Genomic DNA, 134,222 nt, shown 5'->3' with positions numbered 1-134,222 from the left:
TATTGTATGAGGATATTGAAATATAAATATGAGGGTTGATTTAATTTGATCTCAAGGACAGGCAGGAACCAGCTGGAATCAATGGGGTGATGCTTTGGTGCCTTTCCTCATTTTTCTTGAGTTATTTTTGCTGTTTAACTTTGCTCTCTTTGTGCACAACAACAGCCTTTGAAAGGAGGAGAGCCTGGAAGTGCTTCTGTGAAAATGCTCAGCCAAGTTTCACAAAGTTCATTGAAAGAGAAATAACAAAGCAGCACATGGCAGAGAGGAGCAGCATTTGAAAAGGAAATATTTCGAATGTAATCATCGAACAGGCTTAGGGACATAGGAGGCAGATTTTTAGTGTTTGTGATAAGATTTTTATCTGGAAAACATCACTTCAGCAATGATTAGGGAAGAGGATTACTTCCCATGTACGTGTGTGTCCATTATAAACACATTTCTGTAGCTGGAGAGGAACTTAAAGCTGCAATTTCAATATGAATGAGCATCATCCAACATCCTGCTCCTGCTGGAAGTGTCTGCAATTTATTTCATATTTAAATCTTCATTAGATGAGTGGCTAAAAGAGAGAGGCTGCTCTGTGTAAATCAAATTCCCCCGTCTGTGGCTCCATGTGTAACTCTTTGCAATCATTTGCTCAAATGTTACATTCATCCTTTGGAGCATAAATTTCCATAGAACTTTGATTTCAGCTGCTTCTCTCTTTATGCGAGTGCTGCAGAGAATTAAATATTCTCAGTCCAAACTCTGATCTGGATTGATAATATTTATGATAATAAATGATAATATTATATTTTATATATGTTATATATGTTATATATGTTATATATGTTATATATGTTATATATAACATATATGTTATATAGGTTATATATGTTATATATGTTATATATGTTATACATTATATAATATTTATTATAATATTTAGCATAAACCTTGCTCTTGTCATCTGGAAAAAAAGAAAAAAAAAAGAAAGAATAAATCAGATTTCCTGATTAAGGCAGTCCCGAAAGTGCACACATATGTTTAATTTTACTACTCAGAGTATCCTTGTTGTATTCCCAGCAAGGAAATGAGTCCCTGGACCTGCTGGGCTGGGGCCCAAGGTACGACTTGATGCCTTTCTCAAGACATCCCATCCTAAATAAATTTGTCAGAGCTCTGCAGCCCTGGCCTGGAGTCACTTGCAGTTGTTTCCCCTGCTCGTGTTTCGTGTTAGGATTCTCAGGGATAAACAAAACGAGGGAGGCAAACAAGGGAAGGGAAGAGTTCCTGTTTGCAGATCTCTGCCCATCTGTTTCTCATTCTGCCTGACTCTGGGGAGCGTTTCCACGCTCTGCTCATCTCATTGCAGAGAGCCCAGCCCAGGGAACCTGGGGCTCCCTCCTCTGAGCCCAGCCCAGAGCCCTGCAGGGCCCGGGCAGTGCCAGGGATGCCTTGGGGAGGCTGCCCTAGAACAGGGATGGACAGGGGGAGAAACCTTCCTATTTTAAATAGAAGGAAAATATTGTTTCCTCTGGGTCTGGATTGAAGGCACTTGAGACAGCAGTTCATGTTCACACTCAGGTGTTTATTATTTCTTATTTCTTATCAGTGAAACAGTCTCACTACTCTGAGTTCCGCAGCAAGGCACAAAATGGCCAACAATCTCTTGTTCCAAGGTCTTTCAAGACTAAACTCTCCAATTAAGAACTGATACCTGGATTATTTCCCCTTTTAACCCAATAACTGATCCCTCAATGAGGACTTTTCTGCCCAGTTACAAAATGCCACCAAACCCAGGAAGAAGCATGAAGGAGAAGCCCAGGACAACACCCTGTGCCCTCCATCCACAACACACTAAAAATCCCAGAACCTCAACTGGGAGAATGAGTCGGGCTGGGGAACTGTTGGTTTTCTCTGGGTCTGGATTGAAGGCACTTGGGGCAGCAGTTCATGTTCACACTCAGGTGTTTATTTATTATTTCTTAGCAGTGAAACAGTCTCACAGCCATGAGTTCTGCAGCAAGGCACAAAATGGCCAACAATCTCTTGTTCCAAGGTCTTTTAAAGCCAAACTCTCCAATTAAGAACTGACACCTGGATGATTTTAGGGGCACTGTGACAAAGAGCAGCTGACGGAATATTTGAACGGAGAGGAGAAAAAACATGGATGATTATAAATGCACCTTGATGCAGTCCAATTGAACTTAAACCTGGGTTTAAATGACTTTGAACTTAAACCTGGGTTTCAACGACAGCCTTTGCTTAAGTATTTGGAGTGAAATAAACGGGACCAGCATCACTCCAAGGGGAGGGGGAAGGCTCCACCAGGGAATGCCCCAAGCCTTCCACGGCCCCTGGGTGTGAGCACAGACCCCAAAGCCCAGCCTGGCTCCTGCTGCTCTTCCAGGGCTGCATTTTGGTGCTGCACTTCCCTCTGCTGTTGGCTGCTCACACTGGATTTCCTCGGCCTCCTTTCCTCCCCACACCCTGCTGAATGCAGCTTTAATTTGCCCTCCCCTGATCCTCCCCTTCCCTAAGATTTTTTTGGGATAATTGAATAATTCCCCACTTTAATTGAAATTTTTCTCCCCCTGTTTTTGTGCACTGAGAGAATTCTGCCCAGCCTGGCAAGCACAAGAAGAGCAGGTGCCCTGGGATGGTGACATTTTGACTTTTTGATGAACAAAAAAACCCCAGATTTCTCCCCAAAGGGAAAAGTCCTGACTGTCCTTTCCCCTCCAGTCCACGGAGTTTAAACCAGTTCTAAACTCAGGCTCTGTCTCAGAGCCATTAAACCCAAAGCAAGGTTGTATTCCCTGATTTTCTCTAGGAGCGCTGAGTTTTTCCATCAGCTGTTGTGTCCCAAGCCGTGGTTTCTAATTCTTTTCCTAAAGAATGTTCTGGCATGGTGAGGTTTGGAATTCCAGAGCGATTGGCAATGGGATTTCAGCCTGCAAAACCTCCCTGAGAGCTGAACTTCACCCTCCGGGTGTTTTCTCGGAAGGTTTTGAGAAAGGACCATCCCAGGGTGTCAGGAACCTCGAGTTTCTCTTTGGGAGCTCAGTGGAAGCTTCTCTGTAATCCTTACACATTTCTAAACCTTTTCCCCACTCAGGGCCAGGTGAAAGCAGTGACAGGAGCGCCTGGAGAGATTTTTTAATCAGAATATGGCATTTTTGCCCCATCTAGTGGGTACAAAATGTACTGAGACTGGAGCTGGTTGTATTTGAATCCCAGCATTGAGTTTTTTTTTCCCAAGGCAGCTGGCAGTCCCTGATTTCTGTTTTGTTTTCTGGCTCTTTGGGCAATAACTGTGGGTGGGAAATGCACAGAGAGAGCTGGACCTCAGAATAACTCAATCATTTCTTACTGAGAGAAGTGAACAGGGCACATTTACCCCAAAAAGAGCAGCTCAGAAAAGGCCAGCATTTTGCAGGTGAGGGATAAAGGTGCTCAGAACCAGCCTGGTCCTGGGGTGGAGAGCAGGGTCAGCTGAGATCTCAGCACAGGGAATTTTTGGGTTTCACAAGGCCCTGAGGAACAAACAGCCTTCAAAACCTTCCTCGTGGGTGCTGTAGATCCCTAATTTTCCATTTTATCCTTGCAAATTAATGTGAGGAGACGACAGAAGCAATTACAGTGGTAGGGTGGAAAAAAAGACTTTCCAGCTTCTCTTGGAATATCTGATTTTTTAAATTTATGTATTTATCTAATATCAATTTATTTATCATTAATTTTAATTATTATTAATTAATTATTATTACAGTATAATAATTATTATATTATATAATATATAATTGCATAGCATTATATAATATACAATTATATAATATATAATTATATTATATATATAATTATATACATAATATAATTAGATATTATATAATTATATAACATAATATAATCTAATATAATATAATTATAATATAATAACATAATAACATGTAACTATTTAACATAATTATATATGTTATATAATATCTATTATATAATATATAATTATATAATTATTCTATTATATAATACTTAATAATTAATTATTAAAAACCATTATTTAATTAAATAAATTATTCATTAATTAGATTAATATATATTAATTACTATAAATAATAATTAAGAAATATTAGTTAAGAAATTATAATTAATAATTAAATTAATTCATTTATTAAAGGAATAAATTAATATTTATTTATTTAATATTATTAAATTTATTTATTTAATATTCCCTGGATTTCTTTGCAGGTGACAATTTCTGTTTTCAGCTGGTTTTTTTCTGCCTGAGAAAATCCCTGGAGTCAAGGGCTGGAAAGACAAAACATGGGAGAATATCTCTGTACATATCCCATTCCCTCCATTTATTTCCCTAATAATTGGGTAATTATTAACCAAATAATTGGGTAATTTTCCCATAACCAGGAAATTACCCAATTATTTTCCTATGCTGGAAGTTTGAAATAGGAAGGAAAATTTTTGTGCTCTCCTGAGATTTTTGAGCAGTAGCTGCTGCTCTGTGTGTGTTGGGATGTGTTAATAAACTGTGGGGGGAATTGCAAACCGTCCTCTGCTGGAAAATGTGAGGAGCTCTTCCTGCTGCTGTGTGCTCCTGGCTGGAATTCAAGAATGACAGGTTGCTTAAAAAAAAAACAACAACGACAAAAAGGAAAAAAACCCTGTGGTTTTATCACTTTCTTCCATGCAGATGTTGAGTCCAAGCTGGGATTTTTCAGGAAACTTTCCCAGGGAAATGAGATTTCCTTGAGCAGAGCAGCTGCTGGCTCAGGGGGCCAAGTTCTCACCTGGGATGTGAAAGGCTCCAGTCTGAGCCTGGCTTAGAAAACAGCACTGAGCCTAAAGCTGAGCATTAAACTGGGCCTAAACCTGAGCATTAAACTGAGCCTAAACTTGGCATCTTCAGAGAATCCCAGAATGGTTTGGGTTGGAAGGAACCTGAAAGCTCCTCCTGTTCCCCTCCCCTGCCATGGGCAGGGACACCTTCCATCATCCCAGTCTGCTCCAACCCCTTCAAGGGAATTTCCAAGGGAATTTGGCTCCTGAGCTTTGTTCCAGCAGGAATATCCAACCCAACACCCTTCACAACTCCTTTTGCTCTTCTGGCAAAGTATTTCTCAATGAAAGTTGTAATAAAAAAATTCAGCCCAGCTGCTGTGGCTCCTCCAACCCCGACTGGCCTTGCTGTGACAGGGAAATGAATAAACCCACAGGGAGGAGAGGCTGGGCTGCTGATCTGCATTTGGGAACCTTCTGGACTGGGACCAGCTCTCTGATATTGGTGGGCAATGGGGTTCAGGTCATTCAAGAGATCATTCAGGTCATTCAAGAGATCTGCTGGGATTTTCCAAGGATTTGGAGTGTGTTTTGTCCTCAGTGGAGCTGACAGCAGATAGCACAGGAGGTTACAATAACAACAACAACACCCTCTCCATTTCATGCTCTGATCAAACAAACAACACCCGAGGGATGCCCTTGGTCAAAGTTCAGCTCCTCACACTTCCAGCCAGCCCTAGGACACAGGGGGAGTTTAGAATATCTGCCTCACTCCTCGTCAGGCACAAAATATCCTGTTACCACTGGGGAGCTGCAGCAAAGGTGGGACAAGGCACAGCTGTAAAGCACTGCTCCAAAAAATGAAAAGGAGAAGAGGAAATCAATGCTGTTGGCAGTGTCCAGAGGTGCTCCCATGGCTGGTGTGGGCATTAATTCCCAGATTTTCACAATGCTCTGAGAGGGAGAGATGTGATTAACACATTAACAGGGTGCTGGGAGAGAATCTCTCTTGTCTGTCCAAGCAGCTCAGTGGAAGCTTGCAGAAAACAACAGAAACAGCAGGAAAAAAAAGAGAGGAAAAAAAGAAGAAAATAGAATTCCCTGCCTCAGAGCACGACAGATGGGTCACCGCTGCTGCAGGTCACTCCTCAGAGCTGCTGCCAGTGTGAAGCAGACTCAGAAATGTCAGTGTGAGGCAGGTGGGAAGATGCAGTGTGGAAGCACAGAGCTTTTTGGTCGCAAATATTTCAGGTTTTCCTCCTGCCAGCCCAGCCCAGGGCCCCTCGTGGGGTACAGCAGCAGGAATTGTTCTGGGGTGTCACCAGCCAGGCACAGGGACACAGGGACACAGGGCTGGCTCAGATGGAGCTGCAGGTACCTTTGGTGCTCTGGGATTTATTCAAGGTCATACAAGGAGTTTGTAGCAGAGCCAGGACCTGCATCCAGCTCTTCCCTCAAGAATAAAGGCTATCTTTCATCTAAATTAAACCCCCACCATTTTCCAGAAGCTTCAGGGCCTCTGTCTAATCTATTCACACAGCATTCATCACCATGGCACCTAGGTGCCACTCTCCTCATCCCTTAACCTTGCCAGAGCCTGACATGAATATTCCCAGCATCTTTGATGGCTTTCCAAATGAGATGAGCACACTCTTCCACTCTCTGCCTCCACCTCCACCCTGAACAGCCTGCCTGATAAACAACCCATCCGTTAGACCCACAGAAAATATTTTAAAAAATTTAAAAAAGAGGGTTTCCAATTAGCAAACCTTGCACTTGGCCGTATTTTGGAGCGTCTCTGCTCCCCTCCCCACCAGAAGTTGGGCCTGGCTGGTGACACCCCAGAACAATTCGTGCTGTTTTACCCCATGAGGAGCCCTGGCACAGCAGGGCTGGGCTGGCAGGATGGAAAACCTGAAATATTCGTGACAAATATTTGTGCCACTCTCCTCATCCCTTAACCTTGCCAGAGCCTGTCATGAATATTCCCAGCATCTTTGATGGATTTCCAAATGAGATGAGCACTCTTTTCCACTCTCTGCCTCCACCGTCTGATAAACAACCCATCCGTTAGACCCACAGAAAAATATAAAAAAAAAAATTAAAAAGAGGGTCTCCAATTAGCAAATCTTGCACTTGGCCATATTTTGGAGCGTCTCTGCTCCCCTCCCCATCAGAAGTTGGGCACTCTCACAACACTGCCTGTCACTGCTCAGCCTGCCAGCTGCATAAAATCAAGGCATCAGGCTTTTTTTAATTGAATGCATAATGAGGTGACTGGCAGGTTTAATTAACGAAACTCATCCTGTGCATGCACCTGGAGGTGAAAATAAGTTTAATCAAGAGGAGTTGGCAAGTGCCAACAGCTCTGTCATGGTTGCCCCCCCTTTCCCCCCTCCCATTTTGGTTTGTTTCAACCGGGCTTTATATTTGCAAAAATGGCTCTGGGTGCTGATTAATTATCTTTTGCCCAAGATTGATGAGTTGTTGCAGCCTGCCTCGTAATGAGAGCCCTTGCTCCTGGAAAAGCTTTAATAATCAGGCTGCCTTGGATAAACTGCTGATGGCAAACACTCGAGGCACCTGAATTCCAGTAACCCTTGAGGACTTGATCCCTGGGAGGAAAAATTGTCCTGGAAATGTGCTGGCTGGCACCTTATGGCCAAGGGGAGGTGGAATAGGATGGTTTGGGGCTTCCTGAGAAGTTCAGGATTGAGGGAGAAGCCGCTGAGGCATCTGAATTACTTCTGGTTTGAAATGGCATCATTGGAGAGACATGGGGTTGGTAAAAACCATGGATGGAAGGTAAAAATGCCTGGAAAATGCCTGAAAATGCCTGAAAAATGCCAGGATGCCTTCCCTGCTCCTGAAGGCAAGGCAGAAGGTAATTTCCATGTGCTGGCTGGCACTTTATGGCCAAGGGAAGGTGGAACAGCGTGGTGTGGGGCCTCCTGAGAAGCTCAGGATTGAGAGAGAAGCCATGAAGGGTCTGAATTACTTCTGGTTTGAAATGGCATCATTGGAGGGACACTGGTTGGTAAAAATCATGGATAGAAGGTAGAAAATGCCTGGAAAATGTCTGAAAAATGCCAGCATGCCTTCCCTGCTCCTGAAGGCAAGGCAGGAGGTAATTCCCATGCGCAAGGACAACCTGTCCCCACAGGACACCAACAGCACATCCAGCATCCCCTTGGCTCTCCTGAGCCCAAAATGCACATCTGGAGCCCAGAGGTGACAGTGGGTGGGTGGATGTCCCCTGGCCAGCCAGGCTTGGCCAGCTGGTGGCCCTGGGGGTGCTGCTGGTCCCGCTGTGCCCACCCAGCTGGGGAAGGTGTCCCAAGGCAGGTTCTGGCACAGCTGCGGGCGTTGCGGGGGGAGGGGGATGCACTCAGGCTGTCAAAACATCCTCCCTGCTCCTCACCCACCCAACGTGCCCTCTCTTTTCTCCTGCCTGAAAAGGCGCTCGCTCTGGGGCTCCAGTCCCTGGTCTGTGTTGGAGATGCTGCTGACAGCTGTTGTGTGACTGCAGCAAGGAGATGATGACTTCCTAATGATAACGTGTCACGGCATGTCTCGCTGCTTTGCTTCTCCTCCAGCTGCACATTCCTCCGCCGGGGCCTCACTCTCTGCACTTCTGCTCTCAGCTGTGCAGCTCTGGTGTGGGTGCTGTGCGCTGAGAGGGGGGAAAAAGGTTCTGAATGCTAAGAACTAAGAGTATGGATGAATTTTCTCCCCCTCTGCTCCTGAGGCCCCTCCTGGTGTGCTGTGTGGTATTTGCAGGGTTCCCAGGGTGGAGGAAGGAACTGATGGATCTGACTCCATGTTCTTAGAAGGCTAATTTATTATTATATTTGCTTTAATATATTTATATAATATATATTATATAATTATATAATATATAATATAAGAATTTTGTAATATATAATTTATTTATTATAATCGATGAATTGAAGGAATTGATGACTCCACATTCTTAGAAGGCTAATTTATAATTATATTTGATTTAATATATTTATATAATATATATTATATGATTATATAATATAGAAAAATATAAGAATTATATGATATATAATTTATTTATTATAATTGATGAATTGAAGGAATTGATGGATCTGACTCCACGTTCTTAGAAGGCTAATTTATAATTATATTTGATTTAATATATTTATATAATATATATTATAATTATATAATATATAATTATATAGTATAAGAATTATATGATATATAATTTATTTATTATAATTGATGAATTGAAGTAATTGATGGATCTGACTCCATGTTCTTAAGGGATATATTATATTATATTATATTATATTATATTATATTATATTATATTATATTATATTATATTATATTATATTATATTATATTATATTATATTATATTATATTATATTATGCTATACTAAAACTATACTAAAGAATAGAGAAAGGATACAGACAGAAGGCTTAACAAGATACTAATGAAAAACTCCTGACTGACTCCTCAGAGTCCGACACAGCTGATGTTGATTGGTCATCAAATAAAAACAATTCACATGAAACCAACCAAAGGTGCACCTGTTGGTAAACAATGTCCAAACCACATTCCAAAGCAGCGAAACACAGGAGAAGCAAATAAGATAATGATTGTTTTCATTTTTCTCTGAGGCTTCTCAGCTTCCCAGGAGAAGAAATCCTGGCGAAGGGATTTTTCAGAGAATGTGACAGAGGCAGAGCTGTGCCCAGGTCTGGTGCCCCCAGTGAAAGGAGGACATGGAAGTGTTGGGGCAAGGCCATGAGGTTGAGAAGGGTGAGAGAGTTGGGGCTGCTCAGCCTGGAGAAGGTTTTGTGGAGACCCCAGAGCACCTTCCAGTGTCTGCAGAGCGCCCAAGGAAGCCGGAGAGGGATTCTGTCACAGGACAAAGGGGAGTGGGGTCAAACTGAAATTTGGGGCAGATATTGGAAAGAATTGCTCCCTGTTACGGTGGGCAGGCCCTGGCACAGGGGAGTGGATCTAAACTGAAATTTGGGGCAGATACTGGAAGGAATTGCTCCCTGTGAGGGTAGGCAGGCCCTGGTACAGGGGAGTGGATCTAAACTGAAATTTGGGGTAAATGTTGGGAATTAGGAATTGCTCCCTGTGAGGGTGGGCAGGCCCTGGCACAGGTGCCCACAGAAGCTGCCCCTGGATCCCTGGCAGTGCCCAGGCCAGGCTGGAGTGACCTTTTCTAGTGGGAGCTGTCCCTGCCCATGGCAGGGGTGGAATGAGATGAATTTTAAGCTCCTTTCCAACCCAAACCATTCTGGGGCTCCATGGAGCTGTGAGAGGAGATGCCCTGTGTGGTGACCTGGCCTTTTGTACTTTGGGATGCTTCACATCCCAGCATCCCACCCAGGCTTTTTGGAGGTGCTGGAGCTCCAACCTGCTCAGTTAAGGTTCAGACATTCAGGGTAATGAAATGTGCACTCAGCTCTCCTGCCAGTTTCACCTCTCATGTGGCTGCTACGGCTTCTCCCTGATAAACTCTAGAAAATAAATGTATGAACGGCTGAAAGCTGTGGGAGAAGGAGCCTGTGGAGCACACAGAGGTGTCTCTCCTCTCTGCTGTGATCTCACACCTCCAGCCTTTACAGGGGATCTCATCACAAAAATTGAATGAGAACGACCAAAAAAAAAAGAAAAGAAAAGAAAAGAAAAGAAAAGAAAAGAAAAGAAAAGAAAAGAAAAGAAAAGAAAAGAAAAGAAAAGAAAAGAAAAGAAAAGAAAAGAAAAGAAAAGGAAAGAAAAGAAAAGAAAAGAAAAGACTTCTACATCTGCTTTAAGGAACTGACTGGAGTGCCAAGTGTGTTTAACCTAGATTTGAATTCCCCTGCTGCGGGAGGGTTCCTGTGCCCAGGCAGAAGGCCCAGAAGGGTCATGCATCATTTACAACCCCGTGTTCCAAACAAGGGGCAGGACGGGGGCAGCTGGGGGTGGAAACGCAGCTTGAGAATCCTCAGCTCAGCAGGAGCCCCTGTTCTGTGCAGGGGCAGAACCCAGCTGATGAACAGCTTCTGGCAAGGCCAGCAGGGCTTGGTTCCCTCTTGCTGCCTGCTGGCACGACAGGGAGAGTGTCCAAGTGTCCTTTCCATGGCAAGGGACAGCTGCTGGCTGGCTGGCCCCTCTGAGCAGCTCCCAGGCCAGATCTGGGGGACCCTGACAGGTTTTGGGGTCCCCTAGAGCCACCCAACAGGTAAAATCTCCCTCTGTGCAATGAGCTGGTCCTTGCTGAGCTCCTGTTTGTTTGTTGCTGCTGCTCAGGGTAAAAAAATCTTCTAATTCTGGGTTATTTTAAAGAATATTTGAAATGTTTGAAGGAGCAGCAACACCAACAGGTGTCTGGAGATATCTGGAGAGCCAGACTGGGGCTGCTGGAGCTGGGAATGTGCTGAGCATCCCGGAGGATCCCTGTAATCAGGTTCATCATAGTTCTGAGTGGAGAAATTCCCATGGGGATCTGCTGTTTCCTCCTGTGAGGTGATCCTAGAGCCCTCCTCATCTTGGGATTTTGGATATCTGAGGCACTGTCTTGTGTATTTTTGGAGTAGGATTTTGGAAGTCTTTACCTTTTAGAACTTGAATGTGCTGCGGGATCCCATGTTCTTGTGGGATCTCTTGTTTTTGAGGGATCTCTTTTCTTGTGAGATCCCTTCTTTCTGTGGGACCCCTTGTTCTTGTGGGCTCCCTTGTCCTGTGGGATCCTTTGTTCTTGTGAGATCCCTTGTTTTTATGGGATCCCTTTTGCTGTGGGATCCCTTGTTCCTGTGGGCTCCCTGTTCTTATGGGATCCCATGTTCTTGTGGGATCCCTTGTTTTTATGGGATCCCTTGTTTCTGTGGGATCCCTTTTGCTGTGGGATCCCTTTTGCTGTGGGATCCCTTCTTTCTGTGGGATCCCTTTTTCTTGTGGGATCCCTTGTCCTGTGGGATCCCTTATCCTGTGGGATCCTTTGTTCTTGTGAGATCCCTTGTTTTTATGGGATCCCTTTTGCTATGGGATCCCTTTGCTGTGGGATCCCTTGTTCCTGTGGGATCCCTGTTCTTATGGGAACCCTTGTTCTTGTGGGATCTCTTATTTCTGTGGGATCTCTTATTTCTGTGGGTTCCCTTGTTCTCGTGGGTTCCCTTGTTTCTGTGGGTTCCCCAGTTTATCTGAGCTCTGAGCTGCAGAACAGCCCAGCAGGATTTCTCCTGGACCATCTACCTTTGTCCCCCAGAAGGGATTTTCACGTTGCCTCTGGTTTAAGAGCATCAGCTTGCAGGGAGGGAAAACACGCCGTGGAAATGATTTAAACGCCTGGTAGCTGTGACAAGCACAAAACCCTGATGAAGCTGCTTTGCCCCTGTGCTGCTCAGGGTGGTGTCTGTGGGAATGCCTGCACATCCTCACTTCTCCAAGATCCACTTCCAACACAGGCAAGATCCCATTTCTGCTTCAATTTAGACAATAATTAAAAAAAAAAAAAAAACCAAAAACAAAACCAAAAAACAAAAAACCAAAACAACAACAAAAGCCAAACAAACAAACAAAACCCAAAAACCCACAACCCAAACCATAAACAAACAAACAAACAAACAAAACCCCCAAACACACAACAAAAAAACCCCAAAACCAGATTACCAGAAATCTGGTAAGAGAAAAAAAAAAGAGAAAAAATAAATTATCAGGGGTGGAACCCACCTGCTTGTAGCAATTCCACAAGAGCCCTGCACACCACAAGCCTTGTTTTGTAGGAATACACAAAACAGGAAGTTTGATGTCCTAAAAGTTGTTTTTCTTTTGGGATTGATGCCAGTAAAGTCACATTTCCCTTCACCCCCTTTCTGCTGGTAGACAACACAAGTAGATGTGTACAAGGTGAATTTTTCAGGCTTTTTTTCCCCCCCCACCAAAAAATAATGTAAATATGGATCGGGTGCTCTGGGGCAGGGCTGAGGAGCCGCAGCCACAGGAGGTCAGTGTTGCACTGTGGAAATGGAAAAGTCAGAGTGGCCTTGGAGGAAAACTTGACCCAGAGGGGAGGTGAATTCCTGCCGGGCACTGCGGGGCAGTTTGAGCGCTGGGATCAGCAGGGCTGGGCGAGGATGCGATGCTGGGAGGAGCGGGGATGTCTCCCAGGTGGGGAAGGGAAAGGAGAAAAGGAGCACGGTGTGGGTTTTGGGAAGGAAAAGGGCAAAAGAGCACATTGTGGATTTTGGGAAGGAAAAGGAGTGCAGTGTGGATTTTGGGAGGGAAAAGGGTGAAAGGAGGGCGGTGTGGATTTTGGGAAGGAAAATGGCAAAAGGGACATGGTGTGGATTTTTGGAGAGGGCAAAAGGAGCACGGTGTGGATTTTGGGGAAGGAAAAGGAGAAAACGAGGACAGTGTGGATTTTGGGAAAGAAAAGGGTAAAAGGAGAGCAGTGTGGATTTTGGGGAAGGAAAAGGGCAAAAGGAGCAAGCACAGCGTGGATTTTGGGAAGGAAAAGGAGAAAAGCAGTACAGGGTGGATTTTGGAAAGGAAAAGGAGAAAAGGAGAGCAGTGTGGATTTTTGGGGAAGGGCAAAAGGAGGGCGGTGTGGATTTTGGGAAGGAAAAGGGCAAAAGAGCACATTGTGGATTTTGGGAAGGAAAAGGAGAAAAGGAGAGCAGTGTAGATTTTGGGAAAGAAAAAGGCAAAAGGAGGGCAGTGTGGATTTTGGGAAGGAAAAGAGCAAAGAGCACATTGTGGATTTTGGGAAGAAAAAGGGCAAAAGCAGTACAGTGTGGATTTTGGGAAGGAAAAGAGCCAGAGGAGCACAGTATGGATTTTGGGAAGGAAAATGGCCAAAGGAGCACAGTGTAGATTTCCCGCCTTGGAGAGCTGGGAGCAGACCCTCAGTGGCTCTGAGCTGGGGTGGACATGAGCTGCAGGCTTTCCCCTCCCTGTGCCAGCCCTGCTTTTGGCCCAGGTGCCCCCTGAAGCCGTCGGATGGAGCAGCTCAACCTCCCCACCCCACGGGCAGCATCCCCGCGGCCGTGGCGGGTGGGTGGCTCAGCAGCAGCTCCGCTCCACTTATCAAGGCTTGAAAAGCCCTTCCATGGCTGCTCCCAGTCCCTCCTCCCGCGATTCTCCTCCCAGGGTGGTCTGGGGGCAGGTTGGAGCAGGAGGAGCGAGGGATGCTCGCACGGCTGCTGCTGCCGGGGCTGGCTGCTGAAAGGGGATTTGCATTCCAGGAGATTCCAGGGGCTGTGTCCAGCCACTCTCTTGCCTCAGGGCTCTGAAATATGTTTTAAGGCCCATTCCCAGGCAGCTCTGGCAGCTGTTTGATGTGGTGGCAGTGCTTTTAGAGAATGGCTGGGCCGGTGACAGAAGTGAAACTCGAATATTCTCCAGTAGGCTCTGCGGTTCCTTCATTAAAAACAGACAGATAAACAAACAAATTACAGCCCATTATGAGCATGCCCTTCAGTTCCTCTTCAAACAGCTTTTTGCTGTTTTAAAAAGCCTTAAATAAGGACACAGCCTCCCCAGTCTTGGCCATAAATCGTCGGCTTTCAGCTTTCCCTGTGCCTCTGGATCCGTTGTCTTTGCTGTCTTCGAAGTGTCTGATGTGAGCTTTTAATTCGTTTGGCTTTTCCTGGTGAGAGGCTTCAGAACAAGATTCCTCGTGCGCAGCCTTTGATGTTACACCACAAAGAATCCCCCCCTTTTCCCAAATGCTCTGCTGAACCCCCATTAAAAACAAAACAAAAAAAAAAAAAAAGAGAAGAGTTTCACGTAGCCAGGCTGGGAGGAAGTGGGGTGACCCATGGAAATGGTTTTTGTGTCCCTCACAAAGGCCCCAGCGCTATGGTGATGGGCTCAGCCAAAAGATGTGCGCTCATTTGGGCAGGGCTGGGCTGAGTTGTCTCTGCAGGCTTGGAAACATCACGTGAAACACTCTGGGAAAACCCAGCCAGAATTTTTCCTCCTCCAAAAGTGGATAGAGACCTGTTTTGCTTCCTCTGACACTTGGTGGCTTCTCTTTATTGGTGCTGAGCTCCTTGGGACTCTGCTGCCCTCTCACATCTTTGCATTTGGGCACCTGGGGTTGTTTCTGCTCCTAAAGCGGAGGGAGAAGCATTGTCTGCATCACAGGCTGAACACAGCTCTGCCTTGGGCTGGCTGAGGCGGTTTGGGACTGTTTTGTTTGGGCCCCTGCTCGGGGATTAAACCCAGAGCAGGTGCCTTGGGTGCAGCCTGTGAACCCTCAGCTCGGTTAAAGGGCTTTGTTCCAAGTGCGTTCTGCAGAGGAGAAACCCAAGCACTGACCCTTTTCAGGAGCATCTGATGCGTGCACCGTGATTAGAAAGAGTAGGGGAAGTTAAAAATAACCTGTGGAGGAGGCATTCTAATGAGCAATTATCATTCCTCTCCATTGACTTTTTGCAGCAAGACTCTCCATGTGTTTAGTCTTCTCCAAAGAACACGCCAGATGTTAGAGTGAGTGACTTGTTAAGTCCCTGAATTCTATTCTCACTGGTGTTCTGAAGCATTGTCAGGTTCTTTTTATTTTTTTCCCTTTTTTTGTAACTATTAAAATAATTGGGCCCTGAACATTCTGACCTGATAATGCAAAAGAATCTTGGCTGGCTTTCCTAAGGGTCAGGATTTGTGAATAGAAAACTTGGGGAGGGTTTGCCAGAACAAAGAAATGTTTCTGCATGCAAAGATCTTCAATAAGTTAATCTGAGGTGGAATCATCTGGCTTCAGAAATCATGCCTCCTGGCAAAATCTGACTTTTGCATTTCAACATCCTGAACTTTAGTCTCCAAGGAAGCTTTTGTGCTTGTGGGGCTCTGCTTTTCTCCCTCTTTAGAAATGATTGGCAACGAGGACGATTCCACCTTTGCGAAATTTTCATATGGGGGGGAAAGCGAGGTGGAAAAGCAAAAGTCCCTTTACAAAGCCACCAGAGCCTTTTGCCATTCCCATTCCCTCGCTGGAATCTTAATTGGATTAAAATCCAAATCTGTATATTGTGATTTTGCATGCCATGGATCCCACCCTCTTGTTTTTAGGCGCATTGGCCAAACTCAATGAAGTGCACGGTCAATGTTTGAGCTCTGCCTTTGGTGTCCCTCGGTTGGAGCTCATTAAGCATTCGGGGAATAATAATTCTGGGACTTGAACTTTGATCTGAGGAATCTGGGAAAGAAAGGGCCGGAAATTGCAGCAGCCTGATTAGCTACCCCAAGTTGATCAACTTTTCTGCCAGATGCAGGCAGAGCTCCCAGAGGCTCCCAGACAATGGTGGGGGTGAGGCAGAGCCGCCGCGGCCGTGTTGTGTCTGCGCTCCCATCACATCCCATTACTGTCTGCCATGCAGATGGCACTTTGAACCACCCCACAGCCAGCCACAGCCTTTGTCCAAAACATCTACTTGGCAAAAAAATTAATAATAATTTTTTTTTTAACCTCAAGTGTTTGCGGATTTTCACCCATTTGGTTTCGTTAGGGCTGGAAACATCAAATTATCTTGAGAAAACATTTCCATCAGAGCTTTGCCTGAGCTTTTCTTGAGCCTGGCTCTGAACTTGTGGCAATTTCAGCGGGATGCTATGAATTAAAGGGTCCCACTGAAATTGCCACGATTAAATTTTGCAAAGGTGGAATCGGCCTCGTCGCCAATCATTTCTAAAGAGGGAGAAAAGCAGAGCCCCACAAGCACAAAAGCTTCCTTGGAGACTAAAGTTCAGGATGTTGAAATGCAAAAGGAGGCAAAACTGGGCTAGGCTGTGGAGTTTCACATGGGCAGTACTTTATTCCCCAGGAGGAAATTTAGATTGGGGTATAAAACCTAAAATGCTCAGATGTAGAACAAGGCAGCGGTTGTCACGTATTTTCATTTCCCCCAAAAGTATCAGGAGAATCTCAGCTGGAATTCAAGCACATGTTGTGACAACCTGAACTCGATGAGGAACCAGATTTAGAGCTCTGCTGTGTCTGACTGGGGATTTTGTGACCTTGGCGACTGAGAAGTCCCAGCTGTAGCTGAGACAGGAGTGGGATGGAGCTGCCTCTCCCAGAGCAGAGCTGGAGACTTGGAAATCTCCCTTCTTGGAAAGGAGACACCCCTGCCAGAACACCTCGATAAAACTGAAATATTGACCCCTCCCATGGCTGGAAAACCTTCGTGGTTGTTTGTTTGTTGTTGCTTTTTCCCAAAACTTTTCAGTTTCAGTTTCTGTCAAGAGACGCATCAAATGTCTACCTCAATATCCAAGGGAAATAAATATCCACAAGCTCAGTGCCATGTTTCTGGAGCCTTGGCCAGCTGGCAAAGCAGGAATGGGATGTGGAGCTTTTCCAGAAGGGCTTCTGATGAAGACAAATTTCTTTTTTTTTCTTATTCCTGCTAGAAATCAAATACTAAATATTGTAGTTGAAAACCCAAATGGTTTCGGTTCCAGCAATAAGACATCCTGGTGCCTTGTGCCTGCAGTGCTGTTTGATCCCTCCTTGGTCCCTCTCCTGTCCCAGGCTCGGGGGTGATGCAGTTCTCCTTCACATGGAAATGTGCTCAGGATGTTTTCCAGGAGGAAAATCACTGTCAGAGCGAATAATATTGTTTGAAAGAAAGTTTCCTTCTCAAATGAAAAAACGTAATACGGTTTTGGCAGGCTCCCATCTGCCTCCCATTGCAGACACTCCATGTTATGGTTGTGTGTAGCATCAGGAACTGCCTTTAATGTGATTTTGGAAATTCTGTGTTGAGTGGCTGGGTCTCAGTTTTCATGGTGGAGAGGTGTCTCCTTGTCAGAGCGCCAAACATTCTGTCAGATTCCGTCTTTTCTGTCCCTATATAAAGCTGAGCTTTGGTTCCAGGCTCGGTGACGGAGGAAGCTGACACTATTCCAACATGTTGTTCATATCCTGAAGTCTTTTAATTTCCCCTGGCTGCTGTTGCAACAGCACCATTTCACTGAATAAATTAATCACAACCTAAGATTTGTTGCATATGAAGCCTCAAAAGCCAGGTTCCACTTGTGACTTGGAGAAAGCTTTTCCACTGGGGTGCTCTGGCATTATTTTTTCCCCCTCCGTGGGTGAAATGGTTACAAGAACCTCTGCTATTGTTGCTAGAAAAAAAAGTGGCTTCCTGTGATAGAAAGTAATTTTTTCAAATAGGAAACATATGGCTGGTCCCTAACAACAAAGTAATATTCAGGTGCTGGTGGCATATGCCTCCAGTCCTGTTGCAGGAAGCTATCTTGGAAATCTGGTGGCAGAGGCTTATCCATGCTGATTTTCAGGAAGTGGGGTGTGGGGATGGAATCTGAACCCGGTATCAGAAATAAATGCATTTACATTTCTAATTTTTCCTCATTTGTCGTCCCTGCTTCAGGAGTCTCTGCAGTGCATCCCTTGTTAGCTGTGATAGACAAATCCTGGGTGAGGTCTCTGGGGCTCTTTAATACCCATCTGAGGAACAAAAATCCAATAATTCCATAGTGAGAGCCCTCTCAGGGTTTGGTGTCTCACATGAGGAGTGACAGGAAAAGGGGGAATGGCTCCAAACTGAAAGTCAGTGGGTTGAGGTTGGATATTGGGAAAAAAAATAAAATTATTGTGAGGGTGGTGAGGCCCAGGCATTGATTGCCCAGAGAAATTGGGCTGCCCCATGCCTGGAAGTGTTCCCTGCCTCTTCCACGGATTTTTGGGAGCTCCAAGAGCTGCTGGGGTCATTATTTATTCTGAGTTATATCGCTTTTGTTGTGGTACTCAACCTTAATACAGCCAGGGCTTGGACTCAGCCATAGCTGGGGATATTTTTACCTTCCATTACTGGAATTTTTGCCTCTAATAATTAATAATATTTCCCTTTTTTTCCTATGTGGGCCAAACTTCTTTTTCTCCTGGGTTCTGGCTGAAAATTTGAATTTTTACTTAAAAATTAAAGTGTTGTTCATCATAGCTCAGATATTCAAGTCGCTTCTCAGCTTGAGCTTGGGTTGGGCTTGCAGCCCAAAGTGAAGTTGGTCAGCAGGAGCTGATGGGGCTTTGCCATCCCCAGATGGGCCAGACCAAGCAGGGCTGTGTGGGAATCACACACCTTGGGTGCCCAATTCGCTGTGGTTTTATCTCCCTGCACAGAATCCTGCGTTTGGGGTTTTCCAGAGCGCTGCAAACCCCCCTTGCACCGAGCTTGCCTTCATTACTGCTCAGCCACCCAATTAGTGCTCTCACACCTGCAGCTTCTTCATGTACAAGGCTGTAACCCTTTGGAGAAATGTCAGGATGGGGAGTGAAAAAATCTCTGGATTTGGGGTGACTTCTGTGCCACCTTTGAGTTTGTTTTATCCCCGTATTTCAGGAGGTGACAGCAGGAGTGATTTTTGTTTGGCAGCGAGCTCTGAGGAGGTGAACTCAGCATTAACTTGCAGCACTAGGAAATAAATGGACGAGCAAGGATGCCAAGGTTTCCTGGTGGAGATCCTGAACCCTGGAGGAATCTTCTCCAGAGCTGCAGCAAGTTGCAAAGAGCCACAGGAGCTGGGCAGGATTGATGAAGTGCCTGCAACTCTGAGTCTCTGATAGTGCTGCAATAAAAGTGACAAATGGGGGAGAAGAGTGGGGCTGCTGCAACCTTAGCATGACCGAAGGAAAAGAAAAAAAAAATGCACAGGGTAATTTATTGGCAATGAAGAACCATCAGCAGGAGAGAGGGAACTTAATTCAGCCTGGTTAATTAGGTATGGGACTGAAACCTTGGTCTTGCACAGCTCCAGCCACGGAGTCACCGGGGCTCTCTGAGGACTCTGACTGCAAAACCTTGAAATGAATGTTAATTGTTGGTTCCAGCCTCTGCCAGAACAAAAACCAGGAAAACCCCTCTGGATAGGCCTGGGGTGGGAGTGCCACCACGGTCAGCAGCTGCCAGGGGCTTCACCTGGGGGTTCTGAGTGTCCAGAGCTATTTTAGCACCGGGGTTTTAAACATTTCTGTGCTGTTTAAAAGGGCAGCGTGGGGTGGCACAGCCTTTGGTCATCTCCAACCTCAGCTCTTCTGTGCCCGCCCAGGCCCTCAGCAGCCCCCCAAATTTTGGAGGTAGTTTAACAGCCACCCTCCCCTCCCAGCCCCATAAACACAGCGCCCTGGTGCTAACAAAGACATCCCCAGGTAATTTTCCCTTCTCCCAAACCTTAGGAAGCCCTAAATCCATATGGGTACGGTGGGATGGAGAGGGAGAAACAGCAGCAACCATCCAGGAAAAAAAAAAAAAATAAATAAAGGTTCTGGGGGATAAAGCACAAAGAAGATGTTTTTATGGGGCTGGGTGAGGCTGCTGTGCTGAGGAGGGAACCCAGCAGGCTGATAAAAGGAGAATTTCATGTGATGTCATTCCCAACACTCCGCTGAGGCTGCGGGCAAAGCCAGTGTGGTCAGCTTGAGCCTGGGGAGGAGGAGGAGGAGGAGGAGGAGGAGGAGGAGGAGGAGGAGGAGGAGGAGGAGGGCATCCCAGAACGGGAATGTTTTTACAAATCAAGGAACAACAACAACAAAACCCCGCTCAGGCTGCGGCGGTCCCGGGGAGAGCCGGGAGCTCGTCCTACAGAAATGATTTGTTGGACAAGTCCAGCCGGGGCCGGGAGCAGGGGGAGGAGGCTGCGAGGAGCCTTGGAACGGCTTCAGCAATGACTGATGGGCTCCGCTGAAAATTTCATCCGACTTCCACCTTCTGGGAAGGGGGGGCTGAGCCGAGCCGAGCCGAGCTGAGCGGGGGAAGGGGGAGAAGTGAGAAAAGGCAAATGGAGAAAGGCTGGGCTGTCTGCTCTCCAGCGTCGTGATATTTTATTTTTCACCGCTAAATGCAAAATTGATTTTTTTTTTTTTGGTGGTGCATTAAAAAAAAAAAAAAAAAGAAAAAAAGGCAAGCAAGCAAGCAGCCTCTACCTCTCTCTTCTAATTCCCAGACAAAGGAAGCTGAAGCAGACACCCCAGACAATGGATGCTCCTGTCTCTCTTAAGCATTTGCCTTTCTCAGCAGTTAAGGTAAAAAAAAAAAAAAAAAAGAAAAGAAAAACCAACCAGAACCCCCTAATTGAAGGAATGAATTAAAAAGATGACCCCGGAAAACGTGGCAGCCTTTTTATTTGATGAGGAACCAAGTTCACAGCGTGTCAGCAGAGGTGCTGCGGTCCGAGCTTTTATTTGTTTCCTGGCAATAAGAACATTCCTTTTCAGCCTGGTATCATCCTCTCATCTTCTCCCTCCCTCTTTCTATCCCTCTCTTCCTCGTCTCGCATCCTTTTTCCTTCCTCCCTTTTTTTTTTCTCCCTCACCCCCTGGCCCTTTTTTTCTCCTCGCTTGCCAGTTCAGGCATTCTCACATACATTACCCCTTCCTTTCATCTCGGGAATGACCTGAAATGACCTTTTGCCTGGCACTAGACGTGACTTAACTGATAATAGCAGAGACACGGGGGCCTCAAGCGGTGGCTTGTCTCGGCACGTAGAGGGAGGGGAGAGAAAGAAGAAGAAAAAAAGAAGGAAAAAAAATTAAAAAAAATTTATTCTTTTTAAAAGAAAAAAATTTTAAAAAATTTTTTCTTCTTTTTAAAAGAAGAAAAAAATATTCTTTTTAAAAGAAGAAAAAAAATTAAAATAATTAGAAAAAAGAAGGGGAAAAATCTAAAAAAAAATTTAAGATGTTCTTAATTTTATTATTATTTTTTTTTTTTTACAAAGGGAAAACACGGCTTTCTCTTCGCAGCAGCATTTCCTGCGAGGAGGTAGCAATTAACGACACTTTTGTGCTGCTGGTTGCCCGTGAGATAAAAAAAAAAAAATCCTTCAAAAAAATCTTCCCTGGGAGTGTCGAGCCCGAAGCTGTCGAGGAGCAAAAGGAGAGGGGAGAGAAATCTGTCTGCAAGTGGTTAAAAACTCCAGAGCAGCATTTCGATGCCACTGGCTACTGGCGCTCTGCATTGCGTCTTCCCCTTCTTTGTGCTCCACATACTTGTTGGAACAGCACCAATGTCCTTCTGCCGCCAATAATCGCCACTTTTCGGTGACTAATCTGGGCAAAAGGTTATTATTTGGCTTCTTAATGTCCCTTGAAGCAGAGATAAGATTGCAGCCGGCCCCGCTGGGGCTGGGGGTTTTTTAATTTTCACTATTTATTTGGATACTCGGTGAGGCTGGGTGAGTTACCACAGCAACCACCGGGAGTCTTGAACATGAAAGGGCTCTTATTGTGCCATGTGGTGCCTCAGAGATACAGAGAAAGGAGGAGGCGGGGAGGAGAATTCCTCTTCAGAGAAACAATAGCCAGACATTATGTGAACTTTTGGGGCTTTATTATAAAGTTTGAAGCAAGGGTTGGTGGGGGGGAGTTGGGGAAGGAGCTACAGTTTGTGGTGGGAAAAATAAAAGAATAAAAAATGTGCTGACTTACAGAAGTTTGGGAAGAGAGGTGTACGTGTGTTTATAGAAATATTAATTAATTAAGTGGGAAATGAGAGCTGGAGCTGTAATATTTGTATTTAGGTCTTTTTTTTCAGGCAGATCATTCAGCCCAGGCAGGTCAGAGCTTAGGGACAGAACCCAAAGTGTGGGTTTTTTAAAAAATTTTATTTTATTTTTTGAACTTTCTGCCCTTTCTGTCAAAAGGGAAAAGGGTGGGCATTGGGATGTGGAGGAAGGTACCAGAGTGCAGCCCGGCTCTCACTGTCCCACGGAGCCACTGCAGCTGCAGACAATGGGCAAACCTGGATAACGGGGCTACCAAAGGGTGCCGAGCATGAATGGCTGCGTGTGGGAGCAACTTTGGTGCAGGGGAGCTCATTAATTCCGATTTTCTGCTACCCTGGCTGGCTCCAGCGCCACCCCAGTGTCCCTGTCCCGTGTCCCCCGTCCCAGAGGCGGTTTGTTTGCTGCTGTGCTGAGCTTTGGGCTCGGCTTTGCCCTCCCTGTGGGGCCAGCTCAGGGTGTGCTCCGTGGCACACTCACATCCCCACTCTGTGAAAAACTGGGTGCAAAAATACCCCAAAATATCCCAAAATATCCAGGCACTAATCCAAATCCCAGGGTTTTGTGGGGGTCACCATCCTGGTTTCTCCTCCCCAGCTGCACTGGCTCTGCTGAGCTCATGAGTTCTGGCACCTGCTGTAGCTCAGGGAGACCCAATTTCCTTCCCAAGCTCCCATTTCCGAGTCAATTTGGGTTTTTCTCTCCCAACTCCAGCGTTTGGGGTGAGGGCAGAGAGGTGGGAATGTGTGAGGGGGGAGCAGGGATGGACCTGCTGCAGATGAGAACTCTGCTGGTTCAGCTCCAGGGCTCAGCCTGAGGTGCCAGGGAGGTGTTATCCATAATATTCTGGTTTTCCAGGATGTGTTGGTGCTGGAAAATCCCCCAAACTCCCTGGACAATCCCCAAAACTCCCTAAACAACCCCCAGTTTCCCCTGTGAAACTCATGCTTGGATATCCTTTTTTTGGGGTGATCCTGCAGCTTGCTCTGCAATTTCCACCCTTCAGTCATCACAGCTGAGCGAAGTTCTTGGAGTTCCCCTAAAATTTCCAGGAAATGCCAACTTTTGGTGAAGGAAAAGGATTTCACTGGGGTTTAGCATTGCTCCAGCAGCTTTGAAACACCCTGAGTCATTTCTCCAGTGCTTCCCATTCCTCTCTGCCCTGGAGGTTCAAATCTTGGTGTGTTAATTGTCTCTAAATTAACAGCAGGCATAAAGAAATAAAAATATGGCCGAGTTAATATTATAATATTATTAGTTAATATTATTATGCTATGGGAGTAACCATCTCTCTGTGGAGGCTCTGGAGTGTTTCATCTCATCAGCTGCTTCCAGGTTTGTGGAACATTGAATATTTGCTGGCCTGGAATATATATTATATTATATTATATTATATTATATTATATTATATTATATTATATTATATTATATTATATTATATTATATTATATTATATTATATTATATTATATTATATTATATTATATTATATTATATTATATTATATTATATTATATTATATTATATTATATTATATTATATTATATCATATTATATCATATCATATTATATCATATTATATTATATCATATCATATCATATATCACATATCATATTATATTATTATAATATACAATACATAATAATAATCTATTATATATAATCTATAATCGACAATACATTATATATTATGTATTATATATTATATATTATATATTATATATTATATATTATATATTATATATTATATATTATATATTATATATTATATATTATATATTATATATTATATATTATATATTATATATTATATATTATATATTATATATTATATATTATATATATTTATCTTGAATTTATCAATAAGGAAAAAGGATGCAGTGGAGAAATGATTTGGCTTTGGTGGCTGGTGAGGCTGAGGAAAAATGGGTCAGAAGCAGCATTTTACTGACTGCTCCTGTACCAATGACACTTTAAATATGTTCTTGGGCCAAAGGCCACATCCAGTCCCCAAAATCCCAGAGTTTCCTGCCTTTCTCTTGGCACAGCCTCCTCTGAACACCTGAAGAGGGAACAGTGAACAGAAAGTGGATCTGAGGCCACTCCAAAACCTCCCAATCTGGTTTTAATTCTGTGTTTTCAGAGTGTCTCTCACAGCAGGACTGCAGACACCACACAACGGGAATAACAACAGCATTTAAGGGATGGCAGAAATGGTTATGAGCAATAAATTGGCCTTTTTTAGTTAAAAGATGTGGATTGAGAACAGTTTAGTGATGAGTTAAGGGTTGAACTGGGTGATCTTGAAAATTCATCATTTTCAATCGAAAGGATTTTATGATTTACTACAGAAACATTCCTGTAGAAATGTACCAGTACATAGGAACTCCTCATACCTGTGGCTTTACAAATGGAGGAATCAAGAAAGAAATGAAAGGAGAGAAAGGGACAGGAGCAGAATCCCATCAAACTCACGCAAAACCTGCAGCTCACTTCTGTCCTGACATGGAACCACTCCATGCTCTGAGATGTGGGAGCTCCTTCCATATCAGCCACCCACCACTTGTTTCCTCTTTAATCAGTTGCTAAACTCCTGCAAGTTAAAAACACCAAGACAGGATTTAGAGAAGTTTGGGTTATTAGGAAATCTCCTCAGAAACTGTGGAGTAAATCAAGCATGTGCAAATGGCTGTTAAAAACAGTTCTATTGCTCAGCAATTTGAAAATAGAGAAAGATGAAAAGGAAATGATGTCCAGGGCGAGCTGGAGGGGGTTTGTGCATTTCAGGAGACACGAGCTGGAAACTGGAGCCTTGCTGAAGAGTTCTGACCCATGAGGAGCTGGGTCTCCTTCCAGCTGGCAGGAGAGCAGCAGTGACTGGGAGAGAGCTGGCCCTGCCTTGCTCACTTCCATGGATTTTGGGAAAGGAGAGGAAAAGCTTGGAATGCTCTGCCTCTGCCCTTCCTGCCCATCCTGCTGCATGGGATGGATGTGGAGCCTGGCATGAGCCTCTCCAGCCTGCTGCTGGAGGTTGAGGTTCCTCAGGGCTGTTCCCATCATTTTCCCTTCATAACCCAGAGCACAGAATGCAAACCCCCTTTGTCAGTGGGAGCAGGGGTGTTGCAAAGTGAGAGCTTGGGATTCCTGATGGGTGTTCCCACCATTTCCATGATTTCCCTTCTTATAAACCCAAGCCCAGAACTGCAAACCCCCTTTGTGAGTGGGATTTGAGGTGTTACCAAGGGAGATGTTGCCTTCCCCATCACCATCAAGTTTTGTGTTACCAGGGAGATGTTATCTGATGATGTCCCATCATTCCCATGAATTCCCATCCATAATCCCGAGCACAGAATGCAAACCCCCTTTGTGAGTGGGATTTGGGGTGTTATAAAGTGAGATGTTGGGATTCCTCAGGGGTGTTCCCATCATTCCCATCCATAAACCCAAGCCTAGAACCGCAAACCCCCTTTGTGAGTGGGATTTGGGGTGTTACAAAGTGAGATGTTGGGATTCCTGATGGGTGTTCCCACCATTTCCATGATTTCCCTTCTTATAAACCCAAGCCCAGAACTGCAAACCCCCTTTGTGAGTGGGATTTGAGGTGTTACCAAGGGAGATGTTGGGATTCCTGATGGATGTTCCCATCATTCCCATGAATTCCCATCCATAACCCTGAGCACAGAATGCAAACCCCCTTTGTGAGTGGGATTTGGGGTGTTACAAAGTGAGATGTTGGGATTCCTGAGGGGCGTTCCCATAATTTCCATTAATTCCCATCCATAACCCCGAGCCCAAAACTGCAAACCCCCTTTGTGAGTGGGAGCAGGGGATTTGGGGCAAAGTGAGAGGCTGGCATTCCTGAGTTGTGTTTATTGTTGTTTCCCAACCTATAAGTGATAAATACCTGTCTGAGAAGATGCTGCATTCAAAATGCACGTTCACTTTTTATCATGAATTTCTGCAGAAGTTCATAACAGAAATCTGTTTTAAACCCCACTTTGCAATGTATTTTGGCTTTCTCTGGAGCATTTTCTCTGTCTGAGGTACCTGAAGTGCTTTGGTGGCTCAGCAGAGAGGTAACTGCAGCATCTCCCTGTGCATGGGGCAGGAATGGCAGAGCAGCATCCAAAGCTCCTGCTTTGTCCAAACTGCAGCTGAAATTGTCGGGCTTTTTCTCCTGCTGCATGAGTTATAGTCATTAATGATTTTAATTTAATTGCATGAATTCCTTGCATGCTGGCAGGAGAATAAACCCCCAGCAAAAGTTTGTGAAGCAGTCTGGAGTGATTTTTTTTATTATTATTTGTTTCTCTAAACCTTGTTTGTATGCAATTGTTTGTTTAAATGTCCAAAAAAAAAGCTACAAACACTTTACCACGAGGTGTAGCACTCAACACCGAGAGTTTTAGTCTTTTACAAGCAGGGGTTTATGGCAGGAACACATCTGAGAGTGGTTTCTAAGTAAATACCAGACCAAGTCCTGCCTGATGGAGATGTTGTGGGTATTTATTGCATTTCCCTCTGCAACAAATGAAAAGCTTTCACTCCTCTGGCAGGCACCAAGGCAGGTCTGTGGGGATCTGGAGCTGTGTGAATTCCCCCCAGACACCTTAAAAAAACTTTAAAATCACTAAAAAGAGCTCATAAAAAATTTTTTTTAAAGTTAAAAAATTAAAAAATTATAATAAAAATTAATAATATAATAAATGGATAAAGTATATAATATTATAGATATAAATATAATAAAAATTAATAATAAAAAAATTAAAAGGTATTGTGTGTGGTGCACAGTTAAGGGGGTGATGCAGCCACAGGGACAACAGCATTTGCAGGACAAGGGACTTTTAAATTCATGGGACATAAGACAAACATCCCCTGACACCCACTCTGACCCTGCAAACTGCTTAAATGGGATCAGCCAAGTTACCAACAGGCAAAGAAAGGATAAGGGAGATATTGAGAAGAAAGGAGAGTCCTTGGAATAAATCAGTGACCAGGCAGTGGCTTGAAAAGGCAGGGGGTGTGTATTTGATGAAATTACAAACAAATCTTGATTTTCCTCCCCTTTTTTCCCCCCCTTTCTTCTCTTCCCTTCTCGTTTAAAGTATCATGTCTGATTGAAGTGGAGCTGTTTTCAGGTTAGGAATGCAGCACAAGTGATGCAGCTCAGCTCCTTCAGAAGAATTGCACTTCAGCATCTCTCCACGAGTATTTATCACATGTACCTGTGCACACAGAACATTTAGCCTTGAGACAGCTCTCTCCTGAGAGAGGAGAAAAATTAAATTCCCTGAGCTCAACGCTGCTGCTTGTGCAGTTTGTCTTGTTCTCCTCCTTCCATCAGCTTTATTTTTCCTGGAATATAAAACCAGAGGTTGTCACAGGTAAATGCCTTGCTGTCATTTATTACCCTACAACAAGACACTGAAAAAAATCATCATTCATTTCATTTGTTAGACTGAGTTGAGCCCCTTGGAATTCTGTGGCTGCATTTTTGCTGCCTCAGCTTTATCACAGCAGCCTTTGATCACTTTTAATCGGGATGTGAAGTGCCTGGCCCAAAGTTGTGTGGAAGATCAGGGGGTGCTGTGTCAGCCTTGGGAGCTGCTGGGCTTCCTGCTCCGTCCTTGCACCATCTTCAATTTTCTTGTAATTTAGCATTAAACATGTCTGGGTTACCTGCTGCACACTGGAAAACGTGCCAGCCACTCTTATTTAGTGTTCCATCAAATTAATGAAGTAAACTCTTTATTTTAGTAGGTCCCAGAGTTGGAAGAGACCAAGAGTTTGGCGCATTTTTGGCACATTTTTGTGCACATCACACACTTCTCCATTTTTTGTACATTTTTGTGCACATCACACACTTCCACTCTGTTTTTTGTACATTTTTGTGCACATCACACACTTCCACTCTGTTTTTTGTATATTTTTGTGCACATCACACACTTCTCCATTTTTTGTACATTTTTGTGCACATCACACACTTCCACTCTGTTTTTTGTACATTTTTGTGCACATCACACACTTCTCCATTTCTTGTACATTTTTGTACACATCACACACTTCTCCATTTTTTGTACATTTTTGTGCACATCGCACACTTCCATTTTTGTACATTTTTGTGCACATCACACACTTCCACTCCTTTTCTTCCCTCTGCTTCTGCCTGCTGAGGCTTGGAGCTCTTTAGCAGGATTTGCAATCATAATTTCCTTTATTTCCCAACAGAAACAGCCCCAAAGTCCCTTTGAGTCAGACTTTGCTTCTGGTACCGTCTCTGGAGGTCCCTCCTTGGCATCCTTGGCTCCCTTACCTGATCTCCTGGAGGTTTCTCTCTTGGGGACATTTGGGGACACACCATTATCTAAACTCAGGTTGAGTTCTCTGGTTTTTAATATTCTCTGGCATTATCTAAACTCTGCCTGGGTTCTCTGGTGTTCTCTGACATGATCTAAACTCTGCCTGGGTTCTTTGTGCTGCCCACAGCAATGAAGTCTCCTGGGTCACTTCTGCTCTCAGTGCAAGGTTGGAGTGAGCCTTGCTGGAGCAGCTCCACCCATCCCAACGGGCTCCAGAAGTCACCCCAGTCTATCCCAACCCCAAACACCCAGAACCTGTCCCAAGGCTGTAAAATGTCCATGGAAAAGCCAGGATGGTTCTCCAGACACTCACAAGCAGAACAAGCTTTTTGCAGCTCCAGCAGGAGCCCAACTCCCGCTGAAAACCAAGAGATTTGAGGTTTCTGAGTCACTGAAAGCCTTTTTGAAAAGCTCTCCAGCAGCCAAAAGCGAACATGACAGTTCAGAGGAGCACAAACCCAGCCCCACCCTCGAGAGCCTTGCTTTAATTTGTCCTTTCCCACCAAGAGCTGCGAGATGGATGCTGAGAACAATGGGGACACAGACAGAACTCCTCGGGAAATGCAGATTTTTCCCTCTGTAGGGCTTCCAGCGGCCACAAGGCAGCACGGGCAGGTAGGGCCGAGCTGGCAGAGCTGGCACAGGCAGCAGTGCCCGCTGTTTGCACATGCTGGAAAAATCGGGATGCGTCTCCAACGCCCCCGGGGCAAGGGAGATGCTGGAAATAGCATGGCCACGGTTCAAGCTCTCGCAGCACAATGGGCACCAACCCAGGCCCCGCTGGTGTCAGGAAGGAGAGCAGGAACGCGTTTTATGCCTCCTGAGGGGGAAAAGAGCGAGGCAAAGCTGTCCCAGCTGGAGCTGCTGGCTCCGGGAGAGGCGGGTTTGGCATTCCTTGGAAGTGGCAGAGCTGGAGGAACAATGGATGTTCCTCCTGGATGGTGCCCGGGCCTTGCTGGGCTCTGTCCTCATCCTGGCGGTGGGATTTGCAAGGGAAGAGAGGAGAACCTTGGCTCCGTGTTTCAGAAGGCTGATATTATATTATATTACATTATATTACATTATATTATATATTATATTATATTATATTATATTATATTATATTATATTATATTATATTATATTATATTATATTATATTATATTATATTATATTATATTATATTACATTATATTACATTATATTACATTATATTACATTATATTACATTATATTAATTATATTACATTATATTACATTATATTACATTATATTACATTATATTACATTATATTATATTATATTATATTATATTATATTATATTATATTATATTATATTATATTATATTATATTATATTATATTATATTATATTATATTATATTATATTATATTATATTATATTATATTATATTATTTACGTTGTATTGCATTGTAGTACATTGTATTATATTGTATTATATCATATAATATCATATGTTATTATAGTTACATTGTATTGCATTGTGTTACATTGTATTGCATTGCATTCTACTATATTGTATTAAATAATACAATATATTACTTTATATTACATTACATTGTACTATATTGTATTATATAATATAAGATAATATCATATAATATTGTATATGCTATACTAAAACTATACTAAAGAATAGAGAGACAGGAGGCATCAGAAAGCTAGAAAGGAATAGAATGATAATAAAAACCTGTGATGGGAGGGGGAATTCCTTACTCAAAGGGTGGGTGGCCCTGGCAGGTGCCCAGAGCAGCTGTGGCAGCCCCTGGATCCTGGAAGTGCCCAAGGCCAGGCTGCTTGGACATTTGGAACACCCTGGGACAGTGGGATGTCCCTGCCATGGGATGAGCTTTAGGGATCCTTCCCAACCCAAACCATTTTAGGACACGAGGATGTCTAAAATCAGCACTCTGTGTTATCAGTTCAGAGCTCTGGGTAAATCCTTTCAGCCCCAGTCCCCCTGCTCTCCATGGACATCAATAAACACCTGATTTTAGTCCTTGGTACATCCCAAAAAACCTTCTGAGATGGTCCAGAGGAGATAAAAATCCCAATTTAGCTGCCTGTTAGGAAAGTCCCCTGTTAGGGACTTGATGCATCTGAGGGGAACCAGGGACTTTCCTGAGCAAAGGAAAACTTTGGGATGTGAAGTGGAAATAGCAAAGAGAAAAAAGCTTTTTGGTCACTGCATTTGGCTTTAATTAGCCTGCCATGGCTGCTTCTCCAAACCAGCCAAAAACTTTCTCTGGGGGGTTTCCAAAACCTCTTCAAGCTCTGTGTGCACTGGAAATGCAGCACAGCTTGGTTTCGTCATATTGGATTTGGACTTTTTCTCCTATGATCCCGAAGGAAACAAGGGAAACCAGAGATGTGTGGGCAAGGAAACAATTTTTTAAAGGAATGACATCACTTGGCTGCCCTTAGGAGCAAAGTGGTTCTGAACTGGATTTGTGTGAATACATTCCCACTGTGCATTGTCACAATCTGCAGCCTAAACTGGGTCTGTGTTCTCAAGGTCTGGGCCATTTGGACTCCAGAAATGTAATTTCTGTCGTGGTTTGTCCTGCTCCCACCAGGACCTGCAGCCCTGTGGAGCCTGGCTTTGCTCAGACACTGAGGTCATGATGAGTTTTAACCTATTTTAAATGCAGAGGCCTCAGAGTGTAATGTCCCACGCAGTTGTGACTGGGATTAGTGCTCCTTTCCCTGACAATATTATGGCCTGTGTTATTTCATTTTAATTCTTGCACTTGGCTTTTTCCTGGAGGCTGTGACAGGGCCAGCAGAGACTCCAGGACAAAAATTTCTACTCCTCTTGTGGAGAAGGATTGAGACATGAGAGCAAAGTGGAAAAAAAAAAACAACCCTGGAAATACAATGAAAAGCTTTAAAAACAACCCATGCAATTTTGCAAAATTGCTTCTCTTCAGCAATTCCCTGTGAATTTGGGGAAGGGGGGGATTGCTGCTGCGCAGGGTTCAGGCACAGCAATGGTGTAAATTGCAAATTGAAGTGCCAAAACCAGTCTGGCCTGTGCAGGTCACTGGAGTAGACACAGCTCTTGCCTGCAAGCATTTGTAATCTAAAACCCCAGCTCTATTCCCGCTGGAGGTAATGACAAAACTCCATGTGATTGCAAACGGAACAGGATTAGACCCTAACTAAATAAAAGGAGTTTTTTTTTTTTTCTTTTTTCCAGTCACCAGATACTCCTTCCCCACGACAAATTCAAACAGCTTTTGTTCAGGAGTCCAAGAACCCAGTTTAGTCTGGAAAAAATAAAACCAGCACAACTTCTTTCCTCACTTTCCAGCAGCTTTGGAAAGACAAGATTTGAAAGAGAATTCCCATCTGTTATTGGAGCATTTAATCATTCTCCAAAAGGCAGCACAGTTTTTATTTTCTCTGGGGAGCGAGCAGCATTAGCTGAGGCATAAAGCAAACTCCACCAAGTGTAGAAAAAACTCACCCTGATGTCCTGTTTGACAAACTGACCTGCGGGTCACAACCTGAGTTTATTGATCCGTGGGGCCTTGTCTGGGTGCCGGGCATGTTTTCTGGACTTTGGTTTCAGCTGCATTCCTCACTTCTCAAAGAGGGGGTGTGGATTTCTGCTAGGAGTAACCACTGGGAAGGAAGTTCATTAAGTGTGCAGGCAGTGCAGGACCAAGCATGCTCAGTGCAAAAAGCTTCGCTGCCCTGCCTGTCAAGCCTGGGGTTTGAACTCGGTCCAGAACGCCGGATTTACTTTTCAGGAAGAAACCCTACCTGCCTGGGCTGCTTTTTTTTTTTCCCCTTCCCTCCTCCTCAGAGGAGCGCAAACAATGTTCTTTTGATGCTTTCCTGCGAGTGGGAATCTCGCCCTGGAGAAGGAGACAAAACTTTGCTACCTGTGAAACGAAGACTGCTTAGGTCAGTACGAGGGGGCGCAGAGGAACTTTGCGAGCAGCTTGTGTGACTTTTGAACTCCCCTGTTTCTGCTCTCCTCTATCCCTTCCCATCTCCAGCAGAGCTGAACTTTTTGGGGGAAAAAAAAAAAAAAAAAAAACTGTTCAGCAGTTGTTCAGCAGTTTTCTGCTTGCCCATTCTCTCTGCTGAAGGTAAACTTGGTTTTAAGTGAAAACCAAGCCTGAATTTGCTGGGAGCTGAGCTTAATTTTGCAAAGTTGACTTGCTGATAGAACAGAGGTTTTGCTTTCTTTACTTTTTCTTCTCTTTCTTCTTTTTCCTCTCAGTGCAACCCTGGGCTTCCAGCGTGTGCTTTAAAAGCTGTTCCCCCCTTTCTCTCCCCGCCCTCTGCCTTAGAGCTGAAAATGAGACTCGTTCTTGAATAATAAACTCTGTGTTATCAAGCAAATCTTGTGGCTTGTTCATGTGATTGCTCCCAGTCCCAGCATCGATGGCTTTTGCCTTTTAATACGTTTTCCAGTTCTTTCTGGAAAAGGAATTGCAAAACTTTTAGCAGAGAGGTGAGACAAAGCAATTTTAGTTGATAACTGAATTTTACTCAGTGGCTGAATTTTTAAGTTTTTCAGTTTTTAAGTGCTCTCTACTTTTTGCTTTTAAAAGCATACCTACAACTCCTGTTTCTCGAGGATTCAAAATATTCCCAACCTTAGAATGGGAAAAGAGAATTTTTCTTCTTTTTTTGTGAGACTTTGTGCTGCCTAATGGAGATTTTTCTGAACGTAAGCCAAATGGCCAAGAAACAAAATGACCACTGAATAAGAAGTGAAATAGACTTAAATAATTAGAAACTGCCTGTAGTTAATGATTGTTTGAAGTGGGTCAGAAACATTTGGCAGCTCCTGGTGTTAAATTTTGTCCTGGGATATACTTGGGAATAGTTGTGTGGTTTATCAAGAGTTGGGATTTAAGTTTGTGTGTTTGTTTGAGGAGTGGGCACAGACTTGGATATTTGTTTTAGAAACTGAAGGAATGACTTAAACACGTGCAAACGTGAAATCCTTGTGTTTAACAGCTGTATGTTTATTATTTGGTTGTTCTAAACTGGGAGTTTTGCCATGCAGAGGATCTCAGTAGGAAAAAAAGGGATAGCAGGTATGATGAATAACTCCTAGCTGGAGCACCAGGAGTGGAAAATACCTTTGCAAACTCCAAGAATTTTGCAAAAAAACCTCTGTGCAGAGGGGGAGAGGAGGATTGGGTTTTGCTGGATCTCCTGGGGGATTCCCACTGGGATTACCTGCCTGGAGCCCGGGCAGGGATGGGGGGCAGCCAGGCCAGGCAGAAGGAATCTGCAAAAACCCAAAGCTGGAGCTCTCTGATCTTTGCCCACGCGCACCCCCTGAGATCCAAGGGAGTTTTTGATGAGGGAAGGCTGGGGAAAGGTCTCTGCCTTTTGATTTGGGGGCCTGCTGGGGATGGTGGTGCTGCAGACGGACACGGTGTGGCCACGGGGCTCTCTCCCCCTGGACATTCCAGCCCTCCATTTCCTGGGAAATGGGGAGGGTCCTTTGTCAGGCACTTTGCATATTTATGGGCAAAAAAAAAAAAATGCCTTGTGCTTTGAGAGGTGAATAAACCCAGGCGGCAAAGCTGCACATCCTTGTCTGAGTGTTGAACACAGACTTTTGGTGCCTGAGATTGATCCCAGATCCATTGTCCTCATCCAGGCACAAACAACGTGGCCTTCCCCCATTGTTCCTTTGCAGGTACCCAAATTGCACAGATCCAGATTTGTACAAACCCACTTCATGTGGAAATTATAATTCAGGACAGGAAATGTTTTGTGATTATTTAATTTCCCTCCCCAGGATTGAGATTTTGCAATTTGTAGGTTTGCAAAAGTTGCACGTGGAAAACAACTTTTGGTGCACAGAGGCCAGACTTTCACCTGTGGGATACTCAGGTCCCCATTGTTCCTTTGCAGGTACCCAGATTGCACAGATCCAGCTATGTACAAACCCCTTTCATGTGGAAATTATAATTCAGAACAGGAAATGTTTTGTGACTATTTTATTTCCCTCCCCAGGGTTGAGATTTTGCAATTTGTAGGTTTGCAAAAGTTGGAAGTAGAAAAAATTCTTGGTCCACAGAGGCCAGACTTTCACCTGTGATGTGGAATACTCAGGTCCCCATTGTTCCTTTGCAGGTACCCAAATTCTATAAATCCAGATTTGTACAAACCAATTTCATGTGGAAATTATAATTCAGGACAGGAGATATTCTGTGTTCATTTAATTTCCCTCCCCAGGGTTGAAATTCTGGAATTGGTGCAAAAGTTGGAAGTGAAAACAACTCTTGGTCCACAGAGGCCAGACTTCCACCTGTGATGTGGAATACTCAGGTGCCCATTGTTCCTTTGCAGGTACCCAAATTGCACAGATCCAGATTTGTACAAACCCACTTCATGTGCAAGATTATAATTCAGGACAGGAAACATTTTTTTAATTATTTAATTTCCCTCCCCAGGGTTGAGATTTTGCAATTTATAGGTTTGCAAAAGCTGCAAGTGGAAAACAACTTTTGGCCCACAGAGCCAAGATTCTCACCTGTGATGTGAAATACTCAGATCCATTAAATGAGGATCAGCCAGGTTTTGGCCAAGAATCCATTTAGTCTCCTGTCCTCCTTTGTTTTCATCCTTAAATAGAGATATATTTCTTCCTTCACCTCCCCAGGTATTCCCAAGGCAAGTCTGCTCCTGTTTGTGGCTTGCATTTAAATCCTTCTTTATTTCTAAACCAAGGGAGGGGAATTCCACAGTTCCTGGAAAGGCCCAGGTCTTTCTAAGGTTTCATTTACCATTTCTAAGCTTTCATTTACCTCCACAGTGGAGCAAACCATTGCAAATGTGCTTAACCTCATTTTCTGTCCTCATTTTTTGTGCCAAATCCTGGTTTTTTTAACTATTTAAAGAGGGGAAAAAACCTTAATGTGTCCCTCCAGAGTTCCGTGGATGGTTTTGCTCTTTGAAATGGAGATGTCTCCATCTGAATCCAGAGGTGAAATTTGGAGGAGAGGAAGGGGCTGGATCCCATCTCCTTTAGCTGTGGGGCTGCTCTTGGAATCCTGGAGCCCTTCAGGCACCTCTCCCAGTGCTCACACTTCCATTTTATTTTATTTTATTTTATTTTATTTTATTTTATTTTATTTTATTTTATTTTATTTTATTTTATTTTATTTTATTTTATTTTATTTTTTTATTTCATTTTATTTTATTTCATTTCATTTCATTTCATTTTATTTCATTATTTTATTGAAGATGGGGATTTCTCAGAGCATTTTGAGGATCAGGATGTCAAAATCCATCGGAAACACCCTGGGAAAGAGGGGCAGCAGGGATGAGGGAAACAGCCCCACAAGGGGGTGTCTCTGATGGGTCATTCCTGCGTCCTGAATGGGATTTAGGAACACTCACATTCCTAACTGTGATCTGTGCAGGCAGAGGACCCTGTGGTTGTTGGGATGTTCTCCCAAGAGCAGGACTCTCCATGTGGGAGAGCTCAGGGAGGTGGAAAAGGCAGGGATGATTTCTTTTGGAGGAAGCTGCACTAGGTGAGGACGTGGGATCTCTTTGGAGGAGGCATTAAAAACTGCGTTTTTTCATGTCTGGAGCAGAAGTGTAAGGGGAAAACTGCAAATGGTGCCTCAGGCAGAAATGTGCATTACCATCACCCTCTTGTCCTTGAGAAGAACCAAGGAGCAGCAGGGCAGGGCACTACTGGAGGCTCCTGTGCCTGATGTTTGCCCAGGATCAGTGCCCTGAAACACCCCTGGGAACATCCAGAATGTTCTTTCCCCACCTTCCCTGTCCCCAGGATCAGCACATGGAAATTGCTGCAGGGAATGAGCCGTGGAGGAGTTGGAAAAGTTCAAAATAAAATCTCTTTGCAAGTTCAAAATAAAACCTTTTCCCTCAAGCTGTTGAATTTACCCCAATTTCTCCTAAAAGGCAGAGAGGTGTTTGAGACATGGGGCAGTGGCTGTGAGCAAAAAAACAATTCCTGGTGTTAATGGTGAATTCCTCCCTTCGTTTTTGCAGGTAGCAATGGAAATGAAAGCAATTCTGTTTGGCCACACAGGTTCCACAAATGTAAGTACAAACAGAATTTCTTTTGCCACTTCTTTTGGTGGAAGTGTGAGTCTAACACGAGATCAAAGCCCAAGACACGTGTTGATGTTGTGTGGGGTTTTTTTTAAAAAAAAGCAAACAAACAAGGAGGTCAGGGGAAGTTACTTATTTGACATTTTCCTGCTGGCTTTGCAGAAAATCAGGGTTCATTTGGATTTAGATCCAGCTGCATTTGGGCCAAAGTTGTCTCTGGAGAAGTCTAGGAGGGACAGGGGAGGAGAAAAGCTTTTAGCTCTGTCTGTTGAGAAACCTCCTGGGCAGCAATTTCAGGAACTCCTGCGGGACTGAGAAGTTTAACTCCTATTTTTAGAAGTATTGTGGGAGCTTAAATCAGCCTTTAAAGCTTTTAGGAACCTGGCAAGGCAGGTGGGAACCCCGTGGGATGTGGGAAGTGTCTGAACAGGTTGTGAACCTCACTCTGAGAGTGAATGCTTAACTCACCAGAGGGACATTAGCAAAACCCACTCGACTCCTGCATCAATCTTCCCATATCCAAATCCTTATAAATCTCCTGGTTTCAGAGGGGCTGGCATGCAGAAATTCTGAAGCCTGACTTTGAGCCTCTCAGCGATTTTGGATGTTTTATCCATTGCTTCCAAATCACAAATTAAAATAATGAATGCAATGCATATTTCAGTGTCTGTTGGTGCCTCGTGGAGTTCACAAAAGTTCAGGGGAGGTTTTTTTAATTTCTGTTTGAGGGCTGGGGGGTGCTGCAGAATTTAAGCTGAAGTTCAGTGCAGATTCTGCTCTCTGCAAAAAAAAAAAAGTTTTTTTAGCGTTACAACCTGGGCCAGAGTTCAGCATCTGAATCCCCTTTCCCCGGGCAGAGGTGCAAAGAAATGGAACTTTGTGCATCGAGATGCAAATTCTCCATAGAAATGGGGCTTTTTCTGAGCTGCTCTCGGGGTTCAGGTGGCTGAAGAAACGAGCTTTGTGTTCCCCAGGCAGCAGGGACCAGGGTTTCTGCAAAGTGCCTTTGTCTGGGGATGTGTAAAGCCCTCAATGTGTCATTCTTTCTGCTTCAGCTGGTAGAGACTCCCATCTTCTCTATTGATTTTACCCAGAGTTCTGCCTGCCCTTGAAGGTGTGACCTGTACCTCGGGCTAATTTATTTCTGTCATGGCTGCAGCGTGGTTTAGAGGGCAGCAGGGCTGGGAGGGAGAACAATGAATTCAGCATGGAATATAAATCCCAAGGCTGCAGCCCTCAGACATTCCAGCACACAGCCCATTCTCCTGCCTGGCATTCTGCACGCTCTGGGATTAAAAAGGAGGAAAAAAAAAAAAAAAAAAAAAAAAAAAAAAAAAAAAAAAGAAAAACCCAACAAAAATAAAAGGCAGGCATTTGTATAACTAATCAGGTGAGCCATTGTGGGTAATCCCTTTGGTCACACACGCTGGCATGGATATTAAAATTTGCTGGGCTTCTAAACCACTTACAATGACATCTTAGTTTGTGAACCTGAATGGAAAAGCCTCACCTTGATGGCCTGGGAGTGTTTTTGGAGCTGAGCACTGGAAATCTGTGTGTGGATGGGCAAAAAAGGTTTGGTTTTGTGCTGAAAACTCATTTTGGTGGGCAGGCTGATGGATTGTTTTTAAAATTTCGTTTTATTTTGTGTTGTATCACACTTAGTTTCCTGCTCAGCTTTTATAAACTTAAATATAAATTCAAATGAGGTTTAAGCTCCGCAAAGTTCAGGCTGCTGGCCCCTCTCACAGTGGGGTTTTCTCTCCTGCCCTGCCTGTGCCCTGCAGCCTCCTGCCCCATGCAGCTCATCTGTAACTGGATTTGGGGAATCCTAAATCCTAAACCCACTTCCCTGGGAAAAACTTGTTGCTCCTGAGTTCCCCTGGGGGAAAGCTGAGCATCCTGCTCTGGAAACCTTGGGCTGGCAGTGCAGGCAGCACTGGGGTGGCTTGCGGGGATTTCCAGGCTCCCTCCTCCCACCTGCCTGAGGTTTTGGGTCAGATTTTGAGTTTTTGGTCATGCTGTGATGAGGGTGACGGTTTGGGGGTGATTTCCTGCAGTTCAGGGTGCTGCAGCACAGGAGGGGCTTTATAAAGCAGGAGTTTGCATCATTCCAGTTTACTGCCTGCCCTGGGAATGTGGGGCTCGTCCTTCAGAAGGGCTGAGCCACGAGCAGCTACCCTGGGCTTTCTGCTGGGGCTCAGGGCAGTGGGGCCAGCAGGGGAGCTCCGCGTTCAGAGCAATGCAGAGCACTCTGCAGCTGGGTTTATTTCATTTCCAGGTGATTTTCTGGGAGCTGCTGCCGCAGAAAGCACTAAATTAGCCTGGGATGGCTGAATTCAGTGAAAATTCAACCCCCCTGGCCTGTGGAGCCACGTTTGTGTGCCAAACAGAATTTAAAGTTTGCAGTTAAATCTGGTTATTTTCCGTGGGATTTGGGTGCCAGTGGGTCCATGTGCCACGGCCATAAATGTTTGGTTTTCTTAGCCCAAAGGTTTCGTGCAGAAATATTTTGGCGGCACCTGTAGAGGGGAAAAAGCAGAACAGGGGGTGACAAATTAGAGTAAAAATGTGAATAAAAAGAAGGTGAGGGGAAAAAGCAGAACAGGAGGTGACAAAGTAAAAATGTGAATAAAAAGAAGGTTTAGGATTTATGGAAGGGGCACAGGGATATAATAAGAAATTAAATGGTATCTTTTGCACCTCCACTTTCCTCTTGTGTACAGATATGATGTCTGGCAATGTATTGATTATTGCCAGGGAATAAATAATGCCCAGCTGCAGCCTCCTGGTATCTTGGCATCTTTGTGTTTATGGGTCTCACCCTTTTTCCTTGGCCCCCAAGAGCAATAAAGTCAGCCAAGATCCGGCCCTTGCAGAGCATTGCTGCTCTCCTCGAACACAGGGAGGGAGGAATGAGAGCAGCTCCAGCACAGGAAATACCCTGGCTGCTCCTCTGAATGATTTTTTGGACTTCCAAAGAAAACCTGAAAGAAAGAGGGAGGAATATGAATCCTGAGCTGACACATGGCACCAGCCCAGGGTTTGGGGTTCAGCCCCTCTCTGAAACACTCAGACTCCAGTTCTGGCCACAACCCACCCCAGGGGTTTTTTTTGGGGAGCATTTCACTGGAGAAAAAGTTGTTCCAAATGTTATTTCCCCGATTTTTCCTTAAGGGGCAGCTCACAAGCTGGAGGGAACCTGAGGTTCTCAGTGTTTCTCCCTCCTTTGTGCCGCCTCTGCCAAAAAGCTTTTGTGCTTCTGAGTGATGTTTGCTATGAATTGATGTCTGTAGCTCGGTGATTTTTGGGATTCCCTCCCTGAAATCCAGGTTTTGGCAGAGGTTTCAGCTCTTGCCGCAGAGGCTGGTGTGGGACAGGGTGAAAATTTCTGCTCTGGCCACTTTGGCTCCTTCTGACGCTCATCTCCACATCATCCTGGCCTATTTCATGGATATTTTCTCCCTCCATGTGCTGGGCAACTTTGGAAATTAAAGAAAGGGAAAATAGAATAAATAAAATGCTCAAGACCCTCAATGGAGCTGCTGTGCAGTGGGAATTCTCCTCCTTTAGACCCTCAGAGCTGTCAGCACTGAAAACATGAATTCAGTTGATGTTTCCTTGCTGTTCTGGAGGTTTTGGGGTTTTTTCCTCTTTTTTGGGTGTCCTAGAAAGGTGTTGGAGTGCTCAGGTTAACCCCAGAGGCAGCTGGGAGTCAGTGAGGGGAGAAATGAATCCCAGGGCTGATGGCAGGAACAGAGAACACACCAAAACCCTCTAGATAAGATGTCCAAGGTGTAATGGGGGATTCTTAGGACTGAGAAGCATCCCATTGATGCAGCTGAGATTTTATTAATGAATAAAATTAACTCAATTTATGATTAAATTAATTTATCAACTAAAAACATCACTCTCTTTTCTTTCTTTTTTTTCTTTTGATAGCAAAATGAAGGGAAAAAAAATACCCAAAGCTGGGTCTGAGAGGGATGGTTGCAAAATAATTTAATAGCTGAGGTGGCCTCTCATGTGCTGCCCAGATGTGCAGGCCCAAATGTCTGTTCTGGGAGGCTGATTATGGAATACATGCATTTAGAGCTGGGAGCAAAGGGAGAATTGATTTCTTTCTGGAGTGGTGTGGCTGTTGCTGTGCTGGAGATAATTAAACACCAGAGCAGAAGCAAAACTGAGCTGGAAAAGGAGCATTATTGCACCTCTAGGTGGAAAGAACCGTGGGATTGTCTGCACTGGGGTGGGCAGAAGTTAATTTTTATTAAAGTGGGGATGCACAGATAAAGTGCATTGAAGTGCACTGAGGCCATTGTGGTCGCTCTTGGTCTTGGTGGAAGAGATTTTGTGTAAACTTGATTTGGTTCCAAACTAAATGCAGTGAAGCCAAATTCAGGCCACTCTGATTGTGGAGTCTAAGCAGGGTTTTAACGCTTCTCAACTAACTCACCTCAAAAATTTATTAATATAGTTTGGTTATCTTGAGTGCTCTGCTGCAGATGCTCAAAGTCCACTTTTGATTTTATCATTCTCTCCTTGCAGTACTTGGGGGTTTTTTGCCTTGCAGACTCCAAGATAATGTGCTAATTTCAGCTTTCACAAGAAAAAAAAAAAAAAGGTGTTGCAGAGAACATCTTTGAGAATATGAACCCCAAAGGTGTCAATATCTGAATTCAGATAATTTTAGTCTAATTTTAATCTTGCTTTTGAAAGTTCAGACTTGTAAATGCTGGGGTTTATTCTGTGCCCTGGAGGGAGTGATGGGATTTTAGGTGGTGTCATAACTGGGAATCTGATTTCTGTCATGTGGCTTAGCACTGATTATCCCCTGCAAGGAGGGAAAACAGCTTGGCTGAGGGATATCCATGGTTGGGATGAAACAAATTCCATGGAATGACAGGACGGGTTGGGAGGGACCTCAGAGCTCATCCAGTCCCGTGGGCAGGGACCCTTCACACTGTCCCAGGGTGCTCCAGCCGGGCCTTGAGAACTTCCAGGGATCCAGGGGCAGCCACAGCTGCTCTGGGAATTCCAGCCCAGCCCCTCTCCCAAATTTCTTCCCAAAATCCCATCTAAACGCACATGGAATCCTGGAATGGTTGGAGGGACCTCAGAGCCCAACCAGTCCCACCATGGTCCCCACAGCTCCCAATGTTCCCAGGGTGCTCCAGCCTGGCCTTGGAGACTTCCAGGGATCCAGGGGCAGCCACAGCTGCTCTGGGAATTCCATGCCAGGGCCTGCCCACCCTCCCAGCCAGGAATTCCTTCCCAAACTTGCAGCTAAACCTGAATTCCATGCCAGGGCCTCCTCATGTTCCCAGCCAGGAATTCCTTCCCAAATTCCCACCTAACCCTAACGCTTTCCCAATATTTCATCCCAAAATCCCATCTAAACGTAGAATCCTGGAATAATTTGGGTTGGAGGGACCTCAGAGCCCAACCAGTCCCACCATGGTCCCCACGGCTCCCGATGTCCCAGGGTGCTCCAACCTGGCCTTGAGAACTTCCAGGGATCCTGAGGCAGCCACAGCTGCTCTGGGAATTCCATCCCAGGGCCTGCCCACCCTCCCAGCCAGGAATTCCTTCCCAAACTGCCCCCTAAACCTTCTCTCTGTCAGTTTGAAGCCCTTCCCTGTGTGCTGTCCCTCCAAGCCTTGTCCCCAGTCCCTGTGCAGCCCCCAGGTGCCAGCCCAGCCTGCAGCTCCCTGCAGGGTCACCAGAGCTCCTCCGCTGCCATTAAACCCCAGAAATGGGCAAACCCCTGTGATGGACACCTAAAATTCTGCTGTTCCTCTGTTTAGGAGTGGAGGCACTTCCCAAACCTGTGATGGGTTGAGAAATGTGAATTTTACAGAGATTTGGGACCAAGAAAAGCAGGAGCCTGGTGGGTTTTATTTCCCCTTTTGGGGGGCAAGTAATTTAAGAGCTCTGTGTGTGTCTCCGTTTCCTCAGCTGTCAGTGGGGGAATTACTTCACAAGGGACTGGAAATATCATTATAATGATCCTTGGGATGTGCTTTCATATGCTGGGAAGGAGAGTGGGAGCGTTCACATGTACCAGAGAAAAGGGGAAAAAGTAGGTTAGGCCTGTCTGAGCTTGTCATGCTTCTCCTGTGTCAGCAAACTCGGGGAGACAAGAGAAAGGAGAGGAAGAGAGATCAAAAGAATACATTAAATTAAAAGGTAAACAGGGAAAGTTAAACTTAAAGCAGCCAGGAGGGAGCTGCACGGGGCTTGGCTGCGTTCGTTCAGGATTTTCTATCCTGGGCCAAGATCTTGGTCAGCAAAAAACCCCAAGGAAATCCCTGTGTGGGCAAGAGCTGGGGGTGCTCTGCGTGAGGGGAGAGGCCTGTGGAGGAAATTTGGAGGGAATTTGGAGGAAATTTGGAGGGGTTTTCCCCTGGTGATGGAGAAAGCAGGGCCCTGGTGGAGCTGAGATGCTCAGGGTGGCACACTGGGTGAGATGGCAGCAAAGGAAGGATTGAGTTATTGCCTCTCACCTGTGCCTGCTCGCTGGCAGGGGTGAGAGGCAATAACTCTTTATAAATGTGGTTTTTATGTCCTCCCAGCTCCCAGCTCTCAGCAAACTGGGTTTTAGGGGCTTCCTAAAGATTCTGGAGCAGCTAGGCTGGACTTTAATATTGAATTTGAGCTAGTCTAAGTGTCAAGGCCACGTTGGACAGGGCTTGGACAACCTGGCCTGCTGGAAGATGTCCCTGCCCAAGGCTTGAGATGATCTTTAAGGTCCTTTCCAACCCAAACCATCCCAGGATGCTGTGAGCAGACAGAGCTCTGAGCTGTGCTTATGTTCTATTCCCTTTAATCTGTTCTGTGGATGAAATAGGCCAAGGAAGCTTTAAATGCAGATCTATCCCGTGAATTTTCCATATAAAGTAGGTGGAGGAGAACAAGAAGCACATGGGGGAAAATTCCCGACAGTCAATATATGGAGGGTTGGTTATATTTTTACAGAATTATAGGTCAAACACTAGGCTGCCAAAAGCAATCATACCACTTGTAATCTTCTTTAACTGTATCCAGTCAGAAAAAAAGATGAAAAATTGTTTTTCTGCCTTTGAAGAATGGAAATATCTTTTCCTATTCCCACCCTGACCTGTTTTACTCGGAGAGATTCTGGATCCACTCACTCAGCTAAATCATCATAAGCAGAGTGAGATGGAAACAAAAAACTTGTCCTAAAACTCTGCCTTTTGCACCTCCAGCAGCTGGGGAGGGTTTTTTTTTTTAAGAAAAATGCTTGATTTGCATGCTGAGCCTTATCTGTGAGCACTCGGAGGCCAGCTTTGTGTGGTATAATCTTATTTTTGCACACGGTGAGGCTGTTTGGCTGTGTGTCATGTCCAGCCTTCCTTTGGGGGAACCAGCACTCACCACGAGTTTCCTCCAAGGGGCTGCAGAGGAGTTTTTTAAACAGACTCAAGATAAATAGGAGTGGTGGGATGGGGTAGAAAACCAAAAAAAAGAAGATTCCCCAGGCAGCTGAGCTGGTGGCACAGCTGTGCTGAGGTACAGAGCCCAAAATCAGGTGAAGCAAGCACGGGGAATGTGGAGGGCAGGATTTGAGGCACATTTTGGTTTGTGCGTGCAAAATCCCTGCAGCAGGAACATCTGCCTGGTGTGGCGCTGGCAAGGGAATGGGCCACGGAAAGGCAGGGAGCTCTCCGTATTCGTGTTTTAATTAAAATGAAATGTGGAGTAGCAAAATCATCTTGGTATTTTAGGAGATTTGTGCTCTGGTGGGGCTGAGTGTCTGGGAAAGTCTGTGGGGATGTTGCGATGAGGCTTCTTCATGTTTCAAACCTTGCAAAAAAAGGTTATTCTATTAAAAAAAAAAACCAAACAACCAGCAGTTTTTAGGAGGTGTGGAACAGTGGACAGGGCTTGGAGCACCCTGGGATAGTGGAAGGTGTCCCCAGAAGAGTCCATGGCCTGATGAAGGTGAGCATCCTCACCAGCAGCAGTGAGGCAGAAGCTGCAGGCTGAATTTGTGGTGAAATATTTCCCCCAGGGCTGTCAGCAAGCACTGGAGCAAGATTAAACCCAAATGAAAATCTTGAGGTGCTGCTGTAGTGCAGTTTTGGATGGAAAACCCACTTACATATTTTTAATTGTTGCCCTCATGGAGGATAAGTTGCAATATTCTGGTGCACTTGCAGAATAGAGAAACCCAGAACTAACTCAGGGCTCCTCAGCAGGGTAAGAAAATTTCAGGTGAGGGTTGTAACTCTTGCTTTGAGATTTAATGCAAATCTGAGCCATAGCAGAGAATATTTAGATTTTAATTCAGAACTGAATGTGCCAAGTGAGTGGTATCTACCGCAGCAAAAATTGGGGTTTTGAGGCACTCTCCAAAGCTCTTCACCTTTTGATGCCGTTCCTCAGAGCCAGCTCGCTGGCTGATTTAGTGATGCCATAAAACAGGAGCCATCTCTGGTATTTACAGACTTGTTTTCGTGGTTCCCTGATGGTGCTTAAATCTCCTTACCCCTCATGCCACCTTCTGAGAGTGTCAGACCATCACAGCCTGCTTCTTGCTGTTCTTTAAATCCTATTTTATTTTTGCTTTTCTTGCAAACCCAACAGCAGCCACTTTCCCTTTTCCCAGTAGTCCCCAGGCAGTGAGGAAGGCTGGCCACTGGCCAATTCATTTAAACCTCTGGAATAATAGTTTGCTCTCTAATGAATAGTCTGGCTTTAAATCTCTCCATTCAAGGGTGGTGGCACTCCTGAAGTTGACAGGTACTTATGAGACACTGAGGAAAGGTCATTTGTTGGGTGTTACTTTCATTGATCTGTCCAGAAAACCTCCTGGCCATTCCTCTGTGCTCCTTGAAGGCAATAAAAAGAAGCAAAAAGCAAGGCAGAAAATCCATTCATTTTCTCATATTTGCTTCAGAAGCCACAAATAACCCATTTCAAGTCAGCAGTTTCCTATTTAAATGTCACAGAATTCAGCCTCACAGTTGGCATCACCTTATTCTGATCGGGGAAACTGAGGCACAGAACAGGGGGGTTATTTTTCCCTGGCCACCAGGTGTTAATCCTGGGCTGGAATGTGGGAGCTCCTTGCTCTGGCTGGCAGAGAGCTGGAGGAACACCACTGGTGGGAGATTTATTGCTCATTTCGTCCTTCTTCCCCCGCACCCATAAATCAAATGCTACCATTTTCTTCCTGAACTTGGAGCTTAATGAACCTAAAAGCAATCTGAGGAAGTAGCACCAAAACCTGGCTATGCTAAAGCCCATTTACAAATGAGAACCCAGAGCATTGGTAAAGTTATTTTTAGTGTAACTTGAGTTTACTTTCCATAGGAGTTGCCAGACCCATATTTCAGGCCCTGGCTTCTTGATGCCCAGGAGAATAAAGTGACTTTGACATCTCCTAAACCAGGCTGGGAGGGAATGGCTCCTACCTGGATTAATGATTGTGAGGCCTCAGGTTTTAGTTTTTCTATTTTTCAGGTTCTGTGCTGCTTTAGTGTGTGGGTCTGGGTTCACATCAGGGGATGGTGAGCTCTGTGCACAGAGCAGGGAGACAAAACAATTCCTGCTCCAGCTGGGCACCAAGGACAAATGATCCAAATCTCAGCCCAGGAGCACAAACACCGTGGGCTGGAGAGAGAAAAACAAGCAGGGTGGGACTGCCTGGGCTAAAGCTGGAATGGGACAATGAACTGCAAGGTGCAAATGGAGCAGAACTGATCCCAGGGAGAGACCCCGGGAGCGGTCGGGGACTTTGGGACCATTTTGGTTCACCTTGGGTTCATTTTGGGACCATTTTGGTTCATCTTGGGTTCATTTTGTGACCATTTTGGTTCCTCGTGGGTGCAGCCCTGGCTGGGCTCTTGTGCTGCCCAAGGTGCATCCATGGAGGAGATCCTTTGAATAAATCCCTGCTTTATTCTGTAACTCTGCCCAGCCTCTGTTCTAGGCCAGCCTGCACAAGGCATCAATTGGACTTCAAGGGCTTTTTCAACCTTAATGATTCTCTTAATGATTATCTGCTTGCAGTGGACAAGAATGGGCTTAAATCTCACCCTTTTTGCCCTAATTCTGAATTTTTCTGTGTAAAATTTTCGTGTTTGGAGGAGATGAACCTGATCAGTGTCTGTGCAGGGCTCTCAGCATCCATCTCTTGTGGATGTGGAGCTCCAGCTCATGAATCACTGGAATTCTTCTTGAAAAGCTGAATTTGTGCAAGAAGAGGGTGGTGAACTGTTAAAAATTAGGCCCTTCAGAATTAAAAACGAATTAAAAATCCTTTATCAGGACAGATCACCATAGGAGAGAGATCTGTGGGTCTTGGGAGAGGATATTGGTACAGAAGATCTGGAAATTGGAGTAGGAAAAGGGGAAAAAAGGGTTTTGGCATTGGAGGGTGAAAGAGGTTGTTCAGTGCCTGAATTCCTGCCCCCAGGACATGGTGAAGGGAGGAATGAAGTCAAGCATGGGCCCCCACCATCACTCAGCTGATATTTAATATTTTAACCTTTAAAAGTGAAGGGAAATGTGCAGGAGGAGCTCTTAAAGAGGAAGGAGCAGTCCCCAGTGATGCACTCTGTGCATCCTCCATGACTTCTGTTCAGAGTGATCCCAGCAAAAATGAGCTTAGGCTGTGGAAAAAATCTGGATTGATGCTTTCCAGTTGATTCTCCAGCCCTAATTGCTCCTTCTCTCCCCTTTTTGCTTGGTTTTGTGGCAGTCAAGGATGCCAGAAGCAAAATAATGCCTGGTTTGGGTTTTGCTGTAGCTGTTTTATTTCCTAGAGGACCAGACCTTCTGACAGAGGAGAGTGGAGGACTGGGGAAAGGAGGTCACCCAACAAAATGAGGCTGTAGCCAAAAATGACAGCAAAATCTGCTCCTGATGGAGAGGAATTGGTCAGACTGGAGCATTGTGTTTTCTCCAGCGTACAGGATGGAAAATCTGCTTCAGAAACAAGCCAGTTTGTGCATCAGAAAAGGTTATTTGGTAAAGAAACAAAGTGTTGCTCCAAAAGTGACTGGAGTCACTGGAATTCCTTCCATGGGAGCAAATCTTTGTTTAACAGTGGTTGGAAACAGGCAGGAGAACGCCCCAGGAGCTGTTTGCCACCTCAAGCTCTGCAACAAATGCTCCTCACTCAAAGCGTGGTCAGCTGTTGGATTCCCATGTCTTGCACCTTCATCCATCTTCTTGCACCTCTTCATCACCAACAGGAAAATGGTCCCTGAAGAGGTGCAGGACTCCCATTTTTTGGAAAACACCTCAGGAGCTGTTTCCCACCTCAAGCTCTACAATAATTATTCCTCACTCGGAGCATGGTGAGCTGCTGGATTCCCATGTAGAAAATGGTCCCTGTTGGTGATGAAGAGGTGTAGAACTCCCGTTTTTTAACTCTCTGATCCCTACACATCCCTGAATTCTTTCACGAGGTCAATTCACTTTTGTTTGGAGGAGGAGGCAAGGAAAAACAATGGAGGCAAATTGCAGCAACAAAAGTGAAAGAGGGAGAGGAAGCAGAAGGTATTTACTTCTCACCTGCTACAAATTACCCTGCAGCAGAAAGCAGGGAGGAGGAGGAGGAGGAGTGGGATGGTGCAGAACAAAAGGCTTTTCTGCCTCAAAATGCACCAAGGTGGGAGCTCTGTGTTTCTCAGGAGTTTGGTTTCAGCAGCCAGACACATCCTTGGGAAGGGCTGGCCCAGGGCTCTGGGGGCTCTTTTTGCTCCCTAATGACACTCAGGCTTTGTCCCCTGGCCGGGCAGAGTTTGGCTTGCAGGCTAAAGTTACAGTTGGAGCAGAACTCGTTCCATATTGGCTTGTTTGATCCTGGGAGAAGGGGAAAAATCTGCTCAATGCGGTTCTCATTAGCCAAAAAAGCTGTAACATGCTGGAGTCATTAGTAGTTTGTTGATTGAGTTAACCGTGCAAGGCGGGCTGCAATTGATCATCTGCATTCTCATTAAATATGCTGCAGTCTCGGGGAGGTTGTTATGGAACTGCTTGGAAGGCAGGCAGGAGGAATCTTGGTTTCAGCCCAGAGCACCAGTTTTTAAAATCTCTTTTGACTTCAGGCTCGAAGTGTATAATTAATATCAGAGATGGGACTGAGGTGTGACATAAAAATAATCTTTCACTGGAGTGTAACTAGGCAGGGTCGTGTTTCAGCTTGAAACGAGGAGGGAGATGGAGCCTGAAACTTGAATCCAAATTTAAACTTTCTTAGTGCTGCAAGAGGGAAGTGGTGAGGGGTCTGTGGCTGCAGGATTTCCACTTGGGCCTGTCTAGTAGGTATTTGAAGGAAGGAAGCATTGCTGTGCTTCATTTAAAGATAATGAGGTCTAATAAACCCTAACCAAAAGTCAAATTCACTTCATCTTTGCCTTGCTCATAAGCGAGTCAATAAGTGAAAAAGATCTGTATAGAGAGAGAGGTGATAGAATTTCACTTTCAAGAAATGGGTGAACAGGAGTTGCTGAAGAGTGTTACCTTGAAAATATATCATGATCACTTTAAACCTTGTCTATGTCTTTCAGCTTTTGAAATGCTGAAGATCACATCTTGAGGGAATTTGTTGGAGCCTTTGAAGTATTTTTATGTTAGGCCCCTATGGCAGAAGATTGTACAGATCAAGAAAGTACCGAGTAGATTTATTCACAGAAAATGCATTTAAATTACCCAGCTATACGGGCTCACATTCTTCATTTATAGCCTGGTGTCTGGGCTCTGAAATCCTCCCAAGAGCTGAGGTCATAGGATTGGAAAATGAGCTTCTGTACACCATCCTTCTGGCCTTTGGATGTAATGGAGTCTGCACTGTGTGGTAAATTGGACAGAATTCAGAGAAGAGCAACAAAAACAATTAAGGGAGGAGAGGAACTGACTTACATGGAAAGATTAAAGCGTTACAAATTTGTGGCTTGGTGAAGCACAGACTACTGTGAGCGGCTGGAAGTTTCTGGAGACAGGAATGCAGCTTCAAAAAATCCCCGCTCTTGTCTGAACATGGTTTTGTTTGTGTGTTTGTTTTAAAGGAAAATCTTTTCCGAGCAATATCCTCATCTGGTGTAACTTACCCCAGTGCCAGTGAAAACAATGGAGCCGGGGGATCTGGGCCAAATTATACTGTCTAAAAATGTGGCCCTTGCACTCGTTTAAAGCTGGCACAGCAGGGGTGGAAGTGGTAGTTTAGGGAGGCAACTGGTGTTTTAACTCCTGCAAGGTAACTCCTGGTTAAATGGGGGTTAAATGTGGAAGATTTTGGGACATCTTCCTTCTATAGCACCTCTGCAAAATGGTGCCAAAAGCCAGCAAGCTTAAAACATTTAATTGCTTGGCTGAAAATTGGCAAATAATGGGCAGAGAGAGCATTTTTGTTTCCATGCTCTTGGAGAAACACAGACAGCTTTTGAAATAGCAGAGAACAGTCTGAAGCAGTCCCAGAAACTGTGGGGTGAAGTTCTGAGGGGCTGCAGGTGTAACCAGGCCCTGGGTGAGCAGTCCATGAGTATCCAGGCACTGAGCAGTCCATGAGTATCCAGGCGCTGAGCAGTCCATGAGTAGCCAGGCCCTGAGTGGAGCAGTCTATGAGTAGCCAGGCCCTGAGCAGTCCATGAGTAGCCAGGCACTGAGTGGAGCAGTCCATGAGTAGCCAGGCACTGAGCAGTCCATGAGTAGCCAGGCACTGAGTGAGCAGTCCATGAGTAGCCAGGCCCTGAGTGGAGCAGTCCATGAGTAGCCAGGCACTGAGTGGAGCAGTCCATGAGTAGCCAGACACTGAGCAGTCCATGAGTAGCCAGGCACTGAGTAAAGCAGTCGATGAGTTGCCAGGCCCTGAGTAAAGCTGTCCATGAGTAGCCAGGCACTGAGCAGTCCATGAGTAGCCAGGCACTGAGTGGAGCAGTCCATGAGTAGTCAGGCACTGAGCAGTCCATGAGTAGCCAGGCCCTGAGTGGAGCAGTCCATGAGTAGCCAGGCACTGAGCAGTCCATGAGTAGCCAGGCACTGAGTAGAGCAGTCCATGAGTAGCCAGGCACTGAGCAGTCCATGAGTAGCCAGGCGCTGAGTGGAGCAGTCCATGAGTAGCCAGGCCCTGAGTGGAGCAGTCCATGAGTAGCCAGGCACTGAGCAGTCCATGAGTATCCAGGCACTGAGCAGTCCATGAGTATCCAGGCAGTGAGTGGAGCAGTCCATGAGTAGCCAGGCACTGAGCAGTCCATGAGTAGCCAGGCACTGAGTGGAGCAGTCCATGAGTAGCCAGGCCCTGAGCAGTCCATGAGTGGCCAGGCACTGAGTGGAGCAGTCCATGAGTAGCCAGGCCCTGAGCAGTCCATGAGTAGCCAGGCACTGAGTGGAGCAGTCCATGAGTAGCCAGGCCCTGAGCAGTCCATGAGTGGCCAGGCACTGAGTGGAGCAGTCCATGAGTAGCCAGGCACTGAGCAGTCCATGAGTAGCCAGGCCCTGAGTGGAGCAGTCTATGAGTAGCCAGGCATTGAGTGGAGCAGTCCATGAGTAGCCAGGCACTGAGCAGTCCATGAGTAGCCAGGCACTGAGTAGAGCAGTCCATGAGTAGCCAGGCCCTGAGCAGTCCATGAGTAGCCAGGCACTGAGCAGTCCATGAGTAGCCAGGCACTGAGTGGAGCAGTCCATGAGTAGCCAGGCACTGAGCAGTCCATGAGTAGCCAGGCACTGAGTAGAGCAGTCCATGAGTGGCCAGGCACTGAGTGGAGCAGTCCATGAGTGGCCAGGCACTGAGTGGAGCAGTCCATGAGTAGCCAGGCCCTGAGCAGTCCATGAGTAGCCAGGCACTGAGTGGAGCAGTCCATGAGTAGCCAGGCCCTGAGCAGTCCATGAGTAGCCAGGCACTGAGCAGTCCATGAGTAGCCAGGCCCTGAGCAGTCCATGAGTGGCCAGGCACTGAGTAGAGCAGTCCATGAGTAGCCAGGCACTGAGCAGTCCATGAGTAGCCAGGCGCTGAGTGGAGCAGTCCATGAATAGCCAGGCCCTGAGTGGAGCAGTCCATGAGTAGCCAGGCACTGAGCAGTCCATGAGTAGCCAGGCACTGAGTAGAGCAGTCCATGAGTAGCCAGGCGCTGAGTGGAGCAGTCCATGAGTAGCCAGGCACTGAGCAGTCCATGAGTAGCCAGGCACTGAGTAGAGCAGTCCATGAGTAGCCAGGCCCTGAGCAGTCCATGAGTAGCCAGGCACTGAGTGGAGCAGTCCATGAATAGCCAGGCGCTGAGTGGAGCAGTCCATGAGTAGCCAGGCACTGAGCAGTCCATGAGTAGCCAGGCACTGAGTAGAGCAGTCCATGAGTAGCCAGGCGCTGAGTGGAGCAGTCTATGAGTAGCCAGGCATTGAGTGGAGCAGTCCATGAGTAGCCAGGCACTGAGCAGTCCATGAGTAGCCAGGCACTGAGCAGTCCATGAGTAGCCAGGCCCTGAGTGGAGCAGTCCATGAGTAGCCAGGCACTGAGCAGTCCATGAGTAGCCAGGCACTGAGTAGAGCAGTCCATGAGTAGCCAGGCGCTGAGTGGAGCAGTCCATGAGTAGCCAGGCCCTGAGTGGAGCAGTCTATGAGTAGCCAGGCATTGAGTGGAGCAGTCCATGAGTAGCCAGGCCCTGAGCAGTCCATGAGTGGCCAGGCACTGAGTGGAGCAGTCCATGAGTAGCCAGGCCCTGAGCAGTCCATGAGTAGCCAGGCCCTGAGTGGAGCAGTCCATGAGTAGCCAGGCCCTGAGCAGTCCATGAGTAGCCAGGCCCTGAGTGGAGCAGTCTATGAGTAGCCAGGCATTGAGTGGAGCAGTCCATGAGTAGCCAGGCCCTGAGCAGTCCATGAGTAGCCAGGCACTGAGTGGAGCAGTCCATGAGTAGCCAGGCCCTGAGCAGTCCATGAGTAGCCAGGCACTGAGTGGAGCAGTCCATGAGTAGCCAGGCCCTGAGTGGAGCAGTCCATGAGCAGCCAGGCGCTGAGTGGAGCAGTCCATGAGCAGCCAGGCCCTGAGTGGAGCTGGCTGGGGCAGGCTCAGCTTGGCAGCTCAGGCTGGCAGCCCCAGGAGCTCAGAGTCCCTTCCCTGCTCAGGGGATGGGGTGGAGGCCGCCTAGCTCACACAAGGCACGGATTGTTCGCAGGGATTGAGTTACAGCGAGGCTGAGCAATTAAAATAGGGGCTGGCCCTGAGGAAAATGAAGTGTGAAGCCCCTTGGACTGAGAAACAGTCTCAGAAGGGAAGTGGTGGAGGCCCTGGTGCTTGGCAAGTGGGACTTGTCCTGAGGATGGAGTGTTAATTGAGGCATGGTGGCCAAATTTGAATGAGAGGTTAATTCCTGGCTGCCTCTCCTGCTCCGTGTTCCAGCTGGGCAGGGACAGATCCCATCCCAGGGCTGGAGCCTGGTGAGCTTGGCTGCACTGGGAGCTGAGAAGCTGCCGCCTTTCCCATAAGTAATTGCTTTTATGGGATGGCTGAAGCTGCCAGGGAGCAGGAGCAGGAGGTGGAAAGGCGGCAGCTTCTGCGTGGATCAGTTACTACAAATACCAGTTTCCTTTGTAAGCTGTGCTCTTCACTGAGGGGTGAAGGGGGCCAAGCCTCTGTGATTAGGGCTAATTTGGAGAACTAAAACTGCAAAACCCTAAAGGACCTGTGGAGACTGTGTTGGTGTTACCTCCATCCTGGATCAGGAGTGGGGAGCAGTGACTGTCCAATCCATTCCTGCCCATCCCATTCCTGCCCAGCTCAGTTGTGAGCAGTGACTTCCTCATTCCTGCCCATCCCAGTTCGATCCAGCTCAGTGGGGAGCAGGAAGGAGCAGTGACTGCCCCATTTCTCTCATCCCAGTGCTGTGCAGCTCAGTGAGGAGCACTGACTGCCCCATTCCTGCCCATCCCAGCTCACTGGGTGAGCAGTGACTGCCCCGTCCATCTCTGCCCATCCCAGCTCAGTGGGGAGCAGTGAGTGCCCCATTCCTGCCCATCCCAGTGCTGTCCCGCTCACTGGGTGAACAGTACTGCCCCATCCATTCCTGCCCATCCCAGTGCTGTCCAGCTCAGTTGTGAGCAGTGACTTCCTCATTCCTGCCCATCCCAGTGCTGCCCAGCTCACTGGGGAGCAGGAAGGAACCGTGACTGCCCCATCCCATTCCTGCCCATCCCAGCTCACTGGGGAGCAATGACTGCCCCATTTCTCTCATCCCATTGCTGTCCGGTTCAGTGGGTGAGCAGTGAGTGCCCCATTCCTCCCATCCCATTCCTGCCCAGCTCAGTGTGGAGCAGGGGGGAGCAGCAAACATGCCCCTCCAGAGCAGAGTGTCTGGAGAAGAGGGATTTGGAGTGTGAGAAGGAGGCAGCCAGACAGGAATACCGAATGTGGGCTGAGGATGCCGGGGGAATTGTTTCCATAGAAACCCAGCCATGGAGGCTCACACTGCTCCCCCACCTCACGCTCACAAATTCATGTGATTGCCTTCATGGTCACCAGAAAGCGTGGAGGGGAGTGGGTGATGAGGAGAATTGGAGTTTGCTGCAGGTGTGGGAGCTGGGTTCCTTGTCTGAGGGACCTCGGGGTGGCTCCAGCACTGGGATGTGCTGCAGTAAATCAGGCTGAGCTCCTGGGCGCTGAATGGTGCCCCACTGGTGTCAGACAAAGGGAATCAGGCCTCGTTTCTTTTAGTTAAATGAAGGAAAAAAAAGGGTTTTCATTTGTTTCTTGCTGCATTGTTCTGCCACCTTTGTTGGCCGGGCCTTTTGCAGACCTCATCTCTGCCTGTAAATGCACAGCATTCAGCAGTGCCTCAGGAAATGTTGCTCTGAAATGAACTCCATGGAAGCACAGGCCTCTCCTTGCCAGAATTTATGAGGGGCCCTAGGAGCCTGCTTCCTTCATTTGCTCCTGGAAAGATTTCTTCTTGGAAAATCCAAGATGTTCAGGGCTGATTTCTGTTCCTCCAACCCCTTCAAAGAAAGCAGCTCCTACCAGAGCTCCCAAAAACTCCCATGGAGTCAAATGGGAGTCAAATAGGAGTCAGTAGGAGTCAATAGAAGTCAAATTTTGTGTGGGAGAAGAGGCTAAAGGAGGTCAGAGAAGCCCAAATGAAATGTGGAGGTGCCAAAGTTTGGAGCAGATGCTGGGGCTGGGTTCCTCTGATCATCTCCTGGAGTTTAATTTGGGCTCAGCTGATTGGGTCTGTCTGATTTTTTAAAGCAGCCAAGCTTCACAATCCACAAACTTCATCTTTTATCCTCTTTGTAGAAGACACTCAGGGTGTGGAGGGGAAAAGAGGGCATGAAGAGGAGATTTGGACAATTTTGGGCATGATTTGCTCACTGTCCTGTTCTCCAAGGAATGGCTCCACAAACCAGAAAATTCATGTGGTGTTATTTTTCTGGCTGCACGTGGTGGGGAAAGGAAAATAAAGGCTGAAATCCTGGCGGAAATGGCTCCCATCTCTCCTCCTGGTTTCCCCAACCTCTCCAAAAGTTTCTGGAGACCCTGAAATCCTTAAGAGTAACCCAGCTGTGGGCTGGTCTCTTGCTAAGCACAGATAATGCTCCTGCAGCTCCGAGAGGGAAACATCTGAGCTTTGGGAAGGGTCAGCCGGGAATGACACAGCTGCAAACACGCAGGGCAACCCAAGAGCTGCAGGGCTGCCCCCAGGAGAGAGGAGAGCCCCAGAGACAGCCCCAAACCTGGATTCACACAGAGGGATGCCCAGAGAGGGGCGTTTTTCCTCTCAGATTTGTGAGAGTTCCGTGTTAACCCCCACCCATGGTTCGCTTGTTTTGTGCTGGAAATGATCTCAGGACTCATGGCTGAGTGTGTATCTGCCAGGGCTCCTCATTTGTCTGTTTTTGTGGGGAATTGGGCAATATTTGATATTTTCCTTACTCTCCCGGTGAGAGGGAGTGTGTCTGTAGCGTTGAGGCGCCCTCATTTCAGCCGAAGCCTCTGTGTGATGCTAAAACTGAAATTTTGGCTGCAAGGGAGTTAATTTTCCTCATGGAAGCCAGCACGGGGCTGTGTTTTGGATTTGTGCTGACAGCAGAGCTGATAACACAGGGATGTTTTAGTTCCAGCTGAGCAGAGCTTGCACAGAGCCCCTTTTTTGCACCTCACCCCTCTAACAAGGCTGCACAGGGAGCTGGGAGGGGACACAGCCAGGACAAGTGACCCTGAGTGACCACAGGGATGCTCAACATTGAAATAATACTGAGCAGCCACTCTGGATTTCCCCAAACAAGGAGAGAAAAGGTGCAGCCTGTCCCCAGACGCCATCTCTGAGCAAACACCTGCTCTGTCACTGTTGGGAGGAGAAAATCTTCATTTAGTGATGGTTTTTTTCCCCTTCAGTTAGTGAGGAGAGCAACTTTGTTGAGCTTTTAATCTGGGCAGAGTTTTTGCTGAACTATCCCTGCATGCAAAATGGAATTGGTTCCATTTCCCACCTCCAAAACCTGAGTGACCACAGGGATCTCCCACGCCATGGTCAACATTCAAATAATACTGAGCAGCCACTCTGGATTTCCCTAAATAAAGAGAGAAAAGGTGCAGCCTGTCCCCAGACCCCATCTCTGAGCAAACACCTGCTCTGTCACTGTTGGGAGGAGAAAATTCTTAATATACTGATGTTTTTTTCCCTCATCAATTAGTGAGGAGGGCGACTTTGTCGAGCTTTTAATCTGGGCAGAGTTTTTGCTGAACTATCCCTGTATGCAAAATGGAATTGGTTCCATTTCCCACCCCCAAAACTGTTTTTTTTTTTGTGATTGTGTCGGGTGATCTTTGTGGAATTATTCCTTGACTTTCATCTGAAATCCACTGGTAATGGTTATTTAAGTTTTTTTTTTTTTGTGTGCTCTCTGGTTGTTTTAATTTCAGGGAGTCCATCGAGGAGTTTGAGTGTGTATTAGTTATCATATTGATGGATCAGCCAAGCAAGGAGCATTTGGAAATGCACATATTCCTGTTCCATTGACCTGGGAGATTTGAAGGATGAGGCTCTGCATGCCATTAGCACTTGGAGCATCCATAAACATCCCTTGGCAGCTTTCCATTTGGGTTTGGGATATTTGGAGTGAGCACACGGAGATTTTTGTTCCCATTAATCCATCCCAGGGTATTAATTGGTTTGTTTGCCATTTATTTCACATTTTTCACTCAAAAGGAGTGTTGGGTTTGTGCTTAGCAGGCTCAGGGCTCTGCTCCTGCTAAATCAGCCCCACTGATGGCAAATAAATCCCACTGGAGGCATGAACAGCATCAGTTCTTTGCTCGTGAGTCTGCTTGGGGTTGATACAAGGAAAAAGAAGAAACTGTGGCCAAAATTTGCTTCCCATGATCAGGTGCAGCCCCAGTGATGATCTTTGACAGATATTGTGATTTTCCCACTGCTCCTTTCAGATGTAACTCTGCTAAAGTAAGTACAAACTGGTTAAAACTTGGTGATTGATGATACATGATCCAAGGAGATCTCTCCAGTCTTTAATTCAGGTGATCCAGACGTGGAATCAATATTTACACCCTCTCTGGGAGTGTTTGGAGACTAAATTCACTCGAGGGTGGAAATCGCTTTGTGATCTTTGGGTAAGAAAAATATAAAATGCAGGAACACAGGCTGGGGGAGTGTAAAGAATATTCTTCCCTTTAAAATTCCATAGACCCCCAAGGTTTCTGCCACAGCATCTCTTCAGAGTCCTGGTGACTGCACCAGGAGTTAGATCTGGTCCTTAGGCAGAGAATTAATCTGGATTATTCTTACAAAACCCATCTCAAGTGAAACTTTTGCCGATATTTTTCCCAGAAGATTCTTCTCTTTCAGTCCAGAATTTTATCAGCGATTCTTATGCTAACAGGGGTCAGGAGATGAGATGTTTCTCACGTTACACTTGAAGCTTCTCATGAATAATGGCCTGTATCACCTCTATTGTCTGTCCAAAACATAAGCAACCAGACATAAGGCCAGAGGAGAAATTTAAAGAGTGCTGAATAAGCCAGCAGGACGGACCAAGAGCTGAGATAGTCGGGGAGTGAAACAAATACAAGGTGGAGCAGATGGTTGTGTGGGGAAATATCCGAGCAGATTAACTACCAGGGCTGCAGAATGAGCCAGGCTCCAGCTCTGAAGTCCCCTGAAATCTTCAGAGTGAGATGAACAGAAGCACAGACCAACATCACTGTGGCCAAAATAAATTAGAGGTCATTATTCCCCAGTGAATTTTCTTAAGTGTTAAGTAGAGCACATCAGGCTTTTCACAGGAGTCTGAGGGGGGTTGCCGTGCTTAAAACCATGACTTGCTCCCGTGCAAGGGCAATCTGTCCACTTGAAAACAATTTTTATTGTCCTTCTCTCCTTTCCCTAATTATTTTCTTTGCCTTTTTTGTTCTCACACGTATCTGTGTGTGTGTGCATTGTGTAAAAAAAAAAAAAAAAAAAAAGAAAGAAAGCTGCAGTTTGAGCGGGATGAGAATCCCTCAAAATACGTGGCACTGGAAATTCCCATCGTGTGGAAATTTCAGTTCCCCCCAGGCCCTTCAATCTTTTTCTTCAGCGAGACTGCAGCTGCCATCTGATTTGTATTTATATATGCTCTTTATAGATATTAATGCAATAACAGATTAAACCTAAAGTAACTGTTACTACACAGAGACATCTCAGGGGTCTGATCTCGCAAACATTAATGCCTCTGAATAACTTTAATCTTGTGCATTGTGTGTTTGAATTTAATGGGGACTCTTGCATGCCAAAGTTTCTCACATTTGCGAATGTTTGCTGCAACTTCAGACTTCCCCCATATGTTGATGTCAATTTGTTTTTGCAACCTCAATACGGTTTAGAGACCTCAGCCTCTGATCACGGTTTGTGGATGGCTGTTTTTGCAGTTCTGCTGCATTCACTGGGCCAGATTTCCAATGGGAAAAATGGGAAAAAGGGGAGAAATGGGCTAAACCCTCACTGCTGACCCCACCACCTTAGACCAGGCTGAATTTCCCTCTCAAGGGCTTCTCCAGGCTTTATTATTTTTAGCAAACCCGTAGGTAATGAGAGTTATGATGTGGCAATGCTGCTTCTTCCCAAATCTGTTTCTGAAGATGAATTCCTGAAAGAAACAGGATTGAAAAATTTGGGAAATAGCCCAGTGGTGCTGGATAAATATACCTGGAGTGTCCCCAGAGGTGAATCCAACCTACCCAGGGCAGGGCTTCTCCAGGCTTTTCCTTTTTTTAGCAAGCCTGTAGGTAATGAGAGTCATGCTGTGGTAATCATAACTGTTTCTTCCCAAACCTCTTTCTGAAGGTGAATTCCTGAAAGAAACAGGATTGAAAAATTTGGAAAATAGCCCAGTGGTGCTGGAAAAATACCTGGAGTGTGCAGGACACCAGGGAGGTGAATCCAACCTGCCCAGGGCAGGGCTTCTCCAGGCTTTTTCTTTTTTTGGCAAACCCATAGATAATGAGAGTTATGATGTGGTAATGCTGCTTCTTCCCAAACCTCTTTCTAAAGGTGAATTCCTGAAAGAAACAGGATTGAAAAATTTGGGGAATAGCCCAGTGGTGCTGGATAAATACCTGGAGTGTCCCCAGAGGTGAATCCAACCTGCCCAGGGCATTTGGCCTCTGCTCCCTGGGGAATGAACTCTCAAGAGTCCAGACCCTCTGTTGGATCATCTCTCCTGTGTTTTTAGATGACAAAAACTGTTTAAAAAGATTATTTTCATTATCTTTTTACTAAATGTAAGGTTTTGATTAAAAAAACCACCTTAAATAGGGTTGATCTGGGAATGTTTTGACGGGAAATCAAAAATCTTGACCTCTGCTAGATGGGTGTTAAAGCTCATACACATCCTCCAGTGAGCCCAAACTGCTGAAATTCCTCATCTTGTGCCTCTGGAGCTCTGAATCGCACTCAGAGCACGCTCAGCCCGTTGTAATCCACCGCTGAAAGAAGCAGTGCTCACGTTGGAGTTCAATAATCACGGTAATTTTACAGCCTAACGTCAGGGTAATAAACTCTTCCACCAGGCAGCTACTGTGACCACCAGGAAAGTTTTATTTCTCCAGGTTCAACAGTTTCCCTGTGACTAATGGAGCCTTGGAGGAGAGGTGACTTCCCTCCAAAAGGAGCACTGATATGTCTGTGTTTGCAGTTGAGGCTCACTACCACTGGCATCAATCTGATAAGAATCTGATAGGGCCCAATTATGCCATTTCTCAGCTTTGGAGTGAATAAAATTTATTTTCTAGCCCACAGGAATGTGAATAGATTGGTTTTGTTCCTGTAACCTGGCGTTATTTAAGATTAAGCTCCTTTCTCTGTGAGTTATCACCATATGTGCCAAGAGCAAATCTATTTTTGTATTATGTTTAAAAGTGTAGGAGAGGCAGAAGAACAATAAGAGGGTGAGAACCAAGGTAACAAACAGAAGGAAATCATTAGACACTTGAATTAATGAGATATTTGCTTAACTAGCACAAATAACCCATCACCACTCTCACAATTCAAGGAATTCCCAAAACTGCTCAGTCTGAATGGCACAAAGTTGAGCGGGACAGTTTAATGACCAAGACTTTGGAAATTTATTATTTTCAAATGTCAGAGGAAATTCAAAACTTTTATCAGTTTTTGGCTGGCACAGCCCCGTAGGAAATCCTCATGCTCCTCATCCAAGGGCTGCACACTTGCAGAGGTGTAGATGTAAATATCTAAAATTTAAGAATGCTGCAGGTCAGTCAGAATCTGCTTAACCAGTGAGGAGAAAGGGGGCAAGTCCAGAGATGGAATGATCCGAACTACTTAAAAATGAGTTTCTTAGAAGTGTTTCTTGTGTAGGGATACTCCCTCAATCATTTTGCAATAAAAATCATGGGTACAGTGTCAGCTCCAAACATGTAATGCCCAGAATTTAAAAGTTTAGTAGCTGGAAGATGCAGACAAAGATCCAGAGGCTGATTGGGGATTTTTGTGTGTTTTTAAGTAGAGCCCATCATGCTGGAAATCTTCCTAGCATCTCTAGGCACAACTTTTGAAAGAAAAAAAAATAGAAAAAGATTCTTTTTAGAACCAAGTTGGCCGCACTGAAATATTTCTGTTAATTAAATGACTGAGGGCACGCTGCTGATGAGGGAACAGGAGCTAATTGCTGCTGGATGGCTCTGAGGCTGTGTGGGGTGCTGGTTCTTGCTCTCAGGAGGAGCAGCCTCCACATTTCATTGGGAATCCTGTTATGGTTCAGTTTTCCACCCCTCCAGAAGGAGAAATAAATCCGCTGGGTTATCCCTGCCCTGAGCCCTGTGGCTCTGAGCAGAGATCCCAGCAGGGACATGGAGAGAGGGCAAGGAATAAACGCATTTTTGTGCCTCTCCCTCTCCTCAGGTGGGTCCTGATCCCGTTCCAGATGGGCCTGGGGAGCTGAGCTGCTCCTGGGACAGCCTGGGATGGGCTGGTGCAGCCTGGGAGCTGCATTTTGGTGCAAGCTGAGAGCAGAAGTGGCCCCCAGAGCTCAGAGTCCCTTGGGGCCCACTGGGAAAATCAAACCTGGGAGCTGCCAGTATTTGGGGATGAGATTCCATTGTTTTACCAGGGTGAGGGCAGGCTGTGGAGAGAGCCCAGAGCAAAACTTCAGGGGTTTTTTAATTTCGTGGCATGGTGAGGAATAGGAAGCTGGGATGACCCTGACCCCACCCTGGGCTTTGACTCCTCATCCCATTGTCACTCCCTGTCTCATTGAGGTGCCTTAAAATTACAGAATTAGCCTAATATCTGTCCCTCCCTTTATTTAAGAACCTAAACCATGTCCAACCTTGTAATTCCAGGCACATCCTCCAAATACTTTAGCACCTGGATGATACTGAAAGTCCCTTCCAACCCAGCTTTAATTCTGTGATCTCACCCACCTTCAGGTTTTCATTTTCTCATCTACCTTTCCATAATCTCATGCTGCCAGATATTTATTTGTAATAAATGTATTAAAATACTTTTATTTGGCTGGAAAGGGACAATTGCAGCGCTCTGGATGTGGAGAAAGCTGGGGTTGGTTCCAGATGGGGCACCAGGGACATTTTACAGGCGCTGCCTGAGGAGCAGAGCCCTTGTTGCATGGATTGCTTTAATGCTGATGTGCAATCCTTGGATTAATCATGGGCAGGAGCACCAGGAGCATGGAGTGGCTTTGCAGTGGGAAGAAACCAAAGAAATAATGATATTGCAATGCTGGGATTGCACCTTGGCAGCTGAATTCCCAGAAATGCACGGGACAAAGGGCTGGCCCCAAAGCTTGGGCTCAGCCATGGCTTTGGGCAGGGAGAGATTTTATTCTCTTGGGATTTTTTGCTTTGGGCATTTCAGGTGGGGATTTCTTACTTTGGGAAGTCCAGGTAGAGATTTTATTCTCTTGGGATTTTTTGCTTTGGGCAGTCCAGGGAGAGATTTTATTCTCTTGGGATTTTTTACTTTGGGATGTTCAAGTGGAGATTTGTTGCTTTGGGCACTCCAGCTGGGGATTTCTTACTTTGGGCAGTCCAGGGAGAGATTTTACTCTCTCAGGATTTTTTGCTTTGGGCATTTCAGGTGGGGATTTCTTACTTTGGGAAGTCCGGGGAGAGATTTTACTCTCTTGGGATTTTTTACTTTCGGATGTTCAGGTAGAGATTTGTTGATTTGGGCAGTCCAGGTAGGGATTTTTTGCTTTGGGATGTCCAGGGAGAGATTTTACTATCTTGGGATTTTTTACTTTGGGATGTTCAGGTGGAGATTTGTTGCTTTGGGCAGTCCAGGTAGGGATTTTTTTTGCTTTGGGCAGTTCAGGTGGGTTTGTTTTTTTGCTTTGGGCAGTCCAGGTAGGGATTTTTTTGCTTTGGGCAGTTCAGGTGGGTTTTTTTTTTGCTCTGGGCTGTCCAGGTGGGGATTTTTTGTCTGTCTGTCCAGAAGCAAGGAGATACCTGGCTGTGCTGGCAGGGCCCCACAGGTTTTGCAGACGGATGCTTCACCCCAAGCCCAGATGCTGCCTTTGCCCCAGCCCTGAACAAGGCAAACAGAGAATCTTCTCTTAAATTAATTTGTGCTGATCACTCCCCAAGCTCCTTTGAGCGAGAGAAGGAGAGGGAACCTGAGAAAACCTCCCCAAAACCTTGTCCAAACCTATTTTAAAAGCAGAAAAAAAACCCCCAGAAAATAGCAGTGTGCAGCAGAGGGAGGCAGATGCAAGCAGGGCTGCCCAAGCCTTGTGAGGCTCTGTGAGCTCCTGGAAGGCAGCCAGGGCTGGAATCGTGGCTGGAGGCAGCAGCACCCTTTTCTCCCAACAGGACATTTGGGCTTTACTGAGCCATGAGCACAGAGCCCTGCAGTGTGACGGTTGGAAAAGGTAAATTGGGGAGTATCTTCTGATGAAAAAAGGATTTTTTAAGTTGATGGCAACAAGAGGCTATTTTTTTGGAAATATTGAAAGAGAGGGAAGTGTAGGTTGTAGAGGCTTTATGTTTTCTGTGATCTTCTTGATCTCCTTTAGGTCGTGATTTCTAAGGATTAGAAGTCTTTTAATGAATGGCAAAACACCTTCTAATTATGATTAAATAAATGATAACATCTATATTATCCCACCCTTCTCATAAAACGAAAACAAAAATAAAAGTTTTTAAAGCACCTCTCAGTCACCCCATCCCTAGATCAGAAAAAAAAATAAATTCTCCAGCAGCAGTGGGCAGGGGTTTGCTCAGAGCTGGAGATCTCCAGGCAGGGATGAGCTGTGGGACCCCTGTGGGATGGCAGGAACAGCCCCAAAAGCCCTGGGATTGCAGACCCCTCCCTGTGTGGGGCTGCTGAACGCACTGAAACCACTTGGGGCTGTTCTTCTGTAGGCCAGGAGTGGTGGTGTGGTTGTTCCTTGGAGGTCACTGAGGTGTGAGGGCTGTCCCCACGCTCCAAAATCTGCTCCTCCAAAACACTGGGGGATCCTGACACACCTACGCTGTGTCTTTGTGTCCCCTGCAGGGAGAGATGTGCTGATAGATGTGCAATATTAAAATTTTGCATTTGCCTTCCTATTCACATTCCCTTCCAGCCTCTCCCCTCCCCATCCCAGATTTCATTTTTTTCAGATTTCTTTAGCCTGCATTCAGCTCTCCTGTTTTATTGCAGAGGGATTGCCTCTGCTTCAGCATGATTTATTTATTTATTGTTCTTTGTCTGGGCACCTCAGCCTGTGCTGGAGTTGCAGTTATTTTGCAAGTCAGCTCATGGGCACTGTCTCATTTTGCTGTTGTTGCCCTGGAGTTCTCAGTTCCCATCCTGTGTGTGGCATGGATGGGCACACTCCGCTGCAGCATTCACAAAGCTTTCTTCTTATCTTTTTTCCTTATTATATATTTTTTTTTTTTTAATTTCTTTTCAAGAGGCTGCTGAAATTCAAAATTGCTGAAATCTGATGGTAAAAGATGTCAAGAGGCAAAGCCAGGAATGATCCTTTGAGGGCACTCTTTGATATTTGGGGAAGTGAACCTTGAAAACCTCCCTTGTTTCCTGTTGTTCCATTCCTTGTTTTCTCTCATAAAGTTTCTTTTTTTTTCCCTTTTCTGAAGTCTTCCAAAGTACACAACCTCCCTGAAGGTCTATTGCTCCCAAAAGAAGGTCCTTTTGTAGGTTTTGACCCAGGTCCATCTCCTAGCCCAGCTGCAGCTCCTTTTCCTTTGAGGTGAAGCCAAAGCTGCTGAAATTCATGTCAGGGCTGGAGGTTGAAGAATTACCCAGCCCAGAGGAAGGGCTGGGGCTGCTGGGGACATTTCACCTCCAGTTTCCTGTTCAGCATGGTACAAGGGGATCTTCTGGGGCCGAGATTTGTCTCTCACCACTCTTGTCTCACTCCTTCCTTCCCCGCTGGTGAAACCCCTTGCTTCAAGTTCAGCTTTCCGATATTTAAGGCACAAAATCTACCTTTAAAGAGGAAAACAATTTTTGCAAATGAGCTCCTTTTAATCATGCCCGTGTTCTTCTGGTGAGCTGCACTTTTCCCTTGCCTGTAGCTCCCTGCTTCTCCAAACAATCCCCCCAGCGCTGCAGGAAGGGAATTGAAATGTGCAAAGCCTCCAGAATTTTTTGTCATCCATCCAAAATATCTTCTGCCACTTTGCCGACGTGAGGTCGCCCTGATTCCATCCCAGGGCTGCTGTGAAAGTTTTTTTGGGGGGTGTGTGTGTGTGTCCTGCCTGCCCTCACCCCCTCCCCAGCTCGTTTTGTTGGAGGTTCAGTCGCTGCGTGAGGCAGCTCCGTGTGTTGTGATCTGGGAATTTGGTGGCTAATTACTGAATTGCTCTGCAAAACGAGGCTGCACAGCCTGCCCTGGGACACCCTCGACCAGGCTGCAAGAAAAACAGGCTCCTCTTTAGGGTGTTTCCCAAGAAAATGCTCTGTTAGCAGCAGAAAATACCTGTCTGCAAGAGACACTGTGCTGCTTTTAACCTGTGAGATTCCTGCTCTGAGCAGGGCTTGGGGTGACACCCAGCCTTGGCCAGCGTGGCTTCAGCATCCCCCAAAATCTTGCCAGGAGGATAAAATTTTCTTTTCTGCGTGTTGTGATCTGGGAATTTGGTGGCTAATTACTGAATTGCTCTGCAAAATGAGGCTGCACATCCTGCCCTGGGACACCCTCGATCAGCCTGCAAGGAAAGCAGGCTCCTCTTTAGGGTGTCTCCCTAGAAAATGCTCTGTTAGCAGCAGAAAATACCTGTCTGCAGGAGAGACTGTGCTGCTTTTAACAACAACAAAAAAACTGAGAAACAAGCCAGAAACAAACCTGAGATTCCTGCTCTGAGCAGGGCTTGGGGTGACACCTAGCCTTGTCCAGCGTGGCTTCAACATCCCCCAAAATCTCACCAGGAGGATGAAATTTTCTTTTCTCTTCCCTTTCTGGTCACGTTTTACCAGTGGAGTTACTCAGCGAATTAATAGGTATAGAAATGCAAAGCTCTTTTCTTATTACACGCCATCGATCTGATTGCAGTGTCATTAATTGAAAGACTCTGGAAATGTGATGGATGGTTCAGTTCAGGATTCCACATTCGTTTTGGCATAGCCCTGCAGGAGAAAAGCTGCATGAAGCTGATTGAAGGGCTCTTTTTGTCTGACATGAATTATTCTTTCATTGTCAAACCTTGTAACAGCATTCAGACATAGGGAGATTTACAATGTGAAATCCTAAATGGGGTCTATTCTTAAAATAAAATTAAAAAAAAAAAAAAAAAGAAAAAAAGAGAGAGAGCTTTATCTTGCAACGTTGAAAATAGCTGTGTTAAAAAAAAAAAGACAACCCCACAACTATTCCTGCAAATTAAATATCTTCTGCAAAACCCAAGGGGCTGATGTTTCTCACTTAATTTTAAATTATTCTGATGGTGAGGCCTTAAATGAATAAAACAATTGCTTTAATCACACAACGGTTGTCAACGTTTTTATTACATTCAAATATATTTGTTTGTCTGAGAGGGTTTGTTTGTTCTCCCCACTGCTGTCATTCCCCCAGCTGAACGATTTGTCCGATTAGCTGGGAATCCTGGAAAATTACACCAGGCTTTCCTTTTTTTGGGGAAAACCTAGGTGGACCCTGCCGAAATGTTTATTTAAGGAAATCATTCTGCATTTTAGAAAACATTAAAAAGAAAAAAAAAAACACAACAAACCCAAACCACCATCTCTGTGTGTAAAGATTTCAGCTTTTCCCAGCTGCTGGCTGCAGGCAGATCTTATCGAATGAGCTTTGGTGGGATTTAGGTTTATTTAATTTTTTTTTTTTTGCTGTTGATCCCGTGCGGTTCCGTGGTTAAATTCTGCGGGTTCTTTTGTCTGTATCCAAATTCCTGCCAGGCTCTGAGGCTTGGGAGATGCAACCACTGAAAAAGCAGCAAGAGAGGAGCAGCCCCGCTCCTCTTTACACCCCCAGATCGCCGTGCAAAGTTGATGAAGAGTTTGGAATGCCAAGCAGCCACCCAACTTGTGGGCTCATTTAAGAATAAAACACTGAAATAACATTATCCGAGATGGGAATCAATGTCATGCCTGTTACAAATGCTGGAGCTGGGAGAATAGCGAGATTACACAGAGCAGGCAGATTAGATGAAGAAGAGTATTCGATTACATTCCATCTGATTAGTGCTGTCTATTCATCTGCGTGGGGCTTTTTTTATTCTTGAAGAAAGCTGGCTTATTTTATGGGAATGGGCTGTGTTGAGAAAGCTAAAAGCTGGAAGAATTGGATGTAAGATCGTGGTGGGAACAGGCAGCTCTCTGCTTTAACCATCTTCCTCCCTCAGCTCCTTTCCCATCCCCGGATCCGCGTGCCTAAATGCTTTAGCAGGCAGATCACCACAGAAATGACCATTTTTTATTATTATTTAGCCACTTTTCACCCCCAGAAAGGCATCGAGTGATCACTCTCTGCCTGACCCCTTAAACAAATGCCCTTTCCCACCTGAGCTGGACATTTGCAGGCAGCCAGCCCGGCCCGATGGCCGAGATGAGTAATTCCCATTAAAGTGGGGAAAGAGCCTTTTTTCCCCGAGCCTGAGGAATAAACGGCACTGATGGGAAATGTTGTCCTCATCCCCCGCCCCCTCCCCCTGCCTATCTGCATGGAATACCCTCCCCAACGTGGATTTTTTTAAGGTCTCATTGTTCGGCGAGAGGGTTGAGATTATTTTTGTAGGGTTTTTTAGTTAATTTTTTTTTTGGGGAGGGTTTTCCCTGGTCCTGCCGGGGATGCAGAGCCCGGCCACTGCAGGTGCTGCTCCTCACGCTGGGAATCTCCAGTTCTGCAATTCCCAAGTTTGGGAATGGAGCTGGGTCAGAGCACAACACCCACCCAGCAGCGGGGTTTTTCCAGCCCCTTCGTGCTTTATTTTCAGGCTCAGCTCTGGGATGCTCCCAGCCAGGGCTTCTCAGGCTGTTCCTCCAGCTCTCCTTTAATTTTGAGCACCTTCAGTGCTGTTAGCAGCTCCAATCTTCCAGCCACTGGCTGTTCCTAAAAGGTGAGGGAGCTGGGGAGGGGTTGCTTTCATTAGTTATTTGAAATTGAGGATGATTTGATTTCTTTTTTTTTTTTTTTCTTCTTCTTCTTTATGCTGTCTCAAGCTAAATAAACTCAGTTCCTCCGAGCCCAAAAAGCAGCGGGGAGATTTTGCCTTTGGTGTCACGAATTATCCTCCCGTGGAAGCTGAGATCAGGAGAAAGGGACATAACGAGAGAGTTTGTGCAGCCTTGCAGGACTCTCAGCATATTCTACAGAAGAGGGGGGAAAAAATGATCTTTATTCTCAGCCCCAAACTCTGTGAAATCGCTTCGTTTTCGGAGTTCCCCGCGCTCCGAAATGCGGGCTGGATAATTTCTGCAAATTCAATTAGAGTTTGGAGCCCGTGGCCGCTCTGATCAGATCTGTGTAAATAACATTGTCCCCAGCCTGTGTTGTCACCTCTGAAATGCTCTCTGGATCGCAGCCTAGCTCTGTCTTTTCTTGTGGTGGAGTCAGGGTGGTGCTGGATTTCGGAGCTTTTTGCATGTTATTGCTCTTGATTTTTTTTTTTTAATTTAATTTTTTAGGGGTTTTTTTTTTGTTTCCGTTTCCTTTTTTTTTTTAGTCCGTTTTGACTCTGACAGTTTTTAAAGGTGAGGCTCATTTTTTTTGTGAGGTTAAGAAGAAGGAGAGAGTAAAAGGTACCGCATCTTTCTTCTTAATTGTTTGGCTTAAGTCTGAAACATCTGAAAAAACACCCTTAAAATGATCTTAGAAGTAACAGTCGCTTAATTAATAAAAAAATAGTAACAGATTTAGCTTACCCTCTTTATGGACTTAACTTCTGGAAATTAGGCATCCACTCTGTCTCCTCTGCAATAATCAGTTTCTTATCTAACAGATATGAAACGACCAAATGCATCTTGCATCCTTTAACTCAGCGACAATTACTCCAAAAAATGAAGAACTAAAATAAAGATTGAAGCACTGCTACAGCTCAGAACATCTTTAAACCCTTGAAAGTCCCCCGTTTATTCCCATCCCAGCCCAGCTTAATTCCATTTTATTGTGTCGTTGGGCTGAAAATATACAGTGCCATGCCTAATTGTGCTGCAATTCCACATTAATAACCTGGAACTTTGCATCCCAACCAGCGAGGAGCACGGAAAAAAGGCAGAAACAGATGCAATTATTTGTTGCTGGCTAAGTTACTGTACGTGACCCAGGTGCTGGAGGACTATTTGCATGTGTTTCTCACCTTTGTTCACCCAGACACATGGGGATCTCGAGCTATTGCTGACTAATTGATAGTTGTAGTAACTGCTATAGGCTCCTTAGATTAGAAATGCATGCAGACGTGTGTCTTGATTCAAACATTAAGGAACACACACACTCTCACTTACTTCCACGGGCAGAAAGTCTTCATACTATTAGAGGTGTGTGATGGAGATAGCAGGACATAAAACAGAAGAGAGAGAGACACAGGGAGAGAGAGAGAGACAGAGACAGAGAGATGGCATGCAGCATATATACCCCTACAAATAGTTCTAAAATGCGTTTGCAAATGCAGAAGTCTTCAGAACCATCCAACAGTTCAGCACAACCCTTTTTATCTCTTCTCTGCGGGACGTCTCCATCCAGATTACTCGAAAAAAGCGGAAAAGGTGAGAGCTCTGCCATCTTAGCTCTGAATTCATCTGATTTCCTTTTTTTTTTTTTTCTCTCTCTCTCTCTCTCTATATCTCCCCCCCTCTCTCCCTTGTATTCCTTATGCCATTGTCCATTCTTATGATGGCAGCCGCCCTTGCTCTTGAATGCAAGTGTCACAGCGGGAGCAAAAAGGGTTCAGGGCTGCATTGTCAAAGCCATGGTTGCCTATTGTTTCTTAGCCTTTCACTGCTCTGCTTTTCCGAGCCTCTTTCCCTATCAGTGGCCCCTGTCAAGGGGAGGAGTAGGGAGAAAATTGCAAGAGTTAGTCGTCCTTTTTATTGCACACTGTTATGATAAACAGCCCCAGCAATACATCCCACAAAATTAGGAATTATAACGACGGGACGGGGGGAAAAAAAAGAAATTTCTTTGTAGGTTTGCGTTTGGCACTGCCCTTATGTCAAAAGCTTGGTTTTCTTAGGAAAGACTTTTGTATTGGTGGTTTTTATTTTTTTTTATTTTTTTTTTTTTTGCCCAGCCAAAAATAGAGGCAGCTGCAAAGTGAACAGTGAGCTATTTAGCCACAAGGTAAAAATTTCCTGTTGCTATTTGGATACTGATGCTTTTCAATTTTAAAGGTGTGTGTGGGGGGGGAGGAAGCATGACTGAAAGCATTTCTCTAGCTGTCCATCCATCCATCCATCCATCCATCCATCCATCCATCCATCCATCCATCCATCCATCCATCTCTATTTTATGTTTAAAAGCAATTGAAAACGGGTTTTAAAAAGGCCAGGGAGGCTGTTTGCAAGTTGGTTTTATTTGGGGGTAAAAAAAATTAAATAAAAAAAAAAATCTCTCAGTGCAGAATGAGGTTTGTGTTTCAGCTGATTGAATCTTGTGCTGGGAGATGAAGGGGGATGAGTGTCCTGCTCGTGCCAGAAAGTGCTGCTTTGTCAGGGCATTCAAAGTAAAATCTTGTCACAATTTCTTCCTTTGGTGGAGAGGGGAAAAAAATTAATACAGACAGGAGTTTACTTGACATTTAAGCATGTGTTTGATTGTCTTGTGTGCACAGGCCGGCTCTGCCCGTGTTCAAAACTTCAGCGAGGTTACAAAGTCGTGGCCTCAAAAGTTTTTTTGTTTTACTGCGTTTGAGGTGAAATTGCTGAGAGGAGAGAATTATTTCTAAAAGGAGACTGCCCAGAAGAGTGCAAACATATTTATATGTTCAAGCTGTAAATATTTTACCCATTTCACTTTAATTTCTATTTTTCCTTGCGTTTAAAAAAAAATTCTAACAAAGTGAAAGAGAAGCAAACGCAGTCTGGTTTGTGCTTTTAACTGTTTTGTAAATTTGAGCATCATCCTTTCAATCCTTAAATTTTTCCTCACTGCCCTCAGTGTGCAGGATATTTAACAGTCTGGGGGTTTAATTTTTGCAAGCCTATTATTGTGTTCTTTTGGCTGAGCTGTTACATGATCAGAAATTATTAAAAGCAAACACTGCAGACCGTTCAGTTATGTGCTGCTTGAGGCTGAATATCTGAGCCATTGCAAACGTCTCGTGCTATTTTATCATGTCTAATAATACCAGGCACAGATGTAAATATGGTTTAAGTCTTAGAGAAGCTCGCAGAGAAATTCTCCTCGAACTGCTTGGGCTTGGTTTTGGTTCTGTTGCAGAAAATCGAGTTGGCCGAGCCTCCCAAACGAGAGGTTTTGGTGGGAATGTAGAAAAGGGGCCAAGATATTTCACCTGGGTTCCGTCTTAACTCTCAGGATGCCGAAATAGAAGTGATTTGAGGACCAAATTCTCCCAGACAACTCGCTTTGCCTGTTCTCCCCTGTGCTGGTGCTTTTTACACTCATTTTTTGTCCTGCACCGCCAAGTTCTAGGTCAAGTATGCGCCTGTTTGGAATATCTTTATGTTTGAAACTTTTTTTTTTTTTTTCAAGAAATGATGAAAGAACTCTGGCCTTGTTTTAAATCAAGCTCTGAATGCAGCTGAGGCCACCCTGGGAGCACAATGTTTAATTTCCATTCGACATCTGCCTTATATTTCCCATTGCAAGCCAGGCTCTGCGTGGAAGGAGCACTTATCGTTGATAAAAAGTTTGGCATCTCTTTTGTCAGAGGTTGTAATTTCTGTTCTCTCAATCTGGACTGTCATTTTGTAAAATCTTTTGTCACCGGAGCTGAATGGAAAACCTGGAATGTGCAAGAGATTAAAGAAATGGGGGAAGAGGATTCAAATGTGCACAGCAATTCTGGTCGCTCCCCTCTCTGAGACAGATGGTGCCTAATCCTGATTTTTCCTTATTCCAGTGTCAATTCCGAGCTGTCCCTCTGAATCCACAACTGAATACTGATGAATCAGGATCGGGCCTGGCTCATTTCTTTGCTTTCTGAGGCTGTGGGTTGATGTGGCAGAGATTTCTGCAGGCACAGCTCTGCCTTGGCACTCCTGCTGGGAGGTGCCCACTGAGTGACTCCAGCACAGCCCCGAGTCCCACTCCTCCCTCCTCCTCCTCCTCCTCCCTGACCTTCCAAATCTGGGAATAAATGTTTGAACTGAGGGGTTTTCTTTAGGTAGGTCTGGGTAGGGAAATCTCAGAGCTGAGGGGGAATTTGGTGTGGCAGGGCAGTGTGGCTGAGATGTCAGCTTTGCCAGGGGGGAAAAAGAAGTTTTTTCAGAGCAAAGGCAGAAACATTTGGCCCCACGGATGAATTTTGCTGTAGAAAGGGTGATTCAGGGGATGAGGTGTTCCAGTCTGATCTATTTCAGGTGGAGAAGGGAAAACTTCACTCTTGTGTTTAATTGTTTAAATTTATTTTGTCTCCTTATTTATCCAAACATCTTGTGTTCACTTTGCTTTTAATATGAGAATATGAAAATGCTTTTTTTGCCCCAGATTCTGTTCTGTAATCTGAACTGCTCTGTGTGCTGTCAGCTCAAGTTCCAGGCACCTCTTTCACTCTTTCTTGTGGGATTTCAGTGAGCAACCCTTACAGTTCTGTTCTACCAAGAAATAAATATATCTCTTTATTTATTTTGTTTTCCCTCTCATAGGAGTAACTTCAGTGGGAATTGCTCGTGAAAAAGAGAAAGGATCACCTGGATTCTTCTGGAGCTGGGAGTCAGGGCCGGAAATCTGCAGGAAGGACCTGCCCAAGGAACAAGAGGAGGATCTCAGCTCTCTGGAGCTCCAGGCAAGTACCATTCCCCTGCTTGGAGATCTCACACACAGAAATTGTCTCAGTGAAGTTGGATTGCATTGAAATATGATGAGAGTTCGGTGCATTAATCAGGGATCTTCTCTCTTGCCATGGCCAGGGTGCCACTGCACACTTGTGGAGGTTTATAGAGTCCAAAATGCAGCAAGAGCCAGCCCAGAGAGTTGTCAGGAAAAGCTGAACTTGGGTTATGAGCCTTTGGCCAACCCCAAATCCATTTTTTGTTACTACTTTAAATCACTGATTAGGCAGCCCTCTGCCTTTTCAGGATTTTGGGGGTAGAACTGAGCCCCTGCCATGAATTTTGTGTCCCGGTGGGCTCTGCATGCCATGGGCAGCAGCTTCCCAGGGATTCCCACTGCTTTCCTTCTTCCTGCTCATGGAATTTATCCCTTGATGGGAGCAAAGCTGGGCAGGCAGAAAAGAGATTCTTTAAAAGTGGAAGAGTCTGAAATAAGGCATGAAAGAACTTCTTCTCTTCCACTGGGACAAGCCTGCCTGGAGAGACTCATTCAGGCAGGGGAAGCTGTGGGAGAAGTGTGGGGTGGAATTATCTCCGGATGGGTGAGATGATGCTGGTTGCCAGGAAATAAAGGCAAATTGTGTGGTTAACTCTGTGTGCTGGGAAGCTTGAGGATGCAGGGGGTGTGCAGGGCCAGCCCTGGGTCTGGTGGAAGCTGTCACAGCATCACTGGATGCAGGTGGAAGTTCCTGGGTGGGAACGTCAGGGATCTGCCCTGCTTAGGCTGGACTTCCCTGAGTTCAGACACTTTTGTGCTGGAAGATTTCACTCCTCTTTATTAAAACCAGAGTTTAACCAAACCAGAGCTCTGAGAGTGAGCACAGCAGAGAACTTTCATGTGACAATGTTGGCAAGAAAGAGAAATAAGGATTTTTTAATGGGTCAGTTGCTCGGTTTTGGTGTTGTGGCAGAAGTGCCCCATGTGCTCAAGTCTGTCTTAATTCACCTTTCAGAACATTATTTCCCTTTCCCACGAGGTGGTTTGGGTGTGAAGATGATTTGTGGTACAACTTCAGTTGGATTTATGCACCTGCAGTCTGCTCCATTGCTTTCATCAGGCTGTGCATGGAATTCCCACTTTTATTGACAGGAATGCATTTTCTTGAGCCAGGGTGGAAATTGTGGAAATTGTGGAAATTCCTGAAAATTGTGGGCATTGTTTTCTTTCTTTACATTTGCTTTGACTATGAAGGACTCAACCTGGCTGTGAGCTACAGGTTTAAAATGGAATTTCACAGATTGTGTTTCCACCTGTTCTTTGGGTTTTCCAACATTTTTTCACCCGTGGTTTGAGAAGGGGCACTTGTGTGGTGTCACCTTTTAGGGCCTGGTTGCTTTTTCAGTTGCTGCAGGACTTGGAGGCATTTGGAGAGTTTGGGATGGGATTTTGGGAAGGGAAGGTGCCCAGAGCAGCTGTGGCTGCCCCTGGATCCCTGGAAGTGCCCAAGGCAGGGTTGGATGGGGCTTGGAGCAGCCTGGGACAGTGGAAGGGGTCCCTGCCCATGGGATGGGCTTTAGGGTCCCTCCCAGCCCAAACCATTCCATGATTTCTGTGAATTGAAGAGTCCTGTCCAGGCCAATGAGCTCTGCACTCTTGGGAGTTTTTTTCCATCCTTCACAGCTTTTCATTTCCTTGTCCAGCTTCACCCTGTTTTATGTGGCAGAACCAGGCAGGAATGAGAGGAAGAAGTCACAAATAATTCTGGGTAGGGTTGGCTGAGGTAATCCCAAACAGAGATGGAACCCAGCCATTCAGGAATGTGCCAGTATTTAAGAGCAATAAACCAGTTTCAAGCCATGTTCTCCTTCCTCCAGAATTGTTTCTGGTTCTCTCTGCCCCCGTTTTGCTGTTGATTACCTGATGTCCATCTCTGGTTCATATTCCTGTCTGTGCAGAGAAAATCCTGCCCGTTTCCTGCCAGGTCATCACCTTCCCAACATGCAAATCCCTCCTAAAACCTCCCTCTTGACCACATGCAATGATTTATTCTTCTGAAGTTGCTGTGTTTGTGTCAGGGCTGTGCAGAGATGAGCCATCTCTGGAGGAGCTGGGTGGTATTTTCACTGTAAGCATGGTTCTGTCTCCTCATTCCTGGTTTGCTTGTGAAATAAGCTTGAGTTAAGGCATCATGTCAAGGGGTTGTAGTTATTCTTGGGATGCCTTTTTGAATCCTGCATAAATAATGGGTGATTAAACCAAAAAAAAAAAATCTATTCAGGGGTGCAATCTGCTCGGAAAAAACAAAACCAAAAAACACAACAAACCACCCAGATGATTTTAAAATTCAAGAATGGGGAGGGAAGAATCAAATGGTGGTGGTGATTACCCAGAGCAACCGGTGTAATCCTGGAATTAGATGGTTTTTAAGGCTCTTTCCCACCTTTCAGTGATTTCATCAGCACCAGTGGAGGATTTTCTCCTGCTGGAAGCCACAGGGTGGATGAGGAATGGGATAAACCCCAAACTATTTTGGTTGGATCCCAGGAAGTTGCACCAGAGACTTCTGAGGTCCTTTCGCACCCGATTTGGCTCAGAAATTTGGGTGGAGTCACAGAAATTATTAAATTAATCACTTTTTTTTTTCTCTTTGGACAATATTCCTGCATTTAAAGGTCCTGAAATCTGCAAATGTCACACTGCTGCTGCCTGCTTGTTCGATAAAAATGCATTTTCCCATTTGCATGTCTTATCTTCTAGTAGGATTTTTTAATTTTATTTTTATTTACTGCTTGTGTTCCCTCTTTGAATTATTGGGCAACAGACAATAACAATAATAATAGTAATAATAATAATGATGTGGATATAAGAATATCAATAGCAGAAATGTTCTACCAAACCCTAAATGTCTCAGAGAATCTCTGGTACAAATCCTATAGGACAAACTGGACGTTTGGGGCTCCTCCAGGAGGAAATTTGCCCAGACTTTCTCTTACCTGATCTATTTTAGCCATTCCTACAAAAATCCTAAAATCCCAACCTCTGGAGCAGCAGAAAGTCCCTTCTGTCCATATTTTTTCTCCTTTTTTTGGCTGGTGGGATTATTGCTCACTTTGCACACACAAGGATGGGGAAGAAGGGATCCCAAAATGAGATTTCATCTGTCAAGTTGCCTTTTATTTTTTTATTTGTGACTTGTGGAAATCAGGCAATTGAATCTTGGCTCTTCAGCCTCTGCTGCTTGGTGCAAAATGCTCAGATTTGGCTTTCTGGGAGAATTCCACTCTCACAATATCAGAATTCCACAATGTCACCCCTCTGAGGCTTTTGGAGCTTTAGGAACCAGGTCTGGATCATGGAACATTTCTCCACTGTAAGAATATATTTGAATATATTTAGAATTTATTTATATTCTAAATATAAATAGAATATTTTCTTCTTCTTCTTATATTCTGAGATTCCCTTAGAATCTTAGAGTATAATAAGAGGAAAAGTATAACTTTTTATTATTTTTTTTAATTTTTATTTTGCACCTGTAGAAGCTGTGAGCAAGGAGAAAAGATTTGTGTTTAGCAGTGGATTCAGTCTCAGATAAAATCTAAGCCCTTAATTTAAAGCAAAAGCTGATGAGGAGTTTTTCACTAAGACATTTTCCTATTGAAAGCTGTAATAGTTCAGTGAGTTAAATCCTAGGAGATGTTTTTGGTTTTTTTTTAAATATCTCCTTGCAAAGAAATGGAGGAGGAGTTCAGTTTTGCTGAAGTTTTGAAAATTGCTGGAAGAAGCGCAAATACTTTTGTGTCATCCCACGTGATTTGAGATGATCCCAGAGCTTTGTAAACTTTCCAGGGGTGACTCAACTTTTGGAGGTGCAAGGGTGTAAAGGGGAAAATGGGATGGGGACACAGAAGGGAAGGAGGTAAACAATCAGGTTTATAATTGAGTTCAGTAATTAAAATCATGGTAAGTAAAAGCAGTGAGAGTTTAGTGTTCAAAGCCAGTGTTGGATGGGTGTTATTTAATTCATTAAATAACATTTATTAAATGGAAACGTTTATAAATTATATTTGGGGATCTTCTGGGCCATCTGGTTTGGGGGCAATGTTGGGAGCAGCTCAGACCAGGGGCTGGGTGACAAACCCTCCTTGTCCTGAGGTTTAAACCCAACTTGTTGTGGCTGCAGATGACAGGCTGAGCTTCCCAGAATCCTTGTTGTCCTTTCAGTGTGTGCTTCATCAGGCAGGCTGTGATTAATTGCAGCAGAGCTGCTCCTAATTGGAAACAGAATCTCAGGCTGAGCTTCCCCTCCATGTACAGATCATATGGGGGCTGGATGTGCTGATCTGTAAAAAATATGTATTCACTGTACATTTAATTGTAGAAATAAATACATCTGTTTATCTATTTAATCAGTATATAGCTATCCATATAAATATGTATTTGCTCTCTGATTCAGCCATAATCTCACCAATAGCTCTGCCACTCATGTCTGTGCTGCTGTGGCAGGTCCAGCTGAAATCCCAGTTTTGTGTGAGTTCAGCTGCTTGTGGAACCCAAGAAATACATATTCACTTTGCAAAATATTATATATTATAATTAATATTATATATTTTAATTGATATTATATATTTTAATTGTAGAAATATATCTATCAAATACATCTATTTATCTATTTAATCAGTATGAATCTATCCATATGAATAGATATTTTCTCTCTGATTCAGCCATAATCTCACCAACAGCTCTGCCACACGTGCCTGTGGCAGGTCCAGCTGAAATCCCAGAAGTTCTGTGAGTTCAGCTGCTTGTGGGACCCAAAAATACGTATTCACTGTGCATAATGTTATATATTTTAATTGTAGAAATATATCTGTCAAATACATCTATTTATCTATTTAATCAGTACAAATCTATCCATATGAATAGATATTTGCTCTCTGATTCAGCCGTGATCTCAGGCATTGTCCCTCTGTGAGGTCACACCTTGAGTGCTGCGTCCAGTCTGGACCTGGAGGGGCTGGAGCGTGTCCAGGGCAGGGAATGGAGCTGGGAAGGGTCTGGAGAGGCTGAGGGAGCTGGGAAGGGGCTCAGCCTGGAGCAAAGGAGGCTCAGGGGGCACTTGTGGCTCTGCACAGCTCCTGACAGGAGGGGACAGCCCCAGGTCGGGCTGTGCTCCCAGGAACAGGGACGGGAGGAGAGGGAATGGAATCAGCAGGAATTTCCCCATGGAAAGGTTGTGAAATACTGGCAGGGGCTGCCCAGGGAGGTTTGGAGTCCCCAGCTCTGGAGGTGTCCAGGGAAGGCCTGGAGGTGGCACTCAGCTCTGGTTGGACGTGATGGTCTTGGAGGTTTTTCCCAACCTTAATGGTTCGCCCAAATCCAGAGGAAATGGCTCTGTCTTGTGAAATACTGGCAGGGGCTGCCCAGGGAGGTTTGGAGTGCCCAGCCCTGGAGGTGTCCCTGGATGTGCACTCAGAGCTGTGGTGGGGATTGGGCACAGGTTGTGCTTGATGGTCTTGGAGGTTTTTTCCAACCTTAATGGTTCCGTGCATCACTGGAGTGCCCAATCCCAGAGGAGCTGCCTCTGTCTTGTTAAATACTGACAGGGGCTGCCCAGGGAGGTTTGGAGTCCCCAGCCCTGGAGGTGTCCCAGGAAGGCCTGGAGGTGGCATTCAGCTCTGGTTGGACGTGATGGTCTTGGAGGTTTTTTCCAACCTAAATGGTTCCGTGCATCACTGGAGTGCCCAAATCCCAGAGGAGCTGCCTCTGTCTTGGCTCTCAGGACCTGGAACCTGCAGCTCCGGCTGGAATTGTTGGTTTAACTCTGGAACCAGTCCTGGGCCAGCTGGACAAAGCAGCTCTGACAAACCAACAACCTAAAATGCCCCAGGCTGCACACTGGGAGATGAAAACCTTATGAACTGCTGAAATAATTTCATTTCTGTGGCATTGCAGGCTGATTTTAAGAGGAGCAGACTTCAGACATCTTCATGAACTAATCCACCCTAAAGATGGGCATTGATGATGATGCTCACTGGGGTTTTTTACAACAGGAATAGAAACAATAACCCAAATTCTCATCTCTCACTGCTTTGTCCCCCGTTGTGACATCAGTTCAGTTCAGTGGCATCAATCACAGGCTCTAGAACAGGGATATTGCAGTGATGAAAAAGGAATATATGGTTTTACGGAAAATTGTGGAGCTGCTGTAAGTTGTGAATCTGTTCTTGGTGATTTCTGCGTGGATTTCAGTGAAGTCCAAACATTGGGAAGTGATTCTGGCTTCAGGAAAAGACTGACAGACGCTGGCAGCACGTACAAACCAGACACACAGAGGAGGAAATTTGTGTCAGGATCTCTGTCAGGTACAATTGGAGCTGGGATGTTTAAACGGAATTAAATAGTTTGTGGGGAAAATTCACTACAGGAATGCCGGACTGGAAGCTGATTTCACAGCCAACAAACTGCTGGGAGCCTTTCAGGGAGCTCCAATGGATTTTTGGGTCAAACTCTTCCCAACACGTGGATTATCCTCCCTTTACTTATTGACAGTGAGATTTTCACCCCTCTAAAGAAGAAGCTGCTGGCAGAACTCAGCCCCTAAACGGTACAAAGTGGCAATTCCAGTATTTTAAAAGTCACCAAAGTCTGGGTAATTCCTCTCAGCAAAGTGATCTGGTGCTCTGCTGCTGCCAGCCTGGGCTGTGCCAGGAAAGGCACTCTCAGGTCAGCAGCTTCCATTTCCTAATTGAGCTTTCCTGGAGAGCTCAGCCCCACTCCCAGGAGGAGCTCCAGGGATCCCTCAGCCCATCCCCTGACTGCTGTGGCCCTGACAGATGGGGGTGATTCACTCACCTCAAATAATGAAGGATTTTGTTATCGTTTTAATGAATTTACTGACTCAGGGATGGGGCTGGTTTGAGCAGAAGCCCCTGAGTACCATGAACATCCTTCCTTCCCCTCTGCAATTTCTGCTCATTCTCTTCTGGCTCCCCTTGACTCTGGATCTTCCTCAGAATATTCCTCAGAATACTTCTCAGGTATTCCTCAGAATTAAGAATTGGCCTTGTTGATTTTTTTATAGATTAGTGCAGCCTGGTTTTAAAGTTGGAGAAGGAACCAAAAAAGCAGAATTTGCTCCTCATCAACTCAGGGCTCAGCTACCTTCAGCTGCAGGAGGAGGAAAGAACTGAGAAAACAAGCCCTGAAATGATATTTCCAGATTTCCCTCTGCTCCAAAGGCAGACAGGGGGTTATCCACCCTGCCAGGCCTCCAGCTTGTGTCTATTTGCGCATTTCAAGTGCCTTTATTTGCAGCTGGCTGTTACTTTGGGCTAGGTGCTGCCTTTTCCTATTTCCCTAATTTCTGGATAAAAGGGAGGCGCTGCAGCATCTTCAGTGGGAAGGAGCAGCTCCTGGTGCTGCCTTTTCCTATTTCCCTAATTTCTGGATGAAAGGGGGGACCTGTGGGGAGGAGCAGCTCCTGGACGCTGTTGGTGACACACTGGTGGCCCTGCCTGCTGCCACCTGAAGGGCTCTTTGGGGACAGGCAGGGGGGAGGCTTGGGCCCACAATATTATGTCACAAACCAGAAAACACCCGACCCTACAGCAGCTGTAATGGCAATAATAGGATAAGTGCAAGGCAGAAGCAGCAGGGTATAATAGGCACTCAGCTGCCTCTGAGATGGGGCCTCTGTATTTACCTGGATTGAAGAAAGCTGGGAAACTGGGCCAGCGTGGGGACAGTGGCAGTGTAAGTGCTCCAGGAGGTGAGGAGAAAAGGCAGCAATCCCAGGTGTTATATAATAAATAATAACAATATTTGTGCTCGGCCTGAAAGCCTTCGCCCAGCTCTCAGTGCTTGCTGGGGCCTCTTTGGTGTTGGGTTTCCTAATTCCTTCTCTCCTCCTGGCTCTCTAAAAACCTCTGCCTGGTGTTTTTTTGTGCTTTATTATGTCTGGGGTGGAGAGCAGCTTTCATCTAGGCAAAAAAAAGCTCTGGATTTCAGCAGCTGGGAGGGCAGGGAAGTGTGCTGGATGGCCAAGGCTGTTTGTGGTGTTTTCATCTCTGGGAATGTCCAGGAGCAAGCTGGGCCAGTGGCAGGTGTCCCTGAGGTGAGATTGAAGGTCCCTTCCAACCCAAAGCAGTCTGGGATGGGGAAATAGGAAACCAAACAGGGGAAATCCCAACATTGAGATCCATCCACCTTCCTCATCCAGGTGTCACCCACCCTCCCACAGGAGGGGTTTTGCTGCAGGTCCCAGAGTGAGAGCAGCTTTCATCTCCCTTTCTCTAGGCAGAAAAAGCTCTGTATTTCAGCAGCTGGGAGGGCAGGGAAATGTGGGGGATGGCCAAGGCTGTTTGTGGTGTTTCCATCTCTGGGAATGTCCAGGGCCAGCCTGGAACAAGCTAGGCCAATGGCAGGTGTCCCTGAGATGAGATTGAAGGTCCCTTCCAACCCAAACCAGTCTGGGAAACAGGAAACCAAACAGGGGAGATCCCAACATTGAGATCCATCCACCTTCCTCATCCACCTTCCTCATCCTTCCTCATCCAGCCCTCACCCGCCCTCCCACAGGAGGGGTTTTGCTTCAGGTCCCAGAAATCTGGGCTTGGTGATGCTTTGGTGGAACCTCTCAGGCCAAGACACGACTTTCTGGCACTCAGAACCATTTTTAAGCCGGGTTTTCTCTGCTGCTCTTTGATGTAGACTCAGCTTTGCTCGTGGCTTCGTGGCTTATCTGCGTCCCTGATTTCGCTTTTCACTTCTTTGCTGACTTGGGTGCAGATCCTCCTGTTTAAGTGATGAGTCATTTTGACTTGGATGAAAATTTGCATTTTTTTTTTCCACAGGGGCACTTAGGAGCAGGTTAAATGAACCATTTAGATGATTGAGAGAGGGAGATGCCAGGGGAAGTGGAAATGTGTGCTCTGCTATTTTGTTCCTCTTTGCTTCAGATTGCTTTTATTCATTTAATTCCTGAGATGGGGATTGCTGAGTAGTGCCTCCCTCAGCATTGCCTCCCTTTCCTGGATTCCTTGGGCTGAATTTGTTGGAATTCATTGATGGATTTGAAATTGTTGTTTTCCCTGTAGTGCTGTGCCATCCAACAGCAAAATCCACATTATAATTCCAGGAATTGCCAAGGTGGACTGGACTGTTGGACATGCACAGAGAGATGCACAGAGGAGTCTTTAGGAATGAAAGGGTGTGGAGTTAAACTAAAAAAACTTTAAAATCTGGATTTTGTGAATTTTCTCAAGTGGAGCCAGTGGTTTTTAGGAGCAAAATGTGGTTTAAAAAATCTTAAAGTATGAAACATGTTTCCAAGGGGGAGGGGATCCTTCCAAAGCTTTTGTGTGAAAAAAAAAATTATTTTTTTTTTCCATGATGTGCTGAATGTGATGTAATTTGTGGTCACACAAATTACAAAGAGCTGAGGGATATAACCTGACTTTGAGTCTGAAATAAGGAGGGGGATTTGCTCTAATCCCAAATATCATCCCAAAAATAATGCCATCACCTGCAATTTGGAACTAGAGGTTGAAATAAGTGAAGCATTTTGTGTAAAGGTGATTTGTAAACCCATCCCCAGGTTGAGTCTGTCCTGCAGAAAAAGCAGGACCTGTTGAAACATCACTTATTGGGAGTTTGCTGCTTTTCATTGTCGTTAATTCTGAGTAAATGGTGTATTAATAATTGGGTTAAACCAATTCTTCCCATGGAAATGTGGGTTCTTGCCTGCCCTATTTACTGCAGCATCAGGGGCTGTCCTGTTTTCCAGGACTGTTCCTCTCACAGGATGCATAAATCCTGTCTCACAAAAGGGAAACTGAGGCACGGAGAGGAGAGGTGGCCTGAGAAAGGATCAACAAGGCTTGAAGGAGGAGCATTCCAAATTTTAGGCTCAAACTCCTCAGCTATTTGTTCTTCCAGCATCTGGCTTGCCCCTGGTTATTGATGGATAATTTGGGTGGGGGTGAGCACACACAGAGAAATGCACATTTAGGAGCTGGAACAGTCTCTGACAGCTGAGGGGGCGTTTAGGGAAGTGGGGTTTGTTATTAAACACCCTATTGCATGGGCACATCCCCAAACCCGAGCTCTCCTCGCTCTCCTCCCATTTTGGGGTGCCCAAACCCATCAGGATCTCATTCTCATTGTGGAGCATCTCCACAAATCCCACAAACCCTTCCCCACTTTTGGAAGTGAGGTTTGTTATCAAACACCCTCTTTACGTGGGCACAGCTCCTCAAACCCGAGCTCTCCTTGCTCTTTCCCATTTTGGAGCATTCAAACCCAGCAGGATCTCATTCTCCAGCATGGAGCATCCCCACAACCCCAAACTCCCACTTTGGGGAGTGGGGTTTGTTATCAAACACCCTCTTTACATGGGCACACCTCCCCAAACACGAGCTCTCCTTGCTCTCCTCCCATTTTGGGGCGCCCAAACCCAGCAGGATCTCATTCTCATTGTGGAGCGTCCCCACAATCCCCACAAACCCCACAAACCCCACAAACCCTTCCCCACTTGGGAAGTCCCAAAAGCTTCTTGCTTCATTTTGGGGCACCAAACAATTCATCCTCGCAAGCTCCCAAAACCACTCCCAAAGTGGGGTTTGTCAACAGCTCCCCAAACCCGAGCTCTCCTTGCTTTCCTCCCATTTCGGGGTGCCCAAACCCATCAGGATCTCATTCTGATTGTGGAGCATCTCCACAAACCCCACAAACCCTTCCCCACTTTGGGAAGTGGGGTTTGTTATCAAACACCCTCTTTACGTGGGCACAGCTCCCCAAACCCGAGCTCTCCCATTTCGGGGTGCCCAAACCCAGCAGGATCTCATTGTGGAGCATCCCCACAAACCCCACAAGCCCCACAAACCCCAAACCCCCGCGGCTGCCCAGTGTCACGCCGGCCTTTTCCATCATCTCCATCCCTCCTGCAGTGCGTTCGCGGCGATTTTCCCGCCGGGGTTTTTCAGCATTATCGATCCCCGCGGGCCATGGGATGCCGTTGACCCTGGCACCTGGCCGGGGCTGCCCCGCCTTTGTCCCCGCTCCTGTCGCGCTCAGCAGATGGCTTTTGTTCCTGACCAGCGCTGCTCATCCGATTGTCCGGGTGTGCCCCATCCCGGCCCGGCTGCCCTGCCCTGCCAGACTCGCCCCCTCCTTCCCCCGGGCTGGCAACACCAGAAGGAGCTGCTTTGCTTTGCTTTGCTTTGCTTTGCTTTGCTTTGCTTTGCTTTGCTTTCTCTATTTTTTTTTTCCTTTTTTTATTCCTCCTCCTTCTCCCCAGGGGCCTGCCTGGATTATTTCTGAAGCTGCTTTCTTTCTTCTGTGAAAGTAAGCCAGGGAAAATAGATTTAATTTTTTATTTTATTTTTTTTAGCTTTTCTTGGGCGACACCTGGGTCCCACCTTGGCTAAATCAGCATCAATCCTTCCTCCTTTTTGATGTCCCACAACATCTAAATGGGTTTTTTGGGGAGGATTTTTATTTTTTTTTTAAATTTGCTGTGTGGTGATGCATTGCATCAACCTGCCACAAGCAAACTGAGGGACAATGGCAAGGATTTGTGTGGCAGCCTACGGGATTTGGGTGCCTGATCCATTTCTCCCTGGTGCCAGAATCTGCTGAATTCAGCATTCAAAGGCAGAAAGGCAAATCCCTGTAAAGCAGGAATTGGACTCTTTTGTGGCCTTGGGGGTGCACTGCTGCAAGGGAGGATTTGGGGGTGCTGGAAAAGCAGGGATTTGGGAGCTGTGGGGTGTCCTGGAATGTCTGAGGGAGGAAAATGGCAGTAGGGGCAGGTGCAGGGCAGCAGAGAGGGAGGGATGACTTGTGAGGCTGCAGCCTGGGGCAGGGAAAGCTGATCAATTCTTAATTGTCTCCTAATGACTGCAGGGTTCAAGGTTTCCCCTTGAATTCCAGGGCTTTGGCGGGAGAATTTGAGACTTTTGCTCCTTGTGGGGTGTGTCAAATCCAGGCCGGCCCTGGGCTTGGCTTCTCCCCGGCCGACCTGAGGAAGGGCTGGGGAAGTTCCTGCCCTGTTCTCTCTGAGTGCTGTGCTGTTGTTTCTCCCTCCAAAATTAAGAAAAGGAAGGATGGATGTGATTTCTGTGCCAGCCAGGCTGTTTGTCAGCATTTTGCTGCTTTATTGCAACTTGTGGAACCTGAACCAGGTCCACAGGAGCTGCTCAGAGGCCCATTGTTTCCCATTATTATTCCTTTTTTGTTCCAGTATTACTTTTTCTCAGGAAGTAATTTTTTTCTTTCTTTTTAATTTAGTGTGATTTCACTTAAAGCCACACTTTTCCTCCTAAAACCACCATAAATTATTCTGTTACCACCTCGCCTCACTGACTGCAGCTTTGTTCACATGGGATTCTTGGAGAGGAGGGGATTTTTTTTTCCCCATCACCAGTGGGAATTAGGGTGGGGAAAGGGCAAATTTAAATTAATAAAAAAATCTGTTCAAGGCAAACCGCTTCTGGTGCTGAAGTCACCCTTTGGTCAGCCCTGTATGTGATCCCCCTCTTCTGGTTGTCTGCGGAATTGGATACGGAGGGAAGAGGAGACGAGCACAGACAATGGGATTTGGGCAAATCCCATCATTTTCGTCCTGCAGGTCGAAAGAGCTGCTTGGAATGAGGGAGCAGGATGTGCTTGTGCTGCGTTTTGGATTCAGCCCGGTGTGAGGTGTGCTCTGTGTGAAGCTCACCCCAGTTGTATTTGACCCGGCTCTATTTTTGGTGTTTCTTTCAGCTGCTTTGTGCCTGCGAGAGGTCAAGGTGTGAAATGTGAAATGCTGCCCACGTGGTTTGCTCGTGCTTTACGTTTTATTTGTCTGCATAAAAATCCTGGTGGGAAGGAGGCAGTTTTAGAGGCAATCCCAGGATACCCTCAGGAGGGGCTGTGAGTAGAAAAATAAGCAAGGAAAAAAAAAATCCCATCAGGTGCTGGCTGCAAAGAGCAAATGTGTGATGGAATGTGGGGTGAGGGACATCAGGTTCGGGGCCTCTGGGCTGGAATTAGTGCAGAATTTTTCTGGGTGCAGGAACAGAGGTTTTATTTCAAAGCCATTTTTATATCCATGTCCCAGCTCCACCTTCCAGAAACTGAGTCTGACCATAAAGGTCATTAAGCACAAACGAGTTCCTGACTAATTGAACAACATTTGCCATCTTGCTCCATGGCATTCCCTTTTTTTTTTGCAGCAGGAACCACACTGGAGTTCATAACCTCTACCCAGATGTTTCAGAGGAGGCAGGAAAATATTCCAGGGAAGGTGTTAAATTACAGACATGGGGTTGGGTGGAAGAGAGAACTAAAAACGGGGAGAGATCTCATAATTCCCTCCCCTCCCAGCTTAAGGAAGCAGCATTCCCTTACTGCTACCCATCCTTTCCAAGGAGCTGGAGAGTTTTCTCTCCTCTTTTGTCCTCCCTGGGCTCGATTTACTGCAGTTCCTGGTGCTAGAGATTGAATGTGCATGTTGGACCCACTGCTGAGTATAAAACAAGCCAGGGAATCTTCCTGGAGTCCAGAATCTCCTGGAATAGAAAAGGAATAGAAAAGTCTCCTGTGTTTATCAGGGCTGTAGGAGATGCTGACCCTGGAATGGTGGCAGGAGGCTTCTCCTGAGGGCGATGGAAGGTGGCTTCTCCTGAGGCTTCTCCTGAAGGAGATGTTCACCATGGAATGAGGATGGAAGGAAGCTTCTCCTGAGGGCTGTAGGACATTCTGACCCTGGAATGGGGTGGCAGGAGGCTCCCCCTGGCTCTCTGTGTGAGCTCCTGGCGCTCAGGGAGGTGTCAGACAGGAGTTGGTTTCACAGTTGTGCCAAATGGGGCAGACGCATTTTCCTTACAGCAGTGGGAGATGAGTTTTGAGATGTGTGAGTGCCAAAGCACCCAGAACACAGCAAGGCACCTTTGTCCCTTGTGCCCCCAGCAGAATTGTCCTCTTGGCCTTGGCTGGGAGGAATTCCAGGCTGAGGAATGGGCTCAGGGGGATGAGATGATGTCAGGAACGTGCTGGACATCACCTCACCCCTCTGCTTCTCCTTCTCCCTTCCCCTTTCTGTGCCCAGCAACCTAAATAAGAAAATCTGGGCTAAACGGTGCCTCTGGGAAATGCCACCATGCCACAGCACTGGGTCACCCTCAGGTGCCCCTAAATCAGATGCCCAACACCTTTTGGGGAAGCAGAGTGGGAAGGGGCCACTCAAAAACCTCTGCAACCCTGGGCTCTGCCCCCAAAAATCCACCTCCCTTTCTGCTGGGAACTTTTCTAGGAATTTATAACCCTCTGGCTCTGTGCTGAGTGCAGAATTGAGCATTGTTGTTTTCCCCTGTAGTGCTGTGCCATCCAACAGCAAAATCCACGTTAGAATTCCAGGAATTGCCAAGGTGGACTGAACTGTCGGACACGCACAGAAAGATGCACAGAGGAGTCTTTAGGAATGAAAGATGTGGGGTTAAAAAGTAGAAAATCAGACTTTAAAATCTGGATTTTGTGAATTTTCTCAAGTGGAGCCAGTGGTTTTTAGGAGGAAAATCTAGTTTAAAAAATCCTAAAGTATGAAACATCAGATTGCTTATATTCATTTAATTCCTGAAATGGGGATTGCTGAGTAGTGCCTCCCTCAGCATTGCCTCCCTTTCCTGGATTTCTTGGGCTGAATTTGTTGGAATTCATTGATGGACTTGAAATTGTTGTTTTCTGTATAGTGCTGTGCCATCCAACAGCAAAATCCACATTATAATTCCAGGAGTTGCCTGGGTGGACTGAAATGTTGGACATGCACAGAAAGATGCACAGAGGAGTCTTTAGGAATGAGAGATGTGGGGTTAAAAACTAGAAAATGAAACTTTAAAATCTGGATTTTTGTGAATTTTTTCAAGTGGAGCCAGTGGGTTTTTAGGAGCAGAAACAGACTGCAGGAGCCAGGGGGATCAATGGGGCATTGGGAGGCCCTGGCCCTGCTCCCTCCTCCTGCCCCGGCCTGCAGATGCCACTGGAAATTGATTTTTTTATGAAATCCAAAGGTGAAGCGTGGCATTAGGCAGCTCAGAGCCATCTGTCTGCTCAGGGCTCCTTTTGGGGGGTATTTGTTAGTAAAAAAACCCCAGAAATTGCACTAAAGGTGTTTCCCTCTGCGTCAGGGAAAATTTCCTTTGTTTTCCCTGCAAAACCCATCAGGTTCTCTTGCCCTGATGGGGAAATCAGAGTCACACGTTTCCCAGCCACCCAAGAGCCACATCCTGCCAAGGTGCTGAATTATTGCCCCCAAAAACCCCCCAGGCACCTGCAAATCGCCCACCCCTAACCCTAAACCCTCCCCAGAGCCAGGGGTGCCTTTTAAACAGACCCAGTAAATAAGGAAAGAAAGCAACAGATGCTGAGTCATCAGCCAGAAATGTTGTAATGCACCCCAAAAAGCTGAATTTGGGCTGGGTTTCCTTAACTTGGGAAGCAGGAGAGGATAAAAGGAAAAGAAAACAAAAAAAGGAGCAGAGTTAAGGTGGTTTTGGTAACCTCTGTGTGATTTCCAGCACTGCTTTGTTTTTGAGTGTATATATATGTGTACATTTAATTTTTATTGTTTCTTTCTATTTTTTTTTTTTCATTTTAATCTGTCTCCGTTTCTGCTTTTTTGTTTTGTTTTCCTCCTTTTATATTTTGCTGCAGTCTGCAGGCAGCCAGCCCCTCAGCCATGGCACAATCATGTAAACTGCTCTGGAGTTAAAAGCAAAAAGAGATTACATTGTCCTCCTCCTTTATCTCACGGGCGCTCACAATACCTTGAAGAAATCACCACCGAGTTTTTTTTGGAAGGGATTCAACTCCCAGCCTGCCAAGGGGGCTCTTTGCCTTTCCAAGGGGCAAGCTGCATCTTCCTTTTCTTATCCCAACCTTGCACCTCTGTTTTTTGAGATCCCCACAAAGCCCCACCAGCTCTCCCCGAAGAAATCAATCAACCCCAACTAATACTTTAATGACTCCTTTTCCTACCGAGGAAACAAATTCAGGAGCACACACACACACACACACAGACACATGCATGAACCAAAAAAAAAAATCTATTTTTTTTTTAAAAAAAAAAGGGAGCTAGAGGCTGAGGAGGACCTCGTCTGGTCAATGAAAGAAAGAGACGGATGTCTGGTGCCATGGCAATGGAGCAGGGATTACTTTGCACTGGAAAATAGGTTCTTTTTTTTTTTTTTTCCTCTCTCTTTTTTTTTTTTTCTATTTTTTTTTCCTTTTTCTGAAGCAGCTAAGAGTTGTCACCGAGTCTGAGAGGCCCATTTAGAGGAAAACGAGCCTCTGAGGAGAATTGAATGCTTTGCTTTCAGCGGCTGCTGCTTGAACAGTCTGCTTTGCTTTTCGGGCAAGGCAGGATGCAAACACCCAGATTTGTTTGGAGCACTTTCCCCATCCCTGTGTGTGTGCATATGTGTGTGGAGAGAGCCATAAAAACCCCAGCAACTGGGAGGAACACACATTAATAACAAAAAAAAATGACATTTCAGTGCAAAAGCTCTTTACCCTGCCTATGATTCCGTGAGAATTTCTCCCTTGGTTGGCTGATTTTTTGGGGTGTATTTAGCATTTTCTTGCCATTAGGCTGAATTTTGACCGAGATTAATTCATTCCATTGAATGCAAGTCAAGATATTTTGTGACAAAAGGCATTTTTTTGGTGCAAAAGGCTGATTTGTGGAGATTCTTCCCTGGGACCATTTTCCTTCTGTGCTGCTTCTTTCCTGCCCCCAACTCTGAATATTTTGGGGGTTGTTTGTTTGTTTGAGTCTGATTTTTTTTGTTTTTATTTATTATTTTGTTATTTTAACAAGTCACCAAGTTTCAACCCGAAGAAAACATTTTGGCCAAGACTCCATTTTTTTGGAAAACTCATTTTATTTAACAAAGAAATTGGCCGATGGAAACAAACCAAAGGGATGCTATTTTTTCAAGCAGGGTTTTTTTTTAGCTGCGTTTTTGAATTTTTGAACTTTTTCAAGTATTTTTTTGGCTGGGTTTTTTTCTTTTTTTTTTGTTACCTCTTGGGGTGAAGGAAAGGCTCCTTGCTTGTGTGCCAGCCAAGAGATGAAGGTGTTCTCTGATCTGTGAATCATCCACCCACCAGGCTCCAGACAAGCAGATACCAAGTAGATTATTTAAAGCAGGTAAAATGGAATAAAAGACCTTTATGTGACTTTGCTGGGCTTGGCCAGGGAGTCCCAAGTGACACCTGAGGTAACTCTTGGTGAATTCCCCTCAATTTCCCACCCCAAAATGTTCCTTGGGGTAGATCACGAGATAATTCCGCTGCAAAATGGGATTTTTCAGTGCTTCGAGCTTTCCCACATGGATTTTTGGGGATTTGGGTTGGTTTCTCCCATTTTAAGCACCAGGAAATGCATTAATTTTGCAGTCTGGGTCATTTAAACACACATTTCACTGACACCAACAAAGGCACAAGTTGGAAAATATTTATTGCTGTTCTGAGGTGATGTTGCTTTTTCCCATGGTAAAACTGCTTCAATAAATGAGCCAAAATACGGTTTTAAGTTATGTTAATCTTGCTCTATATGTGCCCTGCTTTTTGCCTGGCAGGGCCACATGAAAGCCTTGAAATCCTGAATTTTTTCGTGCTCTCTGTCCTTTCTGGGCTGAGCTCTGTTGTTGTAAATGGAATGTGTCTCCTTTCTCCTGTCTGCTGTGAAAAATAGCTCCTCTCTTTGATCTTCCCCTCATTTGCTAAAAAGTAACCAAAAATAATCCCCCCCCTTTTTTTTTTTATGTTGGGGGGTAGGTGGTGAAATGTGCCAGGATTAAAAATAAATAAATAAATAAAATAAATGTGACCCTCCTTTTCAGCGATTCCGAACTGTGAAACAGAAAATCTCTGTCCAGGTAAAAAATTTGAGTTGTCATAGCAACAGCAGGATGGCTATTTATTTTTGGATTTCCATTTTCACTGATTTATTTAACACATTGACAATCCATTTATAATGAAGAGGAATTCAAGAGGGTTTTTGTTTCTGCCTGGGTTTGTAGCCAGCCAAGGTTGGGTTACTTTTCACCAGAGAAAATAAGCAAAGATAAAAGAGGTAAATAAAAAGGAAAGCTTGTGGCTTTTGGGGGCTTTTCTTGTAGGCAAATACGGGCTCACAGGCGAGTGAAATCATGACTGACTTGTTTATTTTGTCTTTTAGTGCTGTAAAACAGAACAAAGCTTTGAGTGCAGGGCAGCTGCGAGGCACGGGAGCCACAGATGCTCACCTCCACCTGCCCTTGCTGCGTGCCCAGGCTGCAGGGAGAGGTCAGCAGAGCCTTTGGCAGTGATTCCTCATCCCCATCTCCCCGCAGGAGCCATGGAGAGCCCCCAGGGCAAGGATGAAATCCAGATTTCTCCCTTTGGTGCTCTCAAAGCTCCCTCAGGCTCAGCTTTGCTCTCTGTCCAGCCGAGGAGGTTTGGGAGGATCTGCTGGAGTTTGGGGAGCCCAGACACTCGTTCTGGTTGGGTCCCAAAATTATCCGACTGCTCCTGCCTCATTTTGGGGTGTTTGTGCCAGGATGGGCTGGGGTTTGTTCTCAGGAGGGGATGGTTTGCCAGGCCAGATGTCCCTCAGCCTGGGGAAGGTTTTTGTGCCCAAAGATTTGAGCCATGGCTGGATCCAGCTCTGGATCCCACAAAGGCAGAGGTGACATTTTCCTGCCTCCCAGCAGTGTGAGAGCACTTGGACAGCAGGGAAATGCAGCAAAACACCCAGGAAATCCCTGGGATTCAGGAGTTCTTGTGTGCCTTCCTCCCTGGATATTCAATTTCTGTGCATGCCTTTGCCATCACGTTTACCTGCCACGATTAAACCAAACCTTCAGCGTTTGGTGACTTGAAAACCTTGGAAGACTGGCAAGTTTGGGGCAGGTTTTGCAGGAAGGAAAGGTGGAATCCAAGTGGAATAACCCAGGGAGAGCAAACCCAGCAAAAGCTGTCTGGGAGTGTGGAGATGGAGCAAATCTCTGCCTGTTTTTTCTCCCAGCCCGTGTCCCTGCAATTGCTCTGCAGATTGGCTCTTCTGGGATGGATCTGGGAGGCTGAGATGGATGGCTTGAAAAGAACTCAGTGAAAATTGTGAGATTCTGGGGGAATCTCCAGTCGTTTTCTCCCATTATTGCTGGCTGTGGAATCAATCCTGGCTGGCTTGCAGGACAGGAGGGCAGCACCTGCCCAAAGCTTTGCACTTTTTCGAGGCCAAACCTGTTAATTTGTGAAACACGGGCTTGGTTTTGAACCAGGCAGTCCAGGAAAAGGTGAGGTTGGGAAAAAAAAAAGAAATAAAATCAAATCAAGTGTTATTTCTGGCCTTTAAAAGAACTCAGTGAAAATTGTGAGATGCTGGGGGAAATCTCCAATCATTTTCTCCCATTGTTGCTGGCTGTGGCATCAACCCTGGGCTGGCTTTCAGGACAGGAGGGCAGCACCTGATCCACCTTTGGCACTTTCATGAGGCCAGACCTGTTAATTTGTGAAACACTGGCTTGGTTTTGAATCAGGCACTCCAGGAAAAGGTGAGGTTGGGAAAAAAATCAAATCAAATCAAATCAAGTGTTATTTCTGGCTGGATCTTGAGCCTGGAGGGAGGAGAGTGTCCATCAGCACTTCCCCCTTTTTCTCCTGGTGGAGCATCCAGCTTGCAAATTGTCTTTTGTGGGGGGGAAGGGTGGGAAAACCCAAGGAATCAACTTCCAGACATAAATACAATATGGACAAGTCATAAACATTATTAAAGCAAGTCTATCCCTGCAGGGCAGGTTTTTGCTCATAATGCTTTCCTGATTGCGCTTCCGCAGCGCCGGGGAAGTGAATAGCGGGCTGATTATCCACGGCCTGATCTACAGCAGCGGAAAAACTGCTCCCTTTGTGTGCCAGGGGGGAACTTTGCATATTTACTGCCAGGGAACAGCCAGCCTGGACATCCACAGCGGGGCTGAGCCCAAACTGGCCATGGGGGTTCTGGCAGGGCTCTCCTTGTGTCACCCATTACCCCAAAGCCCCCAAACCCCAAAGGGATTTTTTTAAACCTGATGGCTCAGGTTTTGGCTTTTCTGTTTTTCAGGTTCTGTGCTGCTTTAGTGTGTGGGTCTGGGTTCACATGAGGGGATGGTGAGCTCTGTGCACAGAGCAGGGAGACAAAACAATTCCTGCTCCAGCTGGGCACCAAGGACAAATGATCCAAATCTCAGCCCCAGAGCACAAACACCGTGGGCTGGAGAGAGAAAAACAAGCAGGGTGGGACTGCAGGGGCTAAAGCTGGAATGGGACAATGAACTGCAAGGTGCAAATGGAGCAGAACTGATCCAAGGGAGAGACCCCGGGAGCGGTCGGGGATTTTGGGACCATTTTGGTTCATCTTGGGTTCATTTTGGGACCATTTGGGTTCATCTTGGGTTCATTTTGGGACCATTTTGGGTTCATCTTGGGTTCATTTTGGGACCATTTTGGGTTCATCTTGGGTTCATTTTGGGACCATTTTGGTTCATCTTGGGTTCATTTTGGGACCATTTTGGTTCATCTTGGGTTCATTTTGGGACCATTTGGGTTCATCTTGGGTTCATTTTGGGACCATTTTGGGTTCATCTTGGGTTCATTTCGTGACCATTTTGGTTCATCTTGGGTGCAGCCCTGGCTGGGCTCTTGTGCTGCCCAAGGTGCCTCCATTGAGGAGATCCTTTGAATAAATCCCTGCTTTATTCTGTAACTCTGTCCAGCCTCTGCTCTAGGTCACCAAACACTTTGGATCAGTGGATGGGAGCTGTTGCTACAAAGGCAGAATATGAGGGAAAATAATAATAATATTCATCATCATCGTCATAATAATAACAATAATAATACTGAAAAAAGACTCTGTGACATATTAACAGAATTGTCACTGAATTTCTTTTGAAAACCCCAAAACCTGGGAGAAATCCAAATCTTTTTACACAGTATTTTCTTGGAGCTTGTTGTCCAGCTCATCTGAGGTGTCACAGAAAATTCTGAGTTGGAAAGGAACTCCCAAGGATCAGAAGTGCCACTGATTTTGTTCAATATTCCATGTACAGTGTGGCACTGCTCACTGGGATAATAATAATAATAATAATAATAATAATAATAATAATAATAATAATAATAATAATAATAGGCTCTGTGACCTAGTAACACAATTGACACTAATTTCTTTTAAAAACCCCAAAACTTGGGAGAAATCCAAGTCTTTGTACACAATATTTTCTTGGAACCAATTGTCCAGCTCATTTGAAGTATCCTGGAATATTCTGAGTTGGAAGGGACCCACAAGGATCAGAAGTGCCACTGACTTGTTCAATAATCTGAACTGCTCACAGAGAGAGTCCTGATCAGATCTGTGGTGAATAATCAGAACAAATCAGAAAAACAATCAGAAAATAATAATCAGAAACGATCTGACTTTATAAACAGAAAAAAACTGACTCTGTACAGAGCTTGGTGTTGGCAGAAATATCCCATAAAAGACCCCTTGTGCTGGATCCAGTCACAGCAGCAGAGTTTTGAAGCAGATGCTCAAGGTGCAGTCGCTTCATTATTCAATTATGACAGAATTCTCCCCAACAACTTAATGAACATTCATTTGTGATGTATTAAACCATTTTTTCTGTTGAACATAAAGATCAGTGCTAGGAGCTATACATTCTGTGAGATAATTGCACCATGTAATTCTGGTGCTTCAACAATTTATACTGAAATATTGATGGATGTGTTCCAACATTCTTCTTTTTTTTTTTTTTAATTCTTTTTGCAAGCATATTTCGTAATCTTTTAAATATCTCTCCCCTGAAAACTTTAATGTAAAGTACAAATCCTCTTATGTAAGAGAGTTTAATGCATCTGGATATTGCTAAGCAAACAAAAGTATTTCAGAGTCATTTCTGTTCTCAGAAATAAAAGAAATTGGTAACAGAAGGTATTGTAAATATGAATTTTTGGGGAATATGCAATAGCGGAAAGGCATGACTAAGAAAAAGTTCAGGGCTTCTCTTTAATATCAGAAATACAAAATTTCTGATTTTTCATTAGCATAACGAAGTAAAACACCCTTCCATTTTCAAGTAGGAATTTGTGCTAAGTGACCTTTTGCATTATGTCCTTAGGAGAGGCCCTGTGGAACTTTGCTGTGCGTGGTTCCAGCACTGAGCCAAGACTTGAATGGAGAGATTGAGATGCAGTGGGGTTGTGCAGAGCAGTGAGGAGCATCTCAGAGAAGGAACCTTGCTCAGAAATGGGTGGGAAGAGTTCATTCAAGGGGTTTGAGTGTCTGCCGTGCAAATCAAACTTCAATCAAGTTAATAAGTAGCCAGGATAAAGGATCTTGCTGTGAATTTATATAAATTTGTTGTTCCCCTGAGCACACCGTGCTAGGATGGTTTTCTGGGTACTCTTTCCTGCTTTTTTCTCTCTTTTGGTGCATCTTTCCCTCACCAGGAGCCATCCCCAGCCCCTCATTCCATGTCACACAGGTTTGCAGTAGGAATCAGATCCTAAAGAGTGCCAGGCCAGCTGCAGTGTCCCAGTCCCAGTGTCCTGATCCCATTCTCCAACAGAATGTCCCAATCCCAATGTCCTGATCCCATTCTCCAGTGGAGTCGCAGTGTCCCAATCTCAGTGCCCCAATCCCAGTGTCCTAATCCCAGTGTCCCAGTCCCAGTGCCCCAATCCCAGTGTCCCAATCCCAGTGCCCCAATCCCAGTGTCCCAATCTCAGTGTCCCAATCCCAGTGTCCCAGTCCCAGTGTCCCAGTCCCAGTGCCCCAGTCCCAGTGTCCTGAGCCCGTTCTCCAACAGAGTGTCCCAGTCCCAGTGTCCTGATCCCATTCTCCACCAGAGCTGCAGTGCCCCAATCCCAGTGTCCCAATCCCAGTGCCCCAATCCCAGTGTCCCAGTCCCAGTGCCCCAATCCCAGTGTCCCAATCCCAGTGTCCCAATCCCAGTGTCCCAGTCCCAGTGTCCCAGTCCCAGTGCCCCAATCCCAGTGTCCCAATCCCAGTGTCCCAGTCCCAGTGTCCCAATCCCAGTGTCCTGAGCCCGTTCTCCAACAGAGTGTCCCAGTCCCAGTGTCCTGATCCCATTCTCTCCACCAGAGCTGCAGTGCCCCAATCCCAGTGTCCCAGTCCCAGTGCCCCAATCCCAGTGCCCCAATCCCAGTGTCCTGAGCCCGTTCTCCAACAGAGTGTCCCAGTCCCAGTGTCCTGATCCCATTCTCTCCACCAGAGCTGCAGTGCCCCAATCCCAGTGTCCTAATCCCAGTGCCCCAATCCCAGTGTTCTAATCCCAGTGTCCTAATCCCAGTACCCCAATCCCAGTGTCCTAATCCCAGTGTCCCAGTCCCAGTGCCCCAATCCCAGTGTCCCAATCCCAATGTCCCAGTCCCAGTGCCCCAATCCCAGTGTCCTAATCCCAGTGTCCCAATCCCAGTGTCCCAATCCCAGTGTCCTAATCCCAGTACCCCAATCCCAGTGTCCTAATCCCAGTGTCCCAGTCCCAGTGTCCTGACCCCACTCTCCACCAGAGCTGCTGGGCGTTGCTGCAGCCTTGCCCTGGCAGCAGAGATGTTGCCCAGGCAGTGCCCACCCAGGGCTGTTCTCCTCGGGCTGGCTGCCATCCTTTCTGGGCAAGGGTACAGATCATGTCCTGAGCTGTGCCAGCCACGCTGCTTGTGCCTCATTTCTGCCTGTGAGCCTGGCTGAGCAGAAAAAGGAGCTCTCTCTGTATATTTATATCCCTACCGGGGTGTTCATGGATCATCTGACACCTTGGGATGGTCCTGGGGGATGGCAACGAGACACCCAGTGCTGCACAACGTGTTTTGGCAAGCAGGAAGGGGTGGGAACCCCGTGCCCCCCTTTCCTCCTGCAAGCCTTCATGTTTCTTTTTGGCACATCCCCGCAAAGAGGAGCGAGATGCAAAATCCTGCCAAAGCTTCTCGTGGAATAGATGACATTTATATTGTTATGTAGTTTGCTGATCTAAACATACCATTGCCTTGCCTTGATAGCCCAGGGCAAGTGATAATCAGCTTGTTTGGTGGGCACCCTGCCATCTGAAAGGGGGGACACAAATAGAGACAGTTTGTGCATCATCCACCAGCCTTGCAGGAACACGATTCCCAGCTGAGAGCATGGAAATGTGTCTGTCTCCTGAGCGTGTGCATGTTGGCATGGGGAAGAGAAGTGACAGCGATAAATAGAATGGGTTTGGAATAAATCAGGGTTGTGTTTTGTGGCTGCTCCGAGCTGGCTCTCGCTCTGTAAGTCGCTGGTGGAATGGTGGAAGCTCTGGGAGGCACCAAAATTGATCAGCTGGGCTGAGACCCCGTGGGACTGCTCTGCATGAGGAGCTTTGCTTCTCTCTTCATCCCCAAAAGATGTTTGGTGTCACAGGTAACAGGGAAGATGAGGAATTGGGGTTCCTGGATTTTCTTCTGGGCAATTTGTCCTCTCTGTGTGCCTGGCACCACCTCATGTGTGTTCCAGGACTTGGATTGAATTGGGGTTTCGGGATTGAGGAATTGAATCAGGATTTGCTGGAAGCGTCTGGATTGCTGGGATGGATGGAGGGATGGATGGATGGATGGATGATGGATTCATGGATGGATGGATGATGGATGGATGGATGGATGGATGGATGGATGGATGGATGGATGGATGGATGATGGATTCATGGATGGATGGATGGATGATGGGGGGATGGATGATTGATCCATGGATGGATGGATGGATGGATGGATGGATCCATGGATGGATCCATGGATGGATGATGGATTCATGGATGGATGGATACAACTTTTTGACCAAGGCATCCATGGAAAACAAGGGATGTGTTTTGTGCCAAGGAGGACCTTGAGGCTCAGGAGCAGAGCGGGGAGGGAGTCGTGGTGGTGTCACCTGTGGGTGCCCTGGTTGAATGAAGCTGCCTTCAAACCACAGGAAGAAAACCCTTCTGTCACTTCAGGAGAAATTCTGGTTGGATTTAAGGAGAGGAGGACCACCAGACCTGGGAGATCAGTGCAGCTCAGTGAGGCTGTGGCATCTTTAATCTGGAGGATCTTCAAGCTTGATTCCATTTTTAGTGAAGCCACAATTTGGGTGATGGTTCAGGTGACTTCCAGCCATCTTTTACACCCTCTGCATTTTTGTTCTACAAACCCCTCAGGAGATTTTCTGGATTTGCAGTCAGATGAGGAGGAGCCTCTCCATCCTCACTTCCAGCAGCATCTGAAGTGCCCTCAGTGCCATTTCCCTCCTTTTTTGGCTGTTTGATGCACATCCCTCCCCTGTTTCTGTGCACCCCTTTCCTATTTGCTTGTTTATCCCTCAGAGTGGATTTTCAGGGCTGTGTTTTAGGGAAAACTCGACCTGTGGGTGTTCCACAGAAGCAATTACCTTTCAAAACCCCTGAAGATGGGCTGCAAGTGGATACTTACATGAAATAAAGGGGGGCTTTGGGTGTACAAATAGAACTTGAGTTTTTTCTGGTAATCTGGCCCTCATCCCAGCCTTTTTGAAGGATAATCATCGTTCCAAGAGAGGTTTTCATGGACTATAGCATACACTTTATATTTCACTGTGTAATGGAACCTTCCCTACACTCAAGGAAAACAATTTACAGAGCTAATTGCTGAACTCTGCAGATATAATCCTTTAAATTGGTTCTGTTAGATAAGAGTTTATGTTAAAAAAGAAGAAACGTTCTAGAGGAAAATTATTGTTTAGGGAACATTGATTTGCATGAATTAATGTTTTCACTTCAGCTGAGAGTTAAAAACGGATACTTAAGCTGAGCCCCATTTCAGTGTAACATCAACGCTTCATTAGTTCTGGTGTGAGCTGAAATCCATTGTTTGTTTGCTTTTTTTTGTGCCGTCAAACTTCAGCTGGCACGGGCTCAAACTGTCCCAAAGATGTCATTTTTTGAATTAAAAAAAAAAAAAAAATTAAAAATAAAAGCCCTGCATGGACTCTGAGAGGGGAGGATGGCTCAGAGCTCTCTTTGTTACTCACTGCTTCAGTTTAGACATTGCTCTCCACCCTCCTGTCTCAGCCTACTTATCAGGGAAATTAGGGGTGGTGTTAATGATCTTACCTGACACCGCTGTGGCAGGAACGAGCTGATGAATATTTGCACAGCACAATATTTGTACAGAGGTGCTGCATCACTCGTGCTGCGGGAGCAGCCATCTGTCACATCTCTCACCTTTAAAGTCTGCAAGGAGCGTTTGGGGCCGGGGTAACTTTCACAGAACTTGGGGTTCTGATTGCTGTTTTTATGGCTTGGGTTTTAATTCAGAACTTAGCCCAGGTCTGAGCCTGCTGCCAGTTCTTTAAAACCCTAAAATCTGGGTTATGGCACAGAGTGAGAGGTTCAGCACTGTTTAGGAGGTGTTAATAATGAACAAGACACGGTATTTAATGTAATTTAATTTAATTTCAATCCCTTTTCTCCCATGTAGCCGAGTGCTGGTGCAGACTGAGGGAGAAGGAATAACCCCAGCCTTTTAAAGCCACTCCGTGGAACACAGGGTATGTGGATTTATTCCCCATGATTTTCTTTAATTATCCTGCAATTTCTGTGTTGTGCTTGCCTCAGTTATATTCAGAGGAAGGTTTCAGAATCAGGGATATCCAGAGAGGAAAGAACTAAGGAAAATATTCACGTTGAGGCCACTCCCAGCACGTGCCCAGAGCTGGGCTCTCCAGCACTCAGCAGCTGAGGAAAATCTGGAGTTAATTTCTAATTCCACCATGAATTCCCTTCTTTTGCAGGGTCTGCCAGTGCTGGTGAAGCCTTTTTTGAGAAGCACACAGAAAATTTGCCATCCCAAATCCATCTCCTTCCCACTGGCCAACAGCCTGAGCAGGAGCTGTTTGCAGGTGAGATGTTCCATCCATCACCTGCAGGGATCAGCCTTTTGTCCCTTGTGCCACCTGGGAATTGGACGGAGAATTAAGAGCTCAGGAACTTTTAAACTCAGATTTATTTGTGTAATATTTGTAGTGTGATGTATCACACAAACCCATTGCTGCCATAAATTTTTAAATTAAAATTAAGGGGTGGGAAAAGGGTAATCTTTAAGGACCCTTCCAACTCAAATGATTCCATGATTCTATGAAATTCCTGGGTGCAAAAACACATATTAAGTGGACAACAAACTTGAATCTCACTGAGATCATTAAAACCTCCCTTTATTTATTTTTTTTTTTTAACACCCACCATCCTGCTCAGAAAACCGGATTTATTTTTGAAATCCCTAATTAAGGATGGGAATTTCACGTCAGGCAGATGCTGTCACTTTCTCCCAGCTCTTCCAGCAAAAATCCACGTGCAGTTTGGTGCCTTGGGCTCTGAGATTGGAGGATGGCTTTGAGAAGCATTTCCCTCCTGGGAGCTGCAGTGGCCAAGTTTAATCCCAAAGTTACAACACAGGAAGAACCCCCTGAAAAAAGCAGGAATTGCCACAGGATTTGGGCAGTAAACACAGGTTGGGACACTCTGGGTATTTGCTTTAATCCCCTCTGCTTCTATTTTGAATTTGCCGTGTTCTTACTCACTAAACCACTTTCCTTTTTCACCCTGTTTGCCCGTGGCAGAAGGAGGAGGGATATTTTGGAAGCTGGAAAAGTTCCACTAATTCCTGCAGAATTCTCGGTTCAGAAACCGAGCCCTGCCCCTCTCAGACACTGACCCTCTCTAGGATTCCCCACAGAGATTCCCCATGCTCCCTCAGGGTGACAGGACTCAGGTTCCTGAAGGTCTGAGGGGATGAGGGAGATGGGATTTAGGGGCTCCTAAATTAGGAGCTCAGCAGGAGGGATTCAGGGAGCCTAAATATTGTCAAAATATTGCAAATATTGTCAAAATATTGCCAAAATATGGCCAAAAATCAGGAGCAAGTGCATCCTTGAGCTGGCTGGAGCTCTGAACAGCCAGGGGTAGTGGAAGGTGTCCCTCTCATGGAACTGGATGAGCCTTGAGGTCTCCTCCAACTATTCTGGGAATTCTATGACTCCTGATTTATTATTATTTTTGTAAATTATTTTTTGTTTCCTCCCAGCAGAATGAAATATTCCAAGGGTTTTGCTTCCATTCTGCCACAGGTTTTGGTGAGGTTCAGCAGGAATTCCAAACCTGTCACAGAGCAAAGCCTCTGTTTTTGAGGAGTAAACAGATCTCACATCTATTTTTTATTTTTTTCCCCCTTTCCCTTGAGCTGGAATTTGGGAAAGCCATTTCACACCAGGTGGTGAGGCTTGGAACAAGCAGGGAAAAAAGAACAAACCCTGTGGTGTTTGCTGGTTTCTTAGGTGCACCACCGTGCCCACAGCTCCTCTCACCACTCCCAGAGAAAGTTTGTGTGAGTCCTAAAATAATTCCGTGCCTGTGGCCCACCAATATCCCCATTTGGTCAGCCTTTTATAGAGTAATTACTGTTTGACATGGCACTGCAGCTGGGGCCGGGCTTATTTTGGGTCAGGAGATATAAAAAGCTGCTTGTGAAGAGAAAAAAAAATTAAATAAATAAGATGCCTGTGTTTGTTGATCTGTCATCCTAAACAAATGAGTGCAGGGAGTTGTTTTTTCTTATTCTTACCTGCTGCTTCTTTTTGATTTATTTTGATTTAAGGGTCATTTGTGAGAGAATTGATTTGGTACCAGAGGCATTCAGATATGTCTCTAATTACCAAAATTCCAATTATTCTGGGCTGTTTTGGTGATATTGGGACAATTTCATGGGGTGGCACAAACCCAAAAATCAGGCCAAGGCTTAACCATGGGAAATTCATTTTCCTGAGCAGGTGATGGGTGGGAAGCAGCACCTTGAGGGGAAGGTCTGTCCTCCAAATCCTTGGATTTCTGAGCAGGCAGCTCATTCCCACAGCTCTGCGTGGTGTCAGCAGCATTTTCTCGAGTCCAACATCAAAGTCCCTTCTCATTTTAATACCTTTGATATGCACACGGGTATTTATGCACGTGGATTTTACATTCTGGCCATGGATGGATGTATAGGAGCACAGCCAGGGAAGGGAAGACAGGACCATGTACAAACACTCCCTGCCTGCCCCAGAGTCCAGGTGCCTGCGTGGGAAACAAGTTGTGAAGCTGTTTATGGGACCAGAGCTCAGGAAGTTGGGACATTCTATCCCCTTTTACAGTTTCCCATGCTGGGCTGGTTGTTTCACCTCAAATTTTAGGCATCCCACTCGATTTCACAGAAAATCCCAATATTTTTAGTCATGCTAGGAAACAATGTTTTCCACTGGGAGGGAGGAAGTGGCTCTGGATCAGGAATCAGGGCTTTGGTTGTATTTTTTTCTGCTGTTTTTATGGCCTGGAACAATCCTTCGCACTCTGCTGCACCTCTTTTTAACATCAAAATGGGATTATAACACCTTGGCCTGGACTATTTGAAGATGAAATTGAAGTTTGGAAAGCTTCTGGCATCAGAGGAACGGAGCAGTGATGGGAACTATTCCTGTGGTTTGGCTTTATTACCCATCCCAGCTTCCTGAGGAATTGGAATCCATGGAAATGGGGCTGGGGAACAAACCAGGAGCAGACAGGCAGGGATCAGACCCCTTCAGGGCAGTTGTACAACAAAGCAAGGAGGGCTGCAGCCTTGGCTTGACTTCTCCTGTCAAAAATGCCAAAATGCACATGGAAAACCATTTCTTAGAACAAAAAAGACAAGACAGCTGATATTTCAATGGGAGATGTGAAAATGAATATTTTGGGGATTTTATCTTTTGAACTGGGAATCTGAAAGCAGAAGGGAGCTGGGAACAGTCCTTGGCTCAGGAGTGGCTCTCAGGTTTCTTGGCTCTTGTTCCCCATCAGCTGTGCCAGGCAGGTGGGGAGAGGAATCCTGGAATCCTGGGCTAGAGGCAGATCCATCCTGAAAAGGGAAACACAGCCATGGGCACGACTCTCCCTCTGCTGGGTTGGGGTTTCCTGTCAGGTATCCATCATATCAGATGGATGTTGTCAATATTAATCACATTATTCCTCATCTTCATTTTCATCTCCTTGCTGTTTCTCCAGGTGCTCCATCCCACCTCTGACTTCTGCTGGATATTCCCATATTCCTGGTAAGAATCTGATTTCTGGTTTTTTTTTTCCCAACTACAGCAAATCTAACATGTCCAGGTAAATGTTCCTGTAGGAAGTAACAAGAAGGAAAAAAATTTGGAGCCAGGCTGTCAGGGATGGAATCTTTTCCACCCTAAAATTGCTCTGAGAGCTTTCATTTCATTTAAAAGGGTTTTATTGATTAGAAAAGCTGAATTCAGAGGCTTTGTCTTGGGTAGCCACAACAGGTTTAACTCACAGTAAAGTTCTCATTGGAGTTCATTTTATCCTCCTGGCTTTTGCTTAATTTCATGCTTCTGTTCAAGGCAACAGGGAGAGCCTCACATGGTGCAGAGATAGAAAAAGAACTGCAGCTCTCCTTCCAGCCCATTAATTCTCTTCCATGGAGCTCTGCACCAGTGTGAGCACACAACTGGGAGGAATCACAGGGCAGACATCTCCACACTGCAGAAGCTCCAGAAAAGAAAGAAAAATTAGATTTGTTTTGAAGCTGGGTTTAATTTGTTTGTCCGAAGTCGTGGCCAGTTTTGGGAGCTCAGAAGATTCTTGCTGTTCTGCCTCAGGATGAAACTTAGATCACAGGAACTGCAGAGAGATCCCAAAATATTTGAAGCTGTCTAAGTAACTGTAGACCTAATTCAGAGTTCTTTGCTGAGTGAGGCCAAGCAGGGATTTGAACCTGATTTTTATGCGTGCTCTTTTCTTCTCTCTCCTCCTTTCAACTCCAAGTTCCATCTCATATTAAAGAAACCATCCCTGGCGATTTCATAAAAATGCTTTATTCAGGTCAGACTTGATTTTTTTTTTTTAAGTGACCTGATGTTTTGTGTCCAGCCACCCCCACCCCTGAAACAAATAAATAGGTTTAGCAGTGGAAATTTTTTGAGGAAGTTTTCCTGTCTTGATCAACACTTTGTGTTATTTTACAACAGTCTGGGTTAGAACTCTGCCTAACTGTGGCAGACAGCAAGGGGAAGGTCCAGGATGGGAAAATCTGGTATTTAGGGGACAGTGTCTATCCAGAGGATGCCTCTGCTGGGTTCATTGACCTCTTGCTGTCCTGGACAGAAAAGGAAACTCCAGTTTTTCTTCCTCAGTCCGGATGCTGACTCACCTGAGTGGGGAAGGCAAACAGCCACGGGGCTGCTGTTCACTGCTGTCCCAGTGTGCCTGGGGACAGCTCATCAGCCGCCTGGCTTTGCTTTTTGAGTTACTCACCCCTCTCCTGGCGCCCAGCTCTCTGTCACTGCTGAGTGAGTTCTTTCTCCCAGTTTGTTCCAAAGCCAGGGGCAATATTTGGGTGTTTGGTGCTTCCTTGATGCCCAGTGTCAGTCCCAGCTTGTTTTGCTGGGTGCTGGAAACCTGTCCCAACTCCCCTGTCCCTTCCCTGTGCCTGCTCCCAAATCCTGACCTGGATTGCTGAGCTGTCCCAGTGCTGCTGTGCTTCACTGCCCGCCACCAGGATGTCCCTGGTCCCAAATTTCTGCAGCCTGGCCATGCCCAAGCAGCACCTGCTCCAGCCAGGGAAGCTTTCTGTGGCTTTGAGGTGTGTTCCCACATTCCCTGCCTGCTCCAGAAGGCTCCCAGATCCCTTCAGACCAAGAAACTTCCTAAAATCTCACTGCAGAGGGCATCACTTACGGTGCAGTGACACTTCCCTGGTGTCCAGTGAGCGCAGAGCTGGGGACACCAGTTCAGCCAGGCTGCTGGGAAGAAGCATGTCAGAGCTCAGCACATCCCTCTGGGTGTCCAGAGCTGCCCAGACCCCTGCCCAGGGGGCTCAGAGACCCTGGCACACAGCCCAGAGCACCTGTGGGTTTGATTATGACCTGTGGAGCAAATTGCCAGCTTTGTATGAAGACCTGAAAGCCACAGAAGTTTAAGTAGTGGAATAATAAAATTATCACTAGGTGAAAAAATAGATTTTGGGGTTTTTAGAATAGGGGTTTTGGGGACAAGATGGAGGGACTTGGGCGTGTCCAGCCTTTCTCCTTCTCTGCCTCCATCTTCTGCTGTGATGGTGGCACTTTGGGATTGGTTTAGAGTAGAAGTGCACTGTCTAACATAGGTGATAGGTGTTGGGAAGTAATTGTAAATGTGTTATATGTAGTTTGTAGTGTAAAGAGATAACACTGCCCTGGGGGCGGTCAGTGTGCCTGGAATTGTCCTGCTGGACAGACCTCAGCAGGGCAGGAGAAACATTTTTTATAGATAAGATATAATAAACAACTCTGAGACTGAGAAATGAAGAGCTCTGACTCCTTCTTCAAACGTGTGGGCCGAAATAGAGACTGTTCACGTGTCTCGGGGCTGCAATAAACTGCAACCTCCCGAGAGAAGCAGAACCCTGGCAGTGTCACAGACATCTTTTATGGAAAATCCTTTCCTTGGGATTTTTTCCTCCTGAGAAGCTGAGAGGCCTCAGGAACAAAATGTAACCAATGGTTATCTGCTGCTGTGGAATGCAACAGGTGCATCTGTGATTGGTCTTGTGTGGTTGTTTCTAATTAATGGCCAATCACAGCCCAGCTGGCTCGGACAGAGAGTCCGAGCCACAAACCTTTGTTATCATTCTTCCTTTTTCTATTCTTAGCCAGCCTTCTGATGAAATCCTTCCTTCTATTCTTTTAGTACAGTTTTAATATAATATATATCATAAAATAATAAATCAAGCCTTCTGAAACACGGAGCCAGATCCCCGTCTCTTCCCTCACCCTAAGCCCCCTGTGAGCACGGTGACACGGCAGGATGCTGGTGGTCCCTGGGTCCTGCTGGCTGTGGCACTGCAGGTGCCAGCCTGGCGCCCCCGCTCGCCTCCGCGGGCACGGCCGGGGATGCAGAGACGCGGGCAGGCAGGGCTGGAATGCAAATGCGAACGCACAAAGTATCGATTCCGTGGCTGGCTGGCTCTCCCCTGGTAATAGGCCATAGGCAGAAGGCAGCAGGGTGAGGAGGAGGAGGAGGAGGAGGAGGAGGAAAAGCTGTCAGGATGGTTCGATGCGGCTGCGGAGCCAATGGGAGGATTGGGCTGGCAGAGCAGGGCTGGGGGGGCTCTCTTAGCAACAGCAGAGAGCAGCTCTGCCCCCTCCCAGCCTGCAGCCAGGCTGGAAAGTTCCTGATGATGGCCCTTAATGGATTTGTCTCGCTCGTGCCAAGTTCCTACGTGATCTGGGTGACTTTGCTGGCTCATCCCTCTTCCCTGTGGCCCTGTGGACAGGCTGGAAGGGAACCTTTCCTTTATCTCTCTGCTAAAACCAACAAGTGAGCTCAAGGTAAAGCGATCAGCTGCTGCATTCACTGCTGTGAGAGCCCTGGGAACAAAAGGGAGTTTCGTATTGTCTCTTTGTGGTTGGTGTCTCCCTCTTGACACCTTCCCAGGGCTGTCTGGTGCCCCTTTTGTGCCAGCCTCTTGTGCCAGTGCGAGCTGGACACCTGGGCTGTGCTCCCATCTCTGCCAAAGAGTCCTTACATGAAGCCAGGTGAATCCCTACCCTTCAAAATCCGTGTCGCTTTGGTCGTTCTCAGTTAAACCCTCCCTGTGACCTGTGGGCTGACAAAAGCCCATCCCTGAGAAAAGCCCATCCTGCCTCGTCCCTTCTCCGCCTTACAGCAGGAATTGCTCTTTGTGTCTCTGTGCCTCGCCCCTGCTCAATCTATCGCTGCTTCAACCGACCAAAAAATGAAAATAACAGCTGAATTTGCCCAAACCTTCAGAACATTTCTTAGAGACGAGCGTCGACACTTCCAGCAGGGTGACCTTGGCTGTCCTCCCCTCACCTGCTGCTCCTCCTGCTGCTCAGCCTGGCCACGTTTCTGGCAGGCTGGTGGCTTTGGTGAGCCCTGCATCTGTGCAGATGTGTGTATAAATTCATAATTTATATTATAAATAACAGCAGCACCGGCGGGACCAATGGGAACCAGCCTTTGGAGGGTCTCAGGTTTTGAGTTGTTGAAATGGCTCCTGACATATTAAAAAGTCTTTTTTTCCCAGCCCCATGCTTGAAGAAGAAGTTGGGATTCATTGGTTCTGCTTTTCAAGGTTATTCATTTTCTCTTATCTGTTCCATTCTTTCTCTGACCTGCTGAGATCTGCCCAGCAGGTCGGGTTGTGGCACAGTCCCTGCCCTTGGGGCGGTGTTACCTTTTTATACTAAAAACTTCTGTATTTTATTTACAATAATTTTCCAATACCTGTCCCCTATGTTAGACAGTCTGTCTCTACTCTAAACCAATCCAAAAGTGCCACCATCACAGCAGAAGATGGAGGACAAGAAGAAGAAGAAGAAGAAGAAGAAGAAGAAGAAGAAGAAGAAGAAGAAGAAGAAGGACAGGACACACCCAGATTCCTCCATCTTGCCTCCTGAACCCCCATTCTAAAAACCCCAAAAAATTCTACTTTTTCACCCTGTGACAAATTCACTGTCATTCTATTCAATCCCTTGTGGTTTGTAGCTCTTCACACAAAGTTGGGAATTGTTTCCAAGGGCTGAAATTGAAGGCACAGGTGGTTTTGACTCCGTGCCAAGGTCTCTAAGCCTCTGAGTTCCCTGCCAGGGTCTCAAGCCCTCCAGAGCAGTCAGAGGAATTCCCACCCAAATCCCTCCATCCTGCCTCCTGAACCCCCATTCTAAAATCCCCAAAATTCTACATTTTCACCCAGTGATAAATTCACTAACATTCTACTCAAACCCTTGTGGCTCACACAAAGTTGGGAATTGTTTCCATGGGCTAAAATCGAAGGCACAGGTGGTTTTGACTCTGTGCCAAGGTCTCTGAGTCCCTGCCAGGGTCTGGAGCCCTCCAGGGCAGCCAGAGGAATATTCTGGGTTCCAACAGGAGGGTGGCCCAGGGTGTCTGGGTCAGGGAGCCTTTCACTGCAGTGTCAGGGAATTCAGTCAGCTGTCATCGCTTCTTAATTAAAAATAGCTGGGACTCTCTTGCATTCCTGTGCTGTGGGCTGGCTCATTTGTCATCTTGCCCTCTGCTCTGCAGCAAAGCCCCCAAACACCTTCAGGAGCAGGCAGAGGGGGGAAGTTCCTGTGGCAGGTAAGGAGAGCAAGGAGCAGAAAATCCAGGCCAAACTCTGCTCCTTGGGTCAGGAGCTGAGCAGGGTTCAATGGGAATGAGGACACAGAATAAAATGTATTTATTTTAAATTTATTTATATCCATTTTATTTATAATGTATTTATTTAAAATTTATTTTGAATTTATTTATATGTATAAACCCATTTTAGATTGATTTATTTATATACATAAAAGCTCCCCCAGGAGTGTCAGGAATAAATCAAGTTGTACTGGGGCTGCAGGAGACTTTTCTTGCGGACAAACCAACTTCCATTTTTTTCATCTTGAATTTCCAGCATCTTCCTCTGGCCCAGTGCTCTCAAAAAAACCATTTTTTTTTCAGTCTGAGCCTAGGGGAGGTAGGTACATGAGTGACTGGATTCCTAATTCCATGCTAAATGGAATTTGGTGATTGCTGTCACCTTCCAGTGGGGTTCACTGATTTATCTGGGATATTCCTGAGGGGACAGCGGGCTGGGAGCTTCCCCAGAGGTTCAGGAGCTGCAGAGGGAAAGAACCAGCAGGCTGTGATATCATGACTGAGGGAAAATCTCTCCCCCTCCTCCTGCCAAAAAAAAAGGATTTACTGGGATTCTCACTAATGCTGGGAGCCAGGGGACAGTTTTGGCATGGTGAGAACTTTTTCTGGCTCCTTTTTCCGAGTAAATCAGAGGTGGGAGGGCATGAGGCTGCCTGACTTCCTGAACTGGAAGTTGCATCCGGATTAGCATATTTGATTGCCTGGGGTTGGCCTAATTTCCATGAATTTCACTAATCCATTTTGGAACCTGGGGCTGTGTTCAGTCTCCACGGCCCCGGGCAGTGATGAACTCCAGCGATAAATGGAATATTGTTGGGAGAGCCCATCCAGGATGTCCTGTACAACCCCACCAGGCTGCAGGGAGGGAAGGGATGGGGTTGGATTTTGGATTTGCTCATCCCAGACTGGGATAACTGCCCTGAACCTCCCAGGCTTCACCTGGGACCAGTCTGATCTCCCAGTCCTGCTGCTAAAAGGGGAATTTTCTGCCCATCCAGCGATCCCCCTCAGGAATGTGTTCCTGCTAACCTGACTGAAGATCCAGAGACACTTATGGATGTTTTATTTCCTGCACAGGGGAATTTCACATGCAGCTTATGGGATACACCTGGTTTAATTTAATTTATTATCTTCAAACTGATTTTGGAGGTTTTTTTGTTTTGTTTTGTTTTGTTTTCTGAGTCTAGTTCAAGAAAGCTGTGGAAGAGTTCTTAGGGAGCTGTGGAAGAGTTCATAGGGATAAACAGGGAAGTGAACTGATTTTTTGAGCATTTTAAGTTATTCTGAGGTGGGCTGGAATAATCAGAAGCAACAGGTAAAAGCTCATTTGAAGCCCAAAGCTGAGGACAGAGCTCCATGTCAGTCGAGACATTTTCACTGCAGAATCTTCTTTTTTTTTTTTTTAAACTAATTAAGCTCTGATGACTTCAGCTGTATTTTCAGCCTCTGATTAAGGGCATGATACTAATTAAACTCTTGAATTATTAAAAATGCAAATAGTCAGACCTGTGTGCAGCAGCAGACTTGCTTTTCCATGCTCCAGGACAGCAGCAGGAATATTTGACAGGGTCCCTTGTGGTCACAAATTTTTCTTTTCCCTTTTCTCTTTTATTGATGGCTGAACTCCACTGAATGCAGAATTAAAAACATTCAGCTGCTGGGGTGTAAATGTCTCCAGTGCCTTGCAGCTACATAAAGAGCTTTGATGGAAACACAGCAAGTTTGGGGAGGAACTCTGAGGGGGTTTTTTTGACATTTTGGCTGGATGGGCTGTTGGGATTGAAATGCCATCCAGCCCTTGGAGATGCTGCCAGCAGCAGAACTCCTGGAGCTGCCTTGGAGCTCCCACTTTGTTCTCATTGCACCTCTAGCTGTCCCCTCAGCTCCAGCCCCTGTGACACACACGGATTTTCAGAGAGCTGTCCCCACCCCAAGAGGTCTCACTGTGGCCTTCCCTTCATCCCAGGTCTATTTTGAGGTCTCACTGTGGTGTTCCCTTCATCCCAGGTCTATTTTGAGGTCTCACTGTGGTGTTCTCTTCAGCCCAGGTGTGTTTTGAGGTGTAATTGTGGCCTGTCCTTCAGCCCAGGTGTGTTTTCAGGTCTGACTGTGGTATTTCCTTCAGCCCAGGACTACTTGAGGTGTAACTGCAGCCTTCCCTTCAGCCCAGGTGTGTTTTGAGGTCTGACTGTGACCTTTCCTTCATCCCAGGTCTATTTTGAGATCTCACTGTGGTGTTTCCTTCAGCCCAGGTGTGTTCTGAGTTCTCATTGTGGCCTTTCCTTCAGTCCAGGTCTATTCTGAGGTCTCACTGTGGTGTTCCCTCCATCCCAGGTCTATTCTGAGGTCTCACTGTGGTGTTCCCTCCATCCCAGGTCTATTCTGAGGTCTCATTGTGGTGTTCCCTCCATCCCAGGTGTGTTTTCAGGTCTCATTCTGGTGTTCCCTCCATCCCAGGTGTGTTTTGGTCGTGGCCCTGCCGAGCAGGAGGGCTCTGAGGACATTCTGATCTCTTTGCTGCCACACCTCAGCAGGCACCCAGCCCCTCTCTGGGGGAATCCTGGTGCACAGACACATCTTGGGGAGGGGTTTGGGGGCTCCTCTCCAGGTGGAGAGTCCTGCAGGGGTACAGCGAGCTGGGCTTTGAGCTGAGCTCAGAGTTGTGGCCTCTGACTGCCCCCAGTGTCACCCTGTGCCCAGATCATGGCAGTTTCTGTGTTTATTATAAAAAATGTTGTGCTGTGCCAGAGCCAAGAGCTTCAGTGCTACCTTGAGTGCCACTTCTGCCCCTCTGCTGTGCCCTGGTCACCCTTTTGGGGCTGTGAGACTGGTGCCTGTCCCCTCCTGAGCTCTTTGCCACCCTGCTGGCCCTGGCAGTGGTGGCAGCCAGGACCAGCTGGGACACTGGAGGGATTTCAAGGAGCCAATGCAGCTGTAACCTGCCCAGAGGGAATTTTCTTCCTCCTTGTGCCTGGTTAGCTCCTGACAAACACATCAAATAAGGTGCAGGGGGCACTGTTCAAGTGCAGCAAGTGCACATCGTGTTTAATAACCTGTAAATCTCTCTGGGGTGAAGTGACAACAAATTACTGGAGTCACTTACCAGGCAGAAATGTCCCAGAGAGCAGTCAGTGGCAGGTGAGGGGGTAAAGCCTTGGGTTTGTTTGGTTCTCCTCCTGACTGTCCTTTTAGTGTTAAAACAAAGGAAGAAGTGGTCATTACTTCACCTATGACAAGGGATTTTATTTTCCTCCTCCTGACTGTCCTTTTAGTGTTAAAACAAAGGAAGAAGTGGTCATTACTTCACCTATGACAAGGGATTTTATTTTTTTTTTCCCCCCTCCTCCTGCTCTAATGGGCTGCAGGTGTTTCACAGCCAGGCCAGGCTAATCAGGACAGACTTCCTGGCCACAGGCCAAAATTATAAAACTGTCCAGGGAGAGAAGAAAAGAAAAGGGGTGGGTGGGGGGCTGTGGGAAGAAAAAAAAAAACCAACAAAATAATAAAGCAAGCGAGGGAGTCACTCCATGCTGAGATTTTGTACTTTTGTGTCTCCTGAAGTGAATACATCAGGAATCAAAGGTTTGAAAAGTCATTCAGCCCCTCCAAAGGAGAGGGGGAACCGTCTGCACGCCAGGATGGAGCTCTCTGCTCCCCTGGCACCGGGGAAACCCTGGAGCAGCTCCACCAGAGCTCCCACAGCTCAGGGGTGTCACCAGCCAGGGGCTGTGTAAAATCACAAACAGGACAGCGCTGCTGGGCAAGGTGCCTCGAGCTGTTTGATTTTCCAGCATCAGTCTCATTCCATGGGTATGACCATGGGAAGATGCCAGCAGCTCACATCTCCGGCACCAAACAAAGGACTTATGTTACAACTCACTTTAAAAGTTTTTTGACCAATCACACAAAGCAAAAGCACATTGATAATAGTTCTATCCAATCACTATAAGCACACGTACCTTTGGTTAAACAATGCTTGTTTATTTCAAATACAAAACCTACTTGTAAGCCTTAAAACACAATGCACAGAGCTCCATTATTAAAACTTCCTAATATCTCACTAAATATACTTTTCTACAGCTTAAGGAGTTATTCTAGTCAAGCATGAATCCACAGACCATTGTTCTATTTGTCCTTACTTTTCTACTTCTTAGATAATTTTTCTGCTGACAAATCTATGCACAAATCACCAATGGGACAGGAGTGCTAGAAACGTGCCTCGAGGTGTTTGATTTTCCAGCATCAGCCTCATTCCATGGGTATGACAATGGGAAGATGCCACCAGCTCACATCTCCGGCAGCAGACAAAGAACTTCATGTTACAACTCACTTTAAAAGTTTTTTCACCAATCACACAAAGCAAGAGCACATTGACAGCAGTTCTATCCAACCACTATAAGCACAGGTACCTTTGGTTAAAACAATGCTTGCTTATTTTGAATACAATACCTGCTTGTGAGCCTTAAAACACAATGCACAGATCTTCATAATTAAGCTTAAAAGTTCCTAATATCTCACTAAATACACTTTTCTGTAGCTTAGGGAGTTATTCTAGACCAGTGTTAATCCACAGACCATTGTTCTATTTGTCCTTACTTTCTACTTCTGACATAATTTTTCTGCTGACCAATCTCATGGCTGCTGCTTAGCTCTAATCACAGTTCTGCTGTCTCTGAGCTGCCTTTTGCAGCTTTCCCAAACCCCTCTGATTTTCTGGATTCCCACAAGGGGGGATGTGGCATCCTGGCTGGGTGTGGGCATCCTCCTGCCAGGAGAACGTGGAGTGCAGGATCTCCATAGTGACAGCAGAGCTGCCAGGGAAGCACTCTGGCCTTGTCCACCAGTCATTAATTAATCCCTTTTCTGCAAAATTAGAGCTGCAAAGACAAGGCAGAGCTCTGCAGCTCTCACCCTGCTGGATTTTAGTGCTGAATTGCCCTTGAGCCCCGCATGGGCAGCAATTCCCTCGTGTCTCCTGGAGGCTGGGGAAGGGAGGATGAGCTGTGCCCTCCCAGCTGGGCAGGGCTGGACCTTCCCCAGGTGCTGCTCTCTGGGTGGGAGCCAAGAGCAGCCAGGATGCTGCTGGGAAAAGGGAAAAGACCCAGGGAAAAGCTGGCTCTGAGGCTCTGGCTGGCTCGCAGCAGCTGGTTTGCCTTGCCCTCAGGCACTGCTGAGAGATGCAGCCCCAGAGGAGCCCCTGTGCCATTGTGGCAGCACCCTGGGGATGCCCCTCACCTTCAGCTTCCTCAGGCAGTCCCTGAAGGTAAGTGAGATGTGTCCAAGCCTCAGGGCATGTCCATGGGAGCTGTCTGGGTTTGGGGGCTGAATAATGAGCACAGCTGAGGGGAATGAATTCACAGGATTCCATCTGACAGAGAGCATCTCACCCAGATTTGTTCAGAGCCAGGGTTTGGCTGGGGCCAAACTCTTTGTGCTGTTTGTTTATCCAAGATATGGGTTTGGATGCTCAGCAGGGAGAAAAAACCAAAAACCAACCAAACAACAAAACCATGAGTGATTGATGTTAATTATTTTCATTTCAGATCTCCTTTTGGCAGCTGGGTGAGAAGGCAATGCCATGGCCAAGGAGGGATTACCAAGGTTCAAGCTGAATTCCAAGGGAACAGGAGTCCTGTGTGTCACCTGTGCACCAGGTCAGTGCCTTGTGAGCTCTGAGGAGCATCCCTGATCCCTCAGGCTCTGCAGATGGTTTTAGGGGTGATCAAAAATGGAAATGCCCTGGTATCAGGAATTACAGAGTTGTAAGGCTGAAATGATTCAATAAATTGGATTAGATAATTTTTTTTTCCTTGTAGGAAGGAAATGGCCGGTGAAAAGCTTCAGGAAGTGCTTCATAATGAGGCAGAGGGAGTCAATTTTGAATTTTGTGCTTTTTTTTTTGCATTTTGTAGTTGGTTGGACAAGTCTGTGAGCTCTGGCTTGCTGTTTGCAGAGTGCTGAGAACGCTGCAAAATTCAGTTTTGAATTTTGAACAAAAATCAGTTTTGAATTTTGAACAAAATTCAGTTTTGAATTTTGAACAAAAATCAGTTTTGAATTTAGTGCTTTTTTTTGCGTTTTCTAGTTGGTTGGAAAAGTCTGAGCTCTGGCTTGTTTGCAGAGTGCTGAGAGCACCGTGACACTCCTGAAAACACAAATAACAGTGGCAGTGAACAGTAGCTTATCAAACCTTTTCTGATGGCTCAGAAACCCCTGGATTCTTTTATTCTCCACCCTTGGAGTATCCTGTGCTTCAATTTCCAGCTTTGGGTGCCAGCAAAGCTCAGCTGGGGCTGTGGAGATGGGACACAGAGCCACACAGATTTAGGGTGGCAGGGACATGATTTCATGTTCCTTTCTCCTTCAGCTTATCTGAGGGGAGGAAACTGGGGGCCTTATCTTTTTTTCTGAGTGGAAAAACTGATTTCAAGTGCACATGTTCGGAGCTGCAGCAGCGAGCCAGGTTGGCTTGCCTAAACCACAGAATGTGACTGAGCCTCATTAGAAACCAGGATGCCTCCCAGCACTTAAAGGTTGCTTTCAAGATTCTGACGAGCTGACAAAACAGATTAGTGAGAGGTGGGATTGGTATGAGCCATGTTTGGCATTTTCCTGCTCCGTGGCAGCAACAAGAGGCCCCTGTGTGGAGATCAGAGCCCCCCGTGCTTGAACCTGGGTGAATTCACAGCAAGGGAATGCACAAAGCTCCAGGGCTGAGCTGGAGATGCTGCTGATCCCAGACCCAAATGTTGTTCAGCTTTAAACTACAAGAGGAGAGGTTTAGGTGAGATAAGAAGGTGATCAGAGGGTGGGCAGGCCCTGGTAGAGGGTGCCCTGGATCCTGGCAGTGCCCAAAGCCAGGCTGGATGGACCTTGGGGCACACTAGGACAGTGGGAGGTGTCCCAGGGGTGGCACTGGATGGGCTTTAAGGTTCCTTCCAACCTAAACCATGCTGGGATCCAATGAAGGACAGCCCTGAGAGCCCAGGCCCTCAGAACTGATGCTGCAGTCTGGCAACTCCCGAACCCTGCTGGATTGTCTGTGGGCAGGGGGGAGGATCTGGGGAGTATTTCCCACACGTTTCTTTCCAGGATTTGTTTTGTTTTGAGGCAGTGCTGGGTCCCTGTGCTGCCCATGGCATGGCAGGGCTGGGAAGGGGCAGTGCCAGCCTGGTGGTGAGGGGCTTGAGCCTGGCTGAATTCACTGCAGGGGAATGCACAAAGCTCCAGGGTGGATGGGCTGGGCTCAGCTGGAGATGCTGCTGATCCCAGAGCTAAATGTTGTTCAGCTTTAAACTACAAGAGGAGAGATTTAGATGAGATAAGAAGGTGATCAGAAGGTGGGCAGGCCCTGGTAGAGGGTGCCCAGAGAAGCTGTGGCTGCCCCTGGATCCTGGCAGTGCCCAAGGCCAGGCTTGGGGCACCCTGGGATGGTGGGAGGTGTCCCAGGGGTGGCACTGGATGGGCTTTAAGGTTCCTTCCTACCAAAACCATGCTGGGATCCAATGAAGGACAGCCCTGAGAGCCCAGGCCCTCAGAACTGATGCTGCAGTCTGGCAGCTCCCGAACCCTGCTGGATTGTCTGTGGGCAGGGGGGAGGATCTGGGGAGTATTTCCCACACGTTTCTTTCCAGGATTTGTTTTGTGAGATTTAGATGAGATAAGAAGGTGATCAGAGGGTGGGCAGGCCCTGGTAGAGGTTGCCCAGAGCAGCTGGGGCTGCCCCTGGATCCTGGCAGTGCCCAAGGCCAGGCTGGATGGACCTTGGGGAGCACTGGGATAGTGAAGGTGTCCCAGGGGTGGCACTGGATGAGTTTTACCAAAACCATGCTGGGATCCAATGAAGGACAGCCCTGAGAGCCCAGGCCCTCAGAACTGATGCTGCAGTCTGGCAGCTCCCGAACCCTGCTGGATTGTCTGTGGGCAGGGGGGAGGATCTGGGGAGTATTTCCCACACGTTTCTTTCCAGGATTTGTTTTGCTTGGGACCTTGGGGCACCCTGGGCTGGTGGAATATGTCCCAGGGCTGGGTTTTACCAAAACCATGCTGGGATCCATGGCCTGGCAGGGCTGGGAAGGGGCAGTGCCAGTCTGGTGCTGAGGGCAGGGCTGCTTTATCCCGGGCACCACTGCAAACACCACCAGCAGGTGCTTTGGCCATCCAGGCCCTGCCAAGCTGCTCTCCTGAGTTCCAACACCCACCTTTGCTGCTCACAATCCCCCTGTCCTGCCTGCTCGGGCTCTGCAGGCTCCCTGGAGCCAGGCAAACCAGGATTTCCCCTGCTGGCCCCGAGCTCGGAGCTGAGCCACCCCTGACAGGTCCCCCTGCCTGCCCTGCGAGCACATGATGAGAGGTTTGAGGCTGAGCAGACAGCTGGGACGCTCTCCCAGGGCAGCCTCCGTGTCTGGGCCTCCGTTGTTTTTGTCCAAATCCCTTCTGACTGCTTTCCAAAAGTGGTTCAGTCTGTAAAACCAGACCAGGTGCCTTTGGTCGGGCTCATTCCTGAAATACCAGCAAAAAAGCAGTTTGGATTGGTCTTTAAATAAGTAGGAAGTTCATTTCAAACTGGTTTTTTTTTGTTTGTTTTCTTTTTTTGTTGTTGGTTTTTTGTGTGTGTGTGTGTTTAGTTTTTTGTTTGTTTGTTTTTCTTTTTTTCTTTTCTTTTTTTGGTTTGGTTTGGTTGTTTTGGTTTGTTTTTTGGTTTTTTTCCCCCCTCACTTAAAGCATTTGAATAATTCCTTTCCAGATAAAAAAACTGACCTTGCTTGGACCAGTCCCTGGTTTCAGAGCTGATTTATTGCATCCTCTTTCAGGAGAGCTTCAGAATCCCTCAGTGCCACCCTGCAGCCTCTGAAACCTCACCTCTAATACACATTCCCTGCACCTTGACCTCTTGGGTGTTTCACAAAGAGTAAAGCTCCCAGCAGGTCAGATGGGAGGTTTTGCTTTCCCATTCCACTCCTTAATTTGCCAAAACAGTGAGGGGAAAAAAACAAAAACAAACAAACAAACAAACAAACAAACAAAAAAAACCAAAAAAACCCACCAAAAAAACCCCAAAACAGCAAACCAAACCAAACCAAAACAGAAGAAAAAACCAAAAAAAAGTCCAATAAAGCTCAGCAGCCAGATTTGGTGGAGGAGTTTAAAAGCTGTGCTTGCCTCTGAGCTTTGGTTTAGTTGTGCATCCCTGCTCCCTGCCAGGCTGTGTCCCCAGGCTGCCCTTCCTCACACGGTGCCATGGGGCTGCTCCTGGTGCTGCCTGGAGATGGGCCCTGAGCTGGGAGAGGAGCTCTGCCAACCTTCTGTGCCTTCTTTGCAAACTTCCCCCGAGCATCTGCTTTGTTTCTGGGGCTGGGCTGCCCTGAATGGTCCCTTTGTGTGCCCTGCCTGATGGCTCCAAGCAGCTCTGGAGGAGTCTGAGATAAATGTGACAGCTCCAGCTCTGGAGACCCCGCTGCACAGTGCCCAGCGTGTCCCTGCTGGTGCCACTGGTGATGTTTGTGCTGCTGTGTCACCAGAGAGGGGCGGAAGGTGAGCAATGTCACAGACATCTTTTATTGAAAATCCTTTCCTTAGGATTTTTCCTCCTGAGAAGCTGAGAGGCCTCAGGAACAAAATGGAAACAATGGTTATCTGCTGCTGTGGAATGCAACTGGTGCATCTGTGATTGGTCTCATGTGGTTGTTTCTAATTCATGGCCAATCACAGCCCAGCTGTCTCGGACTCTCTGTCTTCTGGACAGCCAGAGGGAGGTCCTGGGTTCCCACACTGCAGGCTGGCACTGCACCCTGAACAGCAGCTCTCTGATGCTCAGAGAAGGTTCCCATTGGATATTTTGGAGAATTAGATTTCTGTTTAAGCATGGGGTGCAGAAAGGAGTGGTTCTGCCTCTGGGACTCGCAGGGCAGCTGCTGGAGGGTCCCCAGCCCCAGGCATCACCCAGAGGGAGCTGCTGGAGCTGTCTCTGGACAGTGTTTGGCTGCTTTTATCTCTCCAGGCTGTCTGGGGGAGTCAGGGCTCTGTGCTCTGCTCACATCTAATCTGCACTGCTGGACTCAGCAGGCTCAGGGGCCAGCAGGGAGGGAGATAAGCACGAGGGGGAAAGGTGGGAGTGGAAAATCCCATCTCTGAGGGGACAGCAGGAAACCTGGGCACGCTCAGGGAATTGGCGCGTCTTGGGAATTGCTCAGGACGTGGCCAAGTGAGTGTTTCCTGATCCTCTCTTTTAGTTTTTGCCTCTTTTTTTTTCTCCCTCTTGAAGAGCAGGAGGAAAAGCATGGCTGAGGGAATCCCAGCTTGATGTCCCTAGAAAGTGTCCCAGGTAGGTGGAACCTTGATCCACCTCAAGGTAGCTCAGTTGCAAAGATTTTCTTTGTATTCTTTCCCTTTTACCTGGATTTCATCATCACCTGCTCAATCCAGTCCTTGCCTACACCCAGAGAGGAGATCTCTGCCTGGAGGATGTTTCAGTTTGTTTGTTGCTGTTTGCTTTTTGCTGTGGACAGGTAAATCCAGGTGGAGGCTCCTCAGTGAGGGGAAGAAAGCAGGAAAAATTAAATTTCCAGCAGATAAAAGACATTGTTGCTTGCGGATGAGAGGGATGGGAGGTGTCACTTGAGAGGAGAGGAGGGGCTGTGGAGCAGGGCAGCAAGGGGAGGTGATCAGCTGTGTCCTTTCAAGTGCTCCCACTCCAGCATCAAAGTCCCCATGTGAATGTCACACACTGCCCTCTATTTATTGATATAATTTACATTTATTTCTATCTATCTATTTATATAATTTATATTTATTTCTATCTATTTATTAATTTATATTTATTTCTACCTATCTATTGATATAATTTATATTTGTTTTATCTATTTATCTATCTATTTATCTATTTTATATTTATTTCTATCTATTTATCTATTTATTTATCTAATTTATATTTATTTCTATCTTTTCATTTCTCTGTTTATTTATCTAATTTATACTTATTTTTATATATTTATTTATATATTTATATAATTTATATATATTTATCTATTTATTTATATAATTTATATTTATTTTACCTATTATCTATCTATTTATTTATATAATTTCTATTTATTTTATCTATCTATTTATATAATTTATATCTTATCTATTTATCTATCTATTTATTTATATAATTTCTATTTATTTTATCTATCTATTTATATAATTTATATTTATTTTATCTATTTATTTATCTATTTATTTATATAACTTGTATATATTTCTATCTATTTATTTATATAATTTCTATTTATTTCTGTGTATTTATCTCTTTATTTATCTAATTTATATTTATTTATACCTATTTATCGATCTATTTATTGATATAATTTCATAAATTAATGATTTTAATATAATATATATTTCTATAATTTATTTCTGTGATTTGGGGACGTGCTCACCCTTTCAGAGATCAATAACCCCGCAGTCTGAGCAGGCAGAGCTGGGATCACAGGACGCTTCGTGGCACGTTCCCTGTGCTCCAGGGATGGCTGGTGTCTGTTCTCTGTCTGCCCTGGTGGAATCAATAAAAGCCTTTGCAGGCACCTGTGTGCCAGGTGACAGCTGAGGTCGCTGAGGAGGGCACCCGGGAGCCTTGGAAAAAGAAAAGGATTTTGATCCAGAATAGTCCTCATGTCCTACTTTCCCCGTCCCTTGGGCCAGCTTGTTCCTAGAGCAGGGCTCTGAAAGCAAAGAGAGAGAATTGTCTCCTGGCAGGGATGATATGAGCAGTCTGGAGTTTCTGCTGCCTCCAGTCCTCTCTGTCCCCTCTTTGTTCCTCCTGTGCCTCTCTTTGACATCTTGGTGACAATTAGGTGAGGCATGACGTGGCAGGTTTATGATTTAGTCTCTGGTTATGATTTAGTTTCTAGTTATGATTTAATTTCTGGTTTATGATTTAGTTTCTATTTATGATTTAGTTTCTGGTTATGATTTAATTTCTGGTTTATGATTTAGTCTCTAGTTATGATTTAGTTTCTGGTTATCATTTAGTTTCTGGTTGCTCCAGGTGCTCAGGCATTGATGGAACTGTTGGTGTTTGGTGAGCCCAGTGCTGCTTCATCAAGGTGAAAAGAAATTTGGGTTCAGGCCCCTCTGCCTTCTGCCACTGCCTGAAACCCAGCTCGACCCCAAATGGACCCAATCTGGTGTTTCTGCTGCCTCCAGTCCTCTCTGTCCCCTCTTTGTTCCTCCTGTGCCTCTCATTAACATCTTGGTGACAATTAGGTGAGGCATGACGTGGCAGGTTTATGATTTAGTCTCTGGTTATGATTTAGTCTCTGGTTATGATTTAGTTTCTAGTTATGATTTAATTTCTGGTTTATGATTTAGTTTCTGGTTATGATTTAGTGTCTGGTTTACGATTTAGTTTCTGGTTATGATTTAGTCTCCGGTTATGATTTAGTTTCTGGTTATGATTTCGTTTCTGGTTATGATTTAGTTTCCGGCTATGATTTAGTTTCTGGTTATGATTTAGTCTCCAGTTATGATTTAGTTTCTGGTTTATGATTTAATTTCTGGTTATGGTTTAGTCTCTAGTTATGATTTAGTTTCTGGTTATCATTTAGTTTCTGGTTTATGATTTGATTTCTGGTTTATGATTTAGTTTCCAGTTATGATTTAATTTCTGGTTATGATTTAGTTTCTAGTTATGATTTAATTTCTGGTTATGATTTAGTTTCTGGTTGTGATTTAGTTTCTGGTTATGATTTAGTCCCTGGTTATGATTTAGTCCCTGGTTATGATTTAATTTCTGGTATATGATTTAGTCTCTGGTTATGATTTAGTCTCTAGTTATGATTTAGTTTCTGGTTATGATTTAGTTTCTGGCTATGATTTAGTTTCTGGTTTACGATTTAGTTTCTGGTTATGATTTATGGTTTCTCTGGGTGCTCAGGCATTGATGGAACTGTTGGTGTTTGGTGAGCCCAGTGCTGCTTCATCAAGGTGAAATTTGGGTTCAGACCCCCCTGCCTTCTGCCACTGCCTGAAACCCAGCTCGACCCCAAATGGACCCAAATTTTACATGCAGGGCACATCTCCCCTCCATGCAGCCCAGCCCAGCCTCATTCAGAGCCATGGAAACAAATGCAAATCCCTGGGCCTGGTTTGTTCTGCTGGATTAGCCCAAATTCCCCCCCAGACTGATGCAGGGGCATTTGCAGGTGGTGTCTCTGTGGCAGTCCTGGCATGCAGGGGGTTGGAAGTGGCCACTGTGGGCTCTGGCACTGCCAAAAATTTTTTAAAAAAAAGGGTTTTTTTCCCCACAATAAAGGGGTGGATGCAGAATCCTGACCCTTTGGAGCAGAAATCCTTCCATTTCTGGGACCCTTGATCATTCCTCCAGCCTTGCAGCTCTTGGGAATTATCACACTAAAATAAAGCAGCCGTGGTAGGATGGGATTTTTAATTTTATTTTATTTTATTTGCTGAAGGGTATAAAAATCTTGGATTTTTTCCAAAGATAAGGGGGTGGATGCAGAATCCTGACCCTTTGGAGCAGAAGTCCCTCCATCCCTGGGACTCTTCATCATTCCCCCAACCTTCTTGCAGCCTTCAAGGATTATCACTCTAAAATAAAGCAGCCCTGGTAGGATGGGCTTTTTAATTTTATTTTCTTTTATTTGCTCAGGGGTATAAAAATGGTATCTTTTAACCTGTCAAGTTTGCATTTACAACCCAGCTGAGGTTTGAAAGAGGCTGTCCAACATGAAACCCAAGAGTAATAGGAGTGTGTTGGGAGAGCCAGTAGGCATTGAATAATCTCTGTGGTGGCAGAAAAGCCTTAGGCTTCAACTGATTGCTAATTATGTGGCTTTATTCCTTTTTAAGAAAATACCATGCAAGGTTTGTGAAGGAGGTAAAGTGTGTTAATCTGTGCAGAGTTACCAGTTTTGGGGTTGGTGGTTTTTTCTTTATTTTTTCCCCCCTTTTATTTATTTATTTTTCTTACAATATTCCCATGCCTCAGTTTGGTTTTACAGCCTGGTTTGAAAATGAAGCCACATTCTCAAGTCCTGCCACCCATCTCTAAGAGATGTAAAGGGCACAAGTTATTCCACCTTAAAAAGAAAAGGGGAGAAAAAAGAAAAAGGAAAAAAAAAAAAAAAAAAGAAAGAAAAAGGGAAAAGAAAAATAAAAAAAGCTCAAAACCCACGCTGTGCAGAGAGGGAGAGAGTTACAGCAAGTGGGCCCCCCGCTTTTCTCCGAGGGGGAATGTAAGCAGATCCTGCCTGAAACTGCTTCACTCAGCAGTTTTCAGCTTGTTTTAATTGGCCTGGCCTGAAAGAATTCTGAATGCTGTACCTGTGCCAATGAAAATGCAAATGTTTCCCCAGCCCAGGCTCCGGGGGCCTGTCCCCAGCACAGGGACGGGCTGGGAAAAGCCAGCTCTGGGGGACAAAGGGCTCTGGAAAATCCACTGTGAGCAGGGACAGTGCTGGGCTACCTGCTGGAAGTCCAAGGGTGCTGGAAAATGCAGTGTGAGCAGGGGAAATGCAGTGTTACCTGCTGGAAGTCCAAGGCTGTTACAAAATCAAGTGTGAGCAGGGAAAATGCAGGGTTGGAAATCCAAGGGTGTTGGAAAATCAAGTGTGAGCAGGGAAAATTCAGGGTTGGAAGTCCAAGGGTGTTACAAAATCAAGTGTGAGCAGGAGAAATGCAGAATTGGAAGTCCAAGGGTGTTACAAAATCAAGTGTGAGCAGGGGAAATGCTGTGTTACCTGCTGGAAGTCCAAGGGTGTTGGAATAACAAGTGTGAACAGGGGGAAGTGCAGGGTTGCAAGTCCAAGGGTGCTGGAAAATCCAGTGTGAGCAGGGAAAATGCAGAGTTGGAAATCCAAGGGTGTTATAAAATTGAGTGTGAGCAGGGAGAATACTGTGTTACCTACTGGAAGTCCAAGGGTGTCACAAAACCAAGTATGAGCAGGGGAAATGCTGGGCTACCTGCTGGGATGTCCAAGGATGCTGGAAAATCCAGTGTGAGCAGGGAAAATTCAGGGTTATGTGCTGGAAGTCCAAGGGTGTTGGAAAATCAGGTGTGAGCAGGGGAAATGCAGAATTGGAAGTCCAAGGGCTTTGAGAAATCAAGTGTGAGCAGGGAGAAATGCAGGGTTGGAAGTCCAAGGAGGTTGAAAATTCAAGTGTGAGCAGGGGAAATGCTGGATTACCTGCTGGAAGTCCAAAGGTGCTGGAAAATCCAGTGTGAGCAGGAGGAATGCAGAGTTGGAAGTCCAAGGGTGTTGGAAACCTGGGCAGCCACAGTGCTCTGGGCACCCTATTCCATCCCAAAACTTATTTTTTTTATGCTGTTCATCTCCAAAAAGAAGCTGCATGAACCTACCCCAAAAAACCCCAACAAGCACCAAACCAAGGTAAAGCAGCAGCAATTCCTTTGGAATTGCTGATTTTTGTGTATTTCCTGTGGTTTTACACACCCCATGTGGGGCTGGGCTCCAATATTCTTCCCAGGTGGAAATTGTCCTTGTGCTGGGCATCCCTCAGGGTGACCATCCTCAGTGCACATAACTCCACAATACAAATATTCCAAATTAAAAGCACGTTTTTAGGCATCCCCAAATCATCCCTCCTCCTAAAGGGCACATCCTAAAGTTCTGGAATGAGGGAAGAAGAAAAATGACCCGGCTCAGCTTCTTCTTCTGCCTCATGTCAAATAACAGCCCAGCTGTGAATTGGGAAAAGAATTAATTTTCAATAACTGGTTGATCAATTCTTTTCTGGTTTTGCAATTCCCCATCCAGTAATGAATATGCATCCTCTGCATTTTCCAGAGAAATATCCAGCATCTTGGGGTATTTAAAATTAGATCTGTATACATTTACAGAGTAATGATTATTCTGAATTTCATCCGAGGCAATTAAAAAAGCATCATGATGACATTTAAGGTGATATTTTTCTCCCCTATGTTAAATAATTATAAATAATAATAATGATTAAACAAATTATTCTGTTCCTCCCAGTCTGGATCAACCTTTAGGTTAATAATCTAAATCATTAAAATTCATCTGTCTCTCCAAGGATTGAGTAGTTCAAAAAATTGGAGGAACCTTTCTGCAGAAGGGTGATTGATAATTACCAAAGAAAAGATGTTTTGTAGGTGAAAAATGGGGCAGCTCAGCAGATTGATTGGGTTTGATCCTGGTCGGGTTGAGGTGATGTTTTCAGCGAGTAAACTTTGTTTTTTATCAGTTTTATCAGCTGGATCCTCTCTGGGAGATGATGCAGGGGTCAAGTCCAAGGCAACTTCCCAGCAGGCAGAGCCATGGGGTGACCTCAGGTCACATTTTTGGGGATTATTTGTTAATTAGAATAGCAGTTAAACTCTTTACCTGTAATTTTTTATTCTTTTTCCTCAAACTGCCTCTGTGGATGAGATTTTTTTCTTGACTAATTTCAAGTTGAGACTGGTAGTGTCCATCATTTCCTCTGCTTTAGGGTTGGTTGATTTCCCCCTAGAACTGCCTAAATCTCTTTATTTAGGATTTAAAGCGCTGAAACAAAGAGCTGAGAATGGAAAGTCAACTTTTTGGGCCCAAATGGATATCCATTTAGATATATATAATATATATATCCAGGATATGGAATAAATATATAGAATATACCTATATCCAGATATGGAATATCCAGAATTGGAATAAATATATAGAATATACCTATATCCAGATATGGAATATCCAGAACATTGAATAAAGATATATATCCAGATTGGAATATCCAGAATATTGAATAAAGATATAGAATATACCTATACCCCTTTCAGAACTGGGACCAGAAAGATTTCCTATATAAAGAATATAGATTAAGGATATAGAATAAGGATTTATGAACAGCCCATTCAGAGGAGCTGGGATCAAATGGATTCCCTAGGTACAGAATATGGAATAAAGATATAAAATGAGGGTTTAGAAACACCCCATTCAGAGGAATTGGCACCAAATGGACTCCCTAAATACAGGAAATAGAAAATAAGGATATAAAATATAGAGATGTAGAATAAGGATAGAGAAACACCCCTTTCAAAGGAATTGGGACCAAATAGATTCCTCAAATACAGGGAATATAGAATAAGGATAGAGAATAGAGATGTAGAATAAAGATATATAATATAGAATAAGGATATAAAAAATATAGAACAGGGATGTAGAATAAGGATATATAAAAACCCCTTTCAGAGAAATTAGGACTAAACAGATTCCCTAAATACAGAATATGGAATAAGGATATAGAATAAGGATATAAAATATACAGTAAGGATATATAAACATCTCTTTCAAAGGAATTGGGACCAAATATCTTCCCTAAATACAGGGAAAATGGAATAAGGATAAAGAATATAGAATAAGAATGTAAAATATAGAGTAGGGCTGTAGAATAAGGATATAGAATATAGAATAAGGATATAAAATACAGAATAGGGATATAGAAAAAGGGTATAGAAACACCCCTTTCAAAGGAATTGGGACCAAATAGATTTCCTAAGTACAGGGAATGTAGAATAAGGATATAGAATAGGGATGTAGAATAAGGATATAGAAACACCTCTTTCAGAGAAATTGGGATCAAAGATTCCCTAAATACAGAATATGGAATAAGGATATAAAATATAGAATAGGGGTGTGGAATAAGGATATAGAAACATCCCTTTCGAAGGAATTGGGACCAAACAGATTCCCTAAATACAGGGAATATAGACTAGGGATATAGAATAAGGATATAGAAACACCTCTTCCAGAGAAATTGGGATCAAACAGATTCCCTAAATACAGAATATGGAATAAGGACATAGAAAGCCCACCTTCAAAGGGATCAGGACCAAACAGATTCCCTTTATCTGGAATACAGCCCAAGGCTACACAGAACCCAGACAAAGTCTGGGGCACCACCAAGTTCCATCTGCTTTCACTGCACACAGACCTGGCTGGTGAGAACTCTCCTCCTTCTCCCTCTTTTTTCCTTATTTTCCCATTTTAGACACATTCTTATGCTCCCATCTCCCTCCTCAGCACCCTGGGTGTCCCCTGCACCCCGGTTATCCCAGCTCCTGCTGGAAATCCAGGGATTCTCCTGAGCCCAGCCCCTGCTGCTGCTGCAGACAGACAGACAGACAGACACACAGACAGGCTGCCATTCCCTGGAGAACAGCCCTGCTCAGGAAATGTAGCTATTTCCGCTCTGCCTGCAGTCAGGAAATGAGGAGGAGGCAGCGCTGGAGATATTTTTTGAATTTGACAGGATTTTTTTTTTTCCCCTCGTTTCAGAGCGAGGAATGCTCAGCCTGGCTGGGGGGTTGGAAGCCACGGGGGTGGTGTCAGATTTTGGGGCTGTGCAGGATTTTGGGGTTGTGTCAGAGCCAGGTTAAGGTCTTGGATTTGAAAGCAAAAAAATGGGATCAAATAATCCAAATATTCCAATCCAAAATAGTAAACATGACCTCATAAAGCGTCTCTGCTTTCCCTTGCTGACGTCCTCACTGGCTTGTTTGACTTTAAACTGATTTTTTTGAGTTGGTTTTGGTTTCAGTGTTTGTTTTGACATGGAATTAAATGATTTCAATTAAAATTTAATCGTTTTAATTCTGCTCAGAATCCAGAGCAGCACCTTTTGGGTGCTGCACGTGTGGAAATTCCCATCCAATCCCACTGCACTGAGAAGGGATTCAGCTCCTGAATCCCTTCTCATTTTAATACTGGCCCACTTTTGCATTCATTTTAAATAGACTTTCTTCAAATTAATCTCATGAGATTGTAAAGCAGTCAAGGGTGCTTTAGTTTTAATAGAAGATGTGTGGCTAATTCCCTAGCTTGTTTTAAAAATCTCCTTCTTATTAGTGGGAATATCCTGGAAATTCCTACTGCAAGTAGTGCTTGAAACCCTGCAAATGTTTGCAGTGGAGATGGAAAAATAGAAATGGTGGAAAAACACCACCATTTAGTGGTGTTTGAGAAATTTGTTGGGTTTAGAGTTAAAGAGAAGATAATTCTTGCAAAATATTTCAAATTTAGCTATTTTCAGAAACAGGCCCATAATTTCTCTGAAGGTTTTCCTCTTTTCTTCCTAAAAAAATCCATTTGATCAGAATTTGCCATTTCATCAAAATATGGACTATTTTTAAAAGGCAACCTGCATTCACTAGGGGTGGATTAAAAGGGTTCTGCATTGACATTGGATTTTTCTTTAATATGTGAAAAAATAAGAGTAAAGCTATAGTCAAAACTATGTAGAAGTAAAAAGCAAAAAAAGTATTTTCTAATGAGGGATAAAACATTTGCTTGGAAGTTTTTGAATGAAGTTTTACAGGATTTAAAGGTTTTCCCGGTGTTATGCCCCACAAAAATGTTGTTGCACCATTATCCTGATTTTTCCCACCACGGTTCCCTGGAATCTTGTGGGATTATGGCTGAAATATGAGCTCCATTTGTTGATGTTTTGGAAGCAGAGTCCCAAACCAGAGGCCAAAATCCTGCCATCACCTCGGGACGGGCCTCTGCCCTAAGAGTGGCTATTCCAAAAGTTCTTACAGCAAACTGTTCCCAAGGAAGGGATGCATGGAGCAGCTGGATCTGCACTCCAGGGCAGCCAGATCTCCTGTCTGTGCCCCTGGAGCCCCACCCGTGGTGTTCAGGGGTTAGAAATGTGTGCTTGGACTTCCAGACTGGGATCCCAGCTGGATTTTCATGCTGCAGATCCTTGGTGGGTTTCCTGCAATCCCAAAATCCGCTTCGTTGTGCCACGCCGTGTTTGGCTTCCCACAGGTGGAATCGTGGAGTGGTTTGGGCTGGAAAAGAGCTTAAAGGTCCTCAGTTGTGTTGAGGTTGGCAAAGGAAGCTGAGTGTGCTCCTGGTGCAGCTCAAAAGAGCAGCAGAGCCATGGATTGTGGGTCAGGAGAGGCAAAAAAGAGGGAGAAAAGGTGAAATTATTTTCTTGTGGTCATCTAGATGGAAAACAGGCAAAGGTAAATCTGACCTGTGCTGCTAAGCTTGTTCCCTCAGCACCCAGTGCCTCCCAAGCCTTGTCCCAGATCCCTGATTCACAGAATTCACAGAATGAGCTTCAAGATCACTGAGTCCAACCCAGCCCCAGCCCTTCAACTCAACCCTGGCACCCAGTGCCACATCCAGGCTTTGTTAAACACACCCAGGGATGGGGACTGCACCACCTCCCTGGGCAGAACATTCCAGAACTTTATCACCCTTTCTGTAAAAAACCTTTTCCTCATATCCAGCCCATATTTCCCTTGGTGCAGCTCAAGGCTGTGTGCTCTGGTTCTGCCAGTTCCCACAGGCACCTTTCAGGAGCTGTGCAGAGTGATGGGGGCAGCCCTGAGTCTCCTTTTCTCCAGGCTGAGCACCCCCAGCTCCCTCAGGGGTTCCTCACAGGGTTTGTGTTCCCAGCCCCTCTCCAGCCTCGCTGTCCCCTCTGGATGTGCTCAGTGTCCCAAGGTCCTTCCCAAGCTGAGGGCCCAGAGCTGGGCACAGCACTCAGGGTGTGCCCTCACCGCTGAGCTCAGTGGGGCCCAGGAAACACAAATATTGCTCCTCGCACGTGGAGAGCAGCTCAGGTGTCCCTCATCCATCCATCTCAGCCCTGTGGACAGCCCCCATCACCCAGGGGTGTCTGCAGGCTCAACGAGGCTGAGTCTCCTTTTCTGAGTCTCCTTTTCTCCAGGCTCAGCACCCCCAGCTCCCTCAGCGTTCCTCTCAGGGTTTGTGTTCCAAACCCCTCTCCAGCCTTTTTGCTCCCTCTGGACACATTCAAAGATCTCAACATCCTCCCCAAACTGAGGGCCCAGAACTGGACGCAGCACTTCGAGGTGTGCCCAGTATATTCCCACTGAGCTCAGTGGGGCCCAGGAAACACAAATATTGCTCCTCACACGTGCAGAGCAGCTCAGGTGCCCCTCATCCATCCACCTCAGCCCTGTGGACAGCCCCCATCACCCAGGGGTGTCTGCAGGCTCAAGGAGGCCCTGGGGATTTTGGCTGGGCCTGCAGGAGGAGCCTCCAGCAGTGTTTGGTTTGGGGTTTCTGTAGCAGAGCACAAATAACGTTTGCTCATGAGGCAGAGCAGGGACACGGTGCCAGAAATAGAGGAATAGAGGCTCCTGACAATCCTGCAGGATGTTGCTGTGGTGTTATCATATGATTCATCCACTATGAGGCTGAACAATCGCTAACCTCAAGACACTCTCACTTTCACGCCCTCTGACACACATTCCACAGAGGACAAATATCCTCTGCATGAGTAAAACCTCAGGGCTGGGGTTTTTAACTCGTAAATGTCACTTTGTGAGTGTTCAGATGTTGAGTTTGAGCTTTGCTGCCCAGTCCTTGAGCGTGGGGAGGGTTTCTGTGAGTGCCATGACGTGCTGGCTTAGAAACTCCTTTTTGGATGCTGATCACAGTGATGGCTGTGGAGAGGGACTCCAAGAAAGCCCATGGTGGAAACCACTGAAATCAATTACAAAGTGAATAAATTTGGCCCAGATGTTGTGATACAACTGAGCTGAAGGCAGGAGGGAGTTGGGATGAGGAAGAGATCCAGGAAAGCTGGAAAAGACATGGCTGGAGGCATTCAGGGCTTTGCAGGAAGAAGAGAGAAGTTTTTTTCTTCTCATGAAAAAAACTCTTGCTTGGTGGCAGCAATACCACCTGGCACCAGGTGAGCAGCTGGATTTGGAGACTTTCAGTTTCGAACTTGCGCATCCTGAACGCCCCCCGCCATGGAGAACAGTTGGATAATGGATGAGCTTCTATGCAATTCCCTCCCTTGGAAGTGTTTTGTTACTGTGCCATGCTTGAGGGCCACCAGTGGCTGTGCACTTGGTGGTTCTGTTTGTTTAATTGGATTTAATTTACTCCTGGAGCCCGAGCTTGGCTGTTGCTGGTGGTGGCCCCTCCAGGCCGGGGCTCTTTTCCCTTGCGAGCTCGCAGCACTAGATGGCAGTGTAATGGCAAAAACCTGCCCTGCCGGGGAGCAAAAGGCCAATTTCACCCCAAAACCACCCGCGGTGAAATTTAAAATTTGAACGGAAAACAACCAGGCCTTAAAAATGCCTCTCCGAGCTCCTTTAATCCCATAACAGGCTCCTGTCCCGTAACAGGACAAGGTCTTCACTGATGACCCAGTGGCACAGGAGTGATGCCAGTTGATGCCACCCACAGATTTGGCCCACAGCAGCATCACAGGCAGACCTGTACAGAATAATTTGCTCAGGAGATTTGGGTGAGGTCTAAAATGCAGAAGCACCAAAACAAACAAACATGATATTTTTCTTCAAAATGAAGCACATAACTCCTTACCAGGATCATGTTTGGGGTTACTTTGCAGCCCCAGAGGTTATGGTAGAATAAATTAAGCTGTGGATCATCTTCTTTCATATCTCTGCAGATTCAATCCCAATTTTGTGGCCCCAAAAGGACATTTAAGTGGTGCACAGGCTTGATGTTCTGTAGGGAAAATTCCATGCCATGGAAGCACATGGGGTGTGTGCATTTGTGTCTGTTTTCTTAGGTCTGGATTAGCACCCTCATTTATGACCAGGCCTTTAAAAAAAGGAAGAAAATGTCACAGTATAGAAAAATAAACAGGGTAAAAATAAATGGCAGAAGGACCAGGCTGAACGTGGCCCTTTCTGGACATCACCAAGACAGCTGCTGGCCCCGAGCGAGATCTGAAGGTCTTTGTTAGGAAACGTTATTGCTGAGATTTTTACTGTTTGGATTTCCTGTTTTCCTCACTTCTGGACCCTTTAACTTTTGTAATCTAAGCAGGGTCAGCTCTGGTCATCCGTGGGGAAACAGGCTGGCTGTGAACAACAAGTGCTGCTGAAGGTGAGCGCTGGGGAGGTGCTGGAGCCAGCCAGGATCCTCAGCACAGGCTGCTCTGACCTCCTGGGCACTGCTGGCCAAAATTCTTCCCTGTCTGCATGAAAAATGCCCAGCCTTGGTTTTGAAAGGTTGAGTGATGGGAATCCACCCACTGGCCTTCAGGAGCTCCTGAAGGGGGGAATTGCCTCTGGCTGATAAAAAATGAGTGTCTTGGTTTCGGTCAAAACCTACTTAGGTTCAATCTCCTTGTGGTTCTACCTGTTTGTAATTCTCATGGAATTTTTTTTTTTTTTACAAGTCTTTGACGCCCTTAGATAAAGCTATGCCCCAAAAGATGTTCCAAAAGTCATCATCTCCCAGATAAGATGTGAAACTCTGATGGGAACCAACTGATCTCTCTCAAAAACCATAATATTTTTAGGATGTGCCAAAATCCATTTAGGTTTGACCATCCACAAACTCCCCAGGCAGTGTTGGTGTCATAAATGCTTTTAGCAGTCCTGGGCTGGGCTGGGGATCTCTGTGTCTCCACTGGCAGGAAAATGGGACAACTTTCCTTGCAATAATTAAATCAAATTCAGCTAGAAGGGATGAAATGAAAGCACTGCAAAGGTGCAGGACTGGAAATAAAGGTTTAAAAGTCCCCCCCACTTGTTGGCAGGGGATTATAACCCCATTGTGGTAGAGGCTGGAGTGTTTCTGTGTGAGATTCTTTTTCACTGTGTAATATTTAACAATTTCTGAGTGGAGTGATCACAGCTGTACAATATGGGCAGGTACCAGGCGAGCCTGGGAGTAAATCTGTCTGTCAGCTTTGAGTGGAGTCTGAAGGAACACCTGCCAAGGTGTGCTGAGCTCATTTTCCCTCCTGGACATGCTTTTGGTGTAAGATAAACTTGGGATGTCACCAGCCCTGGGGATGGCCATGAATTCAGCATCCTTCTTTTCCTTTCCACAGTTCTGTTTCCTACCTCAAACACTGATTTTGGCCAGTTGGGTCTGCTTTGGAAGGTGATCTTCACATGGCTAAAAAGCCTCATTCCCTTCCTGATTATCCATGGTCCATCGTCTCAGTGACCCATTGGCTTTTCTCAGGGTCATGGTGGCACAGATCATCCATGAGGTCTTTGGGATGGTGAAATTTTTCTGGCTACAACTGAAATTAAGTTTAATTGGGAAGACTTTCACAGGGTTGGATGTATCCCAGGATTTCCACCCAACATTTTGGCTTTCACCTTCAAATCCATGGTTGTAATTGATGCCAGGCAGGTGTTTAGGACTCCTCATTTACGGGGAAGGGAGGCAGAGAAATCACTTGAGGCTGTATCAGTGCCATCCATGTAACTGGAGATTTGGGGGTAGATGGTCAGTGTGTGGTTCCAGTGATGTTGTCAGGGATCTGAAGGTGCCAGGGCACACTGAATTATGAATTACTGAATTATATCTGAGTTCTTTGTGACAGTGAAATCTTTCTGGCTACAACTGAAATTGAGTTCAACTGGGAAGACTTTCACAGGGTTGGATATTTCCTAGGATCTCCACCCAGCATTTTGGAAATCCATAGGTGTAACTGATGCCAGGCAGGTGTTTAGGGCTTCTCATTTACGGGGAAGGCAGGCAGAGAAATCACCTGGGGCTGTGTCAGTGTTGTCCAGGTAAATGGAGATTTGGGTCTGTGGGTTGCTGGATGGTCAGTGTGTGGTTCCAGCGAGGTTGTCAGGGATCTGAAGGTGCCAGGGCACACTGAATTATGAATTTCTGAATTCTGTGTGGAGCAAGAAGACTCAGGGTGCTGCGTTCCCATCCCTGCTCCCGCCGAGCAGGTGGAGCGGGCAGCAGCCCCGTCTCTCCCACTCGCTGACCTCCCGGCAGCGCTGCTCAACAGGACGTGGTGATTTACAAGGCCAAGGGCCAGCAGGAAATTCCGACCTCCGCCCCCCCGGAGGCCGGAGGAAGCCGGGGCAGCTCCGTGACTGACTCAGAGCCGCTCCTGAGTCACCGCGGCCCCTGCCGAGCCCCGCTCGCCCTTCCCTGGCTCTGCCGGCAATGGAGAGACAAGGGGAGACTGACCTGGTGCTCAGAATCCGATTTTATTGCAGGATACACTTATATACCATTTTAGGGAGACTAGTAACGTGTGCTACAATGATTAGGTTAAAATCACACACACAAACCTATGCATATAACAACATCTCTTGCTTGCAGAGTTTAATGGGTGTGATCGTGTTCACAGGGGTCTGAGGATGAGGGAAGAGACGAGGATCTGACTCCATGTTTCAGAAGGCTTGATTTATTATTTTATGATATATATTATATTAAAACTGTACTAAAATAATAGAAGAAAGGATTTCCTCAGAAGGCTAGCTAAGAATAGAATAAGAAGGAATGATAACAAAGGTTTGTGGCTTGGCTCTCTGTCTGAGCCAGCTGGGCTGTGATTGGCCATTAATTAGAAACAACCACATGAGACCAATCACAGATGCACCTGTTGCATTCCACAGCAGCAGATAACCATTGTTTCCATTTTGTTCCTGAGGCCTCTCAGCTTCTCAGGAGGAAAAATCCTAAGGAAAGGATTTTTCATAAAAGATGTCTGCGACAAATGGGATTTTCTTTTTCTGGTAAACCTGTTTGATTGAATCATCTTGCAATCCAGGTCTAATTTTCAAAGTTCCCTTTGCTTTTGCCAAGGCATTTTGTCTATCAATTCTCTTATGCTAATAAGGTTCAAAATACTCTCTGACTCGTGCACCCCAACATGGGTCCAGCTGGAATCCAGTAAATCCAACCAGCTGGAATTCACTGGTGCTACTGGAGGAGGAAATGCGTGGTTAAAAAAAAAAAAAAGCCCGATTTGCTTAATGCTATTCTTTAATAAACAACTTATGGCAGGTGCCTGGCAGCTTATGATAATTAACGGGGTATTTGCCGGGATCAGAAAATGCGCTGAGCTGAACAAGTCTCTCATCTGTCCTTGGCTCGCTGCAGCGGGATGGGGTCATTGGCTGTCTGGCTGCAGATAATAAATCAAAGGGCTGGAGAAACTGCAGGAGAGAGGGCATGAACTGCCCGAACATTCAGCTCATTGTGGCAGCGAGCGCGGAGCTTTCCCAGCCACATTTTCACTTCTCTCCAGCCCAGTTATTCCCTGCGGGCGGCTGAGCTGTCCGAGTAAACAGAGGTCGCTTTACCTTGCCCAAACAATGACTTTGCTACAGCTCTGCCAGCTCTGGAGCAACCAGAGCCGGCTCTAAAGGCTGCCAGGGAGAGTGGATTGGGCTGGGGCAGGGTTTGGGATGCTCAGGGCTGCTGCCCTGGTGGGATCAGCTGATCCTTGAGTAAAAAAGTCTTCAGACCCTGAGATCGAGTAAACAGAGGTCGCTTTACCCTGTCCAAACAATGACTTTGCTACAGCTCTGCCAGCTCTGGAGCAGCCAGAGTGAGCTCTAAAGGCTGCCAGGGAGAGTGGAGCAGGCTGGTGTGCTTGGGGCAGGGTTTGGGATGCTCAGGGATGCTGCCCTGGTGGGATCAGCTGG

At 45.8% G+C, this 134,222-nt stretch overlaps 1 long non-coding RNA gene across 1 annotated transcript; it reads left to right on the top strand.

Moving 5' to 3' along the window:
* The first annotated feature begins 32,163 nt into the window (after positions 1–32,163).
* LOC115913132 lies at positions 32,164–72,558 on the top strand. Its single transcript, XR_004061374.1, has 3 exons — positions 32,164–32,546; positions 36,642–36,692; positions 72,419–72,558. It is a non-coding gene; the product is annotated as an uncharacterized LOC115913132 (long non-coding RNA).
* Positions 72,559–134,222: the final 61,664 nt, after the last annotated feature.

The sequence above is a fragment of the Camarhynchus parvulus genome, chromosome 24, assembly GCF_901933205.1.
Source record: "Camarhynchus parvulus chromosome 24, STF_HiC, whole genome shotgun sequence".
Lineage (NCBI taxonomy): Eukaryota > Metazoa > Chordata > Aves > Passeriformes > Thraupidae > Camarhynchus > Camarhynchus parvulus.
The sequence above is the reverse complement of the archived record's forward strand: the minus strand, read 5'-3'. Positions and strand labels throughout refer to the sequence as shown.